Source organism: Zeus faber, assembly GCF_960531495.2.
Source record: "Zeus faber genome assembly, chromosome: 11".
In the NCBI taxonomy this organism is placed as follows: domain Eukaryota; kingdom Metazoa; phylum Chordata; class Actinopteri; order Zeiformes; family Zeidae; genus Zeus; species Zeus faber.
The window spans coordinates 18,230,991-18,375,169 of record NC_137205.1 but is presented as its reverse complement, the minus strand read 5'-3'; the positions used below and the strand labels follow the sequence as shown (position 1 = coordinate 18,375,169).

The 144,179-nt window shown below is 46.6% G+C and overlaps 6 protein-coding genes across 6 annotated transcripts; 4 read left to right on the top strand and 2 right to left on the bottom strand.

The window, feature by feature from the left end:
- Positions 1–36,520: 36,520 nt before the first annotated feature.
- On the top strand, positions 36,521–43,965 carry metrnla (meteorin like, glial cell differentiation regulator a). The gene is made up of 4 exons (XM_080009828.1): positions 36,521–36,827; positions 38,605–38,993; positions 42,862–42,921; positions 43,020–43,965. The coding sequence occupies exons 1-4, from the start codon at positions 36,730–36,732 to the stop codon at positions 43,331–43,333; spliced, it is 861 nt and encodes a 286-aa protein (XP_079865954.1). The 5' UTR covers positions 36,521–36,729; the 3' UTR covers positions 43,334–43,965.
- A 17,579-nt stretch (positions 43,966–61,544) lies between these two features.
- Positions 61,545–68,642, top strand: slc16a5b (solute carrier family 16 member 5b). Its single transcript, XM_080009650.1, has 5 exons — positions 61,545–61,660; positions 62,567–63,049; positions 64,560–64,700; positions 64,795–65,652; positions 66,926–68,642. The coding sequence occupies exons 2-5, from the start codon at positions 62,602–62,604 to the stop codon at positions 67,207–67,209; spliced, it is 1,731 nt and encodes a 576-aa protein (XP_079865776.1). The 5' UTR covers positions 61,545–61,660; positions 62,567–62,601; the 3' UTR covers positions 67,210–68,642.
- A 10,267-nt stretch (positions 68,643–78,909) lies between these two features.
- Positions 78,910–84,182, top strand: LOC307237319 (medium-chain acyl-CoA ligase ACSF2, mitochondrial-like; the record flags this gene model as incomplete). The annotated part of the gene is made up of 16 exons (XM_080010031.1): positions 78,910–79,031; positions 79,442–79,637; positions 80,515–80,643; positions 80,822–80,875; positions 81,051–81,169; positions 81,260–81,422; positions 81,510–81,605; positions 81,835–81,986; positions 82,091–82,182; positions 82,554–82,630; positions 82,887–82,994; positions 83,088–83,239; positions 83,395–83,536; positions 83,752–83,862; positions 83,965–84,033; positions 84,132–84,182. 16 exons carry the CDS (start codon positions 78,910–78,912, stop codon positions 84,180–84,182), a joined length of 1,833 nt encoding a protein of 610 aa, XP_079866157.1.
- Positions 84,183–84,468: 286 nt separating this feature from the next.
- Positions 84,469–93,816, bottom strand: ndel1b (nudE neurodevelopment protein 1-like 1b). Its single transcript, XM_080009018.1, has 9 exons — positions 93,760–93,816; positions 91,450–91,546; positions 88,563–88,716; positions 87,614–87,762; positions 87,367–87,503; positions 87,104–87,271; positions 86,912–87,003; positions 86,234–86,379; positions 84,469–86,100 (listed from the first exon to the last, which is right to left on the bottom strand). The coding sequence occupies exons 2-9, from the start codon at positions 91,533–91,535 to the stop codon at positions 86,010–86,012; spliced, it is 1,023 nt and encodes a 340-aa protein (XP_079865144.1). The 5' UTR covers positions 91,536–91,546; positions 93,760–93,816; the 3' UTR covers positions 84,469–86,009.
- Positions 93,817–95,665: 1,849 nt separating this feature from the next.
- On the top strand, positions 95,666–96,328 carry LOC307236587 (RING finger protein 222; the record flags this gene model as incomplete). The annotated part of the gene is made up of 1 exon (XM_080009057.1): positions 95,666–96,328. The coding sequence occupies one exon, from the start codon at positions 95,666–95,668 to the stop codon at positions 96,326–96,328; it is 663 nt and encodes a 220-aa protein (XP_079865183.1).
- Positions 96,329–103,891: 7,563 nt separating this feature from the next.
- On the bottom strand, positions 103,892–136,100 carry arhgap44a (Rho GTPase activating protein 44a; the record flags this gene model as incomplete). Its single annotated transcript, XM_080009395.1, has 22 exons — positions 103,892–104,046; positions 105,932–106,333; positions 107,282–107,427; positions 109,687–110,190; positions 111,829–112,017; positions 112,957–112,974; positions 114,045–114,228; positions 115,098–115,192; positions 115,300–115,413; positions 116,778–116,858; positions 116,993–117,074; positions 117,629–117,740; positions 118,676–118,803; positions 118,999–119,080; positions 119,212–119,280; positions 119,790–119,904; positions 120,033–120,109; positions 121,310–121,421; positions 121,613–121,689; positions 122,235–122,339; positions 122,733–122,772; positions 136,048–136,100. The coding sequence occupies 22 exons, from the start codon at positions 136,098–136,100 to the stop codon at positions 103,892–103,894; spliced, it is 2,940 nt and encodes a 979-aa protein (XP_079865521.1).
- Positions 136,101–144,179: the final 8,079 nt, after the last annotated feature.

Here is a 144,179-nt window from a genome sequence, read left to right as displayed (position 1 = left end):
TTCATAATAATGTTTTTAGTCCCAAGTACGGATGCAACAAGGTTGAGTAATCCTTGTAACTGAAGGACTCATTGATATCCGGTCGATGATATTATCAATGATCACATTGTCCATTGTCAAGAGTGTTTTCACAACCTGCCCAGTAGCCGCTGGGCAGGTTCCAAACTCTCCCGCTCCCGCTCCCCTCTCGCCCCACACGGTGGGTGTTGGGGTTTGTCTGGGGCAGCCCGATATTGCCGCCGCCACGGCCCATAATTCAACTTTAATTAATTCCCGGCGAGATGGAAATTCCTGCTTCTCTAATTGAAAGAAATGGTTTGTTTCTCTCGAGAAGGATTGATGGCAAAGCAAGCAGCTTTGCTACAGTGCTCAGGGAAGAGAGGAATGCTAATAATTCTAAAAGGCTTACAGTTCGTCGGCAGTAGCCATGGCGATGGCCCATGTACAATAGTGGCCTTTTAGTGGAGAGTGGAGGGGGGGCGGGGGCGGCGCGGTGGTGCGCTGGGCTCCCCTCCACCAGTTCGGCGCGATATTGGGACAGGGCCCCCTTGCACTTTCCACTGTTCTTGTCATTAGGGGGTTTAAGTGGTACCCATGGCGATTTGCGCAGGTTAATGATTTCTGGAGGGGATGGAGTAATGGGCTTTGGATGAAATCAAATCTGTTCATTATATCGGAATGAATGGAAAAGAAAATGGATGTGGGTTAATGGCAATGGGTTTACTCACTCAAATGCGCTGCATATTCTTTAGGTCACAGTCCACACACACTGTCGGCGTGTTGGCGGCATGAGCGGCTTTTTATTAAAGGAAATCGATTATTTGTGGATTATTAATCGGCCGATTTAGTATCACTTCCAGAAGTTACGCTTTCGATTTGGATGAAGGTCCCTCGGTGCCGTGGAAGACGTTCCTACAGGAAACCGGGACATTAAAATCCCCCCCTCCCTCCCCCCGATGGACAGATTTCTATCAGCAGCGGCAGTGTGGATAATCGCTTCAACCCGGAGGATGAGATCATCGACAGATACATCGATAACGGCTCGCTCTCATGGAAATAACGAGCGAGAGAGCGGGGCCTAATGCGATTTGGGTGGCTCCGTTTGGGGCAAAAGTTCACACGCGGTCACGGTCACAATCAAGGCGGGGCGGGTCCTTGAGATCAAGATAAGACTTTATTAATCCCCAAGATTCAGGAAAATGTCTTATGAGTAAAATAAATAGTCGTTCCTCTGAGACGATTTTTGTCCAAAGAAATCTCGACTTGAAAAGGTCTCGAAAGGCATTCAGCTGAAGCCTCTGATAGCTACAGAGCACGAGAGCAGATTGTGGGCTATTTCCTTTTAAATACAAGCCTCCCACGTGTATTGCCGGAAGTTATTTAATCGTTTTAGTATGCAGGCTGCATGAAATAAGGAGGCACAAATAAAAAATAATCAGCAGCGGTTTCCAACTATAGCTCCAAGGTTACTTTGTGACTTAACGACGCTGTTAGAACTTGTCTTTCAGCAACATCTTCACTTTTTGGCTTCCGCCCCAAACTTCTCTGTTCAGGTCACGCGTGTTTTCAGCGTATGTTTCCAAACTGCACCGACAACAGTCCAGAGACGGCGAAAAATCCCCCTTTTGTTTTGTGTTAAAAACCCGAGGCGAGGCGTCGGGTTTAACCGTGCATGTGCCGATGAAATTAGGCAGAAAAGCCCGGAGCTGCTGTCCGTCCTGATCGTTCCCACGTGTTTCTCCCGCTGCGACTTCCTCCGCAGCCCAAAACCCACCCCCGCACCTGGAGCGGGAGAAAACACAAAAGTCTGTCTCATTACTCACGTTTGTAAGGGCATTTCGGGCTCTAATTGACCAAAAATTTAATGGAGTAGATGTTTTTATTTTTTTTTCCGCGGGGTGGCAATTAGTGCAGTTTACCACGACACTGACTTTGTAAAAATCTGCGCCGCACTCCAGGATGGATTTTTAACCATTTGGTGACCTACTTCTGAGGTTGAATTGAATGGACCTGGCTCTGTGTTTATCAGTTTTTTTATATATTTTTTACTTAGTTTTAGTCTCTGGATTTTAATAAGATGAGCTGTTCGAAAAAGTATGGTAAGAGCACTGAGAATCAGACACCGGCAAAATATATGTAAGTATATAGTGAACCCTCGTGCAGGACACAACGGAAGTTCGGGAGTGGGTGCAAAGGATCAAGGGTTTACTGCAAAAAAACAGGCCGGGGTCAAAACCAGGAGATCAGTCCACACAGCTAACAGTCCGAAGGGGTAAGTCCAGAATCCAGAAGGAACTCGGTCAAGACCAGGCAAGGACACTGGACAGCTGGATGGAAGAGAATGGACAATCTGACACCACGAGAGTGCACCGTACCGGTATATATAGACAGGCCAAGATGTCCCCCTGCTGACTGGTGGGAAGCCGACCGGGAGGAGCAGAACTCAAGGGAAGACCGGATCGGGAAATAAAGGGGATAAGTAACAGAACAACACATGGCAACCTAAGTTGTGACCAAACCTAAATTGTGACAGAACAGTCACAAAACAGGGCAAAACCTTGTCCGCTGTCCCGACACCACCAGGTTTGTCTCCAGCCCCTGAGCTCCCCGATCTTTCTGGAGATCCCTCCGATTATCCAGGCCTGAGGTGTCCAACGAGTCTCGGGCCCCCGGCGCTGTCAGCTCCAGAAACTAGGGCCATGGAGGGTTCTATCCATGACTCGTTGGCAGCAGGGATTATCCGCCCATCACTCGACTCCATTCTTTGCCGGTGCCTCGTCGTCCTTGGTCCCCGACATCTTCCCGGGCTTTGTGACCGGACTTCCTCCCTCTGACGGTAACACGGTTATCCTCGCTCTTGTTGATTGTTTTTCTAAGACTAACCCATTTCCTTCCCTGGTCTGAGCTAACTTCTGCCAAGGAAACTGCGGAGATTATGCTCCATCGTGTGCTCTGCCGGCATAGCCTCCCGAGTGACGTTGTCCCTGATAGGGGGCACATTTTGTTTCTGGTCTGAGCTTTGGGCTCCCAGGAGCCTCCGTCAGTCTTGTCCTCCATTTTCACCCAGAGTCCATCAGCCAAGCCGAACATATTAACCAGGAGATGTAGGCCGCCTCCTGGTCCAAACATCTAATCTGGGTCAAGTAGGCGCAACGTACATTTCCCAGCTCTGCCACTGTCTTCTTCCCGTTGGTGTTCCAGGGGTTACCGACTTCTTCTTCCCCGAGCAGGAGTGGGAGGCCTGTGTTCCGTCAGTCCCGTCATCCGCCGGTGTCGGCACGCCGGGATGTGAGCGAGCATTTTTTTTCACCGGTCCAGCTTGGTGGGACGTCAGGGGGGGGCCGTCCCTTGCGGAAGGGGGGGTTCCTGTCACAACTCAAGAGTCCTGCACCTCCCAATCGGCTTACCCCCCAAACAGCACTGTGTCCTGTTCACTCACGTGGGGCCAGATTTATCGTGTATCTTCTCCCAGGTTTCCAGACCGTGTTCCCAACTTCTGGATTCTGGATTTACCCGTCGCCTGCCCCGTTGGGACTTATGGACTGATTTCCTGGTTTGACCTGCTCGCTTGTATTTTTCCCTGTCTTCTGCCAGAGCCCCATTAAAGAACTGTAAAGCCCGGTTTATAGACACCGCAGCCGTAGTGGCGCGCGCGCCATAAATGACGCCATTGTGGCACTCGCGGCGTTGGCGCACGCCGATTTTTTTCCTGAGGGCCGGCACCGCCAGCTTTTTTGGAACTCTGTGCGGTGCGCTTCAGGTAATTCAAGATGGCCGTGTCTGAAGGAAGGTTGTGTGAAGAGGTCTGCAGGTTCAATCTCTACCATCCACGATATATATATATATATATATATATATATTTATGTATGTATGTATTTATTTATTTATTTATTTATTTATTTATTTATTTCAAACCTGCATTGACTACAATAATAATACATACGTATAACACTTTCTATTTTTATTTTACTGCTCTTTTCTAGTTATTCAGATCCTTCCTTCAGGACTTCTTTGTAATATTAATAGTTTCCCCTGGTGGTTTATGCACAGCACCCCTTGTCTTTCAGGAGAATATCCCCAGGGCATCTACACGGAAACTATACACCGATCAGCCACAACATTAAAACCAAGGTCAAGTTCAAGAGATTAACCACATGCCTAATAGTGTGCAGCTCCCCCTCGTGCCACCAAAACAGCTCTGACCCGTGGAGGCATGGACTCCACAAGACCTCTGAAGGTGTTCTGTGGTATCTGGCACCAAGACGTTAGCAGCAGATCCTTTAAGTCCTGGAAGTTGTGAGGTGGGGCCTCCATGGATCAGGCTTGTTGTTCCAGCACATCCCACAGATGCTCCATCTGATTGGGATCTAGGGAATTTGGAGGCCAAGTCAACACCTTGAACTCTTTGTCATGTTCCCCAAAACCATTCCTGAACATTTTTTGCATCACTGCCTTCAGGGAATATCGTTGCCATGAAGGCGTGTACTTAATCTGCAACAATATTTAGGTAGGTGGTACGTGTTAAAGTAACATCCACATGTATGCCAAGAACCAAGGTTTCCCAGCAGAACATTGGCCAGAGCATCACACTGCCTCCACCAGCTTGCCTTCTTCCAATAGTGCATCCTGGTGCCATCTCTTCCCCAGGTTCATGAAGCATACAGCCATCCACATGATGAAGAAGAAAACATGAATCATCAGACCAGGCACCTTCTTCCATTGCTCGATGGTCCAGTTCTGATGCTCACATGTCCATTGTAGGTGCTTTCAGTGGTGGACAGGGGTCAACATGGACACTCTGACCGGTCTGTGGCTACACAGCCTCATACACAGCTGTGATGCCCTGTGTGTTCTGACACCTTTCTATCATAGCAGCATTAACCTTTTCAACAATTTGTGCTACAGTAGCTCTTCTGTGGGATCGCACCAGACTTTCTACACTTTGCTCCCCACATTGCGAAAAGTGTGAATTGTTGACACAGGGTTATTGTAAATCATATTTTTTTAGGTTCTATTGCATTTCATTTCTCCAGTTCTTTTTTAGGTTTATTTTGTATGGATCATTCTTCTATTTTTTTGTTCAATTTTAGGTTTATAGTATATTGAATTTTTCAATATTGTATTATTTTATTATTATGCCTATTGTTTTGATGTTTCTGTCTGTCTGTCTGTCTGTCTGTCTGTCTGTCTATCTGTCTATATACAATATCTATCTATCTATCTATCTATCTATCTATCTATCTATGACAGCTCTTGTTACGTAAAGATAAAATAAACAAGACTGCTGCTGTGTTGTTGACACAGATGACACACATTGGAAATGCCTCGTACCTGACATCACAACCCGGTAATTACTGACTTGTTTTGACGGATGGCACTCTCCCTTGAGTGTGTCTGTCTAGGTGTGTCTAGGTGTGTGTGTGTGTGGGGGGGGGTGTGTGTGTGTGTCTGTCAAGTAGAGGAACTGATTTTCCTCAGGCCCATATGCAGTGTTTGTATCACCTGGAGGCAGTGACACTCACTGTTCCTTGTGTGCTCAGACCTGCCGCACAGGGACACATTTGAAGGCCTTAAAGAAGGCCTGGCGCTAGAAACAAGTGATCAAAAAAATAAAAATAAAACTTTTATATTCATCCTGAAATGTTAAACGCCTATAAACGCAGGGAACAGGACATTTCAAGAGCAAAGATTAGCAAAGAAATGACCCAATATGATAATTATATGATTGATAGAAATAGCCGAAATGCTATAATTATGAATATGACAGCTCATGTGGTCTCCCTCCAGGAAACCACTGTCTTTATAGGTTTCCAACAAGCCATAATCAGCCGTACACCAGACATGTGCTCTGTGCCTCGGAAATGACCACGTTGTTGTTGGGAATTATAGTCATTTGGAAACACAGGCAGCTGGACGACTTTGGGAATGTTGGTTAATTGTTAAGATGTGTGTTTCTGGGGCAGACCACAGGTTAATGGCTGGTGCGTTTTTTTTTTTTTTTTTTTTTTTTTTTTAATATACCAGGACTCCAGACACGTGTGCTTATAAATTATTCGGCTAATTAAAACGACAAGGTCAAGTTCTTTTCGCTGCCCTTGGTTAACGAAAAAAAAAAAAAAACTCTCCAAAACCGTCAAAACCCAGTCTTCCTTATTAAACGTTGAATTATAGGTACCTGCTCCGTGGATTTTAAAATTATAGGCATGCGACTCCGTAATTTATCCGACGGGCTTCCTTTAGACGTCCGACCGTATCCAATCTCGAATATTTCATTTCTTGAAACCGGGGGGCGGGGGCGGGGGAAGGTAAAAAACAGCTGCTTAACGCCGCGGTGACCGTCCTTTTTGAACGGTTCCAATTATCTTTCCTCCCTTATCACGGCCACCCTGAAGGAATCTCACCATCACTACCAACCTCAGTGCCTCCCCGATTCCGCTCGGAAGGACTTGTACTTGTGCATGTGTGTGTGCGTATTTATTTATGTGTGCACGAGTAGGCTTTGTATGTACTTAAGTATTTCTATGTATAATTTGACCCGTGTGTGTTTATCTGCTTCACTGGTGAGCAGTGAAAGACAGATGCTTCTGGTGTTTTCTTTTCGTCTGTCGGAGTCCAGGAACATGATAGGAGGGTTGGCGGCCAGCTGGTCTATTTGGGTTTAAATGATACCGTGAAGCCTGCTGAGAGCTCCTCAAGGACTTCTGGGAAACGTCTTGTCTGTATCTGAACGTGTGTATGTGTGTGGGTGTGTGTGTGTGTGTGTGTGTGTGTCACTCGGGATTGTTGTCAAGGTCTTGCTAAGAGATAGCGTTCCCCCCTTTTTTTTAACAGTCTGGTTAAGATGATGATAAGACTAAAATTAGCCTTGAAGATCTCTGCTCTTTGTCGCCCCGTGCCTCCGTCTGTCTGCTCTGCTTTATCTGTAACGGACGCCCGTTCATTTTGAAGTGATTCGGCGCCTCTTCCTCCTCTTCGCTCGGTCCAAGAAGTTCAAGTCTCGGGGGCAGCCCAGTCTCACCCGGAGGCGTCGAAGGGTTATTAATCCGACCTTGGATGTTATATCCGCGTGTGTCTTGTTCTTCTAATTAACACGGTAGTCTGGGGCCGGACTGGGATCTAAAGGGCAGGCTTTGTGTTTCTGTTTTTCGCGCCACGGCTTCTGCTGCTTCTGGCCGGCTCCGTGCTGATCCCAGCCTGCCGAGTGACTTCATGCCGACGGCGCAGGGTTCAGGATCCCGGCTTTCTTTCTCGCCTGGATGTGGGCCAGAGTGAGCTCATCCCGGACAGTTAAGCCAGCTGCTCACTTGTCGGAGCGCCGCTCCACCCGACCTCTCAACCCCACGGCCCTGAACCCGGGCCTTGGCGAGTGTGAGGACAGGAGGTGGGACGCCTTCCCCAGAGGTCCGGGCCGCGGCTGACCACTGGCAGCCCGCCGCCTCCGCGGCGCCTGCGGAGCCGTGTGGCCCCCGGGCCTCTGCTATTCCCAACGGGAGGCCCAGTTTTCTCTGGCCACGCGCCAACACGGAGCAGTAGGGGGCAGGGCAGGGTCAGCTCTCCGTGGTGGTCTTTTTTGCTCTTTATGCATGTTAGCGGCATGTATTTGGAGTCATAATGATGAGTTGTTGTTATGTTTTTATGTGACTCTATTACTGTTTGCTGCGCTCTCTGTAATAATCATTCTTTCTCTGGCCTAGGCCTCCATGTGTCAGGGGAATTGAAGAGCGGACAGAAAAACAAAGCCCTGCGACTCTTACGCGCACATTTCTACGGAGATAAATGCTGTTTTGAGGCGCTGCGGTGACGTCCCGTTTTTTTTTTTTTTTTTTTTCTCCAGAGTCCATACTTCAAACAAACAGCGGACCAACTCCACAACACCTCGGTCCATGAAGACACCGGCTCCACGTTCCCGTTCTGACTGCACCCCCGGTGGGCTCTCACTGATATCAGCCCGAGTTAAGGATCTCTGAGGCATATTAGGTTATAGCAGACCAGAGGGACAGCGTCCCCTGGGGCGGGGGGCGGGGGTGGTAGCGATAGCTCCCTCCGAGCTTCGCCTGATTCAGTCAGATTATCCCGTCACTCAGTCCTGCCCCCGGCTCGCTCCGTCAATCTGGTCTTAATCTGTGGCAGGCGCACGTGCGTGGGGGGCGGCCAGGGGTCAGAACCTGAGTCGGAGCCATATCTTCTTACTCCCCCCTTGTCCGCCCACGCCCCCCTGTCCTCTGCCTCTACTCCCCCCCCCCCCCCCCCCCCCTCCCTCCCTCCCTGTGGTCACCTCCTCCACCCCCTCCACCTCCTGCCCGACTCCACCTCAGAACCCTCACCATTTGGAAACCATTACACAAGCAGCCAATCAACGTTCTACGTTAATTAGAAAGAGACGTTCTCCGACATTGTCCCCCTCGCGGATGAGTGGGCCGTTCCATGGAATCGGGAAGAGGGGAGGTGTTCTCCTGGGGACGCTGGGGGATCAGCGGGTGATGGTTCAGAATCTGGCCCTGAGAAAGGTTCACCAATTGCAGTGAAGGGGTCTTAGATTGTGTGGATGTTGTGCCGTGGCTGCAGGGAGTTGCTGGTTTGGGCCGGGGCGCTCTAGGGGCCGATGCCACGGTGCCGGGGGGGCCCCTAGGCGGTGTTCTTAAGCTTAATACCCCATCGGGGCTGTGGCTTTAGGAAGCTGGAGGATAGGAACCAGCTGCCGCATATTACAGGCCAATCCAGAACCCAAGGGCCAACTCTAGATCAAACCGGCTGGGCACCGCAGTGCTTTGCTGGTGGGATGGAGTTGGTTTAGATAAACTTTAGATACTCTGATTAGAGGTCACGACTACAACATCATCCAACCATTCAAAGTGAAAAGCTCAAGTCAAATCACGTTTGGTCAATGCGGACGTTGCGTTATTAGTTCATTTAAGTACTTTGATTACATTCCTCTTTTTCCCAATCTGTAGACTACTAGTCACACTACTCCGTCCCTCGCTGGCTTTTTTTTTTTATTACATTAAAATCAAAAGCTGCACGTCAATAACGTGAAGAATTGAAGCAACGTCTCTGTTTTAACTATATTTATTCCAAATATGGTGCCAATGAAGTCTAAGTGGAACGGGCCTTTGTAGAGTGGAAAACTGAAAATCGCAACAGAGGAATGGCTCAGTGTTACCTAACCATTCTGGGTTAATGCATTTTCCAACCGTGCTCGCTCCCTATCTTTATTCAGATCCACTGGTGTCAGCTGTTTGGCCCCTAGATGATTTCTTTGTTTTTCCATTCCTAAATTTCTGAAAGCTGTTCCTGGGCAAAGCCTGAATAAGACCATTTTTTAGTTTGAAATAGGTCAGAGGCCTCCGCTGGAGTGTGGTTTGGAGCATGTGACCGAGCTCCATCACTGAATATAGTTCTGTCAGAGGAGAGCGTACTGGCTGACTGGGGCAGCGTATTTCAACAACTGGCCTAGAAACTTGTGATTTGGGGGGGCGGGGGCAGGAATTCAGGGCCCCCAGATACTGTATCACAGGACTCATATACAGTATCAGATGATATGGCTGCTGTTTGGGTCCTTTTTGTGCATGCATATTGACAGTTTATCAACAGCCACGGTCTGATGTCATAAGATGCAGCATAAATGCAGGAATTCATACATTAGCCTTGAGTCCTGCACGAATGCCTTTTTATTATTATTATTTTTTTTAATCTACAACTGAATCTCAAGATATTATATTTAAACACGTAGGGTGACCTATTTGTTTCCCCTTTTTGTAGATCTCCCTACTTATGACAGAGAGGTCAGAGGTCCAGTGGAGGCCGTTTTCCACCGTCAGTGATATATTATCAGTGAGTGCAGAACTCCACACTTACTCAGCAAATCTTCCTGGAGCTCATCCCGTATGGGATGTCAATCTATCGCAGGGTCTCTTGCAAAAAAATAAATATAAATTCCTGCAGTCTATTTATTTCTGGTTGTTTCCGTGGTAGACAGCATTCAGCAAATTCCTTTAAATGATTTTGTTTGTTTGCGCGGACCAGCGTGGCGGAGGATAGTTTTTCGTCTGAATTGTGGTTGTGGACGGCGTTGGGTCCTGTCTGGTTAACCTCAGCACGACAGCTCAATGTCTGTGTTCATCGCGACCGCCTCGCGTTTCCAAAAGGTTGAAAGCACCTTAGCGTCTTAATGCTTTTTTTTGGTTTTGTTTTCTTTCCCCTTCCCTCTTCTTTAATTCACAGCTTCCGTTACCCTTGCCTTTTTCAGCAGAGTCCAAATGACAGGGTTAGGTGCTGTGACTTTCAGGTGGTTAATGTGTAAACGCTGTGTTTAACCTCCGCTTGCCTTGAAACGCTGACCCCGTGCACGTGTGGTTTCCTCCGGTGACAGGTGAATTTGCACCGTGCTGGACTGGTGTTGGTCATTACCACGACAAATATCAGCACCACAGGAGTGGTGTGTGGAGGTTGGGGGGTGTGGGGTTGGGGTTGAGGTCAGGGCGGGGAGGATCGCCGTTGGAGAGTCATTACGCATTTACGCCGCTGCTCTTAACTTGCCTGTTTAACAAACGATCAGTCTTTATTTATTTTAATTTTAATATTTATTTATTTTGATTTAAAGCGTTTAATGAAAATTCTAAGGGAATCCTTGGAGGGGCTGCGCCAAATCCTGTGGCTATTAGCACCGGTGAATTGTGAATTGAACATTTTTTGCAACAAGGCTCATTTGGATAGAAAGGGGCCAATTTTGCGCCGATGCATGCATAATACCTCATTTAAATACGTGCAAATAGCACCGTTTGCAGGTGCTTTGTAAAGTAGACGCTCGCTTTTAGCAATCACTCTGTGAACTCACCCCTGAAACTATATTAAAAAGGCTATAGACAACTTTTGGCGTCATTATTCCAACTCCATAATGATACGTAAAGCAAAAAAGTTGTCCATTGCTCCTTTAATCCATGACTGGGAAAGGCTGTTTCAATTAGACCAGATTAAAGGTGTGATTTGGTCTAAAATTAGGCCTAATCTGTGTCCGCCAAACTGCCCCTTTATGTTTTATATAAACTGAAACTGGCATCAGAAACTACATGTAGCTACATCTTGGGGGTGGAGAAATACAGTATATCTTAAGACAAGGCATTCTTTGTTGTAGAGGGCGATACTATTGTGTGTGTGTGTGTGTGTCTAGGTGTGTGTGTGTGTGTGCGCGTGTGCGGGTGTGTGTGTGGGGAGGGCGGTCTTAGACACGTGTACGAGTCTTGAGTTTACGTTCAAAATGAGATGGAATGCTTTCAAAATGTAATCCAAACCTAAATAATGAATGCTCTTGAAATCTTAAGCATGCCGTGCAACTCTTCCATGCAGTGGAAATCAGAGTGGGTTTTTTTAGTTTTTTTAAAGGGGGGTGCCTTGATGCACCCCCCCCCCCCCCCCCTCCCACACACACACACACACACACACGCAGGCACACACACACACACACACACGGCACTCCTGCTGGTGCGGTCACGGGCCAACATCGGCCTAATAACAAGCTGCTGTTCTGCTCCAATCAGAGAGATTCAGACATCCGCCTGCCTGGCCCAGCCAGCCTCCTCTCCTCCATTTATCTATTTTGGGAGCCAGGCAGAGGGGGGCGGAATCACACTTTGATACACTTAATCACTTCCATCAGTGAGTCCTTGTGCCATTCAAAGACTCCCTTTTTTTTTCCTCTCGGCGCGACACGTTCTATATCCGCGTAATGTTCCGAGGCGGGTTTTAGCGGAGACCACCCGTCCACACTAGCGTCTGAAGACGAGCCCTTTGAAATTGAAAATGATTTGCGTCACTCGGGCTCTGACCCGGCAGCGGGGAGAGAAGGGACGGAGTGAGGGTGAGCGGACCGGGGAAGAGAGGGAAGAGGACGTGGTCGGGGCGGTCTACCATCAGCTGTCATCTCGGATGAATAACCTGGCTGCGGCGAGCGGCTTTTGATATACAGTCCACAGCAGAAGGTGCCGCCTCCCTCCAAGCACACCGTGGTACGCACCGAGTGACTATCACTTTTAATTAGTATTTAACATGCGGAAAAACGGTACCGGGGTTCCAAAACAGACAATGCACACTGTCGCTGTTTGTGTCCTGCAACCGCCACTTTTATTGCATTGGATTCCGCTGCAGACGCTGCGTCATTAATCATAGCAGATAAATACCAGGACGGGGAGGCGGGGATCCCCATTGTTGAATAATAGCCTCTGTCTTCCGCCGTCCTCCGCTCTCCTCCTCCTCCTCCTCCTCCTCCATCTCGAGAGTTGAGGAATAAACAGAATAGAGTGCGGCTGGGCTCGGCCGGAAGCCGGAGGCGGGCTGTGATGTGGCGGCCCACTGACACACATGGCCACCATCTCCCGTCCCCTGAGCGGCCGCGGCGGGGTAGCGCTCGCCGGAAACCCCCCGGTCCCTTTCGCCGCACGCCACAAAGGAGGCTTTGAAGCCTGCGGTGGATCAGCGTCGGAGCCGCCCGCTGACTTGTGGGGCCCTGACACGCAGCCAGGACCGGGAACCCGGCGCTGCCTCCCTCCACTGGAGATGACACAACACAAATACGAGGAGCTGCGACGGCCGCACGCGTACCGGGAATGAAACGAAGCCGATCAGCAGGGAAATAAACTCCACCGCGTTGAAAATACGGATGGACGAGGCCGCTCGCGCATTCTGCTCTATTGTTCACGAGCAACGAGACAATTCGTCAAAATTCCCGAATCTATGTGAACAGTGAATCACGTGCTGTGGCGGTCGTCCTTGCCACTTGCTTTCAGGTCAACCCTCCTTGTGTTTCCTGCATTCGCCATTCACCACGGCAACCCCCGTGACAGGTTCTACTTGCTGGAGTGACGGAGAGTTGGGGCAGTCATGCTGGGATGTTTTCTACCTCCATAGTTATTACGACGTCGTCCTAGCAATGAGGCCATTTGCCGCTCGCTGGAAACGCTTACCGCGGTGTTGTCGAGACCTTTTTTTTGACCGGGGGGAAACCTGAGCGGGGCACGGCGTCGAGCAACCTTAGCCAAAGCTCCTAAACGCTGTCCGCCCGCAGGTCACAAGCGACAGGTGCAGATTGATTATCAAAGCGCCCGCGTTGACCGAAAGCGCCCGAAACACGCCCCCGTTTCAACATCAAAATCCTCCTTATTTTGATACCAATTGTTCCTTGTTTGCCGATCAGAGTTCACGACCTCTTTGTCCCGGGTCCCCGGGGTGAACTCTGCCTTGAGCTCGTGAACCCTCCGCTCTGGATTCTTTACTTGGCAGCCCCTGGTTGCGGCAAACAATGAGCGCGGGCGTGGCGTGATCACAGAGACAATGAACTTTGCGCCTCCTGACCCTGCCGCCCGACGAACTGCGCGGATTTAATGGTTAAGCGGCACTCGAGCCGGGCATTCCGTCCGCCGGGAACAATAGCGCCGGAGAGATGTTCCACACCGGTCCGGCTGAATTAGTGAGTCATTAACAGGGTGTTATGAGCGGAGTCAGGGGCGGGCGTGACCCCTGCGGAGCGGTAGCCATGTTATGACTGCTCGCCTCGGCGCTGTTTACAGTCTGAGTCGGCCTCTGACTCCCCCGCCACCTCCCGATGCTTCCACCCGCTTTGTCAAATCCTGTATTTATTAAACAGCCCGACACCTGTCGGTTCAGCTTAAAAAAGATGGAATGTATCAGGGGGAGAGAGGGTGAGGGAGGGTGTAGGGAGCGGAGAGCCGCCGCCGTTGTGAGTTTTTGGAAGTCCGAGCCTGTCTCTCCGGGGAGAGACAGTTAAAGGTTAACCGCTGGACTGCCGCGGTCCTGGGCGTGGCTCACCGGACGGTGGGGCCTGCTGGTTCTCTCATTAGCTCGCCTCCCTTCCCAAATCGCCCCCCCCCCTCTTCATTCCAACGAGATGTGCCAGTGGAGCTTTTTTTTTTTTTTTTTTGCTTCCCTTTCTCCTCCGAATACTGAAATAGCCTCGTCTCTTGTTTTATTTGTCAGGGATTCAGTCAGAATTCCCCCTCCAACCCACAGCTGGCTCAGGAATGTCCCATTGCTCGCCTTTCAGGTCTTTGGCTTACTTCATCACCTCCCTATTGCTGCCTCCCTCACTCGCACTCTCTCTCTCTCTCTCTCTCTCTCTCCCCCTCTTTTCCCCTTCTCCTACTTTCCTCTCCTTGCATCACTCCCCCGTTATCTGTCTTCCGCAGCGAGGCACCGCCGCTCATCGTTTCGGTGGGTGCGGGGGTGGGGGAGTTTTGCGCCCGAGCTCATAGTGTTCCAATAAGTTGCGGTGGAGATAGGATCACGTACGGCTCAACCAGGTTTTGCCGGTTTGACCCGTCATCGGGTCCGCTCCTCGTTTTCGCCGGTATGCAGCGAAAGGCGTCCGGCCGGGGGTTGTTTGCCGTAAATCCTCGATAGAGAGCTGTTTTGTGCGTTCCCGTAAATACCTTTGACAGGGCGCGGGAGCGGCAGCCCACTCGCCGCAGTTACCTTTCCCGGCACAGCAGCGGCAGCTGGCTTTTCGGGGGACTGCTCTGGGGGCCGATACTCGCTAAGCTTTACGGTTATAAACTACAACCAAAGCTGCGATCCGTCTGTTTCCATAGATTTACGGCGCCGGGGGCCGCGGCCTCCTTCCTTTTCCACTCTCTGGCGAAAAGGAACAAAGCCGACTCTGTGCGAGAGGCGAGGGGACGGTGGCGGCGCCCGGGGTCCGCAGGTGAGGCGGGGTCAAGGTGTAGGTGGTTCACTCAGTTGCGTTTTCAAACAGAGAGCCTGCGTTGGGTTAGTCGCTAGTGAGTTCCAGGCCCCTGCTCTGTTTAAAGGGGAATGAGATTTATCCAAATTTCACATCACAGAGCAGGGGATGGGCGATGGAGCAATGGTGGTGGTGGTGGTGGGGGTCCTATGAGGAAATTGGTTCGCTGCCACAAAAAGGTTTCTCATTTCTGCCACAATGTCTTCCAGAGTGCACGAGTACACCCACTCACCTCCCTCCCACCTCCTCCACTCTCCTCCGTCCCTACATCCTCCCACTCTCATTCTCCTCTCCGTCTCTCCACCAAGATCACATGAGTCATTTTTATGTGTAATAAAACATCTCGGGATGATTAACGCAAATTCCTCCGCAGAGGAATCACCTAATACAATTATAGACGGCCCCCTCGAGTGAACAAAGGCTGGTTTTGGGCTTTGCGGGCTTTGTGGGGCTTCAGACGCACTAATCCTCCCCATCACATCGTTGCACCGCGCTGCCATTGTGCGTCTCTCCATCTCCGAAAAACCAGAACAACAGAGGGCGGGGCGCCGGGGGGGGGGATGGGAATAATATGTTGTCCGATGTCCGACACCTCATGAAATATACATCTGTTGTGCGCTTTGAGCGTAGTCCACATGATTTGCAACACACCGTCCCCTTTGATTCATATTTATGTGGCATATGTGTGTGTGTGTGTGTGTGTGTGTGTGTGTGTGTGTGTGTGTGTGTGTGTGTGTGTGTGTGTGTGTGGGCGGGAGAGGGAGAGGGCGAGAGAGAGAGCGTGTGTTTCTGGGAGGGGTGGATAAAGGAGAGGGAGAGGGGCGGGAAAAAGCACAAGCGCTGCGGAGGTGGAAGCGCTCGGTGCGAGGGCTAAAGTGAACCAGATGTGGTGGATGGGACGTGCGCGCCGCGTGTCTTTGCGCTGAGGTCATTCATAAGGTCTCTTTTGCGATGGTATATTATTTGCATACACTCTGTTTGGCGTAAAACGCATTTTCGGAGGGTGGGGGTGGGGGTGGGGGGCAAACATAGGAAAAGGGGTGGAAAAAAAAACAAAAAAACACGAAACAAAAAAAAAGGTTGCAGCTGCACAAACAAGTTGTAGGTGTTGGGGCCGACGGTGCCAGGCGGTTGAGGAACACACGTCCACACACACACGCGCGCAATGCAGATTTGAGCTCCTGCACACGTCGTCTTCGAAGGGTCAGCGGCAACATTTCATTTGGACAAATACAACCCCCCGTCACCTGAGGAATATTTCACTCAGTGAGTGATTCTTCACGGGCTCAGCCCTTGACTCGAGCCTCATCCGCACGCACCGTGTGTCAATCACGCGCGCACCGCTGCACCGTGGATTTGCGACTGACTGGGACGGGGGATATAAATAGCATGTTTTTGTGCGAAGTTATGCGGGCTCAGTTACGTGCAGATACGGCAAATTGGCAGACGGAGCTGGATCGTGAATTGCTGGCGTGTTTATACTGAAGTGAGATTTTGATTGCCCCTGGAACAGCCCCGATGTTGGACGCCGCGTTTGCCGAGGACCTGAGCCCAGAAGAATACTGGGTTACACTCGTTCCCTCTCTCGGTTTCTCTCTCTCTCTCTCTCTCGCTCTCTCTCTCTCTCTCTCTCTCTCGGCCTTATAGAATTTCTCCTTCCTATCCAGTGGCATTCTTTTTACCGAGGAAAACACATTTCTCAAGACTCTCTGTTCCAGGGAGGTTTTCGTTTTTTGTTTTTTTTACCCCCAGTGCGACGTCTCTTGGTTTGTGTGTCCTGAGACAGGCCCCAAAGCTGGACCAGGGGCTCCTTGACCCACTCCAGGAACCAGCACCCATTGACCCACAAGGGGTTCCTGTGTGTCTTAGAGTTCACCGACAGGTCCTGGAGCCAAGGAATAAAGCCAGAACAGTCCCATTTTTAGCCATAGACCAGTCTGCGACACACACCAGGGTATGAGGTGTTGGAACTTGCCTTGGCCGTTCATATCAGCACACATAAACATGACATGGTTATGTTTTACATCTGTCTTTCAGGGATCCACTTTCACATGCAAATTGGCGACCGGTGATGTTTTGCATTTTCTAACGTTTTCCATTTGTGAAGCACAGGGTTTCGGGTCAAATACCAGAGTATTTATTCATTATTATTATTATTATTATTATTATTATTATTATTATTATTATTATTATTATTATCATTTATTGATATATATTGATTTGTTCTTCTTATTTATTTATTTATTTGTTTGTTATTAGAAAATTGAGAGCTAAAAACTGTGGAAAACTGAAAGCAGCTAAACAACGTCTTGGTGCGGGTTTGGACGCACCTGCTGCATAAACCCAGGAGAACATAATCTAGTTTTGTGGCGTACCGCATGTGGTGTCCTCAAGCCCCTTAAAAGCCCAAGGAGCTCCGGAGGAAGCATATACTACAATTTAGAGGGATGAGATAACTGAGCATACAGTATCACTAATGTCCCTGCAAATGTTACTCCTGTGTAAAAAGAAACTCTGTTGTTTGTTGTCATCACTTGGCTGTGTAATGAGAGACTGAAGGGACCCGATGAAATGAAATGGTCTGGAAAATAATCACTTTTTCACCCTACCACTTAACTTTGTGTGAACTTAATCAAATGTGCATTTTTGGTGGCCCTTGGTTTAGGCCACAGGCTGATCCCCGCGTCTTCCACTATTCCGTCAATGTCATCTTAATCTCCTTCTGTTGCTTTCTGCCCCTTTTTCTTTCCTGCCCTTCTCCATCTTTCACTTTTCTGCGACTCAAGTGACCGAGATCCCGGCAGCAGCGGGTTTTTTTGTTTTTTTGGTTTTTTTCCCCCCGATTAAAATCGGAATCTCCAGAATGGTGCCATAGGAGGAAATCGAGAAGCCACAGATTCCTAGAGGCCTGTGGCTTCACCAGCCGCCGTGGAAGGAGGAAGGAGAGGCCCCCGAAAGAGGTCAGGCTACAAATCATAGCTCTGTGGCAAAAGTACCAAGGGCTGGGTGGCGTCTGCACTTCCACCCTCGACCAATCTGGTCGTGGAATGAGAAGTAAAGAGAGGTTTCCGAATGATCGTGTTGCTCAGGTGAAGATCCCAAAACAAACCCCAAATAACTAGAAAGAAGACTATTATCCCCTGGTCAGTGAACAAGCATACAGTGTAGATTCTGTCCTAGGTAAACAGGCATGCAGCAGAGGGGGAGACCCCGCTGTTCCAGTCCATTGTTGGTGGGTTTGGGTGGGTGGGTGGGTGGGGGGGGGGGTGGTATAAGCCTGCCTGCGTACGTCAGCCCCAGGATCAGGTTGCTTTTGTTGGGCCTGTCCCAGGTCCAGGCCGCCCCCCCATCCCCGGACCCCCACCCGCTCCCCACCCCCCGTCTTCAAAGGCCCATGTCAGCGTGCGTTAGGCGAGATGAGAGGCAGCGGCAGCGCGACTCGCCGCTGTTTGATCAGTGGGGGCCGGCAGTCGCCCTCAGGACGGCCCCGTGTTGTCTTAGCGGGGGCCGGGCATTCACGCAGCACTGAGACGACACACACATGCACACGCACGTGCACACGCACGCGCACGCACACACACACACACACACACACACACACACACACACACACACACACACACCAATGTCGAAGCAGCGGGAGGTGAGAGGAAAAGGCGACAAAAGGGGAGAGTTGCCAAGGCAATGAAGAAGAAAATGGAAAGATGGAGGACGAGTGGGGAAGTGAATATGTTCTTCAGCTTGTTAAGAGTCAGTACGTTTCACTCACTGATCAGAATAAGGTGAAGAATAGGGTCAGAATAACAGGATGTTCTGAATATGGTGTTTACAGGTATTCACCTCCCCTCTCTTTAACCCTCCCTCCAAAAGTGTGGCTAATGGCTGCTGCCGTTCTCCATGCAAATGCGCTCCGGTTCGACCGGTGAATTCGCTGTTTCCAGATTAAAAGCATGTGGCGCAAATCTCTGACATCGATAACTGGTGGTGCATGTGCTGAATAAACAGAAGCAACACGAAGGAGGTGTCTACATGCCACAGATAACCAAAATATGATAATAATTATTAATTTATTATTATTATTTTTAGGGGTCCATCCCTTACCCTAAACCTTGTTATTGTTGTTCTGTGATTGCAAACTGTGTGTGTGTGTGTGTGTGTGTGTGTGTGTGTGTGTGTGTGTGTGCATCGTCTTACCTGCTGGATGTCGGCAGAACGTTTTGTTTGATATTTTATCTCTTTTGCCCTTTTTGTAAATACAAACACATTCTGTTCGCACCTAACCCAGAGCCATGTCCCTCCTTATTTTGCAGCATTCGAACCAGCCCTAACACGCAAACTGTAGGAGTCGAAAACAGTCCAAAAAATATTCCGTGTTTGTGTCCTCACACATGGAGTTTGCTTGCAGCTCCAGAGCAACGGGTCCCAATCGTGTCCGTTTTATTTTAGTCCCAACATTTTAAAAAGTTGATGAATTGGGACATGCTGCATTTGAATGGAAGCGTGTTGTTGGGAACTTCCACACAGAGTTATTGCCGGATAATAAGGATGAAGTCATAACACGCAACAAGTGTGTCCTTGTATTAGTAATTCCGCATGTCACCCGGACTAGAGTCACCGCATCATTACATGAGGCGATGCTGTGTTTCAAAGAATAAAATATAAAGTTAAACGCCCCGGCGACGTCAAGCAGGTAAGACAACTCACGCACACACTCACACGCAGATTGTAATCACTACGGAGCGATGGAGTCTACACCACGCAGCTCGCATGGTGCTCATGTGTGTTCATAACCACAACCTGCACATATATAGCAAATTGGATGATGATGTGACAAAGCATCTCACGCCACACACTCATCTCGCTCCACCACCCGCCCGGAGTTTTCAAACCTTGGCGTGTCTCAGATGCGCGAATGTTTGGCTATTTATGGTCAAATTTCATAATTTTTTCACTAATTCCTGCTCCGCCTCTGGATCAATTGTGTTATGTCTGCAACATCCCGGTTTCAAACGAGACCTCAACCGTGTCCGTAGCTCCGGCAGTCGTCCTGTTCCAGACACTTTTAGCACGAAACGTGCAGAGGAGAAGGAAAATTATAAAAATCCGAACAATATAAATAGGGTTTCATCCCTATGGGAGGGACCCCTATTATTATTATTATTATTATTACTATTAACTCGTAAAACTTGGAAGTGATGCTGCATTCAATTGAACTCGGATAACTGTAATTTGTGTTGTTTTCCACTAGATATTTATTTTATTTCAAGAGATATTTTTATTGAGTTTAGAATCAATTGTGTTATTAGATGTGTAATGAAATAATTGTATTGTTTGTGTGTTTTCGTGTTCCAGATGGCAAAGAGAAGCTGAAAGTCTAAGACAATAAAAAAGAAGCGGGTAGAACGTCCACGCTGCGTTCCATGTGAACTCTGAAATTTGTAATTCATAACTTACATATATACTTACATATATACTTACATATGTACATATATATATATATATATATATATATATATACACACACACATGGTTATATATATATATATATATATATATATATATATATATATATATATATATATATATATATATATATATATATATATATATATATATAACCATGTGTATATATATATATATATATAACCAGACAAACCAGGAAACCATATAATCATCACAACACTGGCTGTTATTATGTAAAAACGAATCCGGTATCACCTTTGGAACGGGCTATGAATCACACGCCGTACGGCGATCCTGATAAGAGGCTGATTAGGCCAGAGGTGGCTGGAGAGAGGATGGTGAGGGTCCAGGGGTCACCACACAGGAGGCAAAACATCCTCCCTCCACCCTCGCCGACTCCCAGCATCACATCCCCAGCGTTGCTCCCGCTAGGACTCGAACATCCTCTCCCTGCGCCAAGCACAGCAGCTCCGCTCCACACGCACACACACACACACACACACACACACACACACACACACACACACACACACACACACACACACACACACACACACACACACACACACACACACACACACACACACACACACACACACACACACACACACACACACACACACACACACACACACAAACAACTCACAGCGTGGTAAGGAAAACACACTTTTTATTTATTATGAGAACAAGACAATGAAAAGGGAACAGAAAATAAAAGTAATACTACATGTACAGTTACTTACAATTAATGATTATTGTTATTATTATTTGGAAAATATGTATTATTAATAGGGATCCAGCCATAATAATTAGGGGTATTGGCCCTAACAATTGTTATTGCTGGGCATTTTTATATTTTTATTCTCAGCGTTTTTTTGACTAATGGTACGAATTTGAGTTAACCAAGTTCCAGTAAAACACACCATCACTTCATATCGACAGCAATTAAACATTTTCGAGGTCCCATGGAACGTAGCATCAGTTGGTGCTGTCGCCCGTCTTTACATCAACATTACTACTTAAATGTGTTACAATTTACAAGAGTTTCCCTTGAAAGCAGCATTGGCTGACGAAATGACGCGTTGCATCCTGGTGACACGCAGAATTACGACTACAAGCCAATACACTTGTTGCGTGTTATGACTTTATCCTATAAGTGTCTGTCTCCTACCTGTAGTCCACAGAGTCCTGCCTCACGGTGTCTCTGTGGAAGGAAATCACTCCGTGTGGAAGTCCCCAACAACACGGTTCCATTCAAACGGATTAAACGTTGCATGTCCCTCAGAGACATTCATCAACGTTTTAAACTTCTGGGACGAAAAATAAAATGGGCACGATTCAGACCTGTTGCTCTGGGGCTGGAAGCGAGCTCCATGTGTGAGGACACAAACACAGGATATGTTTTGACTGTTTTCGACCCCTAAAGTTTGTGTTAGGACTGGCTCGAATGTCGCAAAATAAGGAGCTACACGGCACCGGGTTGGACGCGAACAGAATGTGTTGATTTACAAAAAGGGCAAAAGAGATAAAATCGTAACTAAAACCTCCGCCGACGTCAAGCAGGTAAGGCGATACATGCTCACACGAACACGCACACGCACATGCACGCACGCGCGCGCACACACGCACACACATGCAGTTTGCAACCACTACAGACTGATTGAGTCCATTCCACGCACCGCGCACAATGCAAATGTACGTCCAGAGCCACAACCTGCACATACATAGCGAATTGCATTATGATGTCACAAAGCTTCCCGCTCCACAAACTCATCTCGCTCCACCACCCGGCCGGAAGTTGTAGAAGATCCAAGATTCAAGAGGCCCCAGAGGTTTATTTGTCACATACATATACATACTTTGATACATAATGCAGTGAAATGTCTTTGCAACGCACCTGGAGATTATGCACAATAGCTTCTGAACCAAACATAATAGTTAAACTCATTTCTACCTAGCTAGGTGAAACTAGCTGATTCCTAAAATGTAATGCAGTTATTAACCTTCGCGTATCGACGATGCGTGAACGTTCTGCTACTTCGGGTAAATTTTTCGTCAGTTTTTCACTAATTCCTGCTCCAATTGTAGATGGATATGTGGGTTCGGCGGTTGTCATGTTCCTGACACTTTAGCGAAAAATGCCAAGGAGAATAATGATAATAATAATAATATAATAATAATAATAATTATAATAATAATAAATATAGCTGCAGGCAGCAATACACTGGGTCCAGTTTAGTTGTTTTGAGTACGTATTACAGTTTCCCGGGTTCTGTTAAACGCAGCATAAGTTGCAAACGTTACAAACGCCATGGACTTATGTCTGGACCAATCAACGTGCACTTCCGCCACTGCATGCTGCTCTTCTGGTGCTCAAGTTTAAATATCCCTGAGGAACGTTGTTTTAAGAATTACAATCGTTCCTGGATGACACAGTGTGGACACGAATGGAAAAGTCGGATCCTCCGACGGTTCTTAAAACTTCCTGCGGTGCGAAAACATCTTCTTTGAACAACTATAGAGAGGGGCGGAGCATGGGTAGAGCCTGCAGGAGGCTGCTGTGACGCAATGATGCATGATGCTGCAGAGATTTACAGCAAACCCCAGATGGCGGACGAGGCTATCGACTTATCAGTAATTGTGACTTTTTTGTGTTGATACTCTGCAATATAAAGAGTGGAAAGGAATATAAAGCAAAGCAGAAAGGAGTACGGCGCAGCTACGCACCATGCACGGTGGTGAACCTTCTTCACCCCTGGTGTCAAACTCGCAAGTGGTTGGAGGGAAATGATTTTCGAGGGATGAAGCTTGGACTTACATAACTTTGAATGTCATAAAGCGGCCCGCTCATGAAACTAATGAATGCGCCACAAGTTTTTCCACGTATTTCTGCTCCAAATGTAGATCAATCGATCAAACCTGAATGACCAGACGCCTGAACGTCCCGGTTCTAACGAGACCTCAACCATGTGTTTGCCTTCTGCCATTGTCGTGTTTGAGATACTTTTAGCCACAAAATTGCTGAGAATAAAAATAAAAAATGAGAAAGGCGAGCAATAAAACCAAGCAATTATCATGAGGGGTCCTTCGGGCTGGATAATTGATCGTTTTATTATTATTATATAACTTTATTGCTTGTCTTCTTTGTCACATTATCTTACAAAGAAAATGTTTCCATTTTGCGTGACATCTACGGCTCCTTCTCTACCACAGGAACTATTTCAGGGACCAGGAACTTAGTTGCCGATACTTAGGTGATTAGGCCTTTTTCCAAGGGAAGAACTCTGAAATTGGTTCCACTCGGATACTTCCTGGTCCCAAAAAAAGCCCCTGCAAGCGAGGTGGAAGTTTTTTTGGGGGGGAATGGGGACCATGGGTACGGAGTTTGTAGAGTTGAACAACGCTGATTAGTCAAAGGCAAGCTACGTGAGAATCGTCAAACACAGTTTCCCCAGAGAAAATGGAAAGCCATTGGAAAACAGTGACCAGCGCCTGGAACCCACCTCCACGTGCAGGTACCGCCATTCGGTACGCGGATGCACCTGGATGAGCGTCTGTGCCTGCGTTTGAGGCAGGGGGTGGGGTTTTTCGTTCGGCAGGTGCAACCCCCGACCTCGCCTCCATCAACACATCCAACGCCGGTGTCTGCGCTCGGGCATGGAGAGACACGTCGCTCTTTGTCCGCCTACCTGCTCGCAAAGCTACAATAGCAACTTTGCCCGAGCGACAACAACAGCCACGCTCTGTCTGCCCGCAGACTCCCTCCCCGACGCTATTCACAGCGCGTCGGGTCGTCTTTGTCGAGTTGAAGAGCGGAATGCAGCGCCGGTGGCGGGATTTTGTGCATAATGAGATGCAGTCTGGTGTTGAGCGGGTAACAGGAGGGTTCATCCACTTCGTCATAGCTGCACACACTGTACTGTACAGGTATTAGCCCCAAATAAGATAGATAAGATAAGATAAGAGTACTTTATTAATCCCCAAAGGCAAATTCCAGTGTTGCAGCAGCAATGACGTATATGAAAAAACACACATAATTAACACGTTGCAAGTTGTATTGAACAGCATGCGTTTTTATACATATAAAAGAATGAAATAAATACTAAGATATAAATAATAAAAATAGAAATAAATAGAATAAAACATAATTTAACTTAGTGAAAGGTAAGGCTTAAAAGTGGGAGTTAAATGTAAAGTAAAAATGTACCTTGTGCATTGCCGTTCAGAAGGGGAGTTTCCTCTCCTCGCACAGAGAGGAGTCATTGCAGGTGGCTACATGCGGTGGGCAGGAATGACCTCCTATAACGGACCTTAGCGGAGCTGAAGGAGACTCTGGCTGAAGACACTTTGTTGTCTGACCAGTAGGTTGTGCAGCGTTGTCCATTATGCTGAGCAGCTTATGCAACATCCTTCTCTCAACAACCAGCTCTCGGGGCTCCAGAGCAGCCCCACAGCACCGAGCCAGCGCTTCCTCATCAGTTTGTTTGGTTCAAATGCGTGAGGAAGAGGAAAAGGATTTTTACGTTTTCAGTGGAAGCCGTCGCGAGGATTTGAGCAGATTGTGATCTTTTTTTGTAAAATTCGTCGGCCATCACAATCATATGAGATTCCACAATCATATGTTTCCAGTCAAGGGGAATTATAAGCCAGTGTCACAATAAATGGAATGTGTATAAGGTGAGTTTCCATCAGTTGTGTTGAGGCAAATTAGGCGCTATAAAATGAAACTGATTGCTCTTTTGCAAATGACTAAAGGTTTTATGTCATTGTACATAGACATGTGACAGAAAAAAAAAAATAATAATAAATAAAACAATTGAATTGTTAATCGCAATTTTCAGTTTTCAGAATAATTGATACACTGCTGTACAGCCAACTGGCATAGAAAAAGCTTTAAAGTCTTAAAAATATAAAATAAACAAACCAAAATGGAAATAATCACAAAAGATAAATTGCTAAATAAAGATATTAAAAATAATATATAAAATCATAATATACAAAATGTGATTCTGTGCACAGGATCAATTAAATTTAAACGCAATAGTTGGGGCAGTATGGTTGCTAGTACTGCTGTGGGTATAAAATATAAATAAGGATGGATATACTGTACAGAATTAATAAATATGTATACAATAATATGAGTATAACAAATAACAAATTCAATATTCAATATAATCTGTCGACTGCGGAGGATTTCAAAGCCCCCAAAACAATTTTTGGCGACCGACCAGTGAGTTTGCCCATTTGTAATTATTTTCTTCCTGACATAAGGACAACCTTCACACAATAACAGCATTCCTGGAACCCATTTTGCATGTGAGCGACAACACGCAAACAAACGCTCACGCTTTCTTGGGGCAGACGAATCCAGATGTTTCCGAAACGGATGAAAGACGGGGGCAGCTCCTCGCAGACCCTCCCCCCCCACTCAGCCGGGGAGCTGGACGCCGACCAGGAACCATCCAGAGGCTAATATTTGTGATTTATCTCCCCGGGAGATGTGTCGGGAGCACGGGGGGCTGGGTGGGTTGGGGGCCACATCCCTATCGCTAAACACGAAACTCCAAGATAGGAGACAGATGCCGGGGGAGGAAAAGAACAAGAACAGAAACACATTTTAGAAAAAACTGACTCTTTCTGCACTTGTTATGTTGTTGGTAGCTTTGTCCACTCAGCTGAACTTTACGGGTAGGATGAATGTTTCTCATTAGACTTGTCGAGGAGTTATTTGACCCCCCCCCCCCCTCTTTCTCTCTCGCTCTCCCTGGCTCTCTCTCTCTAACTGACTTTCTTTCTCCACGGAACATTAGTTCACCTTGTATGGAAATATCAGATCTGTCACTCCAGCTTATTGGAACCGGTGGTTTTGGTCCTCAGCCTAAACAAACACGCACATACACACACACACACACACACACACACACACACACAGGAACACACACATACACACACACACACACACACACACCGCTGCCGCTGCTTTTGTATCTTGTGGCCGCAGCCCCAGGTGCGCGAGCCACCCATGTTTTCCTTCATTACAGCAGATTAATCCAGCATCACTCACGCTCGCAGTGTATTACTGAGGGTTGAAAGGGTGGACGGGGATGGTGGTGGTGGTGGTGGTGGTGGTGGTCGTGTTTTTCACCTGAACGGGAAGATCGTAACAACGATGGCATGCCCTCGGCCCGCACAATGGCGCTATTGTGCGGCGGAGCACCTCGCCGCGGCGCCGGCGGATCCGAGGCTTGGAAGCCGCTCACCGTAACACAAGTTTGTAGGCCGGGCCCGCGCGCCATCGAGTCTCTGCCATACAGAAGCCATACCGTAGCAATCGACAGCTATGGATGCTCTGACGAAATCATATCGAACGATAACACATCTCAGGTCGTTTCTCCTGTCGTGGCCCCAGAGACAAATAAACTTGTGAAATTGAGGCTCCTCAAATGGAGAAAAAAGGTTGCGAATTACCGTTGCGGTTAAATCACGCACGTCGTAGTTATTTCAAATACACTTCTCCATTCCGAGGGTGCGTCTTCGCCAGACAGACTATTGAGTAATACGGTGTTTGCGCCGTTGGTTCTGTGGGTGACTCAGTCGTGCGTTGCGCAGTTTGTTATTCTCCCCCGTGGCGGTGACACCTACCTCGGCCCCTTTTCCCCCCCCCGTCTGTCATGTTGCACCTGCACGGGCGCGAGTCTCATCAAAGCATTTCAACAGGTGCCAGCCGGCGTGAACGCATTCGCCCGACTGAAGGGCACGTTCGGCCTAATAACAAGCCACGTCCGGAGGCACCCGAGATGCAACGACGGCGTTGCAGTTATTGATGTGACTTCAGCTGCCACTCCCCCTGTTCTCAAAACCGCACATTTAAAGTGGACATTCTCAGCAAATGAGTGAATTTCTTTGGGTAAATTCCACACAGGAGCTAATAAAAATACACGGAGTAGTTTGTAGACGTTTGACATGTTTTCGAAAAAAGAACCTATGCAGAGGGAGAGTCTGGCCAGGAATTTTCCACTCGGAATCCCAGATTCCACTTTTTCCAAAGCAGGAGGACGGATTGTTTTCCCGACGTTCCGGCCTCAGCGGAGCGCGGCGTGCGAACGTCGCCCCTCGGTGAACTGTTGTTATTTACTTCCGTCGACCTCGCGGGTTATCAATCTTGGCAAGGACACCGAAGTGGCCTTTGTTTTGATTGACACACCAAAAAAACGCTCCCTTTCAGGTTCCGCGCGCACTTCCGGAAGCGAAGCGTGGCGCCGTGCGACAGCACACGGCGCTGCGAGCGCGTGGATTGTGTCGGCGCAAAATTGATGGGGGGTGGTGGGGCGGGTGGGGCGGGTGGGGCGGGTGGGGGGGTTGTGCTAGTTTCGGGATCTGTACGCCTTTTGTTCGTTTGTCTGCGTGCATGTGTGTGTGTGTGTGTGTGTGTGTGTGTGTGTGACTCACAAACCGGCCAGGCAACTCAGTGATTCCACCCTGCAGCGTGTGTGTGTGTGTGTGTGTGTGTGTGTGTGTGTCACGGAGTGTGTTGCTTTGACTTCCAGTTTATGCGAGGTGGGCTCCCAGTGGAGCGGAATAGCACAATAATAAGACGGCTCTGCCCCCATGATCTCTCAGCTGATCCTCGAGCTGATCTCGGAGCCAAAAGCCTTCGTGTTCCACAGCGTCAGCACGCCGGCGTGTTTCAGGTTATGTGTTGAATGGTAACAAAAAAAAAAAAACCCACTCCAAACTGCTTTGCCTGCGTCACCGGAGTGCCACAGAAATCTCTTCTTGCGAATTTGGATTTCCAGAGTTTCCGGTTTTGGGAGGACCGACCCCGGTGTTGCTCAACGACCCCAGCAGGTGATTTCATCCGGGGAGTATCTGAGTGTTTGAACCCTGGGCCCTTTCGATTTCATCCAGAGGGTTTTTTGTTTCTTTTCTCTTTCCTTCCTGTCGTCACTGACTCACCGGGAGTTACAGAAAGAGTGCGCTCTAGGTGTGTCTGTTTGGACTCCAGTAATTAAATCTGATGAGACGTTGACCTCTGAGAGCGGTCAACGGGGAAACCGCTCCCCTCTCGGCCCCCCCTACCCCCTCCGAGCTGCTGCGGGTTTTTTTTCCGCCGCGAGGCCGGAGGCTGAACGCGCCGAGGTGCACGCCCGACAGGTTACTTGTTTGTCAGTTGAGGGAAAAAAAACGTCGCCTCTTCGTGTTCCTACACATCCGTGTTGTTTTTCCCGCCCCGAGTGGGACCGCAAACTGAAGAGGCGAGGCTTTTTTGGCTGCTCGACTGGGGGGCCTTGCACGCTGAGCCGAGTTGAGCTTTGAGGTTCTTCTCTCTCCCTCCCTCTCTCTCTCTCTCTCTCTCTCTCTCTCTCTCTCTCTCTCTCTCTCTCTCTCTCTCCCTCTCTCTCTCTCTCTCTCTCTCTCTCTCTCTCTCTCCCCCTTGATCCCTATTAGACAGTCGATCCACTGACAGCCGGCCAAGGCACTGAACGATGATGAAACGTGTCTGTTTTATATCCCTGGACGGCTCGACGGCTCCCAAAACTACAACTGCAGTAAACCCTCTAAGCCCGAGGGAATGCATTGTAAGTAACTACATGTTTATCTAAGTCGGTTGCAACCCCCCCCCCCCAAAAAAAAAAAAAAAAAAAGCTCACGGTGTTACCGCGGTGTTGAAACATCTGTATGAGCAAGCGAGTATTTAGGGACACTAAACACTTAATTAAATCAAGTAATGACTCATAATTTCATATTCTGAGCGCCACTCTGTTGCTCTGTTTAACAGTATCGGCTGTTGCGAAAAAAATAAAATTAAAAATGGAAATAGTTTCAAAAACCCCCTTACTGTATCTTTGGAAATCCAGCCTGTTACCTGGGAGAGGAAGTAAATTGAGTAATAACACAATAAAAAAATGTTTATTTTTTTTGTTCGTTTTTTTCCGCAATGCAATGGCGCTCCATGACCGCTTTCATAATGTGCCCCTATTGTGAGGAAATTCCAGCTCATCACAAACAACGCTGGCTTTTCTTATTCCCCCCGACCTCGCCCTACGGGAGCCACGAGCCGCGCTGACAGGTTTTTCGGTTGCCGCCCCCCCCCCCCCCCCCCCCCCACATCTTGGTGAACCGCGATCAACTCCCGGCCTCGCTTGTGCCGAAAGGTTACCTCGAAGCGCGATCAGTCGCTCAGATCAAACTTAAGTGGCGACGTTTGGGGTAATCCGCTGGAACGACCCACATCCAATCAGAATACCTTTTACCACCTGAGGGGGGTTAAAGTTCTAGGGCGTCCTTTTCCAATATGAGGCCAATAATGATCCTCCTGCGTTGTATATAAAAATATGCACACATCCCCATCGTCCGACCAGCGATGGACACTTGGTACCGGGTCCCCGGGCGCGTCGACGAATGCTGCCCACTGCTCCTGGCTGCCCCCCCGGAGTAAGGACAAGCCAGAATGGGTCAAATGCAAAGGCCACATTTCACTGGCCACCACCCCAAAAAGCATGTGCGTATGTGTGTGTGTGTACATATATATATATATATATATATATGCATGTGTTGTAGTGCGGTCATGTGACAAATAAAGATTCTTAATTCTTAATTCTAATTCTTAATTCTTAATATATCTTGGCGAGATACGACCGGGAAGTGAATACTTACGGATAGATTGAAAAGCCTGGTTGAATAGCCCTGCTCAACAGGTTTCTCTCTGTCGTGCTTGTATTTAATGTTGCGGCTCAATCAAATTATACCATGTAACGACAACAACAGCAGCGCCCTTCGTTGACCCCTGTGCCTCAGTCCCCAGGTCTATTCCACTTCCCGTCACCTGTGGCCAGCGCTGTCGTCAGCTGGCGAACCAGGAGACGGGGGGCGGTGGGGGCGGTGGGGGCGGTGGGGGCGGTATCACCCTTCAGAGTGGGCCCGCGCCACCGGCGGAACTCAGGGTTTCCGAGAAAAGAAGAAAAAAAAAAAAAAAAAAAAAAAGCCGGCTCCCGTTCCAGGGGCCCGAGAGAAGAGGTGGCATTGAGGAGGGTGCCAGGAAGACTTTAAAGACCCCTCTGTTATCTGAGCCGCGCGACCGCTCCGCTCGGGATGCCGCCGCTCCGCTCGGGAGGGCCGCGACCGAGAGCGGTTTGCGCTGGGTTTGGGCTTTTGGGTTGTTTGACTGTTTGACTGTTTGACGGCCGTTTTCTCCGGGCAAAACACGTGCTTTAATAAAAACACGCAAAATGTGGACGGCCACAATAGAGAGACTGTTCTCCTCTCCTGTCCTCCCTCTGCTCTCTCTCTCTCTCTCTCTCTCTCTCTCTCTTGTCTGTTCACTCGCCCTGTGTAAACACACAAGCTAGTTAAGGTCAGCTCCACTGAAAGCATCAGCCCCGTTGCCTGTGAGCGTTTCGCCTCATAATGGAATAAAAATGTTGCATGCCTCTGATCAAGAGAGAGAGAGGAGCAATATTTGGGTCGAGATAAGTATTTCTATTACTTCTCCTTCGCACATAAAATATCTTGGCAGGGCCGAGCGATAAACACAAGGAGACCGAAATCGAAAACAAATTCGATGACCAATTGAAGGCCTCTTGTTAAAAGATCCCCGGGGAATCGCGCTCAAGTCCTCCGCGCTGGCAGATAACGGCATCCCAGATTGAACACAGACGACGCCTCTCGTAGGGTTAAAGGCTTATAAAAAAATAAAAAAACAAAAAAATAAGAAAATCCCAGAATTTCCCAGAATTGTAAACTTATCCAACCAGCAAGGACAAGTGCTGCCATAGAAAAAAAGGGGGATTGTGAAACGCTCAAATGTTCCCCTGGCTATTAAAATGCAATGTAGGGGAGTTTGAAGGAGCCTTGGCGGTGTACAGGAAGGACGCCAGGAGCCTTTGGGCAGATAGATGGAGTTGATCTTCTGTGCGAGCCCAGGGAACTCGGGGATTCTAACAAAAGGAGGCACTCTCGCCTCCTTCCCTCCGCCCTCTCCCGTCTCTATCACGGCTGTCACCGAGCATCAGCGGGCCTAATGGCTGAGGCTTTTTGTGTCCGGCGTCCGGGGCCCACGGAGCGCATCGGGGAATGCGGGCGGCCGGCGAGGAAGCCCCTCGTCCCGCGGCACCGTGGAGAAGGCGGCGGACGGGGCCAGAACGCCGTCCCCGCAGGAAGCGGTGGGAGAGTGGAAGTGGTCGTCTTCAAAACACACAATGCCGATTCCCCCCTCGGGAAACTCAACAGAGTTTGCCGACTTCAGACAAATTCGCCCGTTCCGACTCGGTAACATACCCCCACCGCCACCCCCACCCCACCCCCCTCTGCGGAGCCCCGGCTCCACCTTAATCTGCGAGCCCGTAAGCCGCCTCTGATCCCTGTGAAATCCGAAGGCAGAGCCACGCTCAAACTCTTGTTTTATTGTGCGGCTGTCTCGAGTCTCCCACCTGCTCGGGTGAGTGCCCTGTCAGGATGAGCTCTGACCCCGATTCCTCTTCGTGAGGTTCCTGGGCCCCGATGCCAAACCCTCTTTTATGCGGGCGGGCCGAGAGGGAGATAAGAAACGTTTGAAAGAGGACGGATAATGATGCGGACGGCCTGCGGAGGCTTAAAAGGCCGTATACCTTGACGATAGGCGGGGGACAGACCTCAGCGGCTCGATCATAAATTAGCGACGTTTTGCCCTTGTCTTTCTTTTCTTTCTTCTTTTCTGACACAAAAGCCGCGCGTTGTCTTCCGACAATTTTTGAAGGAGACGTAACAGTTGCCGCATTCTTCAAATAATATCACTTTCCTCCCACATATTTTCACACTGACCGGACTTATTGACTCTCCGCCACCGCTGACGGCGGCCGACGGGAGTCGACGGCGACGAGAGACGGAGGGGTCAGCGCCCGGCCCCCGGAATGCGCGGAAGCCGAGGGCCCGCGCCGCGCCGGAGAAGCACCAGAGCCCCACGAGAACCGGGGCGTCGGAGGCGTCGTGTCAGAACGGAAGCCAACCTGGCGGAGAGTTAGTTAGTTAGCCGGGTTTTACGGCGAGGAATGCGGAAGCCGATTGGCCGCCGCTGAGCTCAGCTGCTTCTCCAGTGGGTGTCTGGAGGGGAGCCAGGTTTGGGGGAGGACGTTGACAGGCGGACGGCCTCTCCGTGGTATCGACGCATCGCAATCTGGCCGCCGCATACCACCACGTATCGGACACGCTCGTGTGACTCGGGGAGGGTGGTGGTGGGGGGGGGCGGGGGGTTTACGGTTTATCTGTCGGAGATAAACGCCGCGGGGAGACGGGTCAAGACGAGCTCTCTCTGGAGATAAAGCAGTGGCGAGTTAGGGATTCCTGGAAACAAAGGTTTAACTTTAACGGGGGGCGCGGGTTTGAAGATTAACCACGGGCCATCCCTGAACCGGCCATCACACTCCGGTTACTCTTGAGTTATGGATCAATAAACTCTTGTAAATTGTTCGCACCCGAAAGACGAGAACAAACGGTCGATTCTACTTTTTTGGTGGTTTTTTTTAGTTTTGTTTTTTTTATCTACAAGCGTTTTTTTTGTTGTTGTTTCATTTTACAACAATGGGTTACGTAGGAAGCAACTCACTAAGCTACAGTGTGCGCATTGTTTGGGGAATAAGGGAGATTTTATAGGCAACATTTTCAAACATTGTAGGCGCACTCGCACACCCACACCCACCCACCTACAAAAGTCACATCCTGCCAGCAGTGCAATTTACTTTATAGCTGCTTTTTCACCTGGAGGTTGATTGTGGGCATAACGACTCACACACACACACACACACACGCGCGCGCGCACGCACACACACACACGCACTCACATACACACGCACACACACATACACCCACACACGCACACACGTTTGCCAACAATTCTAATCTCCTCATTACGCCAGCACCTTGTCGCCGCCACCCCGCTGAGCCCGGGTCGCCTTGCCAAGTTTCCCCTCAAGAACCAGCAACAGGTACACGCAACATGATTAAGTGTCTCTTTCCCCTCCACTGGTATCTGTCATCAATTGTTATCTTTCGCCCTCATCGCTCCCTTCTCCTCCTCTGTTTTTCACTGAAATGTGTGACAGATGGAGGGAGAAAGGGAAAAACCTGCTTTCCTTAAAGCTGCGGTGTGAGGGAACATAACAAGCTTTTTGGGAGCGGGTGATGAAGCAACTGGAAAAACAAGAAAGAGAGAGAGAGAGAGAGAGAGAGAGAGAAACGCTGGAAAAGACAAATCTTATGGGACAAGGGAGGAGTGTAAGGGGGATATTAAATGGTTTACAGAGCATTTTAAGTAACTGCATTTGTCAAACGTATGGTTCTTTTTTCCATTCGAAGAGATTTTTTTTCATGCCACAGACTGTTTTTATTATGTCAATGTCAACTCAGAAAAACTAACCAACTAAATAAATATTTAATTCTTATCATACTACTTTAAACCACACAAAATATAACAGTCTGAATTTCTCTTTTAAAACTATGTTTTTTTTGTTATTTATACCAATGGGATTACTGGGTTAGGGTTAATACTGAGTTAATAATTACTTTACACTGTAATTAAAAAGACAATTAAAAGTTGAAAAGGATCATTTTAATGCTAGTATAAAGAGTAGTTTAGTCCTATATGAATTCTGAGATATTGCATTTCCTGTTGCTATTATATATCATAGGCTCATAATAAACCAAGCATTTTCAATAACATTTACCATCTGTTTTTTTAAGTTGTATTTGTGTCTTCATGTCTATGTTGAAAAAAATATATATATTTTTACCAGTGGTTCATTGATAGCAATTTGCAACTCATAACCCAGGGTGCCTATGAGATTAGAGTTAGGGCCTTTAACTAGTATCATTTGAATGATATACAATTATTTATCCATTTTATTTTTACTTTCATTTAGTTGTACTCAGTCGGATCACTATCTGCATTGTGTTGCTCACGGTACCCGAAAAGATTAAACAGTCACCACGTAAATGTCTCTGCACTTCTGAACACTGTGTGTACCTGGGCCGGTGTCACTGGGATGGATCCCCAGACGCCGCACGTCCAGACACGCCTCATGGCTCCGGGACTGACACACGGTAGGAAAGGGGGGACCTGTTCCTGCAGTATCAAATGGCCGACTTATCACCGCACACAGTCCCTGACAAAAACAAAGACCTGCGCAAGTAAGAGCACGCTCCCTCTCTGTTCACACAGCATCACGGAGGGAAAAGCAGCAGTTACAAACAGCTCTGGTTCTCCTCGTCTAACGGGTTTCCTGCCCCTGCCAAGCAAGAAAAAATAAAAAAATTATATATATATTTATGTATATATAAATCACACATACACACATGTGTGTGTGTGTGTGTGTGCGCGCGCTCGCGTGTGTTTATATATCAACCTGTCATGCAATTCTAATTTTCACATAAATTTACATAAGTGAGAAAATGGAATTGTATATGGTGTCAATGTTAATATGATTCAGTGTTACAAAAAATACAAAGGTATGACTTATTCAAGGGTGTAACCTTGGGTTGAACATGGGGGAGGTGGGTGGGGGGTTGGAGGTCTCGCCCCAGGAGATTGTGTTTTTGGCGGTCGAATTAACGTTCCCCCTGAATTTGGATGGGAGAAGACACCCAACCAGTGCATCGGCATAGCATTAAATCACTCACTTTGGAATAAGAGCACCAAACTGGGCACCACGTCCGTCCTTTTGGCTTGCTACTGAGAGCTGAATGGAGAAAACCAACCATGTTGCAATGTTTCTTGCAGTTATGACTCATTCTTTCATCATGATATTATTATTGGGGGATACAACCCTCCCAACCCCACTGAATAGTTTCAGATCAGTCTGAAACTATGTGAAACTAGTGATCGTAAACCATCCAATTGCTAAATCTACCACCTGATAATTAATAACTGAAAATATACATACATACATAAACAATGCAGGTGTTGTTTGAATGCTAATAAAAAAAGTGGATGTTGAAATGACTTATGAATCAATTGAACTATCTATCTATCTATCTATCTATCTATCTATCTATCTATCTATCTATCTATCTATCTATCTATCTATCTGCCTGTCTGCCTGTCTGCCTGTCTGTCTGTCAGTCTGTCCGTCCGTCTATCTATGGGAAAGAGAGTAACTGGGACGGTCTCCCTGTTACGCAAGGTGCCTTTTTTGTTTCTTTTAATTAGGAAACCAAAATAAATAGATCTACAATAACAGCACACTATTATTATTTCCATCGATCTATCTATCTATCTATCTGTCTGTCTGTCTGTCTGTCTGTCTGTCTGTCTATCGGTCTGTCTGTCTGTCTGTCTATCTATCTATCTATCTATCTATCTATCTATCTATCTATCTATCTATCTATCTGTCTGTCTGTCTGTCTCTCTATCTGTTTTTCTGTCAGTCTGTCTATCGGTCTGTCTATCTATCTATCTACCTACCTGTCTGTCTGTCTGTCTGCCTGTCTATCTGTTTTTCCTGTCCGTCTGTCTGTCTATCTATCTATCTATCTATCTATCTGTCTGTCTGTCTTTCTGTCTGTCTGTCTGCCTGTCTGTCTGTCTATCTGTTTTTCCTGTCTGTCTGTCTGTCTGTCTGTCTATCTATCTGTCTATCTGCCCACCTGTTTATCTGTCTGTCTGCTTGTCTGTCTGTCTCTCTATCTCAAAAAAAACCCCAATGTAACAACAACTTCCTATAAAATATAATTTGGGGCCAAAACGTCGGCGTACAGTAGTGCGCATGCGTGATAGACCGCCGCGGCAGCGGTGTGAAGCGGGGAGTAATCAGGACAGGCTGGTGAAAGGTTCGATTCTTTTTTAGATTCGGTTTATTGGCGCGTTACCAGTTAAAAAAAAATTAAAAAGAAAGTTCATTGGGTCAAATGCGCATTGAGCGAGTCGCTCGTCTTTGAGTTGTGATTGTGATTCTCCCAAGAATCATTCACTTCTCTCGAAATGATCTAAACTGTGCAGGGCCATCAAATCTCATCATATCAGCCTCATCTCTCAAAATGATTCATCCTGGTGGGGAAAAAAAAAGGTGTGGAAAAAATAGTTTACTTCTGTCAAAATTATGTATTTCGGTCAAATTTCAGTCCCCTTCAATATTCATCACGCTTAATGCCTTGGTCCTTCCTTGCCTTGGATTTGGATTTCGTCACCAGTCGTATTTTCGGCCGGTGAGTCGGCGGTGAACTCGCTCGCCCCACTCCTTCGAGGGAGCCGCTCAAAAGACTCGTTCTCAAAGAACGGATCGTTCGTGGCGAGCGGTTCTCGCTTCGCTACTCCGGACGAACCACTCGCCGCGGAGCTCCCACTGGCGAAGCAGCTCGTCTCTTAGCGTCGGGGAGGAAGCCCATCAGCGTCAGCCGAGCCACACACCGGAAAAAACGATCGAATATTTCGGCAGATCGTGGGCACATGGAGACGTCGCGTTGTTGGGATCACGCGGGTGGGCTTGTTATTTTCACCGCGGACCAGGGAAAGTGAGTCCACTCTGCGCGCACCGTCCGTGGGATAAACCATGCTCAGCCCCGCGCTGGCGTACGCGGTGCCCGTCCTGCTGCTCAGTAGGATTATTCTGTGCCAGTACTCCAGTGACCAGTGCAGCTGGAAGGGCAGGTGAGAAGGACTGTATTTATTTTCCGTGCAATATTAAAATAAACAACTTTTGCACGAACTTAGATCCACGGGGGCTTAAATGCACATGCGCTCTGTGCTGCAGACTCCGCTTGGATATGTGAATGGATTGTTGGCAGCGATTTGTTGCCAAGGATCCTCTTATTGCTGTCTCTGCTTAGATAAATTCACGGATATTTTGCGTATAAAATAAAATCGACATATGTTGTGTGTGCCGGGGAAAACAAAGCTATAACAATATAATAGACATTATTGTAAAATAGTGTTTTAACAGTGTTTTAACATTTATTTATGATTTATTTTCATGTGAAGTGTCATGTTTTTAAGTAATGCATTATAGGATATATGTTGAAAGTGTAACACAAGTTGAACTTATCATATTAGAAATTACTTTTGTGTAATTTCAATGATAATGTCATTGAATGTATTTCAGAATACATGGAGAGTATGTGAATTGCATTGCTTTGATATTATGGGGGAAGGTGCAAAAGTCTGCAAAAGCTGCGCACTAGAAGTTGTTTTACACTCTGCCCAGGGGCCGTCATGTGGTTTTGCTCTGTTTTGTATGCTTGTTAAAAAGAAAAAAAGATCCCCACGCCATCTTTACATGCTTAACCCCCGGTGCATTGTGAATTGTTTAACTTTTTCTGAAAGAACAAATATCTACAGGAATCTGTTTTCCACTTTTTGGGTGTGTCAAAAAGTGTGTTGTGGATCTTTTATCATTATTCCGTTAGACGATGTAGGCAATATGCAGCACTTTGAGTCCATAACCAATGATCTGTTGTTCATTAGTGTGGCTCATGACTAATCTCTAATTGCATGCAGAGATGATGAAAATAAAAAGGGGTAATTAGAGACGTGCTGAGGAAAGACTGGTTATGGCACTTATAGCTGCAAATGCTCAGCATGTGCCACAGATTACTTTAGATCTACTGCACATTTGAATTTCAGCATCTCATTTTCAAGAAGCTGGGCGTTTCACCCCAGAGTAAAACCACTGGCTTGGCATGGCCTCGCTGGTAGAACACTGATGGTTTCCTGACTCTGGCTCTGCCACAGAATGACTGACAGACCGGCGTTTTCAAACCCTGACCAGGCATTAAGTTCTGGAGGGAGTCATCTGGTCATGCTGGCGCCAGAGTCCCGAGTGCTGCCCGGACAAGCCTCTTCCAGTCTTTTGGGTTGCCTGAAAGCAAGGGGAGGTTCAGTGCGTGACCTGCATTTGCACTTGCATGCAGTGGGCCCGGCTACTGTTGCTGGCGGTGTCTGCCCCAGAAGCCCCTGTGTCGCTCCATTCATCCGTCCCCGCTTCCCAACTCTTCCCAAAGGCAGCCTGCCAGTTGTGCGTTTTGCCAAGACCCCAGATGGAACAATGCGCCAGTGGGAGTGTGTATGGGTGCTGAGGTCATTTTGGCTGCACTGGCTCGTGACTGGTCATGCAGCCAGTCTCGCACACAATCGGAGTGTAACACGTTGGAAGGAATGTGGACTAATGTGGACTGTTCTCAGACAGTCAGCTACAGTAGGCGTCGTAATTACTCGGTTAGTTCGGCCTAAAACCTCACCTCTGAGCATATTAAGTTGACATGTAAATGAAACACAAAACCACGACAGAGATTTTCATTGTCGCGGTTGTTCACTTTTTGAATGTATTTTTGGCGGAAGACCCCAAAGTCAGTGTTGTTCTTCGCTGAAGTTGGACCTCTTTGACCCCCTCGCCCTCTCTCTCTCTCTCTCTCTCCCTCTCCACCTCTAGCGGTCTGACCCATGAGGGCCACGCCAGGGACGTGGAGCAGGTGTACCTGCGCTGCTCGCAGGGCTCCCTGGAGTGGCTCTACCCCACGGGGGCCATCATCGTCAACCTGCGACCCAACACTGTGTCCCCCGCCGCAGCCAGGCTCTCCGTCTGCATCAAGCCCTCCAAAGACTCTAGCGGTACCAACATCTACCTGGACCGCACCGGCAAACTGCGACTGCTGCTCCGGGAGCAGGACCAGGCTCAGGGCAAGGTGCACTGCTTTAGCATCCAGGAGGGGGCGCTCTTCATCGAGGCCATCCCACGCACGGACATCAGCCGTCGGATCACGGCCTTCCAGTACGAGTTGGTCAATGACCGGCCGGGGACGGACCTACAGTCAGTGACTGGTAAGACACAGGGAACGATCCTCCTCGCGCCCTGCTTGTCGGCCTGTAATTTATTTCTTGCGTTTCTAGAAATGATTTACCGTCGAGACCTGCAGACTTTAGTTTGGATAGATTCCCTCTTCAGTTGGATTCCTTTGTCCTTTTTCCTGGGTGTCCTGTTCCATGGACCAAATGCAGCCATCTACTGGCGGAAAATTGTATTCAGTTGGACTCTCGTGGTCGGAAAGTCTAGGATCGGTCCAACTCGTTTCTAATACCGGAGCCGAAGCGGAGTGCTCTGCCTCGGCGCACATTAGCCCGATGAAAAATATTTTCTTTGACAATACCAAGGCCTCGCTCCAGGCATCAAAAACAATCTGTTTTGTACGTCTAGGGATCAAATGTTGCCATTTCAGTTCATTTTGTCCGCGTAAGATTATCTTCTGTAGCCGGGTTACACAACCGGACAAAGTTTACTTGAGATTCCAGTTCCTGTGAGCTGTGAAATTTCTGTTATGGCTCGTGTGTGTCGAGGGGGCACAGCCAAATAACGGGGCCTCTCTTTAAAAAACAGCCTCCTATTTTCACGCCGCGTACCTGCCAAACCTGCGCAGCCTCAAGCTGAGCGAATCTCCGGCGACTGTTTTTCTTGTTGTTTTTCTTCCACGCAGAGAAAAATATGAGTGGTATCAGGCCCTCATCTGTTTTTATTGCTCTCTCGGTTTTCATTTGCTTCGCATGTCTCCGTCCTGCCGCGCAGCGGAGAAGCAGGGACAGCGAGTTGTAAAAATTCGGGGGGCTTATAGCGGAGGGGTTGTTTTGGACACATTAGTGTCTCCCTCCACTGCCTCGGTGGTATGTGCTGGTGCAGAGATGTGGCCGGCGCTGACATAGCGCTGCGGTGACTCACTGTGACAGGGGTCTCGTGTCCTCCAGAGCAGGTCCCCGGACTGGTAGTTCTTCATCTCTCTCTCCCTCCCTCCACTCTATTTTTTTCTTTTGCAGTTTCTATCACCCCCCCCCCCTCTTTTTCTCGCTCCTATCCGCCTAGCTGGGATTGAGTTGCTCTCAATCAAGTTGGAATGTGTCTCCAACCAGATGTTGGGAGGACCCTCCACTCCAGTGCATATAGGCCCATTTTTCACGACTTCTCCCTCTATGGCTCGGCTTGCCTTGCCTTTCCCCTTGCTTTAACGGCGCTCCCTTTTTCGTTTCCTCCAACTCGCTCTTTTCCCGTTTCTCTCTCTTGCTTTCATATTTGTCAGCGTAATCATTTCTTTTTTTCACGTCCCTGCCCCCCTCCATCTATCTTCCTTCTCCCCTCCCGGAGCGGTTTTGAAGTGGCTTTTTCTTCTGTGCTGAGCGGTATTAGAGAATCGTGCTCCATTAGCGTGGAACGCATCCCGGCCCAGATGTTGCACGGACACTGTACCGTCCCCTCCGCCCCGCTTCAACCGCTCCAAAACCATCCCTCCTCTCTGCCTCGCCTCTGTGAAGTGGTTCTGATCAGAGAGCTGCAGCATGTGCATGGGCCGAGGAGAGATGCTGACTCCGCTGCCAGCCCATTCCTGTGGTTCTGTTTCATGTCTGACATGTGAGCCTTTGCTCTTGCTTTGCTTTGTGGGGGGAAAAAAAAAAAGAAAAGAAAGCGCCCCCCATTTGAAGTTTGGGCCCCTCCCCTCAGTCCTACTCCTTGTCCTAGTACTACAGTATAGTCGGGCTCACATCACAATGTCCCCACTCCGGGCTCAACGCTCTGCGATGCTGAAATCTCCCAACTCTCCCTCCAGCTGTTCAAAGCCCTCTGGGGTCGCGTCTCAGTGAACTCTGAACTCTCCGGCGGTGACGCGGCGGCGCCTCGCGTCGCAACACAAGTTGACCCCAAGACGCACTTGCCTGTCACCCCTATGCCGCCGAGTACAGAGAGAATGTCTAAAAATAAAGCCCCCCCCCCATCCATCTCTCCATCCTAAATATGACAGAAGTTACAGTCGCTCTTGTGCTTTTTTTTTCTTTGAATCTGTCTGTCTTTCTGCGTATTTCCTGACTTCACAAAGATATTTCCGCACAGATCGGTAGCCAGACCCATTTTAAACCGCCGGTTTTCCATTGCACCGAATCCATCTGGACTCACAGTCTTCCAAAATGGCAGCAGATTAACACTCCAACCACACCCACAGCCCCAATGCTGACTGGGCACCCAGTCGCACCTGGCCCATCCACTAAAGAAAACCACAGCAGGACGAGACTCACTAATAAGGGTATTCGACCCCCGGCCCACCCGAACGGCCACCTGAGTCAACTAATCATCGACTTGACTGCTCTCGTTTAGGGCCCTTTCTCCTGTTGTAAAACACTCTGGGACTCCTGGGCCCTGGGGTAGGACACCAGGCTGGCCTTTCACTACTCTGCCACCATACAAAGAAGAAATGTGGCCTGGAGCACATGTTCAAAGGCCTGGTAACTTGGAGCCAATTTCAGTAAATTCACTTTTTTATGCTCCATAATTTACCCTCTCGGGTCAGACTGTGTCCTTTTGTGGTTTAATGGGCCTTGCTTGGTTGAGAGTCGGGGCGAGGTTATGGTTGGCTGTTTGGGTGCATGGAGAGTTGGCTGATAATTCAAAACGATCAGTCGTCTGCCATGAAATCAAAATAGCATATTAACAAACAAATTTGTCGTCTAATTGAATCATTTAATCATGTGAAGATTTAAAAATTAGAAAGTAACTTAGCTTCAAAGTCCGTGCTGATGTCATGTCTGCAATATTAAAAACTTAGAGCTAGAATATGGACACATTGCCATTTAGTTCAAAGTAATGAACCCCAGATGGCCTCCTTAGCATGGGAGAATATTTGTAATTTCAAATGCATATATCTATTTATAATATACCCTACTCATGCATCTTTGAGATTAATATCAGATGGGAAATATGTAGGCAGATGTCATTTTGTGTTTTTGTCATTGTCCGACCATGATTGTCATTTTGTGCAACTACTTCCAGTCGGAAGTTCCATTATGCAACATCAGGGCTCAGGTCTCCTTTCACTTATCACTGCAATCCACCCCATGCTAGACATCTGGTTCTCAGTGGAAGGGGGTTCCCATTGTGGTGAATTCGGGCATGGCAACATGGAAGAATTTAACCATAAGGAATGGGAAGGAACCACAGTATCAATATTTATCACAATATCATCCGGTCAGAACCCCATGTGTTCAAGTAGAGGTTCCTCTCCTTATAGATGTATCGCACAAACCGCCAAATTATTCAAATGAACCTTTCTCAAATATATCAGAACTTTTTCTGAAGTCAATATAGCTGAGCAAGGTCCCCCCTGTCATATATTCATATATATATATATATATATATATATATATATATATATATATATATATACACACGCGCTCACACACATACTTGTCAGCATTTTTCAATAATCATTTTAGCAGCCCACACCGCTGATCTGTTCATTCTTAAACAGCCCTGACAGCTGGATCCTATTCCGCCCTCAGCATTGAACAAATAATCATCTATGAAATGGAAACTTTGTGTGTGTGTGTGTGTGTGTGTGTGTGTGTGTGTGTGTGTGTGTGTGTGTGTGTGTGTGTGTGTGTGTGTGTGTGTGTGTGTGTGTGTGTGTGTGTGTGTGTGTGTGTGTGTCCGCGTCCGCCATACAGTAACCGTCCAGCCACAGCTGTGTGCAATTGTGCTTTGCAGTAGTTAACTGAAAAATTAGTGGAGTGGACATTCTGACTTGTCACGCTGTAGGCAGAGGCGTGCAGAAGAAATTAAGGTGTTTTTTTTCTGTCTGTGTGTGTGTGTGTGTATTGTTATGTACAGTATATGGACTTATTTATCCAAATCCTGTCCTCTACCTCTCTGTTTTAGGTCCCTGCCAGCCTTGCACTGATAGCGAGATACTCCTGGCTGTTTGCACCAGTGACTTCGGTGAGTTGGAACGAAATACCTCATCAAAAACACTTCATGCAGAATAAAGTTGATTCTCAGGAGGTTTACACTTTCTTCCATCCTCCTGTTGCTTCCAGTGGCGCGGGGCAGCATCAAAAAGGTGGAGCAGGAGGAGGAGAAGTCCTCCGTCACCGTGGAGATCAGCCGCCTCCTCAGGCAGAAGACCCAGGTGTTTGTGTCGGGCGGCGTGAGGGCGCGGCGCTGGACGGGCCGGGTCAAGATGCCGCTGCAGTGCGGGGTCAAACCCGGGGACGGCGACTTCCTGTTCACCGGCACCGTGCGCTTCGGGGAGGCCTGGATGGGCTGCGCCCCGCGCTTCAAGGACTTCCTGAGACTGTACGCCGAGGCGCAGTGGCAGGGGACCAACCCCTGTCACGTGGACGTCGACTGAACTGAGCCGGCTTTTCTCCCGGGAGAACGAACAAGCCCGCGCCGGATCGGCGGATTCAAAGCGGATTTCAAAGTGGGGATTCGGTGGAACTGACGCAGGAGCCTCACTCCGCTAGACTGACGGGCCGGGGCCAGGCCCCCAGAGCCTCCGGGCCCCGCCGTCTCATGACTTGTTTAAAACAAAAGAGAGAGACGGGAGTCCTGGATGATGCTGTTGCCAGAAGCCGCGTTCCGGCTGGACTCTGCACAAAAGCCGACCGTCACCCAAGGACGCGCTCAAAGGACGGACCCCCAGATTTTACATGTAGCAGACCCTCCGCTTGGTGTTTATGTGTATAAAAAATGTGAATGAACTTTGTTTATTGGAAAACCCCAAGTGCTTTGCAAAAAGCTTGATGTACAGTTTCGAAGATATTTCTTATGACAGAAATGTATAAAGTTGAAAGCCTGTTTTAATTTTTATTTTGTTTAAAAAAAAGAACAAAAACAAAAACGCGATATGCAATTTAATGCCTGGATGTATCTGGTTTTCAGGCTGTATAATTGTAGAAAAAAAAACAAAAAACAAAAAAACAACGCAAAACCAAGAAACCCCAGATTTTCTTTTTCAATGTGAATAAAAGTTTTTATTCCTCAGAAGGACGGTATAACTTGTACGGTGCTTTCACATGAATTATTTAAAGGGGGATTTATCATGCAAAACTCACTTTTTCAGTGCTTGTGCACATACTCTCTGATGGTTCTACTAACACAGACACACTCAGTCCGTTTATTATGAGCTGTGTGTTTCAGAAAACATGTCCGAAAACGAGCTTTGTTTTCTTACTGCTACGTCACATTGAGACCCATTTGAATTAGAACCGCCCTCCATCTGAGTAACTCCACCCACGGCTGGAGCGCCACCGGACCCGCTAGATTCAAAGCTAAGAGCTCATCATGGGACGTGATCTGTTGGGTGCAGAGACCAGCACAAATCTTTCCAAGAAAGAGGAATCAATAACTATTGGAAACTGCAGACGAGGGAAATGGAAGTATTTAAAAAAATAATGTGTGTGTGTGTGTGTCTCCACTGACTACTTTCGGCTCCATGTTTCTCCAAACAAAACTGTAGATGTATTTATTTTAATTGTATTTTCAGACATTTCCTCAATTGAATGAACCAAAAAAGCCCCAAGACCCGCTGTATCCCGTGGTGCTCCAGCTCCACACACAGCTCCAGACACCGCGGTGAAAGTTGGAACAAACTTTCAAATGAGGCCTCGATGATCTAATATGAGTGAAGATTGAGCAACTGGTTCATTCTCGTCTCAAATTTGTTCAGAAGCAGACTTTGGCGGACCGATGAGGTGAAATAAGTTAAAAGTTTGAGGAGAAATAAGCAGAATCCGGAATAAAGCTCAAAACTCCATTGGCTCACACAACTAGGGACCTGAGGAGGGTGGCTCCTCCCACTGAAACAGCCCACTTTAAAGACAGGGTGGATTGGACGCATGTTAGAATGGCTGAAATGCATAATCTCAGTGGTATTTTCAGCAAGAAAACTAAAAAAAAAAAAACCTCAGACTCTATATTTACTTGCCGAAAAGGAGCATAATAGGTCCACTTCAAATGAACAATAATTTGGAAAATCCTTCGGAGAGCCAGTCATTAGCAGCGTCATGACCCAGTAGATCTCCGTTTAAGCTTAATTACCAACCCGGCCGTGTGAGATAAGACTCTCCGACAGACAGAGAGGCACTTGTTGGAAATTTCCAAGGGTGTTAACTGGTTAATTTTCCATAAAACTGTAAATCCTCTCATATGATGTGCATTAGCCCTCCCTCCCCGAGGTTCACCTCAGCCTGGGGCTCAGAGCGTCTGCCAGGGGCAGAGCCAGAGATTGATATCATGGAGTTGGACCGAATTCCTCAGCACTGGTTCCTGTGGTGAGGTGGGGGGTGGGGGAGGTGGGGGTGGCCGTGTGTCAAGGTCAATGTGAAAGAGCTCTTTGTTCCCCGGCTGCAGCCTGGTATAAGAGATAGAACGAGAGGGCAGAAGACACGCCGCGGAGCAGCGGTCCGGGTGCGGAGCGCGCGTTTTGATTGGCAAGCGGAATCTCGCCGGAGCGCCGCCTTCATAACTAAAGGCATTTCGTTTAAAATCCACAGAGCCTATCAAGACCTTTCAAGGGGGTTTGGGGACTTGCCATGATGGCAGACGATGCGCGGTAGCGTCCAGAGCGCAGCCAATGGCCCCTTTTGTTGCATTCTCGCTAAAATGCAAACGTAGCTAGGATGTCTTTGACTCGAGCCGGGCCGAACAGACGACTTCCAGACGTCTCTGTGCGGTGAAATGAATTGTCTGAATTCCTACTGGAAATGAGTGCCCCCCCCCCCCCCCCCCCCCCCGCTCCCCAGAATTGCTCACTGGGAAATGCAAACAGAGTTGCTATGGTAACGAGGCCTGGCCGCGAACCTTCTCACATATACGGCTCTGGGAGCGGCAGAAGAAGACAGGCGTCCGGACACTTGCTCAGTCGTTGACAGCGTCTTCATTGGTCCAGCTGTCCCTTCAAGTCAGAGACCCTGTCTTCCTGCTTCCCGTCTCACCTTCGCTCTCGCTTTCTCTCCTTTGTGGCCGGCGGCAGCTGCCGGCAGCAGATGCCCGACCTCTTCAGGTGGCCACTCTTCCTACAAGGACTGAACTGTGCGGCCTGTGCCCTGGATTTGTCGTACACACGGTTTACATGTTGTTGCTGTAATCACAAACAACTTTGTCCTCAAGCTTTAGAATACGAGGCTTGACGCTTATTAAGTGATGCACAAAAAAACTGCCCTTTGCCAAACCCAAACTCAACCAGGAAAAAATAGAAGGCCATTAAAGTACATTTTGGTACAATTGGATACCCTTACCCTAACCCGACAAAAACATCTCAAATTGCATTTCGGGACAACTCAAAACTCCTGGTGGAAAAATGATTTTGAATCCACTTAAACTGAAGGTTGTTGGGCACAAGGTGCCTGCAGCTCTCATCAGTAATCCTTGTAATGCAGTAAATCCCCAACACTTTGCACCTCGTACACGGGGACCCAAGAGTCTCATGTGTGTGAAGATAGATATTTTATTGTCCACTTCTGTGGAGATTTGCCTTTTGCCTCACCATGGTTATGGTAAAAAAAAAAAAAAAAAAAAAAGCCACAAACAATGAAGAGTCAGCACAAACCCACACAACCCTGCACAGGGACGACACAACACCAACACAGACGGACCTCCAGGTAGGTCACCAGTCCACGAAGGTGCTCTAGTGAAAAACACATTCACATCTTTAAGAAATCATCGTGGGGCCATGGTCTGTGGAATAAAACTCTTAAATATTTCTTTTTGAAGCCCTGGGTATTCAATACCGCCTTCCAGAAGGGAGCTTGTGAAACGAAAGGTTCTCATTACATTTTAACACACTCTAGTTGGCCAGAGCGTTTTTATGCATGGACGAAACAATGCCGCAGAGGAAAGTGCATCAGCAGCACATTGTCACTTGGCAGAAAGAGGGGCAGAAATATTTAAAGTGCCAGAAGACCCCCGGAGAGAGGATGGTCCAACATCTAGGCCTCTTCGGGAAGTCTTGGAATGTGGGGAATGTTTGGACTTGACACACGCACACATGCACGCACACACACGCATGCACACACGCATGCACACACAAACACACACACACACACGCACACACACACACACACACACACCCCACACTACGCGCGCGCGCGCGCACACGCACACACACAAAAAAACACATATCTCCCCACAGCCCCACTGCCTTGATTAGATGGAATCAATAGGATCTCTGTAGTTTATGTTTATGTATGTATGTGTAGTGTGGTGTGTGTCTGCGTGTGTGTGTGTGTGTGTGTGTGTGTGTGTGTGTGTGTGTGTGTGTGTGTCTGTGTGTGCCTGTGTGTGTGCGTGTATGTGCACGTGGCCCTAAACCCCTCCCCCTCCCATAAACACACCGCCCCAGCAACTGCCACCCACACCGAGCCGCAGCTCACTGTGCAGCTGCAGTCCTCACACCTTCCAGCTCACACAAAGCTGCCCTGGCACTGCTCATACGAAGTTGTCACCTTTATAAATAGACATTTACATGTTTTCCAGAACCTGAAAAACCTTGTTATCCTTCCAAGAAAGTAATACTTATTTATCTAAGAGGACGATGTAATAGTGAGTCGTTTTCGTCGTGAGGCTTCAGATCCGGATAATACCGGGTCTTCGGAATATGGGGTTGGATTCCTCGGCGGAGAAGTAATGTTAAGATGATTTTAAATGTTTATATTCCATAATGAAAAGATACCAAAGGCCCTCCACCATTACGGGATTTGATGTTCGAAATGAAATAAAACCCTAATTTACAATCTATAGCACAAAGGAGTTCCAGATTGCAAATATTGTTTTTTAAGTGGACTGATCATTTGTGTGTCTTCTCTCATGCCTTGTTGTTTAGAATCGAACACGCGTTGTTTATATGATGAGCATTTACGTGAGAGGGCGTTCAGTCAAAAACTTGAAATTTGCAAGAAAGCGCTTGAAGAATTCGACTCAAGGGTTGAGTTGAGTTCAGGTCCAGGGCAGCCTTTATCTAAGCCCCGAAGGCACCGGACCAATCAGGTGCCAGAAAGTCAGAAAGCCAATAAGGAGTCCGGCAGAACGGGCCATAATCCCCTCGTGGGCTGGGAGTCTCTGCGGCCCCCTTTTTTGGGCCCAGCTTTCAGCCTCCAACAGAGGTATGACAAGATTAAGGGCCTGAGCCGGTGTTTGGTATCTCTGGCAGAAAAAAAAAAAAGAGGCAGAGGGCGTCACGGCATCGGCTTCGACGTCTAAATATCGGGTATCAAAGGGATTTTGAAAATTGTGCGTTTTCAGGGAGGACTTAGGGCGGCGCGCACGAGGTAGCTCAGGCCTTTCGCTGATCTGTGAATATCAGATTCTGCTGGAGAGCGAGGTGCCTCGCGGTGCGATGTCTCGGTCGGCCGAGGGAGTGGACACAGTTAAAGTCGTCACATTCCACAAACACTCACAAAAAAAAAACAACAAAAAAAAAAAAACACAAGGACTTAACTTATATGATATTATATGATATGACTTATGCTCAAGTATCAAATGTAAAAACGGGCGAAACACATTTGATCCAAGACACATTTATCCCAGTGGGTTAAACTCAACGCTTTGATGGTACACTCTTGCCAGGATTTGATGTGTTGGGGATAAATGCTGTGGAGTTAAAAAGTGAGAGATATCTGTTTCGAAATGTCGTGGCGCAAAAGCATAAAGTCCCAGAAAATCTGAATTCATCAAATAAAGTACAAGTACCTCTTAATTATACTGGCTTGAGGTACTTATTTACAAGCTGAACGGGTCCTTTCAAACTAGTTTTGGGTTCCATCTACCATTTGGATCCCATGCAGTCAGTACAGTATACGTATATTGCAGTGATTGACAAAAATCTGTTCAGTGAAAATACTTTTTAGATAGATATATTTATATAGACTGTACATTTATAACGTTTGTTTGTGTACGGTATGGTGATATGTGCTTTGCCCCCCAAATTATCTTTTTTTTTTTTGCTTTGGCGCGACTGCAGCGCCTTCATTTTCCCCCAATTAACTCTCAATGAATGAGTGAGGCCCGTTTTTATAAATGCACTTTGGGGATCCAGTTTGTCCAACAAATGCCGGTGCAGAGACGTCCCCCATTGAGGAGAATGGGGGTGGGGGTGGGGGTTGTTACTGGGCGCTCAGCTCTGCCCAGTAGCCCCAATAATAGGGCAGAGATTGGCTGTGGCGAGCAAAGGCGTCGGACAAACACGCTGCAAATGGCACTTTTATTTGCTTGTCCTCACCTCCCCTTCCCCCAACAGTCTTCATTTGGGGAGAGCGGCGGCGCTATGGCAACGGGCCTTGTCAACGGGACGGCGACTTTCTCATGATGTCACCGCGGCTCCGTGACCGCTGGGATTTGGGGGGGGGGGGTTGGTGTGGAGATGAAGATGAAGCTCTCCCTCCAAAGGTGTCTGGGTGAAGGTGGAACTGCGATATTTTATTATAAACACACGCATGGTCTGAGCTCACGGTTCACTCGTTTTCACCGACCCGACCCTGAACCCAGAGGCTGCAACCCAGCGGTATTTGGTGGAAGAAGCCCTCAGAGCCCTGACACAGCAAGCAACAGCATAAAAGTACTTGCTCTTAAATGCACTTGATGTATTCAAAGTAAAAAAAACACTTTTCATACCCTGTGCCCTGGGACTATAATTTTGTGAAAAGTAACTCCTGTACCTTTTATTTGTATTTATGCATATTTGGATAATATAAGATGTTAAAAATAAAAATAAATCCTTTTTTTGTTATTGTTTTTTTTAGTTACCTGACCAGAAGAAGTGTTGTAGAGTAAAGTAAACGTCTAAAGTAAAAAATTAAATATACCTTAAAACCTCACCATTTTTTTATTTCTATTGACCACGTATACAAACTCTCACTTTTTTTTGTCTTTTTTTGTTTACTTTGGTCGTCTTTGTTTTTCCCACTCTTTTCTCCATTATAGTTTGTCTTTTTTATTTGATCTCTTTCCTTTGTTTTCTTTTCTTTTCGGCAATTCTTCACCTAATTTTTCCTTTTCATTTACCCCCCCCCGCCCCCCCGCCTTAATTTCCCCACCTCTTGCTTTCCACAGAAGGAATCTTCTCTTCGGAATCCACTCGGCTTTCTGACCCTCATCAGCCGGTGCATGTGTTCCTCCTCGTGTCCTCGCCTCCTGCTCTCACGCCTGTCAGCCTCATGGTCGGGATCATGGAGACGTTTCCCCCGCTCGTCTCGGTCCGACCAGCTCCGCCGGCGTTGACTCGCCGAGAAAAAAAAAAACAAACCTCCATGGCAACCGAGCCCCACCCCCTCCCCCGCGACCTCTGACCCCGGGGTCGAGGCCCAGGGAAGACAGGGGGGTGAATGGCTTCAAATCCAAAGGAAGACATTGAGTCGTGGCCTCCAGCCTCTGGGAGAAATGCAGCATCTTTTAGGTTCCGTGGAACGACAATGACCGGTGCTTAGGATGATGGATTGCGTAATTGAACATGTGACGTGCGATGGATTTCCGAATGAGGAGAGTAATGAATGGCGTGATGGATAGGTAGGAAGCCGGCACTTTAGAGTTTTGGCGCAGGAGCGGATGTGAGCTGTTTGCTTTTTGGGGAAGGGGAATGATTTATTGATTCTTTTGGGGGGGGTTTGCTGTTTGTTTTCCGAATAGCGGTGGTTTCCACCATCAACCAATAGGCCGACAAGAGAAAAGACCTTTCGTCGGTCTGATTATTTTTAATGATTTTTTATATATATTTTTGACTATTCTTCTTTTGCGTTTTCTTGGCTTTTTGTTTATATTTGGCAAACTTTGTTTTATTTTTTAATTGTATTTTTTTAACTCTTTATATTCTACTTTAATCTTATTTAATATTTTTATTTTTCTCAAACTGTTAAGCCTTTTTTTGTTGTTGTAATGCTAATCGTCTGCAGATACACATACCAATGATCACCATAACAAATTCCTGGTCCCTACATGTAAATGCACCTGGCGAAGTCATTATGATTCTGATTCTTTATTTCTGCAATTTCTGAATTGTGATTATGACCCAAACAGACTTTCAAAATGTTGTTATCAAGGTACTGATCATGACCTCGGACATTTAACTATTGATACATGTTCTCCACTATGAACCGTACCTTCATTTAAACATCCTCAGGGTTCAATTTGTCCTCTAGAAAACATACGCCTAATAATAAAAAATAAACAAGAATTCTCATTATATTGTTGGTTATGCCTTGATTATGTGTAGAAACTGGACATTTCTGACCAGCATATGCTTTTAAAATGTCAAGCAATCATTCCTGTACCAGCGTCAAAATACCATTACGCGCGACATAGTATGTTGAAAATGCCGCCGTACATTTCGTGGACTCTCAACGGACATTTCTTATCATTGTGAGTAAATGGCAGCTACACTGAGCATGCTGATGTCAGCCTGGTCCCCTCCTGCTAAACTGAAATCCAACCCAACAACAGTGCGGTCTAATTCAGGATAGCATCAGAGGAATTTAGGAGACACTTACAAACCATCTAAATGCAAAGCATAGCGTCACGCAATGCACACATAGTTTTCAGCTCAATGATACAGATAAATAATTCAATGCAACCACAATACAACCTCCAACAAAAAGTATGCATATCACCACATGACTTCTGAATGGACATATCTCATTGAAACATTCAAAATCATTAGCGGTTTTGGACCTGTGTGCAGAGCTCTGTGCTATCACAACAGTTAGCCAGAGGACAAGTGTTAGTGACAGCTGAATGGTCAGCTGGGGAGAGAATGGCTGATGCCAGGGAAAGTAGAGTCGCGAGGGCTCATGCAAACACACGCGCACGCACACACACACAGCGGCCCTTGATGAGAGGTCAGGAAGCTCTTATGTTTCAGGTCTTGCAGGTCATCCACCTCTGACCCAGGCGATCATGCAAGAGGATGCAATCAACAAATAAAAGCAATTAAACAACACCAAAATCTTTTTTTAAATGACCAAAGATTAATTCTCCTGACCCTCCCGGTCAACTAACCAATTTAAAGTGCCAAGCCGTAAGATTATTTTGTCCAAAAATTCCATATTTGAGAGTTGTTGTTTTTTCGAGCTGGCACTTATAAGAAGCAGCCATTGAATGTATTTGAGTTATGCATGTGCTCCTCTTCAAGCTGTTTCCATCGTTGGTGGGGTGGTCGGCCGTGGTGAATTTAAACAGAGCAGCGTAGCCAGTTGTGGTCAATACGCTGTCGATATGGACAAACATTCACAAAAAAATAACAGAGCCCTCGGATGAGGGAAAAACTCCCCACAACCTGAATAGACAGATTTTCATGGATTTCCGCTTTAAAAGCTGGACATGGCAAGTGTGGCTGGGATGACATAATCCACAGATTTTGTAAAGATGATGGCTCTGCTGTGGAACACTTGACATGCCCGAGTAGAAAAATGATCGGGAATGAATACGTGGTATAAAAACCTGACAAAATGCTAAATGTGAAATTCCCTTTATACTTGCTATGTCAAAAATGCCAGGCTGCTGGAAGAGCTTCTCAACTCCTACATTTTGAGAGTTGTATTAGCTTTATATTCCAGTACTTGTTTTGCCTGAAATGCAGAGGCAGGGTCAACTATAGCTTGTGTCATCTACACTGATCAGCCATCACATTAAAACCACTGACAGGTGAAATAAATAACATTGCTCATCTCATTCCAGTGGCACCTGTCAAGGGGTGGGATATATTAGGCAGCAAGTGAACAGTCAGTTCTTTAAGTTGATGCAGAAAGCAGGAAAAATGGGCAAATGTAAGGATCTGAGCCACTTTGGGCCAAATTGTGATGGCTAGACGACTGGGTCAGAGCATCTCAGCAGCAGGTCTTGTGGGGTGTTCCTGGTATGCAGTGGTTAGTACCTACCAAGAGTGGTCCAAGGACGGACAACCGGTGAACCGGCGACAGGTTCCTGGGAGCCCAAGGCTCATTGATGCAGGCGGGGAGTGAAGTCAAGCTCGTCTGGTCTGATCCCACAGAAGAGCTACTGTAGCACAAACTGCTGAAAGAGTTTATGTCGCTATGATAGAAAGGTGTCAGAACACATGTGGATGGTCGAGGTTAGGGTCTGACCCGATGGAGCATCTGTGGGATGTGCTGGAACAGCAAGCCTGATCCATGGAGGCCCCACCTCACAACTTCCAGGACTTTAAGGATCTGCTGCTAACGTCTTGGTGCCAGATACCACAGGACACCTTCAGAGGTCTTGTGGAGTCCATGCCTCCATGGGTCAGGGCTGTTTTGGCGGCACAAGGGGGAGCTACACAATATTAGTGGTTATTCGTGGTGGTTCTAATGTTGTGGCTGATCGGTGTATATCAGGGGTTCTCAACCAAAACTCAGTTAGAAGAAAATAGCACAAGAAAAATATTATGAATATATTAAATACTATTTCAAATACCATATTAAATGACTCAGGAGTCACTCCAGCAAAAGTCTCCAGTCTGGAACAAAAAAAGCAGAGGGCCCTGAGTCCCAAACAGAGGGCATGACACCCAAACAATGAGCCGCTGATGAGAGCTCTATACTGGACAGAATGTATATTATTAGAAATTGTATTGATCCTGTTAGTACTTTCACATGTAAATACAAATATTTATTTTAATAGAAACCATTGGAGCTCAATTTACATATAATGGAGTTGACAGGATATATCCTGTTATATTTCCTGACATTATATATCCCGTCAACTCAATTATATGTAAATTGTGACTACTTATTGAGGATGATTGGCAAACCCTGAAGGATCACGTCTTTCTTCCTTCTTGTTTGTAGATGACCAAGCTTTATAAGACTCAGTGGCTCAAATGCGTAAGCCGCTCCAGTTTGGAGGCCTTTCAGAGGACTAACAGATTCCATGTCTCCTTCATTCAAAGTGCTATTGATATGTTTAATGGAAAAAAGCTCTCTGGCTGCATTCCTTACACTATCCTTGCACATTTGCTCACTTGCACATCTGCAGTCTTGTACATTTGTACTTGGTATGAGTTTCCATTTCCCTGCTAGTTCTGTGATTTTATTGTGTTGATGTGTCATTAACGTTGTCCTTTGTTTTCTGTCTTTATGTGAGCCCTGGATGGAAAGAAAAAAAATATCCTTTGAAGAGGGCCGCGAAACCCACGAAAAATGTTTGGTTTGTCCGTTCTGGGCTACTGTAGAAGAAACATGGTGGTGCAACACGGCAGCCTCCATGACTCGTACCCGCCTCCCTATGTACTGTAGGTAAAAACGGCTCATTCTAAGGTAACGCCAACACAACGATTCTCATTTTCATGGGATTATACTGTACACTAATTAAAATATACAGCACATACAGTATGAATATTATTCCATTTCTGAGAACTCTGTTCGGTAAATTTAAATAGGACTATCATTTGGGCTTATATTATTTTATTTTACACCAAAGTTGCCAATTGATATTCCGATTTAGAATTTATTTTTGCCTCTGTCTTCCTGGGTTTTGACAGAAAGATGAGGTCGCCTCACGGTTTTGTCAGAAAGCATTGCATGTTAGTGTTTTTATACAGCTGTTCCCTCAGCCGCCCCCTCTGCACTGCCTGCTTCACACAAATGCAGAGTGAACATCTGTTCCCCTTCAAGCCAGAGGAAACAACCCCTCTTGCTTTGACACATACTGCCCCCTTTCGAATAAAGGTTGTTATTACAAGCTGAGGCAATTTAGGTCCCTCACTGTGTTCAACGATGCGTTCACCTATTTCAACCACAATGTCTGCACTGATGAACAATGTTTTCTCCATACAGGCTTCCCGGCGAAACGGAGATTTATGCTGCAGCCACGACAAAATATGAAAGGCTTCTCGAAAGACGACCGTGATCATCATTTGACGTCCGGGTCTCGACGGATGACTTCCAGGGGTTGAATATAATCCTGCGTCTATCCAAACACAATGGCTGCTCTGAAGTATCAAGGCACGGCACAGCGCAAAGGCCCCCGACTACCTGTTGATATGAGAAAATATACGGAATGAAGAAATGAATCTTCCCGTTCTGGTCACGCGGAGAAAGACAGCACCGGGGCAGAAACCGGACCCTCGCTTTCTGGTGGGAGAGGTTTAGAAGGATGTGCGTACTTTAAAAGGAATCGGTTTGTCAACAACGGCTAGTCTTTCAGCGAATCGAGGGATACTGCATGCCGAAATTGGGAGGAAAATACGGTCTCACGTGTCGAGCACTCGTCGTGACCTTTGAAGCGAGTGAGAAAACAGTGCCGGAAAGCGTCATGGGAACACTGATAACATACAGTACAAGTCCTACTTCTGAATCCACAGCAAAAAGGAGGCAAACTTTGCCCTAAACGGAATGAAGAAAACAAAGGTCATTCAACCGAGGAAAGTACATAATTTTTGCACACTTGTGTTTTGAGGTAAAGAAGTGCATTTGCAAATGAGAAATGGGATTGTATAGCCAGTATGCATGGTTCTCCTGGTGCGGTTTTGTCTCTTTTGCCCTCATCCAAAAAGGACGAAGGTAGAAAGTACGAGTTAAGCATGCAATGTAGAAACGCAGACAACGACCTTCCACCTCCTGGAAACAAATAAATAACATGCAGACATGACATCCATCAGTTAATCCGTCAATTTTGGTCTCTTCTAATGTCTCATCGTTGCCCTTTCCATTTCTCTGCCAGGAGCACCAGTGGTGACTGTTTGGGAACTACTATCCACCTGTGGTGCGTGTGTGTGTGTGTGTGTGTGTATCGTCTTACCTGCTGGATGTCGGCAGAACGTTTTGTTTGATATTTCATCTCTTTTGACCTTTTTGTGAATACAAACACATTCTATTCGCATCTAACCCGGTGCCATGTCCCTCCTAATTTTGCAGCATTCGAACCAGCCCTAACACGCAAACTGTAGGAGTCGAAGACAGTCCAAAATATAATCCATGTTTGTGTCCTCACACATGGAGTTTGCTTGCAGCTCCAGGGCAACGGGTCTGAATCGTGTCTGTCTTATTTTAGTCCCAAAAGTTTAAAAAGTTTATGAAATGTCTGAGGGACATGCCACGTTTGAATGGAACCGTGTTGTTGGGAACTTCCACATGGAGTGATTTGTGTGTGCGTGTGTGTGTGTGTGTGTGTGTGTGTGTGTGTGTGTGTGTGTGTGTGTGTGTGTGTGTGTGTGTGTGTGTGTGTGTGCGTACCACTTTGTGTGTACGTGGAGCGTGAACCATTATGTTGCCTCGAGTTGACTGCGTACAAGCGTGCCCCCTCTTTAGTGTTCTTTTGTGCACCCAATCAGAGCCCAACTTTATTTCTCAGGATGCACAGCTGGAGGACTGGGGTGAGGGCCGAAGGGTTAGTGATTGTTAGACCGGGTTAAGGTAGGGGAGGTCGTACACCACGCAACAGCTCAACGCGCTGCGGGAAATCCCCATGTCGTCAGCATCAGTCCACTTGTTCGTCTTCTAATCGTAGCGCTCCACCTTGGACGTGAGGCTGATGCCGCTGAAGCCCCCCGCTACGAAGAGCCGGTCCTCTATCTCTTCCAGCCGAAACTTGCTACGGGGGGACGGACATGGGGCGAACCGCACGGCAGGTGCTATCAACTGGGTTGTATGCTTCTGCACGGCGCAGGTAGTTGACGCCGCCAAAGCCTCCTATCGCAACACAGCCTCCATAGGCAACAAAGCCCAATCCGCTACGCCTGCTTGTCATGGGGTGGATCAGTGTCCACTGCTTGGTGGCAGGGTTGTAATACTCTGCAATCATCAGGTGCTCGGTCCCAGTGAAACCACCGCAGATATAAATCCTGCCCTGCAGTTTGGTGGCATTGCTATGACCCCTGTGCTCATGCATGGGTGCGATCTGATTCAACTGGTTCGTCTCTGGCTCGTAGCGCTCCGCAGTGGCCTGTATCCCATGTCCATCATCGCCTCCCATGGCATAGATGCTGCCGTCTAGCACAGCAACACTCACGCTACGGCGTGCCATGTACATCGGGGCCACCTGGTGCCAGGTATGAGTGACAATGTTGAACTTTTGCACACAGTTAAGGTAATTCTTACTGTTGAAGCCACCAAGGCAATACACAAAGCCATTGAGGAAAGCAAGACACGCCAATTAAGACACTTGTCTTAATTGGCGACATTAACCCAGCGCCAGTGGTCTGCCGTATATCGTACGCCTGGATGCCACTGGTGGAACTGTAGCTACTCCAGCCTCCGATGGCTAGTAGGATGGCACAGGGTAGGGGGTCAGGAGGTTGCTGGGGCCCCAGTTAGAGGGTCCAATTAAGTTGCAGTCATGCATGGCCTTCAGAGCATCACTGACCATGGGCTTGCACTCAATGCTGTCCATCAGCAGTTTATTTTGAACACGGTTTAAGCAGCCCTCAGTCATCAAGCCCAGACGAATCTTGGGTAGGAGCAGGGCCATGTGGTCCCTGCGCTCTTGGGTGCGGTGGTTGATCCAGCGCAGGATGGTCTCAAACACAACGCTCTCCTGCTTGACGTTCAGCTTGTCCTCTTCGATGACAGTGGCCAGCTGCTGCAGCGTCAGCTCCAGAAACTCCTCAGAGATACAAACTATCTCCTCAAAGTGCTGCAGGATATAGAGGTAGACTTTGCGTCTCAACACGGGGCACAAGCAGATGTCGGCAAACCTCCAGATGCCGATGCAGTTCCGTGGACTGAGGTGGTTCTGGAGGAAGTCAGAGCATACTTATACAAGATCCAGCATGGAGAGGTAGTCACCTCTCCATGCTGGTAGTAACCAGCGGCTCCTTTATGTTCTCCACAGTTACATTGATGGAACAGGTGTAGGCGTACTCCACGAGAAGACTCATTATATCTGCTGAAACACCGGGGATGCTGTAGATTCTCTTCTCTGGTTGGGCGCAGTCACCGGCGAAGAGAACCCTGTGAGTGGAGTTCAAGCCTATCAGACTGACTGAGAAACTATCCCACTATCCCATTCTACCATGATTAGAAAGTGTTTGCAGATACATTTACCATATTGTAATGCCAGACAGCTTGTTGACGTGCATGACCTTGGATGGCCTTTTTTTCTTCATTATTCAGTACATTTGAAACCACATCCATGCAGAGGTGTTGGAGCCAAGATGCCAAGACGACTTAACATTTCAACAAAGACGGTAGAACAAACTCTAGTGATGCAGTGCATAGTCGAGAAGCAGCAAGTTCCCTGACCGACAGCTCCATGTAAGCGGCCCACTTCAAGTACTCACTGCAGGCGCTCAGGACGACCTTGTGAGCGCTGAACTCCACGTCCTCCACTGTGATCAGTATGTCACACACGTCACACAAGTTTCGCCTCCAATCTCAGTTTTTTCAGCACCATCATGCTGTCTCGCGCGCTGTTGTTCCATGTGGTTTGAAGTAAAGAAATTGAAGTGAACTAAATCCATATGTGTGTATGTGTGTGTTACATTACATTTAGCAGACACTTTTATCCAAAGCGACTTACAATTATTCAAACACTGACGGACGCAGCCATCAGGAGCAATTAGGGGTTAAGTGTCTTGCTCAAGGACACTACAGCATGCTAGCAGGAGGAGCCTGGGATCGAACCAGCAACCTTTAGATCACTAGACGACCAGCTCTACCCCCTGAGCTACCGTCCACAATATGTGCGTGTGCGCGCGCGCGCGTGTGTGCTCGTGTGTGGCGTCATGTGCCGGGTCTGTGCATGAGTTTTGTTGTATCACACGCGCCGTTTATCAGACATGTTGCAATGAACTGTCTGTGCATTTTAAAGGTTGGATCACAGTCTGGAATGGTTTGCTGTGACATCTCAAGCACATGTGACAGAACTAGTGTCCCATTTGTCATAGGGGTATCACAGGGGTAGTGCACCTCAACACACACACACACACACACACACACACACACACACACCCACTGTTTGTCTGTTTGTCTGCATGTATGTGTGTATTTGTATGTATGTCCTTGGATTACCTCGAAAAAACCGTTCGTCTGATCGACTTCACACATGGCAGCTGGGGACTCAGGGAATTAGGCGCAATTTGGACACACCCGTTAAATTAATAAACTTTAGATAAACAAGCAAACCGCGAGCCGCTCCGGGCGATTTGTGACTTCATCATCCTATATGTGACGCACGAGATGCAAGCGACGCTGCCCGCGTTGCTAACACGGGGGCAGAGGAAGCGCTGATGATGCGAGCCGGGCGCCCGGGCACATGACCCACAACGTCACACACCATTGCGAGAGGAGGCCCCCCACGGCGGGTGGAGCAGCCGGCAGCTCGCATAAACGCAACTTAAATCATTGACTGGGGAAACCTGGTCTCGACTGATCCTCCTGAAGTTCCAATATGCCTGTATTTTCACATTTGGCGCTTATTCTTTCTTGCAAAGTTGTCCTTACATTTTGTTAAACTGCCATTTTGAACAGGCACGCACGGCAGTTTCATCTTTTTGTCAAGCTGTGCCATTTAAATTTCTTGGAAAGTCTTACATTTTGAATGGGCATGTACCGGTGTTGCCAAATACGAGAGCTTGTAGAATATGAAGCGAGAGCCTGTCTTACAAAAATCTGAACTTGTACATTGAATCTGAACCTCTATTTTGAAATTTTCACTCATAAAATATTCACACACATGTGTTCTGAATTTGATGTGTTATATTTGGATGAATATACTTTTTAAATTTTTTTTACTTTAAGCCATTTTTCCAGTACAACTACAATTCTAGAATCACAACCTCTCAAATTTTTTTAACAAACACAAATCTGTGTCACAACCTAAAGTTTCATTATATATATATATATATATATATATATTAGCATAATATCAATTTACACGTTTTGAATTTTCTCACAAATCACTCCAAATTCTGAACACAGGTGTGTTTTTCATGTAAGTGAACATTCCCATATACAGGTTCAGATTCAATGTACAAGTTCAGATTTTTGTTCTACAGGTTCTCACCTCCTATTCTACCAGCTCTGCACGCCATCTAAAAAAACACTCCCAATTGCTTTTCATATACAAGTACTTCTCACTTGACGACCGAATTATTTAAAATGCATCACCGGGACTGTGTGGTTGTTATTTTACACGGAGAATAACTTGACAATAACACTCGTGGTCAGTATAATGGACCATTGTGTCCACAAAGGGACGACAGTCGATCGTTGCTAAGTGTTGACTTTTTTCTGAAGTGTGTTGGATTTTGTGTTATTACGCGTATGGAGGTATTTATCCCTTATGCTTATCTAGCTGGGTATCTGTTTTCCTCTTGTAACACAATAAATGATACCGTTCCAGTATTATAAAAAAAATATATATATATATATTTACAAAATCAATACTAAGTTGTCTTTTGAGGTACTTTGGTGACATTATAGTTAACATTAGAGTGAAAACAGTATCGATGCTGCTCATAATGAAGTTTATTATAGTAAACTGCCCGCAACCAGAATACTTTATGGTCTCAATTTTTAAGTTGTCTCCTTCTCATGGGTGACATATAAAAAAAAAACCATATTAAGATGTGAATGTTTGAAGAACACCGTTGTCACGGTCAAACCTCCCGCCGCTCGTACCCCGCCTGCATACCAATGCTAATGCTAACGCTAGCCGGTGGTGCCCTCTTGTGAGGTCACATGGGAACGAATGACGGAAGGTTTGGAGGGACGAACGCGGGCGCAATATTGGACACCTTATGCTTTTACTATTTACTTTTTCATATAATATAGCGGGTTATTTTTTTTGTCGAATAAATAAAAAAAATAAAAAAATAAATAAACAAAGTAACATTCATTTATTATTTAATTCACAACGTAACCTTGTTTTTTGTTTTATTTTATAACGTAACCCGGTTTTATAGGGTTTTATACACACACACACATATATATATATATATATATATATATATATATATATATATATATATATGTATATATATACACAGTATTAATTAATTAATTAATTTATTTATTTTATAACGTAGGGAGTCAAGATTCAAGATTCAAGATTCAAGATTTTTATTTGTCACATACATATACATACTTTCATACATATACGCAGTGAAATGTGATGCAACGCACCCGGTGCTAGCGCACAATATGTCCTAGGAAAAAAATAAAAATAAAAAATGTCTTTCTATTAGACCGACGAACTGACTCCTAAAACGTAACACAGTAAGTTGAATACTTATAGAATAAAATAGAATAAAATACAATAAAAATACAAAGAAATAAAATGGAATAGATAGAGGGAATATGCCTATGTATATACAGATATGTGCATTAAAGTGGCATGTGACTAACCCGGTTTTATAGGGTTTTATATACATATATATATATATATATATATATATATATACAGTATAAATTAATTAATAAATGTATTTATTTGTATTTAATTTCTAACAGAACGCTATTATCATTTCAATCGCCTTGTCCTTCTTTCTTTTTCTTCGACGGCCTCACACTCATCAGGGCGCCCAAGAGGAGCGAGCCCCGTGTGACGTGGTCACGTGTTCCCCCCCCCCCCCCCCCCCCCCCCCACCGGGCTCCGTCATAAGAGCCGGGGACCAGCGCGCCCCGGGCCAGTGCAGTAGCGCACACTGTGACGCCCTGACGCGCCGGAGGCTCCGCGTCTCTGAGAGCTGTTCCGCTGGGATGTCCCACATCGCACCGGGGGGAGAGGAGGTCGGGGCCGCGACACCAGTGAGGTAAAAACGAGGACAGCCGCGAGCTGCTTTGACCCGGGATTTGACCGTGGACACCTGAGTGGCGATGTGCAGTGTGTGTAGTGCTGTTGCGGTCAGCCGACAGGTGCGCATGGAGGCGGGCGTCCAAGATGCGGCCCGGATCATTTGATACGACACGGCAATAAATAATATCACTTTAGTGGGGGGGGGGGGGGGGGGGGAAATAAATGTACATGTGTGCAGCTGGTGTAGATGACATCTGAATCACGCGGTTGAGTCGAGGTCTGTAAGATGTTGACCAATCAATAAAAAACAACTGGCAACAACTGACTAAAGGTCAGTTGTCAGTTGCGGATACTTTATTTGTTATTTGTTTAAAAGTTTCTAATGGGTTCACAGTGAAGCCTTACGCTTTCATTCGGTTCATTATCGAGTCTTAACACAAGGGCTTTTAATTGTAAATATGATATGAAAATGTGTTTTGAGTGGGGTTGCTGTTGCCCAACACTTAGTCTTTATTGTTTCCCAATGGATTGCATTTAATGTTGCAAACAAGCGTTTTGATTATGCCCTGAATGTTCAGAATCACGGCGACACAGCCCCACGTTGTTTCTCTGGTGACCTGTTGCCACATCCAGATCCATGAAATTGTGAAATGGAGGAAGCCTCCCTTTATTTCCTGGATCTACTAACCTGCCTATGGGTTAAGCTGAAAATGGAGAAAATGACTTTTTTCTCATTACCACTGTGCATATCTAATACAAGTCATGATATTTGTACATTGATCTTGTGTGTGTGAGACAGGCAGTCAGCCGCCCCACGTGGCCGGTGGACACGTGGGGGGTTGTGTACCACCACCGCCGGGTTGCCTGTTTGGAATTTTGTAACGGCGTTCCCTCTGGTAAAACTCAACCTTCTGACCCTCAGCTGGAGAACAAGATTAACAGAATAACTGTGGCAGAATGACTGATGGGGCGGACGGCCAGAGCCAGACGGCGGCACAGAGGAAAAGGCGCAGCCGTGACGACAGCGTCCCGCTGGGATGGGGCCACAAGGAGTCGAGCGGGGATTCTCGACGAGTGGAACGCTGTCCGACGTCGGAGGAGCGAGGCCCGGCAGGAGAGAAAAAGGAGGAGGACGAGGAGGAGGAGGAGGAGGAGGCTGCCTTCCATTCTCCTTCCCCCGAGGTCGGGCGGGTGCGGGGCCCCGCCGGCCACAGTCAGCTCGTGGCTCCGGAGGGGGGCTGGGGTTGGATGGTCCTAGTGGCCACCGTCCTGGTGCTGGCCCTGACGCTGGCCTTCCCCTCGTGCATCGGAATCTTCTACACGGAGCTGCAGACGGAGTTCCAGGCCAGCAACACGGAGACCTCCTGGGTGCCTGCCGTCATGACCGCCGTGCTCCACGCTGGGGGTAGGAGCGCTTCCTGGCCAACGACCGTCCTCACACATCAATGTGTAAAATCTGTGTGTGTGTGTGTGTGTGTGTGTGTGTGTGTGTCTGCGTGTGTGTTGGTAGGGAGTGTCTGGCAAGGTCTTGGTTAATTGTGTAGTCGGGAAGAACCCGGCCTCCAAACGCATCATCGTTGCGTGGTCTCTGAACCCTGACTCAGCCAGGTTCTCGTTTTTCTTTTGCGTCAGTTTTGTTTGTATTTCCTATGAGGTGTTGACCTCACTGTTAGCAGGAAGTCAAAACTTTGGGGGACTTTCCTGAACAGAATTCCAAAAAGTGATTAGGCCGTCTCCAAAACACCATGCATTCATGACCTTGGGTGAATCGCAGCACATTGTTATTTTCTAGTACCGTTATCCTTATTATTGTTATTATTAGTATTGCTGTTACTATTATAATGTAATTATTATCACTACTATACTGTTGACCCTATAGATATATTCATACGATACGGCTATACACATATTTACTCTACCAGAATATTAACTAGTACTATCATTGGATATAATTGCTATGCACTGTTACTATATACTACTTTACTTTACTATAACTGCCACCTGCCCATATTTGGGTTCACTAGTTCATATAGACTGCTGTACAAGTGCTACTACTCCCTATTAACCTATGTTTATATTGTGTAAATTTATTTTATTTCATTGTTATTTTTATGTATTTTTTGATTTGTACTGTTCTGTAAACCTCTACTGCTGTGAACACCTTGGTTTGGATTAATAAAGGTTTTTTTCTGATTATCTTATCTTCAAACAAAAGCTATAGCATCCAGTAGACCTAGTGTCATATATAAAAAGAAAATTTAAAAAAAAGTGAAACCCTGATCGCTTTGACGACCCGAAAATTGTACGGCCTTATTCCAAGCCATATGTACTTTTCGTGAGAAGAGGCCCAAGAAGCCGGAGCTGTAAGGAGCTCAGCGGTGCAAAGTGGACAGAACAGACTCGGTGGTCCGGCTCAGGTTTGGCCATGTGACTGCAGCAGTAGACATAATCAGGGGGAAAAGCGATAATAGCCCAAAAGGCTGCTCTCATCGTAGGCACATCAAAGGACCAGGGAGACCCATTAACCGTAATTCAAGTCCTTTTGATTTGATTAATCTGATAAGTAATCCATTTGGATTTGTTCAGGTCCGCAGAGCGAGGAAATGGATTTTGGTAATTCAACTTTGCAGCTGTTTTATCCCCGTTTTGGCAAAAGTAGAAAGCGTGCCCACGGTCTATCTGGTTTTGTGATTTTTTTTGAGAATCCATTAGAGACGAGCGGAATACAATTGAGCTTTGTTTTGTGCAATTATTGTTTTGTTTGATAAATAATGCAATAATGCAAATAAGGTGCGTTTCTTGTGCTAATAGGAGCATTGTCTCTGTGGAGCAGATTGGTGAGATAATTCTGCCTATTGATCTCTATTTGTAAACGGTGCGTTTCAAAATTTTTGTTTCTGTTTCTCTGTTCACAGGTCCATTATGCAGCGCATTAGTGGAGCGCTTTGGTTGCCGGGCAACAGTGATGGTGGGCGGGGTCCTGAGCGGATTGGGAATGTCGGTCAGTGCCTTGGCGAGGACCATCGACGACCTTTACCTCACTAGCATCATCACAGGTCGGGAGTGTCCGCACATCCACAAGCCAATGCTTTCCACGTGGTACTACCTTCTGAGCAGCCGTCCTAAATAAACCTGTCCTCTCTCGTTCAGGCTTGGGATTCTGTTTTTCCTTCCAGCCGGCGGTCACCATGATGGGTCACTACTTTGTGCGCCGACGTGCCTTCGCCAACGCCTTGTCGTCCACCGGCACGGCGTTGGGCCTCAGCACGCTGCCCCTGCTGGCCAACTTCCTGCTCAGTCTGTTTGGCTGGCGGGGTAGTTTCCTGGTGCTGGGCGGCATGCTGTTGAACTGCTGCGTGTGCGGGGCGGTGATGAGGCCCGTGGGCCCCGCGCCGGCGCCGAGCAGACCCAAGCTCCCTCAGAATCCCCAGAAACCAAACAATCCCCTCGTGCCGCAGGAGAGGGAGGGGTTCAAGGAGCGCCTGAGGAAAGGCCTCTCTGCCTCCCTGGCCTTCCTGCGCAGGCACATGGCCTTCGACCTGCTGGTCAGCAACACTCGCTACCGTGCCTTCGCCATGGGCGTGTCCTGGATGATGCTGGGCTTCGTGGTGCCGTTGATCTACTTGGTGCCTTACGCCACCGACAATAACATGACGCAGGACAGCGCTGCCATGCTCATGTCCATACTAGGCCTGGTGAGCATCGCCGTCCGACCCCTGGCCGCCTTGCTCTTCGCGCTGCCCCGCTTCAGGGGCAGCGGCTGTTTCATTTACATGTTCGGCGCCGCGGTGCTGGTCAACGGTCTGAGCAACGCCATCTGCGGGGCGTCGGCGTCCTTCGAGGTGCTCCTGCTGTACGTGGTCACCTTCGGCGTGTCCATGAGCGTGGTGGGCTCACTGCTCTTCACCGTGCTGATGGAGACGGTGGAGATGAGCCGCTTCCCCTCGGCGCTGGGACTCCTCAGCATGCTGGAGAGTGGAACGCTGCTCATTGGGCCACCGCTGGCAGGTACACACACACACACACACACACACACACACACACACACACACACACATACAGTACGTCCATTACATGTCAGTCAGATAGGTCAGTCTGATTGTTGTTTTATGGCTTCACATGGCCCGTCAGAGTAGACCCTTGACCTACGGTACCTCATTGCATGGGCACGCTGCACGATTTTAAAAGTCGCCAGATCGCTGTCTACACACCTTTTTGTCATGTGATCGGGAATGTTGAAGTCACGGTTCCGCACGACACGACTGATCGGCGACACTCGGCGTCACACATCACAAGTATGCTTTTGTCACGAAAACACACAACATAAGCGGGAGGTGACACCGGACACGACCGGACACCTGCGCGGGACAGGATTATTTATTTTTTATTCCATTCTTCTCACTGTAAAAAAAACAAAAAAAACAACTAATAAAAACACAATTGAAATAAGAAATATACTAAAAGAAATGTATTAAAAACCTAGAGAAGAAAATGAAAATTATGTTGTGTGTTTCCGGCTGATGCTCTGGTGTACTCCCGTCACTCTGTCATGACTCCACCCCTCCATACTCCGTGTCAGCTCTCATTGGCTGTAGCTCGTTGCGTTAGATATTAAACCTGCTTGATATCTCGCCGGCGTCTGCGAGCCACTGGCGATCGCTGGGCGAACAGTCGAATTGCTTTGTTAGCGGTTCACACGATTTGCCTCCGATCTGGGGCCAAAAACCTGTCGCTGGGCGGAAAATCGGGCAACAATCTTGTCATCTCAACACGGCATAAGGAGCATATCGAGGTCTAGGCTCAAGGAGTGCTTTGCGGGGAAGGTTGGACGGCGGAAAGCTGTGTACTTTCTGCGGCCTCTCCACCGTAGATGTTCCGCAGGTTTATCGCCTTCTGCTCCGCTCCGACGGACCACATTCCAGGTATGGGCTGGAGGGGGTCAGCGGCGGGGCCGGCTCAGGACTGACATTCAGCTCAGATGAGTCAGCTCGATCCGGCGGGGGCTCGCCTCCCGCGTCAGCAGAAGAGTTGTTTTGCGAGCGAGGAGGGGGAACAGCATGTAAAATGTTCAAGCGGTTTAGCGGTTTTGGGTTTCACCGACAGGGCTCGGCCCGGCGTTTCGGTGGCCTCAGCTGTTAGGATCGCGTGCGGCACAAGCTGTCCGAAATCACAGCGGCCCCCCCCCCCCCTCTCTCTAGTTGGGAGGCAATCGGCGTAACCTATGGATGTCTGTCCGTGTAAACAGCATTTTTAACCCGCCTTCTGTTCCGGCGTCTCTCAGGCTGGTTGGTGGACAGGACGGGGCAGTATTCGTACGTCTTCTACGCCTGCACCGTGTCCGTGTCCTCCTCCGGCCTGTTCCTGATGGGGTCCTTCTACTACCTCGACGGCAAGCGAGAGAGAGAGAAGAAGCAGAGGACGATGAAGACGGAGCTAAAGAAGCCGTCGGTCCTCTATCAGAAGCCTGTCATAACGCTGCTCCCCGACGCGGACGCTAGCCAGGCCTCCTCCTCCTCCTCGGAGGCGCGCAAGGCGAAAGACCCGGTTCATGTCACCAGTGTGTGACCTGGGTTCTGACGGTGTTTTTTACAGAGCTATTTACGTACGTGAGAGTCTTTAGAGATGAGCGAATAAATGTTATCGTTTGACTCGACGCAAGAGAAATTCTGTTTTCCAGGCACGTCATAGTTTTCATGAACTTAAGGTATCCCCAAAAATAAATTGGGTTACATCAGCGGTTTCAACTGAATTAAAGCAAGAAGCATAAAAGTGGTTAAAATATTTTAACCTGCATTGTGCAACTTTGCCAAATAGTGACCCCTAGTGGTGAAAGTATATATTTATTTTCCACCTACTTTGCTCTGAAAGTTCATCGAATAATAAATAACATTGCATTTATAATGCATTTCCACTTCTCATGAAGTTCAAAACAGGTCAAAAAGTCAAAAGGTTTTTATGGCGTGCATAGGATTCCCCACCTCTGATCTAGACTGAAATGTATGAGCTTCTAGCAACAAAAAGCCCCGTGGGTCTATTGATGCAGAGATTGATTTGTATTTATTTTGGAAAAAAAGTATGTATTGTGCAGATTTAAAATAATGAATTGAACTACATGGTATGGCACTATTTAACTTGGGCATTTGGATCGGTTTTTCTGATTCAGTCTGAAGTCTTGACTGTTAAAACGGAATCTAAACACAGAAAAAGCTTAAAAATGAACTGAATTTTTTTATTTAATAGTTCAGTTGTCCTACTGTGGAACTAGGGTCTGTGTGTAGCCTCAATAGACTGAAGTTATTATAACATACACAAAAGATAAACTATTCAATATTTTATTAGTCTGAGCACTGATTTTGTTTACAATATCTCTTAATAATCCATACGCAGAGAACAGGGTGTTTCAATCTAATGAAGTTCATTTAATAGTTTGTCAATACAATAAAATACAATAGGGTTCAGATTGCTTTTATGAATGTATTTCATTTTCTCTAGTCAGTCATAATGGCTATTTTATGTACTTCAAAATGAAACAATAGCCTCATGTACATGTTGTGCCTTTTTGTATTCATATCTATTTTTAAATCTGCATATTTGGTTTATGGAATATTAAAAATATTTTTTGTGTATGAACCTTCACAAGGCCTTGCTTTTTCTCATTTGGAGTGGTGATGTTTTTTAAGTGCTGTGTAAATACAATGACTATGGCAGGGGTGTTCAGCCTTTTTCAACCCAAGGACCTTGGTGGATAGAGAAACACTCACTAGATTTGTTCTTTTTTTTTTAATAAAATGTGTTGCATTTTAACCATGGCCTATAATAACATTTATAATGTCATATTAGCCTATTTTTTATACTCAGTGATGCTTTTAAGATTTAACTTTGGTCAACAAGGGCAAAAATAGACAAGACACATAGCGGAGCGAGTCCAAGTTGAATTTTGTGTACTTAATATTTTCTCGAGTATTTTTTTGAATTTGAACTCATTTTACTTTAAATTGCCTCCGTTACAGAGCAGCTCACCTTCCTCAGTCTCCTCTCCGTCTTTTGGCTGGCCTGCCTGCATCTTCCGCCTGTGAGGGTCTGTTTAGCTGTGCTGGACTGGTGTTCACTGCAAAGCGAACTTTGAAAACCAGCAAATTCAAAGAGTAAATATAGCTGCAGGCAGCGATATTGGTCCGGGGTAGTCGGCATTTCATTAAAGTGCAATGGACGAGTGTGCTTTGGTTCTCTATTGTGTTTTGTGATGCAGAAGTTCACTTGTTCCGACCAGGTTACAGTAATTCAATGATCGGGCGGTGTTTGCTGGGTGTTTGGGTGGGTTTCCTTCGCGGCAACTTACGGTGGATATTATTCTGAAGGTGGGCTGCACGATTATGGCTAATATGATAATTATTGAATGATAATAATTATTTTAGTCAATATTGTGATCCCAATTATTTACCACAATTAGTCATTCGTTTTGGGGAACACAATTCTTTAACTGCCCTTTGTAAATCAACAGAAAACTGCATTCACAATAATAATGTTTTTTATAAACCTATAAATAAACTCAAATGTACAAATCTTTGACTCAAAATAGGATTTTGTTCACATGGATTCAGTGTTCTTCGGGCTATAATTATAATTTACTAAAAAAAAAAAAACTGCCACCACATGGCACAAAAAATAAATAATTCATCCCAAACGAGAAGGTCAGTTACAGCAGCCCCACGGATTTCCTTACAATCTGACATGCGCGCAAGGGTTTCTCTGTTGCAGCATAAATCTGTGCGAGGTTGCGATTGTTGATCACAAACTTCTTCCACAATACTGAACCGCCGATCTGGATGGAACTCCAACGACGCCATGTTGGAACTGACCCGAATATACATCCGATTCTCATTTTGTTCTGTGTGTTGGTGGGGACCATGACATCTATAAGGTTTCGGACGTCAGTTACATCCCCGCATGCTGCCATCTTGATGAGGTCCCAACTGATGACCAATCACTAGACCGCAATGCTTTTATATGACCTGTGCACGCCGTCATTTGCACATGTGCCCACGTTGTGGCGATGATAAAACAAATTTTTTTAAATAAATTATTCCACAATAATGGACCGATCTGGATCAAACTTGGACGACGGCATGTCGGGATCACCCCGAATAAACATTTACCGATCCATGAGATCCACACACCACTGACGTTTTTCAGTTACAGTTTTTCGTTAACAAAAACAATAGGGCTGGACCCCTAATGATCTTCAAGCTTTCCATGTTCATGGATTTTTGATATATAAGCACATGTGCTGATCTCACCCTTCCAAACATTTTTCATTCTTCAAGTCACTCAGTCCTCACATGCAGTATATACTGTATAGAACTACATACTTACGTATGCTTACGTTATATGGGGTACTAGTGTTTTCCTCATTCTATGTTTCAACTTAAACTAGAAATGGGAATGTTTCGATTTTTTTAAATTAAATTCCACTTTTTTTCCCCAAGCCTTTCATCGCCAGTGCAAAACTTTATTAACGTGGTCACACATTGACATCTTTGATTTGTCAGAGAAATTCCGCCGCTACCAGGAACAAAGTGAGATTCTACTCACGGAATTGATCCTGAAAAATAAATGACAACAATATAGTGACACTCTGAAAGCGGTGAAAACAATATTGTCTGACTACATGTGTCTGAGGTTTTGTTTTATACACACCGAAAGTTGGGTGCATCCCTCGACAAGTCCCTGACTTAAGAGTTCATAACACATACAACAATACATGAGGCGTGCTCAAACAAAACAACGCACCGTTTACAGTTTCAGGCAGGATAGGGAGTGCGAAGGGAAGATAAGAAAGTTATGCACATCTGGCCTTTTACCACAATTAAAGGTTTTGTGCAGACAGTGGGAGGGGGTCCTCAGTGTGGTGCAACTTGAAACCCTTATCTGAGCAGTGACCTGCACAGACTGTACTGAATTTGGCAGACACAGACCAGACAAAAGGAGCCCTATGCAGGCGATACTGTATAAGATATATAATAAGATATAATAAAGAATTATTGAAGAATATGAGAATATATCTAAGAACATGGAATTCTCTTTCAGATTACATTTTTTCGTAGACTTTATTTTATATCATGTTTATTTTTTATTTCAGTTTTTAATTGTGTTTATTTCACGTTTATTTATTTTGTACATTTTTTGAATTAAAGCACTATATTTGATATCATTTTTATTTTTTATTCCATTTCACTATATTTATGCAATATTTATTTAATGTTTTAATTGTATTTGTTTAATGCACTTTATTTTATAAAGGTGATCTGAAATTAAAAATAGCATGTACATGCTCTTGCCCTGACCGCATTGCCTGCGAAAAGTCCTTGAGGACAATCTGCACCTCGCAAACCACACAGTTAAAAATAACTCAAAGTACTCAAAGTAAATATGAAGAAATTACTTTTTACTTATACACACACACACACACACACACACACGCATGCACACACATGCACGCACGCACGCACGCACACACACATACACACACACACACACACACACACACTGATCGGCCACAACATTAAAACCACTGACAGGTGACGTGAATAACATTGCTCATCTCGTTCCAGTGGCACCTGTCAAGGGGTGGGATATATTAGCAGGAAGTGAACAGTTAGTTCCTGAAGTTGATGTGTTGGAAGCAGGAAAAATGGGCAAGCGTAAGGATCTGAGCCACTTTGACGAGGGCCAAATTGTGATGGCTAAACGACTGGGTCAGAGCATTTCCAAAGCGATAGGTCTTGTGGGGTGTTCCCGGTCTGCAGTGGTTAGTACCGACCAGACGTGGTCCAAGGAAGGACAACTGGTGACAGGGTCATGGACGCCCAAGGATCATTGATGTGTGTGGGGAGTGAAGTCCAGCCCGTCTGGTCTGATCCCACAGAAGAGCTACTGTAGCACACATTTCTTAAAAAGTTAATGCTGCTATGATAGAAAGGTGTCAGAACACACAATGCATCACAGCTTGCTGCGTATGAGGCTGTGTAGCCACAGACCGGTCAGAGTGTCCATGTTGACCCCTGTCCCCCCCTGAAAGCACCTACAATGGACATGTGAGCGTCAGAACTGGACCACGGAGCAATGGAAGAAGGTGCCTGGTCTGATGAATCATGTTTCATGCAGTGTAAATAGTGTTTATTTTGTTAATTTTAATCAGTTAAGCTAGGCTTGCTAACCGATAATCCCGTGTGCTTTATCTAACGACCTAGCGCTAAGCTCGAGATAAACCATGTTGTAAGTCTGCCCTTTAAAATGAGTTATCCACTGTTTTTCAGTTTATCCTGAGTTTCTCTCTAAACCTTTGAAAGTGAGGGAGTCTGACCGGCTTCTTTCCCTCGGCTAATACAGTTAAGTCCATTGAGGAGTTAAGTATTTCCAATATCAAACTCACTTAAATTTTAAAGGAGACCTATTACGCTTTCCATTATTTTCTGTCACATATATAATGGTACAGCTCGTCACGGATTTCCTTACATGGTCGTCTGCTCCATCCGAACCGCTGTGCGTTTCTCCAAACAAAACCAATAAAAAAAAAAGTGTTTTCATTGGTGTTGTTTGATGTATTTCTTTCGTTTATTTTCCGACGTTTACATGAAACAAAATATCCCTGCCTCCGAGAGTCACCCATGTGGACTTTTGACTTTGTGTCCATGTCGCCCACAAGCCTGGAGCACGGCAACGAAAGGCGGGAACCAACTTTAAATGGGGCCCTGTAGATCTAATGAGTGAAGATTCAGCAACTGGACTGATTATTTGTAGCCTCAAATTTGTTTGGAAACAGTGAAATCTGTGAAAGCTTACAGAGTAAATAAAAGGGAGCCCGGAGTAAAGCTCAAACCCCATTTGCTCACAGAACCCGGCACTTGTGCTCAAACCCCATTGGCTCAGAACTAGGGCCTTGTCTGCTCATTCAAAATTAAAGTTACACACACTGAAACAGGACCAGATCGGGTTTAGAGGCATGTCACAATGGCTCGAATGCATAATCTAAGTGGTATTTTCAGCAAAGATTAAAAAAACATGTTTTGGGGACCGCAGAGACTTATAATTAATATGTTTTTAAAAAAGGAGCATCATAGGTCGTCCCCTTTAATTATACTTTATTCTCCTATAGACCAACAACACAACAATCCCCAGATGGAGCATGCCCAGAGCTCAAAAGATTGGACTTGGATAATTTCCAGTGTGTATTTTGTCACAGGGCGGGGGGACACCCTGGCCTTATGGCTAATTTACAGGGCCAGCAGAGATCTATTGTGAAATATGGATCTGAGTCCGGCCTGGAGCTCTTTTTGAAGTAGCTAACCCCTGCATGTAAATCATACTGGCACAATAACGTGCCTCACAGCAAGAAGTTCCTGGGTTTGATTCCCACCTGGGGCGCCGTTGGCACGGCGCTCCGGCGGGTTATCTCGATTCGGAGCCTTTCTGTGTGGAGTTTGCCTGTTCTCCCCGTGCTCATATGGGTCTCCTCCAACATAAGAAAAGGACCCCAATTAAAAACACCCAGAACACTTTCCTGTCCTGTAACTGACCACGACATGGATTCACACCTGGAATTGGTCCCCTTGGCGCCGACGTAGTGAAGGCCGCTGCCCACGGCTCTTCGCTGCCCCCTGGAGGAAGGGTGGGTGGCCTGAATTTCTCCAGCCACCGCTCCCTGCCTGTGTTTGTGGTCGTCGCCAATCCCTGCGTGCGTGATGATTGCAGTTGCATCTGTGAGGCGCGTAGTAAATGATTCTTCTGATAATGGTGGACCGTCTACAGATGCCACTGGACATTGACGAGGACCATGCATTCGGTTAGCTGAGTACCTTTCAGAACTTATTCAGAGTACTTAACCGCACCTATTCATTGTAACATGTTTTTGTTTTCTCTGATGAAATTTTCGGAAAGAGCTTAGGAAGCATTGCACCGGCGATGACTGACCAGTGGCTCGGTGATGGATTCAATCACTCAGGACAAAGGCTCACTGCTACTGCGCATGTTGAAGGGAGTTTGCAACTGAAATGTCTCAGTAAAGCGACTCATTTTGTTGTACATTTAAGTTGAGCATCCTTGCAAGAAACTGTATATTTGCAGGCAATCGTCACAGGAAGAGTCACGTCTCCCTGAGCAAAGAAGGAGGACAGGGACGGGGCCAAGTGAACCGAATGTTGCGCTTCTTGTCAGGTCCAAAAAAAACAACAACAAAAAAAACACACTCTAAGAGAGAAGGTTTCGCTGATCAGGCGGCTTTGGTCACGGATGTGCTTTTGCCTGAGGTGAGATTTCACTGACACTGATTTCACTTTGCTCATATCAGGTCTTGCCTAGTTGTCACCCGCAGCGTGGCACATCCTTCGATGCCAAAATGTTGCTATAACTGTTAAACGCGCGGCTTTCATCGCTTCACGACACAGGCAGCAGTCCACGCCCTCGCAGCTGCAAACTCTGTCGAGGAAAACAGGGATTGTATTAAGAGTTAAGCTGGGGTCTGTGTTGCGACGCCAGAGCACTGTGACGATAGTATGACATCACAGCAGGCGTAGACAGATGGAGACACAGACACACACACACACACACACACACACACACACACACACACACACACACACACAGTCAATCCGATCACATCCCAGACCTGGATCATCGTCTCCTCCACCAGCCTGGTCACTGCCCTTGAGAAGGCTGCAATCTCCAACGTGTCCAACGTTGGAGCTATGACAAGGTTTTGACAGGTTATCTACATCTGCATGGAGAATGATCGTTTATCTGCATATTTCTGTATTGTTTCACGGTTTTACACCGCTTTCATTAAAGATACCAAGAGTGAGATCCTGTCCCCGGGTGCTTATAGGATGTGTGCTTAGCTCGCTGTATGGCCACGTACGCTTTCACGTGGTGAAGGCAGAAGAACTCCCATAAAGGTTTTACAACCCCTGTGAATTTCTAAAACGACTGATTAATCACTTCTTTATACCGTTCAGTCTCATCAGTGAGAAACGAACCCCTGGCCCGTTACATGAGCACGAATTTTTTTGGGGAAGAAGCAGAAGAAGCAGCTGGAGGACAAACCCAGAAGCGCTTTGGAGTGAGGAGTTTGAAAAAAGGCTTTAACCTCACCGACTTGCTCCGCCTCCACCTCCACCTCCCGTGTGCTGCTGTATCGCACGTCAGTCCTGGCTGTTTCGTCCTCCCGTTGTTGTTTTTGTTTTTTTTTCTACGAACCTTGTTGACTTTTCTGTTTGTTTTATTTTTAGGTGAATATTTTAAAGGTTCGGGTATTGGACGTTTCGCTATTAAGAAATAGTTACAGTAAATAATATCCAGGGTTTCCATTCCTAATCTTTTAGTTGCATTGTCTAATTTGAAAAGCATGCTCTTAAATACGCATATACATACCTAGGTGGAGAGACCGCAGGGTTTTCACAGGTGTTTCCCCCATTTATCAAAGATGGTTATGTTTATTATTTTGTGTGTGTGTGTGTGGGGGTAAAGGGGGAGTTTCAAGGATCAGGTTCTTTTACTGGATTTATGAAATGTTGACGCTGGTATATGGATTCCATTTTCTTAACAACTCGATCCCGGAATGCCCCCAAAACTGGAGAGCGCCACGCACACCGTTCACATCGAGTTTATGTCCGCAGTTTCACCGGCGGAATAGTTCTTATGTCGGTTAAATGTATGTTTAGAAAAAAAAATAAAATCTCATCTGGATTTTCCTGACTTTGACTGAATGAATTATTAGTATTCCAGAAATGATTATAGACAGATTCAGCGTCGTTGAGAGCTACAAAACTACTGGGTGAGTCATACCCATGGAGCCCGGTTTTGGTTTTTGCGTGTGAGTCAACAACTGCGTATCGAGTTTAAGTTCAACGTATATTTCACCGCATATACATATATGCGGTGAAATGTCATGACACCCGGTGATTACGCACAATAAGCTCTAAAAATACTAAAATGTGTGTAATCGACAAGAGGCGGCCGCAAGGGGCGGCGCCACAATCACGATTCTGGGTTCTATAATTACGTAATTGAATTAAGTGTCTGTGTTGTATCGAATATACATTTAAATCCTCCTCAATGAAACTTCCCTTAACTTACCTCCAGCACTTAGCTCACAGAGTAGAAGTCCTGGCTATTAAAACGAATAAAAGATATTAAAACTTGGTAAATATCTTGAGGGGGGGGGGGGGGCGTTCGGCGTCTCAATTCAACGCAGAACCAAACAACATTCACACAGAAAACAAAAAACATAAAAAGAGTTTTTCACTTAATCAGGTCCAGGAAGACTGGAAGGGCAATCGGGCGCGTGGCCCCTTTCCTGTCATAGTTATGGCAGAAAATGAGGGAGGAAAGGAGAGGGAGAAGCAGGTGTAACCAAGATCCATTTGATAACAACGTTTAAACAATGAATGAGTCTTTTATTCTATTCTCATGATGACGGTTCATATACTCACCATCGACGGCAAAGCTCTTTTCCAAGTCCTTGAAGTGTCCTCCACCAAGGTGTGGCTGCGGAGGCTCGCTCTTTCACGATCCCCGTTTGACAATTGCACATGTATTACTGTTCCAGAAATGGTTAATAAGCATGCATCATTATTGTTTAGCAATCTTTCTTAATCGCTCTATCAATTGGCATAGCTACTTTATACAACGCAGCGTCATAGTCATCCACACCACCGCAGCCAGTAAACGGCTCAGCATGCGTTATTTGGAATGTTGTATCAAACATAGTTTGTCTTCTCGGCAATTCTGTTATTGCAATATCTCTTCCGGCAACATTATCTATTGTTCTACCAGACTTTTTCATATCTTGATCAAGATTAGTTCCTTTAATCAAAACATAGTCAAGGTCATTTGGTGTCCACGTGCAAACATTCTGGATCTTGTTTCCAAGTACTGCTGTTAAACTGAGAGCAGCACACCGCTGGCTCCTGGAGTTTCCAAACTGTGGATCATCCTGATGAAATGAGCCTCTTAACGCCGATGCATATGGGGAATCAGCACTTATATTTAAAGGCTGCTCATCTACATACACTTTTTTTTTTTCATTTTGATGTTGTTTTTTTTTCGTATAGCTTTTTTCCACTGCTTTTCCCTTTAGTGCTTTCTTTTCGAACAGCGTGACTCACCTCTAAGGCTGGATGTTTGGACAATTGCCTCCTTATTGTCTTGGACTTTCGGCTATTTTTCACCATCTGGAACAATGATAAACACAATTGTAATTGTAATTATTTTAATAAACAATCATAATAAATACATGTGATTTCACAAACATAATAAATACAGTTTATTTTTAATTTGTACTTTATTGTATTTTTTTTTCCAGCAATCTACAATTGAAGAAAAAAACAACTAGTTAAATAGATTACTTGTCTAAATTGTAATTACAGATAACGTTTATTAAACATTAACATAAATTTGGAATTTCGCTTATTATGGAAGGGCTCATCAGTATTTAATGCCTTTTCACTTATAATTTCATTACGTTTAGATGTAGGAAGCTGCATGTACATAAAGTCTCTTTAAAACAACCGTCTATTTTGACCTTTAAACCGAACCTTGTCATTGTTATAACTCACCTTATTGTTTGTGAAAATAGATCTCTCGTCAGGGTGGCGTTGATGTTTGGTGTCGCGTGGGGGCAATAATGACGTATTTATGGAAGCTTACGCAGCGAAGTTACGTCATTTTAGTGGTGACCGTTGGAGGGTTCTCACTGCCTGGTCGGTGAGGTTAACCTGTCTCACTACAAGAAACCAACTGAGAGTGTTAAAGATATTTATTCTGCAGAATAAAGAGAAAGGTGCGGATGCACTTAAAAAACAGTGATGGTGCACATTCTACCCTTGCTTCTACGCCCCCCAATCGCAACCCCTGGTGTTTACCATCATAGAATGATTTAACAGTCAGACTCTGGTCACAGATACAATCTTACTGTGCTATAAAACAAACCACAATTCTCTGTAAAGCCCCCTGGGGTTATCCTTATCTCTAGACTAGGTTGAGTAAAAAAAGCTTGTGGTCTGTTTCTGTGATAAATCTCTATAATATGAGCTCTGAGTGAGTCATTAAAACCCAAGACACTGTGTTTTAAAAAGCCACGTAAGACACAAAACAGGCTATTGTTTTATATAAGACGTATGAAACATCTTTCAAAGCATTGATCATCTGCGTTTTGCCTCACACGACGCCTTTCTGTGGATTCTATTTTCAGATGGGTTACGGTTCGACGAGATCCGAGAAGCGTTGGCGTCTCTCTGTGACTGATAGCAATTTCATGGCTTCTAGTTTTCCGACACGTTCCTCGCACTTGAACGCATCACTCCTTCCCACAGTCTTGGACTTGACTCGACGTAGTGAAGACTTTGGGGATTCATGTTTCTTCGCGTCCAAGTTTTCCGACAGGTTACGAGTCCATGAAACCGGAAAGCGGCTGACGTTTTTAGGTGATTGTTTACAATTTACAGGGTACTATTTTACCGATTCAGTCCGAGAACACGAACTCATCGTGCTCCATCAAGTTTTCGAAGGTTGGCGTGTCGGTGAAGCACGAAAAAGGGAGATTCCGGTCAAATTACATTGGTTTTGAAATATTTTCTACTCCCCTACTGGATGGACCCCTAAAAAAAAATATATATATATATATATATATATGTGTGTGTGTGTGTGTGTGTGTGTGTGTGTGTGTGTGTGTGTGTGTGTGTGTGTGTGTGTGTGTGTGTGTGTGTGTGTGTGTGTGTGTGTATATATACATATATATATATAGGTGGGGGTTTTTTTTGGATGAAAAGCACTATAAGTTTTACATTTCTCAATCAATTTCAGTGGGTTGTTTTTATAACCAAGGGTTTACGTCTACCTGGTGTAGATTCCTCCACTGATTCCTCCACTAATGGTTGCACATTGGTTGAAGTACTTCCTGGGACGCCGCAAATCCATCTTTTTCCCAGGAGATCGTTCCCGGTGGCAGTCCGAACGCATGGTGATATGGAGGCTTATAGGGAACCGATCCAAACGCTGGTGGCGTCATTACTCCATAGCCGATTACACCGTGCAATCAACATTAATTTCACAATGATACGTAAAAGTTAAAAAGTTGTCCATTGCTCCTTTAACACCTCACCACGACAGCCGCTACCTTGACCAATCCGAGTGGAATCAGGTTAAAGATTAATGAACCGGGCAACAAGCGCCGGGCCCCGGCCGGGATCGCTCACACCCAGACTTCCCAACATGTGCGCGCACATTTCCTCCTCTCTGCTGCGCTTCTGCGGTCACGGTCTCAGGCCGGCCGCTTCCCTCCCGCCCCTCAAGGCATGGAGGTCCTGCAATCCACGCTGGCTCCCGTGGTTTCGGTAAGTGTTTTTTTTAAATCCAATTTGTTTTGTTTTTTGCTTCGGGGGGTTATATCTCTCACTACCTAGGAAGTATGCTTTCATTTGCACTACTCAACTCTATTGTTTGCTTGCTCTTGGCCGCCAGACCTGGGGGCCGCTGTGATTGCGTTGGCAGGGGTCCATGTTTGTAATCTCATATCATTTCACGTCAGACTTTCCAGCTTGAATGGGGCTTAAAGTGATAAAATAACGGGTGTTATACCACATTACTGTTATGATAGGAAAGTCAAAACACACTCCAAACACCAGATCAATTCTCACCACCCCCCCCACTCCCCCCAAAAAAACACCCATTCTGTGTGTGTGTGTGTGTGTGTGTGTGTGTGTGTGTGTGTGTGTGTGTGTGTCCCCCCTCCTCCCCCCGGCAGGTCGGTCCACGTGGACAGCCCTCCTCACATCCCCACTCTGACCACCAGCTACGTCCACGGCACCTCCTCCACCTCCTTGCTCTCCGCGACGGTGGGCCAGAGCCTGCAGACGGCCGCCGAGCGCTGGCCCGAGCGCGAGGCCGTGGTCTTCCTGCAGGACGGCGTCCGGAAAACCTTCGGCCAGTTTCAGCGGGATGTGCGTATCGCCTCGAAAAAACGATCGTGAAATACCGCCGCCCGTGCGCCGTCGGTCGTGTCCTCTTTGGTTCGGCCCAGCGGGTCGCGCCCACCCCCTGAGCCGAACTGGGGGAGACTGGTTTTTGCCGTCTCTCTGTGGACTTTAGTCAAGGAGTCACGCGGGTTCGGTTATTTCTTAAACTGATTATGTGGACGGTTGAGTGTGGTTGGGTGTGGTTGAGTGGACCTCTGTTTTGGCAGTGCAACGGTGACACAGGGGAGGTCAGATCCGCCTTGATCTTGAGGAAACACTCAATTACAATCGACCCAAAATAACGTTATGAAGTCACGATTATGATTCATGGCTGACGGGATATAGACAATGCACTGGTCCCCTCACTACAAACCTTTTGAACCTCAAACACTTAACATATTTCGATAGTTATTGTTGCACGTACAAAAGTACACACAGGTTAGACAATCATTACAGGGCACCCCCCTCATGTAAAACAAACAGCCAACCAGACTTGGCTTAAAAGCAAAAATCCTTCTCTCCAATTTCCTTGGAAATACCAAGAACTGAGATACTGTATATAATTGCTCCATCTATCTATTTATCTAATTTGTATGCCATTTTATTAAAAATGAATGTTACAACCAAACATCCAGTGGTAGCACACCCTGTTAAAAATGATTAATACATTTAAGTTAGAAAAGCCAAATTATCATTATTATTATAATTATAAATTATCATTATCCTGAAGGTAAACAAATCCATGCGATGTACAGAAAATGACACTTTTTCCCACTGGGGCATCTCGCCAATCAGGCCAAATCTAAAGTCTGGAGAAAAGCAGACAGCTTTCTAAATGACATTGTGCGTTTGTGTCGGGCAGGTTGACACCGTGGCAGCGGGTCTCACGGCTCTGGGCTTGAAGAGAGGCGACAGACTGGGAGTTTGGGGACCCAACACCTACGAATGGATCCTTTTCCAGTTTGCCTCGGCCAAGGCCGGCATCATCTTGGTCAGTTTTATGGTTGTATCGCTTTTGTCTTGTAATTTCTATATTGCATGTCAAATATCATAAAAATCATATATTTTTGGCATGCTTCTTGACATAATGGGGAACACCATTTAGATATATATATATATATATTTTTTTTTTACTGTATTACTGAGAACTCTGAACTTTATGCATGCAGGTGTCAGTAAACCCGGCCTATCAGCTGAAGGAGCTGGAGTTTACCCTGAGGAAGGTAATCTGGGGCTGAAAGTGCGTCAGAGGGTATCATTCATGTTTCATGAGCAGAACCATTGTTCAACGCCGCTCAAGTCTAGCGACAACAAATCGTCGCACGCAGGCGTGTAAGACATTAATGTGAACGCGTCATGCAGTTCTACCTGAAAATTTGATTTCCTTAACCTCCGCAGGTGCAGTGTAAAGCGGTGGTCTGCCCGACCCGTTTTAAAACGCAGCAGTTCTGCGACATGCTGCGGGAGCTCTGTCCGGAGATCAATTCGGCGGCACCGGACACGGTAAAAAGCTCAAGGTTAGACAGCCCTGTAGAAAAATAACCTCTTGAAATTTGACTGACGGCTTCGCACCCCCTGCGACAAACACGGAGTCTTTGGTGTGCCAGGCTGCCGGACCTGCGCATGGTGATTCTGACGGACAGCAGGCAGCCGGGGATGCTGCACGTGGAGGATGTGATGCAGGCGGGCGAGAGCCGGCACCACCGGCAGCTTCTGGAGCTGCAGCGCAAGCTCTCCTTCGACGACGCCATCAACATCCAGTTCACATCGGTAACCTCGAAATATCCTATTTCCTCCATTTATGTGAACGCAAGGTCACGCTCCCGCCGCGTAGTTTGACGGCTTGTTTCTCCTCAGGGAACCACAGGTAGTCCGAAGGGAGCCACCCTTTCCCACCACAATATCGTTAACAACGCCTACTTTGTGGGTTTACGACTTGGGTACGGATGGAGGGTAAGCAGGCGTTCTGTGTTTACTTAATGTGGCAATCCGAAAGATTATTTAGTCCTTTACCTTCTATAGCTGGCACTTAAAAATAAAAAAACAGACATTTAATGGATTCGTGTTACGGATGTGCTCCTCTATATGCTGTTGGTGGCCAGTGAATTTGATCAGCCAACATAGCTAGTTGTGTTCTTCTGATGCATGATACATAATCTCATTCTCTCCATCTCCACGTCAGCCGAGGGTGCGAGTGTGTGTCCCCGTGCCCTTGTACCACTGCTTTGGCTCCGTGTTAGCAGGAATGTGCATGGCGGTGCATGGCGTCACGCTGGTCTTCCCCTCCACCGGCTACGATAGCAAGGCCAACCTTCAGGCCATTCAGAACGAGAAGTACAGTGAACCATGCTCTCTCAGCCCCCAAACGACCCACTAAATTGGCTCCTTGACTTCGGTTTGGGTGTTCATGTATCGCACTGCTTATCTCTTCCTCCAAGGTGCAGTTTCCTCTACGGCACGCCCACAATGTACATTGACATGCTCAGCCAGCCGGATCTGGCCCAGTACGACTTGTCATCAGTTAAAGCGGGTCAGCGATGGAAAGATGGTGGCTCAGCGGCTGGCACTGTTGCCTCACAGCGAGAAAGTTCTGGCCTCGAGCCAGAATGATTATTCTTCGTAATGATTCTGTTGCTGCTGCTGCTGTTGTTTCTGTTGTTGCTGCTGCTGCTGCTGCTGTTGCTTCTGTTGTTGTTGCTGCTGTTGCTGCTGCTGTTGTCGTTTTGAAATGACCAGCTGACAACAATGTTCTTTCTTTGATGGTTATTTCTTTGCAAAGCGCATTGTGTTGCCCTGGTCAGAAATGCACTTTATAAATAAAGTGTGACTTGACTTATTCTCATTATGCTGGGGGGGCTGGGGTTGTCTGATTGAATGGTTGCGTGTGATCTTGTGCTTCAGGACTCATGGCCGGATCGCCATGCCCCCCTGAGATTATAAGGAAACTGAGAACGAACATGAATGCGAAAGAAATGATGGTGAGCAGTTCATCTTTCCCCTTTATAATACACCTTTAACTCCCCTCGATTCTTCACCATTTGCTATAACACAGAGAGCATCTCCAGCAGTGGTTTTTGCCCCACAGCAAATGGCTGCCCACTATTCCTAATTAAAAAGGGTCAAATGCATGAGAAACTCTGGGGTGTTTGCCAATGTTCTTGGCAAATAAAGTGAGTCGTCCTCTATGTGTTTTGTGCAGCTTGCATACATCATGTTGCACTTGTTCTAATGCAGATCGGATACGGGAGCACGGAGAACAGCCCTGTGACGTTCCATGGTTTCCCGCTGGACAACATAGAGATGAAGTCAAACACTACCGGATGCATCATGGACCACACAGAGGCACGACTTTGGTCTTTGTGCCAATCTGTGGTGTACACATTCAGCACACAACATCAAATGTTTAAAGTTGTTTGGATTGATTGTTGGTGACAGGCCAAGGTGGTGGACCCCTCCACTGGTGAGATTGTGCCTCTGGGGATGTCTGGAGAGCTGCTGATCAGAGGTTACTGTGTGATGTTGAAATACTGGGACAGTCCAGAGAAAACAGCTGAGGCCATCTCTAAAGCCGGCTGGTACCGAACAGGGTAAGTAACAGAATCCATTAAGAACTGCGGTCCAAATATTATATGCATTTAGCAAATGTGTACTATTCAAAATGCACACCAGGAAAACTTATGTGAATGAAATTTTTTATGGACGCAAGCATAGACAGTTTTTCCCTTTTAATTCTTTTACACAGTGACATTGCCAGTCTGGACAGTTTGGGTTATTGCCGTATAGAGGGACGCATCAAGGACATGATCATCCGTGGAGGGGAGAACATCTACCCTGTGGAGATAGAAAAATTTCTTCATACCCACCCCAAAGTACAGGAGGTGCAGGTATGACTCAAGGCCACTAGAGGGCAGCCATGATCCAGAAGAGACCTCTGCAAAAAGGCTCTCAAATAATTAACTAAAACCAGCCAAGACTGTTGTCTTGTAGTGCACTTCTTCTACACACGACATCCATTGATTATGTGCATCCCTATTTAGGCCTAATTTATGGAGACTTACTGAGCCGTTGTGGTGAAATTGACACTGTAGTTGTGGTTCAGGTGATAGGGGTAAGAGATGAGAGGCTGGGAGAGCAGGTCTGTGCCTGCATCAAACTGACAGAGGGCCAAACCTCCAGTGCTGAAGAGATAAGAGGTTTCTGCAAGGGACAGGTATGAGTTATTTTCCAAGACTGTATTTCTGTATTCACTGCCTAACTGAAAGTAAAGCAGCTATTCGAGCAAACAATATAAAATACCGCCTTTCCGCTTCAGATTTCTCATTTCAAGATCCCGCATTACGTCCTGTTTGAGGAAAGCTTTCCCATGACCGTCTCTGGAAAGGTAAGTTGTGTAGCGGCTTATCTCAGATACAAAATGTTTGTTGATGTATAATGCAATCTAAGATGACCAAGTCTGAAAAAACGATTTCTCATTTTTAGGTCCAAAAGAACAAATTGAGGGAGGCAATTGAGAAGAGGCTGAAGTTATAAATCGCGATGCCTGATCGGGTTGTTCAGTTTGGGTCTCGCTGGAAGGAGAAACTTGATGGCCAGCAGAAGCTGCACAGCGACAGCTACAGAGTGATGACATGAATGTACTGTCACTGAATGCAGGACAGTGCATTGCCTCTGGCTTAAGATTAAGATAAGATTGATTATTCTCACTCTTATCTTCTCATATTTTAAGTCTAAACATTTTGATTAAATAATTTTTTGGGGTTGTTTGTTGCACAATTTTCATGCCGAATTTTGTGAAACAAAAAAATACTGTAGTGAGTATATCCTCTCAAACTTTATTTAAACAAATTTGACAAACAATTCGACCAACATCATAATATAACACATCTTACCACTGTGCAAGTGTAAAATTCATGAAAGATTTCAAAACATGCAATAAAGAATCTGAAATAAATAGGACCTTAATGCCAAATGTCAGTATGTACAGATGTGAAAGGCAGAGTTCCAATCCTTCAAACAACCTACAGTATATACACTGAATGCAAAATAAACCAAAGCGAAAGGTTCAAGAAAAGCTTAAACCTCTCATGACAAAACATTTCATATTGGGGAAGGGGTTTTGAATTTTGCTTCTAAAATGTGGAAACAATAATCGACAATTTGTATTAGGAAGCAATGTGAGACAAATGGATTTAGACACACTTTAGAAAACGAATGTAACAATAACATACTCATCCAAACCACAGACCTCACTCAGTCCTTCCAAAAACAAAACAAAACAAAAAAAAAAAAAAACCTCATCAAAGTCAATGGGAAAACTCAAAAGAAAAAGGAAAAAGAAGGCTGATATTTTGAATCCTCTTCAGTGTTTGGTAGTACTGAAGTACTAAGTGCTGAAGATGAAGATGCTGAAGATGCATTCTTTGTGTGAGTTAGCAGTTATAAGAGCCCATGTCTCCTTTTTTAACAGTTAATACTGGTTACATATCAGAGTGAGCTTGTAAGACAAGCAAACACAGAATAGTCTACTTGCAACATAAAAAAAAAAAAAAAAAAAAAAAGGCAAAACTGCTCCCTGAAACTTCAATGGTCGTCCACAGAGGAAAACACTCGACAAAAGCAAAACCTGCAAAAAACCAGCTGATATTTCCAAACCTCGACCAGAAGAGTCCTTCCGGTCTGCGTTTCCTACCCTGGCACTACTTGCTACATGGCTTAGAACAGTCCTCATTTACTTCAGTCATTTATGCTATAACCGCTGGCTGGTTTCCATTAAAAAAAAAAAAAAAAAAAAATTTTATTACATCGCACGTGTGCAAGCAAACAAGGAAAAATATTGCATCTTAAAGCATCGAGTGAGACAGCTTTTTAGAAACTCCGAACATATCCCATCATAAATACAATACATTCTAAATAGAAATTAGGTTTTAACTGTGCAATTAAAGTGAAAAGAACAGGAACAAAATATTAGAAGGGCGGCGGACGAGTCTCAGACCACCGTCGAGCGTAGCAGTTCATTCCACTGGAGAGTCGAGGGCGAGAGAGAGCGACAAGCACGGGGACAGTTCTGGCACATGCCTGCGTGCAGGGGCTTCACACATGCACGCACGCACGCACGCACGCACGCACGCACGCACGCACGCACGCACGCACGCACGCACGCACGCACGCACGCACGCGCTTCCTCAGCGCAGCCGGAGGTGTGGCAGCTGCGCAGGTCAAACTCTTCTGAAAAAACCAACTCAACTCTGAAACAAGTGCACGCACAAACAAACACACCTGTGTATGCGATGCCAAGTGAAGTGCCCGCATTCTGTGGCGGGTGGAGGGAAGTGGGTGGGGGTGGGAGCGGGGTGGCCCTCAGACGCTGAGGGGCAGCATGCTGGGAGGGGGCACGGTTCTGGACGGCGCCATGGACGTCAGGGAGCCAGGGTCCAGTCCGTTCACGGGCCTATGGGACAGGACACACACACACGGACACACAAATAAATAATATGTTCCTTGTCATCGCTTTGATGTTCCCAGCATTAGCGGCTCAGACTACACCAGTGTGCACGTCGCGCTTGTATTTCTTTAAAACGTACGTTTTGTCGAAGTAGGTGGTGTGTAGCGAGTGGGAGAACTTGGTGGCGTTGCTGTTTAGGAGCGTGCCGTTCACCGTGGAGTAGTTCTTCCTCGCAGCCTGGTCCTTTGCAAAATTCCGGCAAGCAGCTAGTTTTGATTCCAATGCCTGAAAAAAAACAAAAAACCCAAAAAAAACAACAAACAGGAAGTGTAAGTTGTGTTCAAACATGTGGTGAACATATCTATTATTTGTTCTTACATGCATCTCACACTAACATTGAGAACCATTTCCCTGTGCCACACACACACACACACACACACACACACACACACACACACACACACACACACACACACACACACACACACACACACACACACACACACACACACACACACACACACACACACTTTTCAATGATGGAGCCAAACCACGGCCATCTAATATTACGAGGGGCTTCATTTTGGTTGTTCTTCATCCTTTTAAAACAATGTATGTTTGTATTGAAGAAAATCTTTGTCCAGGTACAAGTATCAAAGCCAGGCACTCCATGTAGATGCATGTACGGATATAAGAAGAAAAAAAAAAAAAAAAAAAAACCCCAGAATGGTGATAACCTTCCCTCCGGCTCTACGTAAGTGAACTTTCCAGGTTTTGAGGTTGAAACAGAACACGATCGAAGTTCCTCCATACGTACCCCGACCTTTCGCAGCAGGTCCCCGACAATATTGAGAGCAGATATTCTGGCGGAGGGGGTGAGGGAGGAGCTGCCACACACGCTGGTCAACGCTGAAGGAGTCGAGAGAAGCAGGGAAACTCTGCGTTAATATGCAGATGAGACGCATGTATTACAACGTTGTGAAGACGTCGTTGCTTTTTCGATCGCGACCTTTCGAGCTGATGAAGGCGTGCTCGACGCCCTTCCCGACAGGCGTGGCGGGGAGGGATAACGACGCCTGCACGGCCGTGTCCATCTTGTCGATGTCCGAGGTGGGCGAGCTGGGCGCCGACATTCTGTCGGTGGTGCGCTCCCGTACGGCCAATTCCTGCCTCAGATCTGCACAAATCCCCCCCCCAAAAAAACATTAAGACGCTTCCTCCACCAAGAGCCTCGGCAGGTGGACTCGCTGCGCCGCGGGAGCAGAGGCTCACCTCGTGCCTCGTCCTTCAGCCGCTGCACGGACACCAGGAGGGACTCCTTCTCATCCAGCTCGCTCTCCAGGAAGGCGTTTCGTTCGATGGCCTGGTTCAAGCGGCCCTCAAAGTCCTCCAGAGACACTATCGTCGCTCTGCAGCGCAGAGGAGGGGAAGCATCATCAGTGACAAAAGGGGCTGCTTTTTTTAAACTAGTAAAAGCATGGATCTGCCTCCTTATGGAGCGATCCAGACGCAGGCTGACCTCTTTGCTCTCTCCAGGTCGTCGTTGGCCTGCTCCAGCTCTCGCACGTATTTGTGGAGCTGCTCCTTGATGCTGCGAGTCTGGCCCAAATCGTCCTCCAGCATGGAGATCTGCTTATAACTCTGGGCGTATTGCTGCTCCAGCTTCTCCTGCGGAAGGACGGATTGGAGAAAGACACGAGAGGGGGGGCAAGTGAGTGCAGCAAATCTATGGGGCAGTGAAGGAAACTGGGGTTCCAGCTGCATAGACGTTTCTTGCTTTTGAGCGCTAAATATGGGTCATTATTGACGTGAGGCTAACCCTGCTGAATCACAAGACACTGGTAGTGTGCTGCGCCGTGTCACAAAGAGGCTTACCCATGTGTTTTTATTTTTTTAATTTAAACTATTAATTTAATAGACAGAAAACGTGCAACATCGCAATATATCTTTATCGAGGTATGAAATTACCTATATCGCGATTAGAACATTTTGGCCATATCACACAGCCCTGGTTGGAGGAGGAAGGCCCTCCCGGCACGCAACACGAGTGAAATTTATTTGTAGTTTTCTATTTTCTGTCACTTGATCCTGACATCCTATTAAGGCCTACTGGGGGATTACCTGAGGCTGCGCTTTCATAACACATTGCACTTAAAGTCATTACGCTCTACCCACAGGCTACTGCGATTATGAAAACAAATCACCACAAAGCATCTACGATCATGCCGAGAGACTCAACACTGTCAACAGCTTATCTGGGTGGAACACCTAAGCTGCACAGGATGTCAGAGGCTAGAAGCATTTTTATTGAATGTTTTTCCCTCCCTACGCCAATTCTCGAGACATAGCGGTCTTTAATTTCACTTTTCCCCATCCTTTTAAGTTTTTCTGAAGCAAAGTCCTTGCCGTGGTTTTGGCACCGGCGTCATTGTGTCACAACCTACTAAACGCCCTTTCTTTCCGGGTACCTTGATGCTGTCCACCTCGCTCTTCACCCTCTGGTTCTCCACCTGCAGGTCTCGGAGCCGGTGTTCAGCTTGGCTGAGTTGGGCCTCCAACTCGGCCTCCAGCTCCCTGCTCCCTTCCTGGAACTCCTGCAGCTCCTCCTGGGCTTCGTGGTAGCTGCGGACACACACACACACACACACACACACACACACACACACACACACACACACACACACACACACACACACACACACACACACACACACACACACACACACACACACACACACACACACACACACTTAGCCACAACCAAAAGGCAGCATGCTTTCTGTCAACCATTCATGACTGGAGCGCGACCGGCTGAATGACCTCGTACAAAGTGCACCGAGCTCTCGAATGTTGGACGGCTTTTGTCCGGCTAAATGAGTCAGGATTGTGCATGTTCTCGTAGCTGCACAGCCATGGCCAGAAATGAACCAATGCGGTCGCCAGAATCTAAAGCCCGTCAGATATCTGTAGTCATTATGAGGCTGAATTAAATCTATTTTTTTATCCTCCAAAGAAAGAATAAAGTGCCTCGGTCAGCGTGCACAGATATAAATAGTCTGAATATAGCTCTGAGGAGGCAGCTAAATTAAGAGCGGTGGGCTAAAAAAGAAGCAGCTCTCTAAACAGCGCTGGAGCCACAATTCCGGTCTCGCAGGAGAGGTTAAAGGTCGAGGTGCACAGAATGCAAAGGGGATCTGCAACCAGGAAGCGGATGTGAGCCACAGGACAGAGGGTCCAAACCACGCGGACACCGGTCAGGGTCAAGACACGTGTTGAGAGTTTTCCGGAGAAGCACATGATGGACAACTGGCGGAGAACTTCTTAGCCGGTCTTATGGTTCACATGTAGATTTAGTGGAGTCAAGCTTCCAAGGTAACGTAATGAAGAACTTTATACAATAAGTTAATTCCAGCAGATTACAAAAGGGCCAGGTACAGTAAGCTAAGGTGCCTTGTGTGAGCACTCACACACCCAACCAGAGTAGACCTGAAACCGTTTTGAGATAAGCTCACGGGTTTCTGTTTTGGGTTTTCCCGGTGTCACGGAGGCTTCTGCTTTCGCGGAATTTGTGATTCAGTTGTTGGGCTTGGTCATTCCACACATGCCAGCACCGAGCTGAGGCTGCTCCATCAGCAAGAAGAGCCACATAGCTGCCCTCTTTCAACAGTACAGACTTATCTTATCTCCAAGCAAATATCTAGGCGCACATACGCTTGGAATAATCAAATACATGAAGTATGTGAATACAAGAAATAATATGTGGAAGTGTGTTGGAGAAGTAACCGTTATACCATGCTAGGTCTTTCAGTAATTATTACAGTCACTATTATCTATGTGTAACATACTCATCACGTTGAACCAGAAAACAAAACAAAGCGTAAAAAAACCAACTCACTTTTACCAGAAAGACTGAATACCACCACTTGGGAATTATTGCCTGTAAAGGGGATCCTGAGATCCCTGGAAAAGTGATTCTGCTAAACATGAGTCAGACCATAGTTAAGTACACCCTTAAAGTTTTTTTGGTTTTTTTCTTTTTCCATTTGTAGGTTGTTTTTTCCCCCCTAATGTACCCTCAGCAGGAAATTCTTGGAAAACCATCAGGGATGTTAACCGCCGCTGTGCCGTTCCTCACTCAATCTATGCCACCAACTCTCGTATTACTACGACAGTAGTATCGCTTTAGAAGTGCTTCCACTCCACGCAGCACCTGTGGGCTCTGCACAGCTGCTCATCTCGGGGTAAAGATCTCAAAAGCTGGCCTTGTCCTTTTCCCTCATGTGGGATAACACAGACAGAGACAAGACTTGACACATGGACAAACTTGACAATTGGGTTTTAGGTTAAATAGAATTTAGAAAGGCATTGACTCAAAATAGAATGAGGAATAAAGCGGAATTCAAGTCTTTCAGAACTCCACTGAACTGCAAGGGTTAACATTTTTCACAGAAATCTGAGTGACCATTGAATGTCTAAAGCTATTGACTTTGCATAGGGGAACCTCAAGGCTTCCAGGCCTGCATGACCACATGCTGGTCAGATGTTATGTAAGGGCTGTGGGATCAGTCTGAGTCTTCAAAAAGGAAATCTCATGTAGCTTCTACATTTTTTAAGTTGTCGCTCAATTCTTGAAAAGTACAAAAATGTCAAACTCTTAAATGGCAAAAAAAAAGGTAACAGGATAATCCAACCTGGCACACTGACTCAGCACAAAATGAAGCAATCCATCCCTTATTTTGCCTCTTTGCAACTTGAGTCTTTTGACAACAAGTCTATTGAGCAATCGGCTTCATCTCAAACCAGACTTCATTACAAATATTTTGTTTGAGGGGCCTCCATGCTCTCCATTATTCACACCAGAGTTAGTATGAATCTGCTTTACGTATCATTGCTTGCCGTACATCAATAACCCCCGACATTATCAGTTCAGTGAAAAATTAAGGGAGAAACCAGGATCTGCTGGAGGTGGCCTTTAAAGTGAGGTCTCTGTAATGCCTTGTTGGATGTGATGTCAAAGTATGCGACACCTGATTCTTGAAAAGGTCAAGAGCATTGACTTTCAGGTTGGGTTTTTTTTTCTGTCAGGAAATAGGATTCAATAAAATAAGGGAAATAAAGGTTTAACAAACCAATTTATCACCTTCATGACGTAACCTCCTTAAGAAGAACGACTTAAAAAAACCAAGCAAACACATACTTCCCCTTTTGTACAATGAGAAAATAGTTTTACGCAATAGTGCTAACATTATGCGTCATGTCTGAGTAAACGAAGACTTTAAACAGTCAGCCTTGGTTAGTGGCGGTATGAAAAAGGCTCCACACGTTAACATTTTCAAAACATTTTACGTTTCCTACCATTTTTTATATTTGAGGGACAACGACTTCCAGTAATCAATTTCCTCATCTTTTGAAGCGAATTTGGGAATCATCTCTGTGTCCATGTCAGGGCAGCCTGAGGGTGAAAGAGAAACATTGTGTAAAAGGCAATTACGAAATGCTTGAAAGACAAAATGCAATGCTGTTACTGTAGCTGAGTCCTCTCCTGTCACCGGTCAGGCCAACCTGGCGCACCCAGCTCTGGAAAAACCAATGTGGTTCATTTCAGTCACACGCAGCAGATGAAAGCAGCATAATGTGGCTCTGAAGTCGCGACCACAAGTGTTTCTTAGTATTAATCCCATTCAGAGACACCGCTTAACGAGATGGCTGTTTTTCCCAAATGTGTTCCCATATGACGACACAACAAAGGTTTTGTAAAATCATTTAACACATCTGGATGGAGCCGCTGTGTGTGTTCTGTGTAAGGCAAACAACAAGAGCCCCAAACTGCCCCATTAGTCTGGCTAGAGCAGTAGACTATATAGAAATGTTTGACTAAAAGTCAAACACAATATGCTTTGAACTGTGGGTGTTTTGGCAATTTATTTTCAACGATTCACAGATTCCAAGGTAACAAGTCAAGAATACCGATTCACAATGTATGCCGAGGAAAGACTTGAGGAAGAAACTATTTGCATTAAGAGTATTGAGGAAGAAACTTCTAGCATCAAATGTCACTGTGATATTTTACATAACAAACCCAAATTTAACTGAGGCAAATAAACTACTTGATCTTCCCTAGAGGTAATGAGGACTTCCAAAAAGCTAATTAGGACCAGGTGAAGGTGTATACACTCAGGGGAGTGACATCTGACTCATCTGAGCCTCTTCCTGATGACTACTGTTTACACCAGACGCCTCCAGTCAGGACTGTAGAAGCAGACGTAGACCTAAGTCACTCAATATGAATGGGAATGTGACTCTAGTCCAATGCAGGGTCTCACACGTTCACCGGAGTCCCCCAAATAATCATCCTCACCTGCAGGTCTGGTATGGTCTGTTCAAGTGGGAGAACTAGCAAGCTCCACGCACACAGATACCGAAGACAAAATTCAAACCCAGGTCTCTGGACTTGCGAATAGACCTTTATTTTTTACCTGATAAATACAGAGAGCAACTGCCAGGCATGTGTGACTTTGAAATCTGGCATAAATCAAAATAGTGGTTTGAAGGAAAGCCCCTGCTTTCAACTAATTACAGCCTTGATTTCTATCAAAGTTTTGAACAAGCAAAATAAGTGCCCGCTGTTTCCAGGGACATCCACATGAAAATACCTAAATAGTCCAAACCCACCTTATAGAAATGGAAACCTATTTTTCAACACACCCACGGATAGGTGTCAGATAGGTTAAGTTCTGTTTCTGGCTATATGAGCCTGTATGTTTTCCGAACATTCAAGCACATGCCAGCACTGCGTTGGGAACACAAAATCCGAATAAGGCCCTATTCATTCTATAAAATAGGGTATTTAGTGAGACAATACCAACACAAAAAGATGGTCCATAATGAACACAGAGGCACATTTAACAACTGAGCCATCTGGAAATAATTTCAGCATACGGCACAGGGGAAGGGTCTTCTGACGAAAGGCTTTCCTGTTCGTTTCACCCAGTTCCTCTTTTATTGCAGATGACTATGAGCTTACTCACGGCGTCCTCCTCCTCCTCCTCCTCCTCCTCCTCAGAATCCAACAGTCATTGTTGCCACTAAACAGTTCAACAGAACGTGAGCCCATATGAACCATATTTATGTCCCGCACATTGTCCACATTTCTGGTTCCTGTGACTTCGCCCAACGTCACAGGACCAGACCAAAAACTGCATTTCAGAACAATCTTCCTGGGTACTCTAGATAAATGAGATACAATTGAAGGGTGTGGTGGCGGGGTACCCCATTTGAAACATTTTCAGGTCGTCAGATGAAGCATAGAGTCAAGCACGACCCCATGACTATAAAGCTCAGTATTGATGTAGTCGGAATACCGCAAATCCGAGATATTACGGCGGCAGGTTGACAATTAGTCTGTACGGCACTCTTATTACTCAATGGCGGACAGTTTAAATCACCACTACTTGTGAAAACGCCCCATAGGACAAGGCGAACAGCATAATATAAAGGCCTAAAACGCACAACGCATGATTTCTGTGGCACGAAATCAAAGGGCTCGACGCCCGGCTGAGCTGTCATCGGCCGGGTCCCGATAGGGAAGCTACACTTAGCTAAACAGCTAATGAGTAATGTGACGACACACGGCCACGTTGTTCAACGTAGTGTCGAATTCAGTACCTGAGCATGTCAAACGTCTACCCGGATGGCTCCTGTTTTTCCTTCCCCTCCCTCCTCCTCCTCCTCCTCCTCCGCTTGGCGTTCGTTCACCTTCTCGCCCGCGTTTACATCGGACACACACACGCTCCGGTCCCGGTCACCACCCCAGTGTCGAGCAGGCTGACTGCCGGCCGTGTTTAGGAAACTGCCAACGCGTCTCCCGGAAGTCCCGTGACGTCCGAGGCGAGACGCACACGCCGACGTCACGCACGTGCTGCGTTCCGATCGCGGGCCGAAAATCGGTCATTCCGACTCCGATGAACTCGGGGGCTCCCAGGCCCGGGCCGTTCCCCACCCTCTGCGTCGGGTGACGCCCAGGAAGACCCGCGACACGTTTCGTCGAAACGAATACGATGCGTTCTGGCGACGAGGTGACGAGATCTACAAGCTACACGCGCTACGCTCACGCAACCCGAAGAGCTGCAGAGTAGTTCCAATCGACCAGAAAAGAAAACGACGCGAAGGATGTTTTTTTTTTCCGAGTGTCCTAACCCAATCGAATGCAGCGTTGGTTAATGTAGAAAACAAACTCACGAGAGAGATTCCCCATCGAATCATTTCATTGAATTTACTCATCAAATCTCCCATTTTAATGAATAATAATAAAATCAATATTTAAAATAGCATTAATCCCGCCTCCTGTCAATTAGGTTGCTGTGATGTGCCATGCCCTCTATTGCTGTCGTCCTTGTGTTCGCGTTTCGTCGTTTATGAGACGACAACGCTGGATTAATCCCCGTTTGTGGATCCGGGCGTCGCAGCAGCAGCTTCTGGCCCCAAAAAGCTCCATATATTGTGCCGCTGACCACAAGTAGTGTTTCCAGATTGGGCTACTTCACATCACACTGGGCTGGAAAAAAAAACGTCGTTGGGCGGGTACATAAAATTTGGGGTAGTTTGTGAGATATAACGAATAACTAGTGTGTCCCCCCCTTTTACAAGAGGGAGCGACCGTGTACCCGTCCCGCGTTCCTAAAAGAAAAAAAGAAAACGAACTAAAAACTGTGTTTTTATTTTAGATTTTCGATGGATTGTATTTGACTTCGTTTACAACGTTTTTTTGTTTGTTTTTTTTTTCTCTGGCGTTGGGCCGCTTTTTGGGTGAAATTGGTCGACTTTCAGACTGTGTTTGGGCTGGAAATTGCCAATCCGACCTGGCAACACGGACCACCAGGTGGTAGCATGGCCTGGACTAGAGGGATCCCATGGAAACTCTTTAGACATAAATGTGTCCTGTTTAATGTCGAATGCATTTAACGTGTAGGTACAAAGAATGCATCAATCAATCAATCGATCAATGGGGAAAAAACAACAATAATTCAAATAAATAAAAACAATTAATAAACATACAAATAACAAAATACCTTGATATTAGTTCCCATTTTCAAAAAAATAATCTGCTATCTGGTTAACCGTGGTTTATCCAGGTTCATATATTAATGTAAAGTATAAATAAAAAATAAACGCATCACATTGAATATCAAATAAATTAAATGTGTTAGGTATGTCTACAAATTAAATAAACATCAAACAAATAAATAAACGGAAACTGTTTACACACACTTGTATATGTTAGAAAACAATATCCCACTATCTGAAGTCATATGATTTTGGGAGCATGTCTTCCTGTTTTCTCGAGAAACCGGAACATGAAACTTGAACCTGCTCGGCTGCTTCTGCCACCGGATTTAAGAAGAGACCCAATCAGGCGAGTCTTTACAGTCTCCAGGTCACAGGCCCTGTTTTACCAGACCGGGCTGCTGCCTCCACCCACAGCCAGAGTGAGACAGGTCTCCGAGGCGAAAGGAACCAGGACCGACTCATTGCTGCATGTAGGAAAAACACTGACAGAGCTGCACCTTCTGCCATGGCCTTCTATAAGCAGGACAGCCAGGAGGATGCGCAGGAGTGTCCGGTGTGCTACGAGTGTCTCTCGGGCACAGAACGGACCCTGAGCTGCGGACACGTCTTTTGCCACGACTGCCTGGTTCGCACCCTGGTCAGCGTCCACAGAGACGGGGTCATCAGGGACACCATCGTCTGCCCCATCTGCAGACACCTCACGTTCATCAGGAAACAAAAGGAAGCCCTGGTGGCGCCGCCGCACACCGAGAAGGACGCCTCCGAGGAACACCACCAAACTCTTGAGGTCCCGGTACCGGACCCTGCGGACCCCCAAAGCGCGCTCCGTGCCAGAGGAGAGGCTTCATCGCCATCGTCTGGACTGTCGAGCTGGATTCAGCACTGCTTCGGTGGGATCTCGGAGAGCGTCCGTCGACAGACACTGGTCAGCCCCGGCGGCCACACGGCATCCCAGATCTTCATCATCAGCGCCGAAGGTCGACCCATGGCCGAGGAGGACGCACTCAGCGTGGTGATGACCGCGGTCCAGCCGCACCTCAGGCGGCGGCGGCGGCGGCGGCGGCAGTGCAGGATCTGCACGACGGGACGCTGCTTGCTGCTGCTGCTCTCCGCCTTCACTTTGCTGGCTTTAGTGGCCGCCACACTGCCCTGGATACTGTTGGCTTAGCTCCATTGATAAGAGCCTGTGGTGGTTTCTCTTACACCTGCGGTGATTCTTCTTCGGGAAATATTTGTATTCAGTAGTGCCAAAATAGTGGGGTTCAATCAAATCTTAACAGAAGGACAAGTTGGAACCGAGCTTTTGTTGTGGCTACCCAAGTGAAAAAGAAAGTGATGCTTCCGTATACTTTCACAATGAATATACTAAAGTTGTGTTCAATTGAAACCACTTAAGTTGTACTTAGTGTTAGAAGTTGTACTTAAGATGTCCTTGAATATTAAAAGTAGATTTTTACATTATATTTCATGTATTTCTGGGGTCCTTTTGGCAGCCAAAATAGCACACTTATACTATTAACAATTACACTAAAGTACAGCTTATGTTTCAATATCCTCTTTATAGGTGTATTTTCACTAGTACTTACAGCAAATTGACCAAATCTGCACTTAAAACAGAATAAGAAGTACCAAAAAAAATACACTCACTAGTGCACTCACAATAAAGCACCTGTGGTAGAAATATACTTTTAACACATGTTGTGTACTAAGAATATACTTTCAGTGTGGAAAATATGTTGTTTTTTTGACTTGGGTAATTCAATTTTTGGCTTCTATGAGGACTCCATTGTCTTCTGGTTTCTTAATCTTCATATATAATCTATCATCCAGGAACGAATTGTCCTTTCAGATGTGGTTCCAGACCAAAGCATTCTTTTTCAAAAGCAGCCATAGGAATGGGGAAGAGCAGGATGGAACCGAGACACTTACACAACCAAGCAACCCTGTAAGGTGAAACAAAGGTTGGATCAACTCTGACGTGTCAAGTGTTTGGTTTTGCGTGCCAGCCAATTCACTGTCTCACGGTTCGTTTTGTAGATGCGGTAATGGAGAGGGAGAGGCAAAAACAACGTGCAATCAAGCGCCGATAAGCGTCGACTTTGTCTCCAGCGCAACAAATTCATCATCGGTGTCAAACAAACAAAAAAAACCCAAAACGGTTGCTAACCAACAACCGCACGTTGCCGCGACTGAATACAAGCGCTACAAGGGCAGTCACGCTCGCAGTTACAAACGATGAGGAAATAAATCTACAGGGCAGACGTGCCACACTTCAGCTTTACACTTAACGGCAGTTCTGCGGTTCTGTCCGTGGACCGAAAAACAAAGTCCGAACCGGACCGAGGGAAAGTGGAGTGAGGCGATGGTGAACACCAGATAGACTGCGGGGGTATCATGGTCACCACAGAAAGAACTCCAGCCCGCGAGGAGAGATGCCAAGTTTGCGGAAATGATCGCTGACCAGTTGAAATATCCATGTTTTTTACATTTATCCGAGGCTGCTCGAGCAGGGAGGGCGCGGCGGGAGGGGGGGCGGGATAGAGGGGAATGTGGTAGGAGGATGATAAGGGCGGCAGCATGGATACGACGGCTTCCTCGTCGCCTCGGTGTAAACAGAGTCCGCCAGGAGACCTACGTTGGGGCGACAAATAATTGATGCGCCTCAAGCAGTGAAAGGAGAAAGACTATCTGGAGATGAGCACCGCCGGGACGACTGCCGTAACCAGACACGCAGACGTGCTGCGGTGTTTGATTACTATTTGATGGCGGTCAGAATCCGGAATGTTTCGGTCGCCGGCGTTCAACGGGCTCAAGGTTGACTGAGCAAAGATGGAGCTCTGGCTTTTACGAAAGCCACTCCGTCACACTGACACCGGCGTGCCGTACACTCCCTAGTTTCCCTCCGTAGCCATCCTGTCGTTCCAGTCGTACAGGTTCAAAGTCTTCCAAGAAGCTTCAGCCACTTTTCTCACCCTGCGGTGCCCTGATGGGAGGAGTTTTTATTATTATTATTATTATTATTATTTTTTTTTTAATCAACTTAATTCATTACAGGGATACAATAAGTCTCGAGTGCTGAGAGCGGACGTGCGGGGGTGTGGCCCGCTGTGTTTCAGAATCAGTTTATTTGGCCGAGTCCATTTTTTTCCATTTTCCATCAATTTGTCTTGGTGAGTGTTGGCACATTGTTGTGCAGGAACCTAAAATCTATAAAAATGGATATAAAGAATATACCGCATAAATAATATACACTGACAAAAAATACATTGGAGTCATTGGATCATCTTTAAATATTGCTTTAAACTGTTGAAACTATATATATTTTTTTGGTTTTCTCAACTTACAAATAGAATTTAATCTTTCAATTTGAGGGAACCTAAAAATATTGGTTTTACAATTTGAAGCAATTTCTTGAAGTTGATCCTTCATTTTTTTTGGCGGACTGATTAATGTATGAAATTATGTGTTATTATTGAGTATATTAGGGGCAGCCTGCAGGGCTGGAACCCTGTTGTTATTGCTTGGATTTTTTATTTTTTATCTTCTTGGCGATTTTCGGGCGAAAAGAATCTGGAACACGACAACCGCAGTACGCACATCTTGTTAGAATCGGGATGTTTCAGATGTGTTGAAGAACTGTTGTAATTTTACCGGAAGTAGAAGAACATTGGCGCGATTTGAATAGTTTCAGGAGCGGGGGCGCTTTATGACACCATCATCTTCAGTCCAAACTTCATATCTCGCAAGTCATTCACGTCCAGGAACTCGCACCCTGTGGACTGCAGCGTTCGCTACACATAGACAGACAACTTGAGCCGATGTGTTTAAAGGAAACTCAGAAACCTGTAATTCGTTCTGCGTTTTACAAAACCCTGAAAACTCAGGGTTCTGAGAACCTTTGGAGGAACCGTCCCTTTCTTTTTTGTCCCCACTGCACGATCCAGGAAGGATCGTAATTGTTAAAACACAGTTTGTGAGGGACATTTAAACTAAACGACACTAGAGGAACATTGAGTGACGTAAGTCCACGGTGATACACAATTTATTTCCAAAACATTAAATCTACGTTTGAAGTAAAACAGCGTCCCTCTGCCCTGACCTCGCAGTGGACACGGCGGACTCGGAGCGACCCTCGATCATGACAGGTTTTCCTCAGTGCGACCTGACCAAGTCGCATCGCCAGTTGGTTAATGAGCAGTGGACAGAACGTCCTTCCTGAGAGGTTGGTCACACTCGTGTAACAGAAAAGACCAAACCAATCTCAGAGAACCGTGAAAGAAGTTAAGAAACAAGTGAAGAAAATGGCGGCGTTCAGTGTAAACTCGGAAAATCAGAGCTTTTGCTGCATTTCACAGAACCCGGAAAACTGTAATACATACCTAACACAACTAAACTGGACAGTGTATTGCTGCCTGCAGCTATACTTATTATTATTATTATTAGTGTTCTGAAAATTAATAAAAACTACATCCATGTTAAGTGTCTCAGGCTTTGCTGTTGATAGAAACATTTTGGCAAAACACTGGTCTTTGGAAATAATGCCCAGCCATCATTCATCATTTATAACTCGAAATAAACCACCCCTCCTGTTCCAGAAAAAAACCCATAACAAACATTGTAAAATAAAATGCGCACACAAGTGAGGTTATCAAAAATGTAGAGTTTAATATATATATTTATTTATTTATGACATTCTGATAAGGAGGATTGCAGTTGGCGTCACAGTACACACTGTGTTCCACTTGATATGCAAAGCAGAGGAGGGCTTTTGGAGGGGGCGAGGGGCATGTTGGGCTCGACAAGCAGCAGATTTCGTTTGTACACTAGTTGTGAAAGCAGAAGGAGGCAGTTCATCCAAGGGCAACATCCAAGTCCAGTCCTCTAGCGTATTGCTCGGTGAACAATTTTTTGGGATCCACGCCTGTCACCAGTCCATAACTAGACTTAGTCCAGTACCTCTCAAATTGCTCTTTCACTATTCCTAAAAAAGACAGTGATCCACACACAAATCATGGATTATCAAAAGACTAGCTAGGTGCATGCATGATAGTGAGATATTGACTTCTTTTCTCTGGGGAAAAAAAGAAGTCATCTTTGATTTATTTGAGATCTTCATTGACTGGGTAGGTAACCATGGCTCAACAATGAGGTTTCGATTGAATCGAAATCCCGCTTCGCACCGAACACGACAAACGACAAGAACAAACCGGAAGTTCCGTTCTTCCCGACGGAGAGTTGGATCCCGCGCGCCGAAAGCTGTGACGCTCCGCGCTGCGGAATTTCCGCGTCCGATCGTGGCTCGTGGCTGCACTTTTTTTTGGTGTGCAGCCGGGAAAACCACCTCTGTTGTGCTGTGGTCCCGTTTTCCTTGACATATTTTGCAAGGCGAAACGCAAACGCAGTTCGTCCGACAGCCACTAGGGCGTGGGAGCAGACTGTCCGAAACGATTGCGCATCGGATGTGAAGGCAGGCTTACGAGTCATCGGGTGTGACGTGTGTATCTTATGGATAATGTCATATCGAGGTTTACTTGAACCAAACAAAACAGATCATAATGCGGTCGAACCATGGATGGTGTTGATAAATGTGTTTCTTTACAATTCACGCGATTAAAACACCTTTGATGAGCGCATGCTTTTTAGGAAACGTTTGAGTTGTGTTCATGACGCGAGGATGCACTACTGTAACACTGCCCTGTACCGTTACTAACACATGCCGACACGCCGCTTCATCAACACGACACAAGCACTCGTCCACGCCACCAAAAAACCAAGGACTTGTCACAAAATCAAGTATCCAAAACGGTTCATTTCTGAGTGAGTCCCATTTGATCAATCAGCACACAAAAAGAGAAACCCCCTGCCTCCTCATCAACATGTATGGATCCAGCACAGGAAATAAGACCTCTAATATACACAAGAATGTCTATAGTTCCTAAATAAAAAAAAAAAAAAAGCAACCATTGTGAGGGCACTTGCAATTGTTGTCATATAATCACCACGACTATCAATATAAGTATCAATATCACCATGATCTTCATAAACAGAGTCCATAGAGAGCACACACTGAGGCATACTATAGAACAATTAAAATAAAAATAAAAATAATAACATAAAAAAAAAATGACAAAACCAGTTAACAAAACCAAAAGTATTTCCTCTAAAATAGAAATAATGGCTTCTTCTGTGGGTTGGGTTGGGTCGGGGGCGGGGAGTGACTTTGACCACTTTTTGGACTGAGTGGAGAAGTAAGAAGTGTAATTGCACTTTAATCGACAAAATCATTGTCCTATAAGACATTTTGTATGAAATTAGAAAAGTGACACTGCAGCATCTGTCCTTTATTGGATCTGATTGAGTCTAATTAATAAGCCATCTGGCTTCGGCTCTGCCCAAACTATTCAAGTTTCCAGGGAAACAAATTGTTTACCCGCTGTTTTGGGTTAGGGTTACAAAAGTAACAGGGGATTCAAAAAGCACCAGAACTTCTAGAAACAAGCATCAAGTTCCTGGTTGACCTAGCGACCTTCTTCGCTATTGTGCCTAAAAATCACAAGCTGGGTTTATCTTTCTTCAATGTTCAGAATTGATTCAAAAGTTCTTTTTATGGTTTGTTTCAATCAATTCATTGACATTTTACTGTTGTATTTAGTCATCAAGCACTAAAGCCCGCTTCACACCTGATACGATAAACGACAAGAACCAGCCGGAAGTCCATTCATTCCTATGGAAAGTCGGATTCCGTAGGCGTAAAGCTGTGGTGATGAAGTTCCGATCGATGCCTTCAAAATTTCAACTCATGCGACAAGTTTCCTTCCGACATTACTTCGGGAAGTGATGCCGGTCAAGTATTTTTTTTATCGGAACGGGGCTTAAAATGAAGTAGATAAGTCACGTATTTCAGAAATAATGACGTTATTAACGTTAACCTTGGATGTCAACATATTCACCATCAATAAATCGTTTTCTATACAAGTCAATTGTGTGTATTTTTTATTGAAGATCTCCCATTTTCCAGGACATATTTTGTGACGTGAAACTCAGGCACAGTTCATCCGCCGTCCTCTAGGGGGAGGATCCGACTGTCGGGTACGATTACGCATTCGGTGTGACGCATCAGGCTTCGGTGCTGGAAACCGTTTTGAAGTCAGAGCTCAGTCGAATCGAATTGGAGGGTGCAGTATCCTCTATTCCTGCTGCAGCATCGTTGTAACCCTTTTGCAAAAGTGAAAGATATTTACTCTACAGTGAACCCTTTCCAGCTCGATGTGTGTGTGTGTGTGTGTGGGGACCAAAAAAATAACATTTTCAATTTTTTACGTTTTCTACACATGATAAATATAAGCACATATATTAATATTATGTTTATTCAAGATATGCCTTTTACATATAGCTTTCCTTTCTTGGGTTTATATACATCAATTTCTTATGTACAGTGTTTTTTTTGTTTATTTTGTTTTTTACTTATTTACACTATAGGGGTCAAAGGTCACTGAACCTGAAGCACTTGAAACAAGGGCAAAGAGAGAGAACCATACAAACCTAAAGGCAGCGTAGAGGGCTGGGAAACCCCCCCAAAACACGTCATCCATTCCTTTATCATCGGCGTCGATTAGGATTCCTATCAGGCTCACCAAAACACTGACAGTATAAACACCCCAAATCGCTCCAAAAAAGGACATTCATCCGCACGTTAAAGTCCCAGGAATCAGCATGCAAAGCAGAACACCGTCCAGTGCCTCAGTAGTAAAGATGCACGTCCAGAAACCTGTTTTTCAGTTGTTGATTACTTTTTTTTTTTTTTTTTTAATTCGACATTCGTATTCTGTGCTGTTCAAAGTGTATGTGCAATGGTTTAACCCTGTAGAAATAAATAATAAAATGACAAATATAATCTTAAACGCAATCAAACTTCTGGTGTAGGAAACTACTGTGGTGGTATTTGGCAGTGGGGGGTCTCATACCGTATGCCTCAATCAAGCTATTTCCTAATGTGCACAAAACTCTTGATACCCTGTAAGCAAAACACTGTGCGTGGGATTTTTCTTGCCATGTCTTCTTTTCATACACACTCTCTCTCTCTCTCTCTCTATTCCTCACTCACACTATCATTCTCTCTCTCTCTCTCGTTGACTCTCTAGACTTCTACACTTCCCAGGCGCTGAGGTTCCCTAAGCATCAGTTTTACAGCTTGTGAACGTCATATTGCAATCGGATTAGACTTTACAATAAGGCAACGAAAATAAATTGAAAAAGAAAAAGAGAAAAAGTCACGAAAATACAAACCACCGCTTTCGAAAAAGGAGATAAAACAAAAGAAATAGCCAAAATATAAAAGAAGAGAGCAAATACGACAGCAACGAAAACTGTAACTTGGCATATTTTTTTCCGAGTCTTCCCTCCGAAAGGCAACTGTACCTCCACTATGGCATTTTGGTGTGTGTGTTTATTTTTATTATTATTTTTCCTGTTTTTTTGTTTTTTTTTCTGTAGTCACGGTTACATACGAGCTAGCGATTCTAGGAGATGAGTTTCTTTGCAGCCTTGTAGCGGATGTGAGGGAGGGAGGGGGGAGGAGAGTTCTGGTTTCAGGTGGGCGTGGCTTCTTCAGGTCCCCCCCCCCCCCCCCCGGCGGCCGCTTTCCGCGATATCTAACGCCGCGCGCGTGTTGCCGTAGGGGGAGCCGGTAAACTGCGACGCCTCGTGGTTTCAAAGGTCACATTTGATGGGGTCATAGGGCGGTGCTCTGGGGTTCCTCCTCAGGCACGGTTTCCCCCTCTGGAGAGTCCGCCATTGCCAGGGAGCGCCTGCAGGGGGCGCCGCTGAACTCGTCGATGAGGCTGTCCAGATTGACATTGATTGAAGGGATTTCATAATTGAAGATATCTGGTATGAGCATGGCGGAGAAAAAGGTGAGGGTGGTGGGCAGAATGGCGGTGGTGGAGGTGGAGGAGGAGGTTATGACGATGAGGTGTAAAAATGGAAAAGAGCAGAAGCAAAATTTAGTTTCTTTGGGATCTGATGTCGACGGAACGTGCTCGGACACGTTCCACACGGGGGGGCGCTGTCGGTTCGTTGCAGCTTACGACGTCAATTGGATAAACTCTGGAATTTGTTTAGCGTGATAAAACTTGGCAGCTCTGAAGCAACACACAGTCCATTTTTTTTTTTTTTTTTTAAAGGTAAAATACAATAACGAGTCAAAAACAAATGCACAAATAACACATTACTGTAACACATCGATACAGAAAACGGCCAGATATATCAACACAGAGGCAACAGGATGTGTGTGGATCATCTGTGAGCAATGGCACCAAGACATCGAGGCGGACTTGAAGAAACGATGGGAGATCTCACGTGGAGCTAGGTATTTGTTTGAAATGTGGTTTTTTTTTGGGGGCTCTTTCAAAGCACAGCCATCCAAGCAGGTATCGATGACTTTCTCCTGTGAAGGAATGAGATGGAGCGCGCGGCAGTGTAGTTAGAAGGAGCGGAGGTTATACGAAGCGATGGACCTGCCAAAGGAAGAGCGTGGAAGGGGTGTGGGGGTGGGGCAGGGGTGTTACCTGTGGCCCCCCCTCCCCATCGTACTGGCGGGCGGGTGGTCTGAGGATGTCAAACGACTCGGAATGCAGAAAGAAAAGGGGGCGGTGGGGAGAGAGGGGCGGGGCTTCGAGATGAACCTTTTTGTAAGCGACGGTGTCTGCGGCGTGAGGGTGCGGTGTGGCGCGCTCTGGGAAGTCCTTAAGCCGTGCGTGACTGGTTGGAATGAACCACCGTGCAGATAGAGGGAGAGCGAGCGAGCGAAAGAGAGAGCGAGAGAGAGAGAGAGAGAGAGAGAGAGAGAGAAGACTGCAACGTCTTCACGCTGACGGGGGAACAGCAAAGTGCTCCGACCGACAGAGAGCCGCACGCGGGCGTATACGTTTGAGGCGAGGCTGCGGGAGACCCCAGAGGCTGCCACAGCGCAAGGCCAGGCGGTGAAGATGGAGCGCACGGGGCAGGGGAGGTAGAGGGGCGGGGGGTTGGGGTAGGGGACGGTCTGGCTTACCCTAAAAGTCCCCCTCACACTTAGCCCACACTGAATCCCTGGCCTCAAACAGCTGCAAGGTACACAATAGCAGCAGGGGGGGAACAAGAGAATGATAAATATAACAAAAGCGACAGTGACCGGTAGAATTGTGTTACGACAACGACACAGCTCATCATTAGAACATCACGGACATACTGTCGCATTTATCGGGCTACGGCGGGTCTCGGAAAACGCCTAAGTGCGGAAGAGAGAGGACCGCTGTGCGACCGCGCGAGCCTCTGACCTACCTCTGCCGAGTGAGGGTCTGCGTAACACAGATAAACAGAGAGCACATGATGAATCTAATGGCAACTTCCATACAAGCAGCACGGGCTTATGCTTCTGCGATGTTTCCGCACGTTACCCCAGAAACATCATCACATAACACAAGCAATGAATACATAATGTGAGGGGTTTCTCGCGCTAAAGTGCTGATATTTACATTCTGTTATTCTCAGGCAAACGGGTCAAAAAAGGCAACTGTTATTCATTTGGACATTCATCCGGGTGCAGTCGATAACGGTTGTTTTTTTTTCTTTTTCCTTAAATATCTACAACAGCGTTACAGACGTCCTACAGGGTCCTACACTCGCCCGGCGTCTCCGTTGGACAGAGCCACCGCGAGTCTGAGAGAGGGCCGCTGAGGCCCGACGTTCGGGGGCGCCGGCGGGGGTAATGCTACCGTGGGCTGGTGTTTACCTGTGGACATGCTCTCCCCGGGGGACAGTCCATCCAGAAGGCCCTGCTCCAGGGGCTGGGGCAGCGGGTCCGAGGCCGGGCCAGAGAAGCCCGGGGGAGCCGTGGGCGGCTGAGGAGGGGGCAGGCTGGGCCTCTGCCGGGGCTTGGGCGCGGGCCGGGACTTTGTGAGCGTTCCGGTCAGGGAGGGCGGGGACGACAAAGAGTGGGGAGCGCCCAAGGGGGCCTGCCCGGGGGAGGACACCAGCATCTGCCCCGGAGGGCAGACCAGTCCATACGGGGAGGGGGTACTGGGAGGGGTGGGAGACAGGCTGACCGGCGAAGGCTGACCTGTAGACTGGTCGGACATCCCGCCAGACTGGCCGTAGGGGACCTTGGGAGGGACAGGCGCCAACTTCTTAGAACCTGTGAATACACAAGACAAATTAGTGTCATGTCCGTCAAAAACCGAAACAAGTGTATGCAGTCTTTTAAGCTGCGTTGAAGTTGGAGTTTGAAATGTATGCTTTCCAATGACTTCAAAATCTCAGTTTTACAAAAACATGTTCATCAAAAGCGTCCCCTGCAGCCCCTCCCTGTCGCTCTACCTTATGTGCCATCTGCTCCAGTCGGTACAGGAGGAGGCAAAGGGTTACAAACAACCTCTGAGCAGTGAGCAAGGGAGGCTCAGACTACAAAGATACCGGCCAGCTTTGTCAAAAGTATAGCAATACCTAGAAAATATAATCCGCCTGACTATCTTGCGAAACCTGGAAGTACAACACTTACGTCGAAACGGAAATAAATGCCTTGGAAAATGCAACGCTACGGGAGGATTGTAGGGGTGACGTGGAAAATGCGCCGCATGAACGACTCTGTGAAGCAGGAGATACGACGGGGCAGGGGTTCTCGGGAAACCGCCAGGCGGCGAAAGTGACAGTGGTTCGGACACATGACGAGAAAAAATGGGTCTCTAGCCACGGTGCAGTCGCTGGAAGAAGGGGTGCCGGACGGCTGAGGGGAGAATCGGTGACGGACGTAAAGAGATGGGGAAAGCGGTGGTGGAGTGCGTAAGACTGGAGGCAGGTCAGGATGTTTGGAGATGGGTGGTGATGTCATCAAAGTGCACCCACGTGCACAAGCAACCTGACCTGACTATCTAGGAGGCTGCCAGATACCTCCAGCAGGGGGCAGCGCCCGACTCATCGATGAGGCTGTCCAGATTGACACCGCTTAAAGGGATTTCATAGCACAAGCTGCCACCTCCTGGAAATACTCTCAACCTCACCGGTCCTCTGCACAGCACGGGATGTTTACATACCCTCGCACATCAAAAAGGGTTTTACAATATTATGTAAGTGCTGGGGCACTGACCTTTGCGGAGGGTGTGTGGACTGTGCTCTGTGGAGTGTGGCGACTGGCTGCTGCTCTGTGGGAGAGAGCCAGGCGGGACGGTGGGACCGGCCACCTGGATGGCTTTGTGCCCAATGACAGGGGAGAGCTCTTTACTCTTCAGGGTGCTGGAAGACAGAGGCGGGAGTGTGTGAATGGAAACAGTAGAGGTTCGTCAGTGCATTGAAATGTTGCTACATTTGAATTATGTTGCACGCACGCCAACTGCAACCCAATCACATGACCTTCGTCACGATAATTGTTATATCTTCTAAATCATCTGAACATCAACATCTTCAACACCATTGTCTTGTCATCATCATCCTCATTCCTGTCAATAACACATTTAAAGTAATATCTGTACAGTATTTTTGCAGTAGATGTGCGCTCTGTAGAAGCCAATAGTGGAATGGAACATAACAGAATAGGTAAAGCTTTTTTTTTATAACGTCAAAGGATTTCAGAACACATAATCTATTTTGGCCTTAATATTACAAGCAAATACATTAAAACGTAATAATAACTATTTTTTACCAAGTGAAAAATATTTTTGATTTTTTAAAGAAAAATGTAATAACACGCTCCATAATGTAATTAAGGGATAATGCTGCACCAGCTCAACATTATCTTCATTCCCTCAGTAAATTGTATATGTTATACATAAATACACTATGAACATTTATGTAATAGTGATAACACCTTTCAATGTCAGCATGTAAACCCAAACCACAAGATCACAAAGACGCTTGAATTAATATAATAATCAACATCCTGGTTTGTCAATGCACACAAAACACTATATGACAGCATAAGAGGAAATAAATACAGCGATGTGTCACAATCGACGATACCTAAAGAAAGCAAAAACTATTTAAGCCAAGACATACAGAAGGTATATAGGTTATAATAAATAGGTTATATACCGTATGTTCACTTCCGTTCATGCCACAGCGTTTTAACCTGGTTTAAAACGCTGTTTCCACTATGGCAATTATTAATGCAACATTTATTCATCTATTTTTAAGTCCATGACTAAGTGGATCAGGAAATAAGATAATAAATGACATACTAACTTGAATAATCCATATGAGGTTTGTGACAGTCCCTAATTATTGTAATGTTAAATTAATCTGAGCCAAAAAATATGTCAGATCGTGAGAAATTCAAGTCATATTCCTCTACAAAATTGCAAATATGTCAATATGAAATACATTCATAATCATAATAATAATAATAATGATAGAAATAATAATTCAATTCAAATTCAAGTCATATTCCTCTACAAAATTGCAAATATGTCAATATGAAATACATTTATAATCATAATAATAATAATAATGATAGAAATAATAATAATACAATTTATATTGTTAATTTCACAAAGACCCTGACCACCGATAAGCGACAACAACAAAACCCCAAAAACAATCGAATAATACTGACCGCCCAGCCCTTTGACAAATATTCGACCTGAATTCTTATGAATCTACAAACACACAAAGCCCCGTCCTCGATGCGTCTACGCGGTCCTATCTCGCATCTATGGGGCTCAAAGTGACATCCACTGTGCTTCCGACTCCTGGGTGGGTGGTGGAATTAGCATATGCACCACTCAGCGCGTCAGTCTGAGCTGCCCCCCCCCCCGTCTCAATTGGGAGACATAGCGAAGGGGGTGAGGGGGGTGGGGTGGGTCAATCAAGTCATGGGGGAGGAGGCGGAGGCGGAGGAGGAGGAGGAGAAGAAGAGTTATCAAGCAGGTTCCGGTCCTGAATGCTGACTCTGACGCTATTATTTCGGATGTGGGCGGCTCGAGTGCATGTACAGTGTAGGTGCCGAAAGATTAATGAGTTGAGAAACCGGCAGAACGATTCCAGAACAGACTCAGCTGTTTGGGGCGGGCCGGTGTGCACTGTAGCTTAAATTGGATTGCCGGACACGTTGCGCTATAGGAGACTCGGTAGGTCGTTTGTAATCGGACTTCAGGGGGTAAATATGCTATCATATCACCGGTATGACATTCAGGACTTTATTAACCCTTTATCGTGGTTCATGGCACTAAAATAGCGTTATACACCTGTAAAAACCTAAGGGTTATATTGGTTCATATGCTCCTTCATGGGCATATGCACTTATCACTCTTTGATAGTTACTAAGTTGAATATAAACAACTAGCATCCTTAGTTGATTAGGCAACCCCCCCCCCCCCCCCCCCCCAAAAAAAAGGTTTCCTCTGGCGACCTGAATGTTTCCCGAAATGTAATTTATAGGAGGTGGGCGGGGCAAAAAAAAAAAAAAAAAAAAAAAAAGGAACGCTCAGCCAGCAAAGCTTGATTCAGCCCCCACGCTCTGTGGTGCGTCCGTACTGGCCGTGGGTGTGTGGTATTTACCTAGTCAGCCTGGGGGGTCCTCTCTCTCGGGCACATGGACAGGCGGCCCACGGCGGGGGTGGGGGAGCAGACGAGGGGAGGCTAGGGGGGTTGCCAAGGGACATATCGTGGCGGGTTAGTACCAGCGGGGTTTTGATGTAGAGCGGTGAAGCGTTAGTGTCGGGGGGCGGGGGGGCATGCGGCGCGTCGCCAGGCGGGCCGTGCTTGGGGAAGTGCAGGCAGCTGGGCTTGGGGTTCGAATTGATGTCGAGCGAGGACGAGGAGGAGGACGAGGAGGAGGACGGGGGCAGCGCCGGCGGGGTGAAGCCGGACCAGCGCAGCGGGGGAGGTGGCGAGCAGGGGGGCTGGGACTCGGGGCCTGGGGCCACGGGGCGAGCGCAGGGCGGGGGCTTGGGGTAGAAGTGGTGCTGCGCAGAGGTGGGGTAAGGGGGAGGTGGGCGGTCCTCCCCGGGGGGCGGGTAGGCATGGGAGGGGTCCGGCCGATTGGGCGACACGTCGTCCGGGCTGCAAGTTGTAGAGAATAGACAGCACAAGAGAGACAGCTCGGGTGATTGAACTGGGAGAGTGAGTCGGAGCCATTAGAGGGCGGGATATTCCTTTTTTTTTTTTTTTTGATGGTGAGGGGTTTAGTGTGTTAGCGGTTCTGAGAGCAAATCAAATTAAAGGAAAAAAAACAAAAAAATAAAATAAACAAACAAAAAAAAATATATTGCATTTTGCTGGTGTGGGAAAGGTGGGCGTAGATAGGCACCAAGCTTAGCGCAATGTCAGCGTTTTGAAGGATAATGAAATAAAAATTCACAGGCACAAGGAAGGTCAAAGCAAATGAAAACCGTGAGGATTCGAGAGCAAGGAAAATAAAAATTACTAAAAAAAAAAAAAAAATAAAGACAAGTGCATAGGACTCCCTCTGTGATCACCTTGTGTCTGCCCACACTGCACGGACCTACGGATCCTTCTCTGGAGCAAAAGAGCTTCTCTGCAGAAACCAATGCTTCCACTGTTACAAATCTGAAAGGATTGGTCCATATCGCCCCCTCTGCTACACGTCCAAATATTAATTGTTTATATGTGTACATACATTTTATTTCATGTTTATTTTTATCCCTTTTTTCGACATTGGCATTGGTCTATCAACTTCCGCTGCTGTATCACCTTCCCCCCCATAGGAAAGGTGTTACGACAAATGTTGTCCTATTTTATTTGATATTATCTCATCTCTTATCATACACATTAAAGCCCGCTCTGCTACGTGTTCTGGTGTGACTCGTCGTCACTGTGAGTCCTACAGTGTGAAACAGATACAAAACCCTTTCATTGGCAGAAAGAGCCACAGGAGAGCACTGCAAAAACCAGCCAAGCTCAAAGTGTTGTTGTCTTTTCCAGTCACAGCCAGCCACCGTGAGGTGAATATATACTGTGTATGTATATATATGTATATATATATATATATATATATATATATAAAATAAATAAATAAAGCAAAATTAGTGTGTAACAGAAAAAGGAGCAAAGTCACCACCAAAGCTGCAGAAAGCCAAGCCACATCCACAGGGTGTTTTTAAAATATTGACATGCTGGTGCGTTGAAGCTTAGAGGCAGAATGGATTCAGCATTTAACCATATTCAGCATTTTAATAGCTGTAGCCCTTAAAAACTCATTCAACATCATCAAATGTCATTACACATTCCCGTGGGAATGAAATAATGCTGGAAAAAAAACCCAATAAAAGGCTAAGTTGGATGATATGGAGAATGAGAATTAATACTGCAATGTGTAATGGTTGACTGATGGAAAAGGAAAAGGCCAAACGCTAATAAATACATGGAGAAAAAAAAAAAGTGTCTTAAATAGCAGGATCTTAACTGAAATCAGGTTTGAGTGAGGGGGTCTTTGAGGGGGGGAAAAATAAAAAGGTTGGGAACCCCTGAATTAAGAAGATGATTCATACGGTGAAAGTTCCAAGACCAGTACAGTATTTGATGACAGTCATGACAATGATGACGATGATGACGATGACGATGATGATGACGATGATGACGATGCCGACTACGCAGATGACAGTGGCTCAGTGTCTAAGCAGGACGGAGACGAGGTGAGATGATGGAGAAAGGGGGAGGCGGGTCTCCGTGGCGACGTACCCGACCCTTTCCCCAGGAGGGGGCGGCGTGGCGGAGGGGGAGGTGGCGGGCTCCATGGGATGCTGCTGCTCCGGGATCAGCGCGTCCCCGGGGAGTGCGGGACCCGGCGGGGTGGAGGACGCCTTGCGGACCAGAGTGGACGAACCCTTGCGAGACACCCAGGAGGTGTCCATCACACGCACGCCCATGCTGGGGGCGGACACACACACACACACACACACACACACACACACACACACACACACACACACACACACACACACACACACACACACACACACACACACACACACACACACACACACACACACACACACACACACACACACACACCAGGGTCACAAATGGGTTGCAGAGGACTGCATGAAGACTGCGCTGGATTGTTCCGTATTTCAAGATTTTTTTAGAAGTAACACGGTTATTGAGACGAGACTGGACGCAGGGAAGGATTTATTATCGCAATTAGGGCTCAGATCGCGATTATGACATTTTTGTTAATGATGACATCATAATTGTCTAATTTGTTCATTTTATGCCACTATCACAGCATACGCCTTGATTGGACGTTCATTGAACATTCAAAAATAAAGAATTTGGTAGATATTGCGGCAACTTTGAATTATATTTGGACTGAAACGTATGATTGTGGAATCTGGGCAATTTTACAAAATGATCACGATTTGCTCAAATAACTTATGTACCAATTGTGACAGCTATAGTCAATAATCATCAGAAGGATTCTAAAACTGATACGCCGATACTAGCCTGTACATCCCCATATCTGATGACATATTTTAAATCCCATATTAAAGAATCCAACTGATGTTCATCATATGGAGTTATTTGGTAATCAATAGGATGATATTGGATCGGCGCTGTTTAAAAAAAATAATAATAATGTAATTTATGTTTTGAAAGTGGGGCTGTAAAGCCCTTTGCGACTAGCCGAATAAATTTGGCTATCGAATTTTAGACCTATTACCGTGACAAATGTCAGGTCACTATCATCATTTATTTAGACAATGTCTACGACGTCACTGCCACTAACAAGACACTAAAAGCTCAAATCAAACCTTCACTCCGAGTTAGAAGAACAACCGGGAGCCTACAAACGTGGATTCACCGTACCTTTGTATCTTCCTAATGCTGCGTTAGTTTGGAGGAGAAGCAAAAGGCACAGAGGGAGAGGGTCAGACTCACAAAAACACTACATCACTACTTATACACTTAGAGGCTGAAGTAAGACGTAGGGTGGGGTTGCACCGCCGAGTACTGAGATGAATTTGTAAAAAAAATTGATCCCATATTTACTTAGCTCTTACCAGCCGGGAAGAAAGAGACGTTGAGTGTATTTGGTTGGTGCAAACCACCCATAATGTCTCTCTCTCTCTCACGCGCACATGAAGAACGATGGACAGAGAGTGAGGGAGAGAGAGAGAGAGAGAGAGAGAGAGAGAGAGAGAGGGAGTGGAAGAGCTCCAACTGTCTGCTGAGTCGGCGGAAACGCTGCAGTATCGTTGACATGTCGGATTACCGCTCATTATCATTCCACCGAGCCTCTCCTAGAAATATCTGTCCGCAATCACACGACGCTAACGACGTGGGGTCTGATCGATGGATCTCCCGGGGTAACGTAGCGAGATCCGCTTTCTAAATCTGCCTCCTCCCCGTCAGGGCGCTCGTCTTCTTTTTCGGGGGCTGGTGATTTTCCACCAGCCAGGTGTGAGAGTGTGACTCAGGGCGGGTGACGTAGCAGTCAGACTGTCAGGGGCGAAGCTGGGCGGGTGTGGGGGGATGCGATGGGAGGTTTTTGACTCGAGAAAAAAAACGAGGAAACCAACAACAGCCGCCCCAGTTGGCGCCCAGTTGCCATGGAAACAAAGCAACTCGATTCCTTTGGTTCCTGCCTCCCCCCTCCCTCCCCCTTCGTCTCAATACAAACCCAGTTTTCATCCTCTCTCATCTCTCTCCCTGTCACCCTTTCTCTCCAGAGGAAACCTGATAAGAGATTAACATGATTGGACGATGGGAATGATTGACAGGCGGAACACATTTTCGCCCCATTATGTCCACCCATCAAACCCGAGGCATCGGATTAGAGGACGTGTAAATAGTGTCTCGAGGTGATGAGATTTTTAATGAGGGAGTGTTATCTTCCCCCTTTCCCCCGAGAGGAGCACAAGTTCTACGCAGAGGAGGCCCGTGAGCACCCCTACCCGTCCTTCTTGTAGAACTCCAGCATCATGTTGTCGGTGGCGACGCTGAGCGGGCGTCGGCTCTGGTCATGCTGCTGCTTGCGCTCCGACTGCTCCATGTCCGGCGACGGCATGGAGCTGTAGTTGGAGTTGTGGTTGGTGTGGATGGGGCTGCCGTAGCTGCCCGTCAGGTTGAACTCGATCTCTGAGGGGGGAGAGGGGGGCGGAGCGGCGGTGCCATTATTAGCACGCGGGGTGTGAGCGTTTGCTTTATTTATGCAGCGCACGAAATCACCCGCTGAAGTGTTATTTTAGTGCAACTATTGTGCATAATCTCCGGGTGCGTTGCAAAGACATTTCACTGCATGTATGTATGAACGTATGTACATGTATGTGACCAATAAACCTTGTGAATCTCGAATCTATTCGTTCACCCCCACGGTGAACACTGGATCAATGTGAACCTCATGTGACCCTCCGTCCGTCTCCCTTCTCTTGCTCAGCTTGTCGTAGGCAGGTTGCGTTTGGCCCAAGGCCGACAACCCCGGTAGCCAATCAAAAGCTCGCGGACCCCTCTGCGTGGCCCTATCCCCTCCCAGTTCACCTTTAAGAAGCATGTTCCCCTGACCCTCAACCCACACTTGAAAAGCCTGTTTTGGCGCCGCTTAGAAGCAAAGTAGATCGACTATTTACCTTTTACTTAACTTCTGGCTTGCTATAGGTTGTTGCCTTGAGGCACTAGGTATCAGCTGTATGTGACCAAAAATTAGGCAGAACAAAATAGTCATGACTATTATTACAAATTGTGACTTCTTGTATCCTTCTTTATTTATGCTTAGAAATAAGGTTATTCCAATCGAAACACTGTACAGACAAAAAGTAGTCCAGAACAACGTAGCAAACTATTTGAAAATGTTGCCCTACATATCACTTACTAACCTATTTGAGAATTGAATCGGTGAATACTGTAGAGAAGTCACTATCTGGAAATAATTGAGCGCCGACTGCCGCTATTGACCAATGAGAATGGTGTGGAGTGTTCCACGCGGCCGCGTCGTAAATAACACTACACACCTCCTGGGAAGAACCAGTCAGCGTGCTGAATGATGGGCTCCACGATGCCGACGATCTGAAGCGACACGGTGGTCATCATCTCCGTCATGTTGTTCCTGCGCAGAGGGGAAAAGGAGTCAATCGGTGAAAACAACGACGAGGCCGAGGTTGAAACCACTTCAAAGTGACGCGGGCTGAATGATGCATGAGTCACGACACGCACGCTTCAGAGTGCGTCCAGAGCAAGTTGGGGCCGAGGACGATGGCCATGTTCCCAGGAGTCATCTTGTTGGCGTCTTGGTACTCGGTCAGTTTGGATAAGAATTTGACAAGGTATCTGAAGGAGAGAAATGAAAGAGGACATTTTATACAATATACTATACACTGTGTACACCCTGTCCTCCTCTTTTCAGCCGTACTGTTTGTCTATGGGTCACTCCTGCAGGGCTGATGGCTATCAATATTTTAGTGCCCTCTGCCGAGCATATTTAACCTAGATAGGAGACCTTGGACATACACACACACACACACACACACACACACACACACACACACACACACACACACACACACACACACACACACACACGCCAAGCTAGCCTGCTGACACATCACACACACACACACACACACACACGCACGCGCGCACGCGCACACACACACGCACGCATACACACACACACCAAGCCAGCCTGCAGACACATCACACACACGCACGCAAACGCACACGCACACGCATGCACACACACATGCCAAGCCAGCCTGCACACACACACACACACGCCAAGCCAGCCTGCTGACACATCACACACACACACACACACACACACACACCCGCGCACACACACGCACGCATACACACACACACGCCAAGCCAGCCTGCACACACATCACACACACACACGCACGCAAACACACACACGCAAACACACATATGCCAAGCCAGCCTGCACACACACACACACACACACACATACACACACACACACACACACACACACACACACACACACACACACACACACACACACACACACACACACACACACACACACACACACACACGCCAAGCCAGCCTGCAGACAAATAACACACACACACGCACGGCAAGCCAGCCTGCAGACACACACACACACACACACACACACACACACACACACACACACACACACACACACACACACACACACACACACACACACACACACACACACACAAGTGGTACACTAAATGTAAACATCCATCCTCAACATACCCATTCTAAGACTTTGCCGGATTCTATTTTGGGATGCGAAGCCGCAACTGTAGTTACAGCCTTTTATGTGCCGAGGTCTACATTGTTAAATGTTGGACCCTGAATATAGGAATTCATAAAAAGTTAAAAATGTGAGGAAATCTCCTCCTAGGATTTTTATTTATTTATTTGTTTGTTTTTAAAGGCCTTTGACTTTCCTGGCACCCATGTTCCAAGCTCAATTTATATCAATTCTTCTGTCATCTTTGCAAGAGTGACCACGTTTGCGGCAGAAATGAAATCATTCCATTAATATTAATCTCACACGCGAATAAATACATAAATAATTCGATTACAAATGTTCTTTTCTTGAACATAATTCAACGATGATTTTCTCTCGTCTATTTAGCGGCGGCCAGCTGGGGCCGCAAACACTAAGCCTGCGAGAAGCGTCCGGAGTCACTGACCTGAAGTTGTTTAAATTGTCTGTGGGGAGTTTCTCACACGCGGCCAGCAAGGCCTGGAGTCTCTTGTCCATATCCTGAATGCTGCGGGGGGAATAAAGACATAATCAAACATAATCCACAAAGTGAGAAATATGAGACGGTCATCATCATCGTCATCGTCATCGTCATCATGCTATTTTGCTTTACGTTCGCCAATGAGGAAAACAACTTCTTACTTGGAAGCCTGAATCCATTCCTCATAAAGTTCAGTGGTCATCAGCGGCTCGGGGAGCTCACGGAGGTATGATTTTAAGGCCCCTGGGAACGGGGGGGGAATGAGCGAGAGAAAAGGCGGAAAATTCATCAGACCTCGAGGGGCCTGACGGGGGTTGTTCTCTTTCTATTTCGATTACAGATTGGTGCCATGTAACCCCCCCCCCCCCCAACCCCCTCCCCCGCCCCCTGGCAGACTCCTGCAGCTAGTCAAGATGCCAAATTCCGATTACTCATAACGCTGCTCCTTCACTAATGTGCGAAGGGCGCTGCAAAATCAGATGCAGACTGTCGGGTGGAGCCGCTTGGCAAACACTATCCAAGTTCAAATAACAACATTGAACGACATCCCCCCCCCTGAAAATAAGTCCAAGACAAACCCCTAAAAACAGACCGACGTTCCGTTCCCGTCGGCACGGAGCGGCTCACGTCGAGATAAAACCCCCTTCCCGCTTTCCACTTTTCACATATAGATGGAGACAGCGGCGCTGTGTTATGTCGACGGCTCCCTGAAAAGATGAGCGTGTAGGGGTCGTTGCCGTGGCGACGGGCTTTGAAGGAGGCTAATGGCGTGTTGTTTGTGCGTGGGGGCGGTTCACCTGCGATGGCGTGGGGGTCGGCAGAATACTCCTGCACATCCAGAACGCCGCAGTCCAGCGAGGCTTTCAGCTTCTTCAGCTTGGAGGCGGAGGGAGCCACTCTGAACAGGCCCTGAGCAGAGAACACACGCCAGACGCGGAAAACTCAGCAGGAAATGCGAGCCTGATAACTTATTTTTATTCAAATTCTATGGGAGCTCCGGTGCGCGGGCGAGCGCGCGCATGCGCGCGGGCGCATGTGGGCACGGCCCACGCACATTCTCTTCGGAGCTGATAAAGCCAGAATCAAGCGTGTGATTACAGAGCGGTGGTTGGTTTGCTTTTTCCTTTTCCCTCCACCTCCTCCTCCCCCTCTTGCCGCGTCCGTTGCCTGTCTTTCAACCCGCCCCCACCTTTCATTTTTATGAACTGTGATTCCTTTTGTGAACAAGACTGAGCAGCAGGCATCACTTCTAATCTGAACATTGGATCAAATTGAATCAAAGTTTTGTGACTTTTTTTTTTTTTTTAACTCTCCGTCAGAATCCCCCAGCGGCCCATCTTTGACAGCCCTGGTGTATGCTATGGAGGGGCAGCATATCGGAGTTTAAAAAGGAAGGATCCGACCCCAATCCTTTGGCAAATCAAGGAATATCAACTTTTTCCGACGTTGCTGCTCTTTTAAATTCTCTCGTTTTGGACAAATATGTGATTTGAAAGTGTTTTAACCGAATAAAACAAATCTGCAGTTTTGCACAATTCACGCTGTTGGCTTTGAAGTCCCTTCTGTAGAGTAGTAAAGTGATTGAGCAGTTTGCTTTTAGTTGACCATCTTAAGCAAAGTGCATCCATAAAAATAGCTCATTTAAAGCTAAACTGGTTGTTAAAGAGAAAAAAAACAAGTATTGGTATCAGCCCATGATCAAGATTTCAGCATTGGTATCGGAAAAATCAGTATCGTGCCATCTCTAGTAAGACGAGATGATCTTTTCATCAAATTCTCTCTTAATGCATGTGTATTTATGTGTGTGTGTGTGTGTGTGTGTGTGTGTGTGTGTGTGTGTGTACCTCCTCCTGCATGCCACACTCCAGCAGCATGGTGACGCAGGCCTCGATGGGGAAGGCGATCTCTCTGCCGCTGATGTTCAGGTGTTCTTCCAGAGACTTCCCGAAGGACGGCTTCTCCACCCACGCCTCTGCAGCACAACACAAAACCACGAGCGTCTTAAAATCGCCCACCCCACACACACACACACACACACACACACACACACACACACACACACACACACACACACACACACACACACACACACACACACACACACACACACACACACCCCTCTTCGCTCGGTGAAGAGATATGTGAAAGATCAAGGTGTGTGACTCACCTTGGTGAGCTTTAATCTGAGGCAGGATGCTGTGAAGAATCTCTAATGACTTCCTGTGGTACTCCGCCTGTATTTCTATTAACTGGAGATGGAATAAAAAATAAAATGAATTGACAACGATTTCAAGGGTTTCTTTCATAACGGCGGACATGAAAATAACAGGAGGCATCGAGCATGTCGGAACTCATTAAGATAAAGAAGTGAAGGACTCACCGTTTGAAAGTAATTTGCATAGTCTATTTCTTTGGCCACAAAATTGTACATATCTGCCGACAACTGATCCTGGGGAATAAAATACAAAACAACCAGAAGAAGAAGAATCATTATATTTGTCATACAGGTGCAATGCACTTAACGCACGCACGCACACACTCACGCGGACTAGAAATTTAGCCTCAGCTTTTTTTCCCCCATCCTTGCTGTCCTTCCTCCAGGGGCAGCGCCCGGGGACCAATTCCAGATGACGGATCCATGCCGTGGTCAGGGACAGGACAGGAAAGGGTTCGCACCCCAATCAAAAGGGTGCGTTTTTGATATGTTGGAAAAGACCCAGGAGAGCACGGGGAGAACACGCAAACTCCACACAGGAAGGCCAATAATCGGGAGATAACCCACCTGAGCGCGGTGGCAACAGCAACCTAGGCGGGGATTGAACCCAGGACCTTCTTGCCTTTGAGGCAGCAGTGAAAGCACCGTCACACCGCTTCATGAGACCTAACAGTCACAACTATGACAACTAAAAGGCTCCGTAATGTTTGTTCTTGGGGGGAGAGCGCGGTGTGATTTCTCACCCTGCAGATCTCCATTCGATTGGCCGCCTCCTCCATCTCCTCTCTGAGGGACTCGGCCTTGGCGCCGGGTTGCAGAGTGCTCGGGTGGCTGGACGACTTGGACGACTGCTGATATCTACAGAAAAATAAAAATAAAAAAGGAAAAATGGAAGCGTCTCGTTTCGTCAGCCGAGACCATTTAAAACCCGAACGGATTTTTCCGTAAGGACGAGCTCCGACACGAGTGGGAGGTCAGCCCGTCACCTTGTCCGAGCAGAGTCCATGTCCAGGACGAGCTTGGCTAAGTGCTTCCTCTGTTTCTGGATGTTGGGGATGTCCACCTGCGTGTCAGAAAATGGAATAGAATTTAAAAAAATACACTTCTTCTTCCGGCTGCTCCCGTTAGGGGTCGCCACAGCGGATCATCCGCCTCCAACACCTTCTGTTCTGCGCATCTTCCTCCCTTACACCAACCGCCTGCACGGGCTCCCTCGCCACATCCGTAAACCTTCTCTTTGGCCTCCCTCTTTTCCTCCTGCCTGGCAGCTCCATCCTCAGCATCCATCTCCCAATGTAACTCTCATCTCTCTCCTACACACGTGTCCAAACCATCTCAATCTGGCCTCTTTTCCACCAAACTGTCCAACCTGAGCTGTCCCTCTAATGTTCTCATTCTTAATCCTGTCCATCCTTGTCGCTCCCAATGAAAATCTCAACATCCTCAACTCTGCCACCTCCAGTTCAGCCACCTGCCTTTTTGTCAGTGCCACCGCCTCTAAACTGTACAACATAGCTGGTCTCACTACCGTCCTGTAGACCTTCCCCTTCACTCTTGGTGGAACCCTTACACTATTTATTTTTATTTTTTTGCAGTACAGGATTGTTAGCAGAATATCAAATTGTTCGTGATTATCCTTATCTGAATTGAAAGAACTTTTAACTTCAATTATTCCGTTGGTGCCGGCCTATTCTTTGAAGTATTTGAAGTATATTATAGTATATATATTATATATATATATTGAAGTAGGTTTGTTTTCAGTCTGCAGGTATCTGAGAGTTAAATGTAATACTTTTTAAGGCCTCCATAGGACTGATTTTAGACAGATAATTTCTCCAGATGAAAGAGATGACTGTATGAACTGTTGTTTTTATAACAGTACTTTTTTATCCCAGCTGAACTTGTTGAAATGAAGAGCTCAAAAAAACAAATACAAGAGATTTTCAAGGCCTTATATTTGCAAAACTGAATTTAAGACATTTAAAGACTTTTTAAGGACCTGCAGACACCATGGTATTTGGATTGTTTATGAATTGTAATTCGTTTTATATATTTCTTTAAGGTTTGTATGGGGGGGTCGAACTGTACTAATCACCCTGTAAACTTTCCCCTGTTTCTGTTGCTGTTATCTGTCTGAGACGTGTCCAGGTCTCAATGTGGCCACCACAAGGTCAAATAAAGGTTAAATCAAAAGAAAATACCAAATGGAATGACATTGTTTTAAAATCACAAGACGTGTCTCTCTCATTCATCCTCCCCTCACCTCCGCCAGCACATAGAGGGGCTCCACCACGTCCCTCTCGATCTGGAACTCAAACTGGATGAGCTCCTGGGCGAGACGCTCCTCCGTCTCCCCGCAAAGCTTCAGCATCTTCCTGTTTGGATATCCCAGAGCAGACGAGGTCAACGGGGGCGGAGGAGAATTCAATGACCCCATCAATAATTGAAAGTGTGTGTGTGTTGGTGTGTGTGTTGGTGTGTGTGTGTGTGTGTGTGTGTGTGTGTGTTTGTGCGTGAAAAGATGTGAGTGCCAAAAGCAAAATGCACATGTAACAGTACAACTCACCCGAGGAGGGAGTCGTCTCCTAATACTGCGGCACCTTCCACCATACATTGGGCCAGCATTGTGAGCGGCAGCTTTTTCTAAATGAACATTAAAAAAGAAAATAATAAAAAATCAGAAGGCTCAAATTCACATCGTACAATATACTGACAGTCATCACAATTTTCACCAACAGAGAATTTTTGAGCATTTTAAGTAGAAAAACAGACATTTCAGGGTCTGTGTTTCTATTTGGGATTAAATTATTTATATAAAAATAATATTTTATAATAAAATAATATGATATAATGAAAAATATAAATATTGACATTTTGAACAATAATACGTTACATATATAACATAAAATAAAAAAAAATTACAATATTTTTTTGTAAAATTACCAGATAAATCACCATATTTTACCACAATATGTGGGATTTTACATCTAAACCTAAATGTGAACGTTTATATTTGTCACGTTTAATAGAATGAAATGCTATATTTCATACTTTAATATTAAGCAATTGACAGATGACTGTTTGGGTTCACATATATTAATCAAATACGATACAAAATTATTGAGAGATTCAACGCCTCTGCAAATTAGTGTGTGAATGTTGGCGGCACGTACAGACGGTGACTTGACGGATCTCTTCTCCACGTCGGTTCCCTGCTGGCCCTGCAGACACGCCGTCAGCTTCTTGTGGGTGCTGTGCGTCACCTGCTTCACCAGGTCCAGACGCTTCTCCACCTGGAAATAGTAAAATTAACTTTCTCTAACTCTTCTGGTGCAACCCATTCCTAGAGGTTGTACTTACTGTATGTACCTGTATGTATGTAATGTAATGTAATGTAGACCAGGACAACACATAGACATATACAGTATATACTGTATAGGTGGATGGCTGGAAGGACAGACAGACTGATGGATAGATAGGGAAATAGATGCTACACCTGTTTCCTTCTTCACACACACACACACACACACACACACACACACACACACACAGACACACACACACACACACACACACACACACACACACACACACACACACACACACACACACACACACACACACACACACACACACACACACACACACACACACAAGGTCCTTCACTCCACCCACACACAGCTCACCTGGAGCAGGTCTTCACTTAGTACCTCCGTTTTCTCCGCCCTGTAAAAAAAAAGAAAGAACACCAGATTAAACCAGATTTGGGATCATGCAGAAATGACGCTTGGACGCCAGTCCAAGCGTCATTTCCAGTGTCTTCTCCTTTCAGATGTGAGGGCCCCTCGTGCGACTCTGACCAGTGAAACGTCAGGACAAAAGGAAACGTTTGTCGAAGGTAGCCTGATGCAAAATGTTATGATGTTGATGTTTTACTGTTGAATGATCCTGATGATTACTGATTACTGATGATGATGTTACACAGTTAAAATGGGCACGCCTCGAAAAAAGCCAAGTGAAAAAGCCCTGTCTGTGACGTGGGCCTGCTTTGCCGGAGGTGTGGGGGGCGTGATAACGGTTAAAAACAATTAATTTTTGCAGCAGATGTAAACTAGTACATTATCTGAGCCACCTGAAAATTCTTATATCATGAATTTAATTGGTAAATGAAGCGTCTTATAATGTGCTGCAATAGTAAGATAAGATAAGATAAGATAAGATAAGATAAGATAAACTGTTATTAGTCCCACACCAGGGGAATTTACATTGTTTCAGTAGCAAAAAGGGGACAGCAGAAAATAGAGAGCATATCAAGGTAAGCACTATAAAAAATATAAAATATATAGTAAAAAAAAACACCATAAATAGGAACCAAAGTACTAAGTGTATTGCACATATCTTGACACATTGCACATCAGGGATTGCACTTTACTTTTTTTTTTTTAAATATAAAAAGAATTGCACTTGGATTTCCACAGTGTGTGTATGTGTGTGTGTGTGTGTGTGTGTGTGTGTGTGTGTGTGTGTGTGTGTGTGTGCGTGTGTGCGCGTGTTCTACTGGCTGCGCTGTTGGTTGTACAGTCTGACAGCCGCAGGTTGTCAGGTTAGTCAAGGTGGAGCCGAACGAAGGACTGGCTGCAATCTTTAAAAAGTAATTTTATCCCAAAAAAATCAAATGTCAATCACGGTGTCAGTCATTTCTACCTTCCGTATTTGGATACCGCCCCCCCTTCCTAATCCTATAAAGGAGTCCATCTGTCTTCCAACCTGCAAGCCCTTGTCTGCCCACAGGTTGGGAACAAAAAACAAAACATTAAAAAAAAGTTTGAACATTTTTATAATTTAGCCAGGAAGTGATGCCGTGGGTTGTTGTTGTACATTTCTTGGGTTGAAACCCTAAAGATATGCATCATGATAAATCCAAGTTTAAAACTTGGCTTTCAGCGGCAGAGATCCAACTGAACCGTGTTGTGAGGACGACCCCGCGCTGTTTGCTTCCCTGGTTCTCAATGCGAACACTTGGCGACGATCAATGCAACACGCTCCGCTTCTCGGACACAGAAATGTAAAAAAGATAATAATAATAAAAAAATAAAATAAAATAAAATTCCCCAGAGTTTTGTGATTTTTTCTGTTGATGCGGCTGCTTCTCGGTGGGAACTATGGACGGTAATGTGCTCGATTGGAAACACATCTGCTGGTGGAATGACACTGTCCACATGAAACGTTTGTACTCGGGCTCATGATGACATAGTCATGTCGTGATTCTGACACTGGGACTCTGAGACGCTTTCTACAAATCTCATGAGGACCTCAAGGTAATTTATTATGGTGTGTCATGGCCAAATAATGACACAATACCCGGCAACAGCTGAATTCCATATAGATAAATAAAAGGCAGCTGCTTTATCCATAAAGTAGCCGGAACACACACAAGTATTTCCAGTATAAAGTCCATTTATTTGGTGGGAGTGTGCATTGTGGAGGAGAGGTTTACTTTACCTTAATTTTAATATGTATGTGCATAGACTGTATGTGGGCGTATGTGTGGGTTTAAATCCATAGTTGCCAATAGCGAACCAACAGAAAGAAATTGGGCCGGCCGCACACGCTTCAAGCAGGCAGAGTGGATTAAAAACACTCTCCTAAAATCATACAAATATGCGTGTGCTTGGAGAAGGGAGGTCCAGAGAGCCTCTTCTCAATAAAGAACACGAACAGCGCCGTTGGCAAAGGCTTCCAACATCTGATTGGTCTTTTTGTCTTTTCGGTCACTTGAGTTGGTGGAGATATTATGTGAACGTTCATCTATAACGACAGTTTACCGACCGCAGTGACCGACAATTGGCTGCACAAATTCACCGCGGGGCTTTCGCTTATCGCGCATGCCCGATCGGCGCATTCTTGCTGGGAAAGGCGGACCCCGGCACCGACGACGGCAACGGCGCATAGAGGAGCACATGCGTAACGCAAATACATTGATGGGTTGCTTCTCACGCAGGCGTCAGCTAAATATGAGATTTGTTTTAACAAAATAATCTTATGGATTACCACTTTAAAAACACATGTGGCCCCTTATAAGAGCACATGTGTTGCTGGTATCGACCTGGTATCAAAGTTAAAAAAGCTAAATAAAGGGCCCCCTCTGAGGCCGGAGCAGCAAAAATCACAGGACATATCAGGGGCCAGTTAATCAGACTAAAGGGTAACAGGCACTTCCTGTCTGAATGTGCCGGCTGACAGGAACCACCGGGGTAGAAGCGCTGACCTCTTTAATATGAGTCAAAACTGCCCTAGCGGACTCCCGGCCCCAGCCCAGCAGCTACACGGACTGTCCCGGCTTCCCCTCCCTGCCTCCCTGTCTGCACAGCCACTTCCTGGTATTGTGCCCTTTGCCGTGCCTGTGCCAGTCAGAATAATAGCCGTTTTGTATAATTTAATCTAAACAAAAAAAACCTGGCTTTATTTCTCTGCCGGGCAAAAGAATGGGTGTAATTATAGTAGTCCGAAAGCTTTAACGCATTGTGGTATTATTCAAGACACAATACGTCCACAGCACAAACCCCAAATGGTATTTCCTGATACCACCGGATACCTCTAATCCGTCCAGTAAAAAAAACAACAAAAAAAACAAAACAAAACAGTGTCTTTCGACTTCCAGTTGCTTTGCTTTGGGCAGAAAATGTTTAACAAGAGCATGTCAGTCAAACGTTGCCAGGCAGTTGCTCATGCGTGCCCTATAGCCCTATACTAAACATCCTTGGCAGGGAGATAAAAAATGAGTTTTAATGATGTGGGTTATTATCCGCAGCCTCAGCGACGAGATGTGAACGTAGACAATGGCGCCGTGGGAACTGGGTCGAGCCCCCGCGCCGACGCATCAAAACCGACCTACACCAAGAGGCCTTTTGCGATAGCGGCGTGGGCACGAAGGAAGATATCCGGAGCTACCAGGGGTACTGTATGCGGCCGAGCGGGCCTGTAGATTGACACAGATCACGTGCCAAACAGAGACCACAATCCAACAAACTCCCCCAAACGACCCGACACGAACCACAGCATCGATATAAAGAGACTCTTTGGGGGGGGGGGGGGGGGGAGATGTGTCACATGTGCAGGATTCCACGCTTTTCCCGCAGTCCGGAGGCATTTGCCGTGCAGCAGGGAGGTCGGCTCCTGATTGGCCGACTGAGGAGCGTGATCGCGTGGGAGGCCCCCGGGAGCTGAGACGCCCCAGCGGGGGCCGAGGGGCCCAGATGGGACGATGGCTCCAGCAGCGGATGCGTGTTGGCTATACTTTAGGAAGCCATGATGTCCAGTTTAGACCAATAGTCTAAACTGATTTTCAAAATGTCGATGTTGTCAATATTGTAAGTGAGTGAAGTAAGTGATATGGTTAAATTAGGTTCGTAAGGCTGCCTCACAATAAAGCAATGCCATTTTCAGAACTTCATAGAAGTTCATAGATGTTTAATTATATAGGATCAAGTTCATCATTTATACATACGGTCATACACATATGCAGTGAAATGTCATGACACGATGTCATGATTACGCACAATAAGCTCCATAAGCTCTAAAAATACTAAAAATACTAAAATGTGCGCAATCGACACAAGGTGCTCGCACAGGCGGCCGCACGCGGTGCCGCCACAATCAGAGAATGATCAGAATTTGGCAAGCATTTTGTCCGTTTTGGCAACCAAAAAGGCGATGGTCGCCAACCTGTCAACCACTTCAAGAAGATACAGTGATGTCGGGCCGTGCCTATCTAATGATTCTGATTGTTCAAATATTTCTTGTTTGTAAATATCTTGTCTACCAATGACATCTACCGACAGTCCTCCCGAAAATATCATCAAATTATAGGTATTGACGTGTTTCGTGATATTTGATTTTGTCGATATCTCCCAGCCCTAGTTGTGAAGGAGTTTTTCCCCTCCTTTTTAATCCCTCTCTGATTATGTTGGCGCTTGCGTGGCATTGTGTGTGTACATGTGCACACACACACAACGTCCTGCAAAACAACAACATCTTGCGAAAGAGCGCTAGTTTCACATGAGAATGTACACATTCCAACGCCGGGCCCGGAAGGAGGATTAAAAACAAAACAAAAAAAACTTTCACGCAAAGGTCGAGCACAAGCGAAGAACGCGTCTCATTAACCGCGTGTGATGGAGTCAATCTGATCTCGGCACCGCAGAGATGAGAGACCGCTCGTCAGATAAGTTCAAAGAAAGCTGTTTGAGCCTGTTTGTTTTTGGGACGCCGGCGTTTCCTCCCGGGGGGGTCTCAGCGCCGCACCTTATCGGCCTCATCAGAGGCCACGCCGGGATGGAACCCGCGCGGTATGCGCCGCAAAACAGGAAGTAACGGAAAGCGTCCGCAGATCTATACGGTAGATCTTGATGTAAAGTTAGGCTGGGGAGGAGGCCAAAAAAAAAAACCCGCAGGCGTGAGATTCTCTTGTTTTCTTTCATCAAAAGGAGCAGACTCTGAGTCAGTCCTGGGAGATGGGACGAGTAAACACGGGGGGCGTCGGCAGCTGAGTGGGAGGAGAGGATGAGAGCGTGGACGGCCGACGCCAACCATCTGCCACTTCACAGGCAGCTCCTTACCTGCGGCTGCTGATGACTCAATACAGGCAGAGAGACGCGGGCACACACACACACGCGCACGCGCACGCACACACACACACACACACACACACACACACACACACACACTCTACGACTAAACCAAGGAGGGACTGGTCAATAGGCTGAAAATAGCCGTTTAGTATCACGTTTAGTGAGACGGCCGCAAACTAATTTCAAATGTCAATAAAACTTAATGGAAATTGATTTTATCTGTGGACATCTAGATTCAAGTAATGTATTGTAATGTGTGTAATGCAATGTTTACAATACGTCGCAGATCGACACACACTGAAGAAATTGAGGGTGGATCGACTTAAAAAGAAAGAAAAAAAAAAAAAAAACGCTTCATTTTGTTGAACCTATATTTCTTAGGTGCTCTCCGCTTGAAATTGAGAAATTAGAATTCATATTTACGTTGATAACAACCCCCCCCCCCCCCACCCCCCCCAAAAAACTGAGGTTTCGCAAAATGAAGAGGATGCTATAGGACTGAATCCAAGCCAAAGGTTTTAGGGATAGAAATGTGTCTTATATAAGCGTTTTTGTTTTTCCCATTTTGAGACACCGTAATATCGGACAGCCGGGTGCGAAGCCCCCCAGCGCACTGCATGGTTTATGAAAGCATGAATAATGCATGTGGACATAATCAAATGTGAATAAAACAGCGACGGCAGTTTATAATCAAATGTGAATAAAACAGCGACGGCAGTTTGGAACATATTGGCGAAAAGCCCGGCCAACTGTCTGCGCCGACACGTTCAGCCCACAGGTCTTTGTCTTCATCATCCGGGGGGGGGGTCAGAGGTTCATGGCAGACGGACGCTCTCTCTCCTTAGAGGTGGAGGTGGATAGAAGGGCCTGGGTGGGGTTGGGCCTGACCCGCGCGGCCATGTTGGTTAGTGGAGCAGAATCGCGGCCGCGGGCCTTGGTTGCGAGGCCGGGGGGCCTCGAGCGCTGGCGTGAGTCCCACAGCCACACACACACACACACACACACACACACACACACACACACACACACACACACACACACACACACACACACACACACACACACACACACACACACACACACACACACACACACACACACACACACACACACACACACACTTTCACGGTAGAGATGCTGTCGAAATAATTCTTTGTTGAGCGCACGTTTCCCCCGGACCGTCGGGGAGCCTCCCGAAAAAAGGTTCTTCCTCCCAAAAAATTTAAGGGCGGAGGGCGGATGGAGAGAAAGAGAGGCGGAGTGTAAGAGCACACGGCGGCTAAAACAGAAAAACGCACTTTACTGTAGTTGTCCAGTAAACTAGGTCACAGCTCTGTTAAGTATGCAAGAATAACTGTGCGAGGAGAGCGCGAGCGAGCACGCGCACACACACACACACACACTGACTGACTTGTCCACACACACACACACACACACACACATATTCAAAAATACACGAGAAAAGGAGGAAGATATGGAGTGTGAGAGAGAGAGAGAGAGAGAGAGAGAGAGAGAGAGAGAGAGAGGGAGAGGGAGAGAGAGGGAGAGGGAGCTGTTCATAGGAAACACAAGCAGTCAGTTATCTCTAATAATTTTAACTATGGTGAATAATCTCCATAAGAGGCCCCCTGAGGCCATGTGACTCCAGATGCCTCCGTACTCTTAATGTGGCTTTTTTGTGCGCTGTATTTATACAGGGAGTAACATATCTACCATGCAGCGCTGCAGAACCAATCAGAAAATATCAATAAATACTATTTGCTGGTTATTTGTTTCCAAATGAATATTATAACACGTAAAATCACGACTTCTTATATCCGTTGATTCTCACTCTTGTTTTTGCTCTCCTAAGAAATCCGGTTTTTAACATGTTGGCAAGCAAGCACATGTGAATTCGACACAAAATCCTGGAAGCTATGTCAGTGTTTCTAGGCAACTGAATCGGGAACAGTCTCCTCCAGTGAGCCACTGAGTAATGATGGAAAGCTATAGAGGAGGTGTCTTCTCTTGCCTTCTTTAAGCTGCGACAGTGCAACGAGGCTGACAGAACGGGACAAAAAAAAAAAACCCCAAAAAAACAACAAAACAACAAAACAAAACAAAAACATGTAAAAAACGATAATTAAGAGCGATGGTAAACAATGCAGGACGGTATCGTGCCGGCTGATCGCTGCTTCCTGTTTTCGGGGTCCTCCGCCCCACGAGTAAGGAAGGAAGCAGGAACATCGGGAGGGGCCTGCGGCGGACGGCACCTCTGGAGAAGGAGCCGTTACGTAGCGACGCCGCCGCACGTTCAGCCCAACCGCTCGCTCAGATCGTCGGCGACCCGACCGACTGTCAGACGGTGACACCGATCACACCGTGATACCTCGTTCAAGTTCAAGTTCAAGTTCAAGAGATTATTTGTCACATACATATACATACGTTCATACATATATGCAGTGAAATGTCGTCGAGGTCAAATCCACACTTTCTTCCTCGTCTTTGGCGTCGCTCAAAACTTTGCTCAAGGTTGCGGATCGACACATTGAAAAAAAACGTTTAGACAGTATTTCACTGCTCTCCAGTCTATGTACAGCAACCGTACAATATAATACTGCAGTGTGAGGACTACAGCTGTTATTTGGAACCTTTTTTTTTATATCAAGGACCCTCAATTTGATATGCATTAGGACTCATCATATGACTTTGTCTCTGGGACCCCAATCTGAGATTTATATTGTTAGATGTGATTTAGTCCAAACCTCAATACTTTAATTACAGCGATAACAGGGAAACTAGGATCAAAACAGTCATCACTGTAGATTCTCTCATGTTGCTGACTTCTTGTAAATGAAATCAATTTGAAGGGTTTAACTATTAATCATTTTGCTTTTTGGGCTTTTTCGGCGGCACCAGACGATAGGCTGGTTTGAGCTGAAAATGAGGAGAGAGAGGAGCAACTGAGAGAGTAAATGTCCAGTTGTTTAAGTTGTTAACCATGTTGTCTATGTTACAGCCGCAGCGATTAGTCGATTCATCGGTTATCAGGTGAATCTGCAACTATTTTGAGTCATTTCTTAAGAAGAATTTCGAATAAATAAATAAATTAAGATTATTAAGAAAATTAAGATCAAGATGAATTAAGATTAAAAAGAAAAACATTGAGAGGAAATTCTGATTCTAGCATCTTAAATTTGAATATTTTCTGATTTCTTTAGTCCTGTATGACAGCAAACTGCATATCTTTGGGGTGTGGACAAAACAAGACATTCAAGGACATCGCCCCAGGCTTTGGGGAACAGCGATTGACATTTCTCAGCATTTTCAAACATTTTATGCACAAAACAACTAATCGATTAATCGAGGAAATGATCGACAGATGAATGGATAATGGGAGTATTTGCTCGTTGCGGCTCCAGGTCATTATGTCGTCTTGCTCGGCGTTAAAGGTGTGTGTGACGGTACACTGCCAGACATTTAACCTCTTGAAGAGTCCCTGCCCTGCTGTAATGAAGCCGGGGCTCTTTAAGAGGCTTTTTCTGTTGAAGGACTCGACAAGACGGAGCTGGAGTGACAGCCCCTCTTGTCCGCTATTACGTCACCCCTCTTTTGATGGCTCGCTGACAAAGGCTCTTTAATAAAATCTCTGCCCCTATAGTGAGTCGTCTCTGAGAGGCATCGATGGGGCGACGGACGGGTTATCAAGGCAGGCCGCCGAATGTCACCGCATAATATCACGAGAGGAGCGCGGCTCAGGCCCGTACAACATGGTGCGAGTGGAGGAGACGGGTTATAATTAAAGTAATGTACACTGTTCTCTGAAACGACGCTCCCGGTGGAAAGCCCTCGTCCTCATCGCGGGGTCCCCCGTCGCTTGTCGCACGGGCTGTGGAAAGCCCTAACTTGTAACTCTGGGCTCAACGGCGCGGAGACGAATCGAGAAAACCCGGGAATCCTCCTCGTGGGCAGGGCCGCCCTTCTCTGGGCTCCTCCCGGCTCGTGTCTATGCCCAGGAAGCCGAAAAAAAGGTCCAGAAAGGGGGGAGGCGGGAAAGAAGGGGGGGGGGGGGAAGACGCCGAAAACACGAAAAACGGCACCGTGCCGTTTCCTGCTGCTTCACAAGGCAACGCGCTCCTTCCACACACATCGAAAAAGGTGCACGACAGGATAACGCCGACCGCCATCACGCTCCATCGTTCTCAAGAGGGCGGCAAACCAATCCTCGCCAAGGTGGCGCCGGGTTGAGCGAAAGACGAGGACGCCAAGTTGTATACTTCGTATTTTGATGGGGGATGTGTGGGAGCATTCATTCAGTCTTTCACGGGAGATTTTGGACTCGGGCTGGAAAGAAAGCCGGTTTATCCGGGCGTCGCTACGACCCTGCCCCCAAAAACGGTGAGTCACCCGTTTGCATAAAAGCAGAGGACAGTGCTCCGTCTCGCTGAACAGGTGCGAAAAAAAACACTCTGAACAAAGCGCATTGGCATTGACAACTGTTATAACCTCTCTACACTCTTCATGGTCGCCTTCCTCTCAGAACCACGCAAGATAGACATAACTGTGGGGATGAGTCTGGCACACGCGCGCGCGCGCACACACACACACACACACACACACACACACACACACACACACACACACACACACACACACACACACACACACACACACACACACACACACACACACACACACACACACACTAAAATATAGCAATTCTGCCCTCCATCTCCTTCCACTTCTTTGACAGTCAATCGACGCTGAATCTGTCTCCATGGACGCTTGCCTGAAAAGCTTTGAGAGGCGAACGTGCCAGCTCAGATGTAATATATTCACCATGTGCGTCACAGAGGCACGAGGGGATGGACCGAAAGCGAGAGAAGGAGATGGAGAGAGAATGAGAGAGAGAGAGAGAGAGAGAGAGAGAGAGAGAAAGAGAGAAAGATAGAGTGTGGATCAGCTATTCGTCTGTCAAGCCGCAAACTGATAATTGCACTGTTGAGCAGGAGGAAGCCTGCCCTCAGGGCTCATACAGGAAAAAAGCCATTACCACACACTGGGAAAATTTATGAGCCCACTGCAGGTTGACTGTGGCAGTGTGAGTAATGGGGTGGGAGAGGCGTGTTTTTGTTGTTGTTGTTGTTGTTGTTGTTTGGGTAGTTGGGCACAGAAGGTGGTGGTTTATACCGAATAATCAAGCAGGTCCGAAATTTCACCTAAATACCATCTTATCTTATCTTCAATTTATCGAGGGGATGAATCAACTTTCCGGTTGCCTCCCTTTGTGTGTCTAAAATGTTACTATATATATATATACACTCGATGACTGCATGTTACACTTATATCAAGCAGTCATGTAACATGCTGTCCTAGACCTAGATAGACCAGCGAGCAGGGAACCGAGAAATAGGTCAAAAGAGATGTAGGGTGGGAGTTATCCACACAAATCTCCTCTTCTGGCTAAACTGTGCACATGTGATTGCACACTCCAGCCTCCGAGCATGCAATATTTATTTGCCCTATTGTGGTGATTGTAACTTTTGTACTCATATCCATTTACACACTAAGCCTAAGCTAGGGCCGACTTAATTGGGTATTACTCCTCCGGGTTCCCCTAAACCCGAGAGTGAAATGTGACGAAAGGCACAGTCAGGTGTGATCCTCCCCTCGCCGTTCAGTGATGTGAGATGCTCCTTTGTCCCTCTCCGCGCTCCGCCGTGTTTCTCTTTAGCCACACGACACGCATGGCTTCACATCCCACAACATGAGCTCTCGCCCCGGGCACGCGATTGGCCCGGGCCGGCGGTCACGTGACGTGCATCGCCGCCCAGGCAGGCGGCAGCTGCCTCGGAAGAGCCGGAAAGATGCTGACACAGCACACCTGATCACCCAGGGACCCGTTGCGCGCGCACACACACACACACACACACACACACACACACACACACACACACACACACACACACACACACACACACACACACACACACACACACACACACACACACACACACACACACACACACACACACACTATAGCAACCCAATTTCCAAGATGGGAATCTGTGTCTTTCAGGTTCCTCCGCTCTGATTGGACGTTCATCTCCCTGGAGACCGATGCAGGTCGGGATAGTCAAACACGTCGTCGGAAAGATCCCCAACTCCACCTTGAATGCTGACCTATAAGCGCCATGTGATCAAATTTAATGCAGCCTAGCTCACCTATTGTCCTGGGGTTGATACCCGCCCAAACTGTGCCGTTGAGCAGTGAAAGATATGCCGCCCTACATACGTATTGTATCCACCATGTGTCCATAGTCAGTGGAATATACAAGGTGCTTGTGAACCAAAACTGAAGGACATACTGTATATTCTACAGTATATATCCCCCCAGGATGCCACGTGTATTACATTCACCTTTCAAACAAGGTTTTCTACTACAAATCATTAAGAAATCTTTAAAATTTGATCATGTTGGTACTCTAATGCAGTGATTGCCACCCTGAGGTTGCTGACCACGACAGGAGGTCACCAGAGATTGCAGGGGGGGTCGTGAGGCCTTGGACGATTTGAGGCATATATTTCCTTAATAGTCAAATATCAGTTAAAAAATGCACATGAGCGTTAAAAATAACGACAGGAGAATAAATAAGGTATTCACGGTCCCCAGCACCACGGTGTTATACCTCTCCCGTGGTCTTTAAAGGAATCGGTTCTACTTTGTATCAACAGGCCTTGGACGGTTGTTAAAATACGACCTTACACTCACCCCTGGTCTGAGTGGCGGGCCGCAGCCGTGCCACAGCAGGACTCATTAGCAGGAGGAGACGCTGTACCTGGGAGCGTGTTGCTGCTCATTACAGCACTGTGGCGGCGGCGGACCACCGGGCTGCTGCTGCCGCCGAAAGGCTGGCTTGGTAAACAGCAGAGTGTGAGGAGAACATCATAAACTCTGCACACCGCGACACGACACGACGCAGCGCTGCTAGCACCGGCATCGGCTCCATGTGGGCAGAGCATGCAAATAAGGCGTGGTATTCACTCACACACACACACACACACACACACACACACACAGTATACTCAATTCCCTGCACGTGTAACCTCCATAATGCCTCACACACACACACACACACACACACACACTAAATGATTCACATGGGTATTTCTATAAAAAGACACTGTACACTAGAATGCCGGCGCTGACATACTCCAAATGCTGATAGCGGGTGCAAATCCAATAGGTGTGCCCCCGCCACTCCTCAGTGCATAATAATGATAATGACCCTCACCACCTTCTGCTAATCCCCCAGTTGGGAACGGGAAACACCCCGTGCCCAAGTGCTGTGCAGGACAGCTGCTGTGCCATCATTGATAGGGGAAGAAAATACGATGGGCGTAAAATAAAGCACGTAGGCTGCAACCAATGTGAAAAGGTGACAAATTATGACATACTTCTTTTGGGAAGCATTCCAAAGTTCACCTTTACATGTGTGTGTGTGTGGGGGGAGGGGGGGGTATAGGATATATCGGAATATAAGGGAATGGAGGGGGATATAATGGATATAAGGATATATGTCTATAAGGGAATATAAGAGATATATGGGAATATGGGAATATAGGGATATAGGGAAAGGGGATATGATCGGGAAAAAGTGAAATAATGGAATATAAGGGTATATCAATGAGGGAATAAAGGGGAATACAATACATATACGGCAATAAACGGAATACAAGGGATTTACGGACATACAACATTAATCCTGTGTTGAGCAAAAGATCTTCAGCAACCAATATGCGATGCCCAACATGTAAAAGGTGCTTCCCCATCACTGCGTAACGAAAACATTGCGCCCATTTTCCTCCCGTCGCAGCTGCGCATCTGTCCGCATCACACCTCCGACAACCCCGGCCACAGGCGCACTTTTCCCCACATTCCACCCTCTAACTGCTTTCCATGATTGCTGCTATTATTTTGCAGCTTTCTTCCCCGGTGTGAATACTGTTTGGTAGTGCATATTCAGCGTATTTCAGTAGACCGGTGCTCCGGTATTGTAGGGCAATGCGCCTATGCTGCCTATGCGGTATTCCACGCGCTTTACGCAAGGAAATGCGCGCATTATAATTCCTTATAATTAAAACGACGAAAATAAATGCACATTCTTTGGTCGCTTGCGTTATGTTTTTTTTTTTTTTTTGTTTGTTTGTTTTTCTTCCCTAACACTCTCCCACCCCCGGATTTTTGCACGGAATCGAGCAGTGAACCAGAGCATTCGCAAGCTCCGATCCAGACCTTGCGGGTGCGCAGATCGTCCCCCCCCCCCACCCGCCAGCCCCCCAGCCCCCCGCACTCGCGCTCCAAAAGCCGGGTCGAGGAAGCTCCACTCACCTGCCCACCGTCTGGTTGGCGAGCTGTCGCATCCGATTGAACTGCTTCTTCATCTTTGACGTCTCTGCGCTAACACCGACAACGAGGGAAAACGAAGCACAACAGATCCACGCTCCCCGCGGAACAGCGTCCCCCTCCCCGCAGAGCCGCAGCGACGATCCACCCCGGCGTGGCCCCCCTCTCCCTCACTGCGGATCCCGACGCGGACATGTTTTGGTTTTTTTTGGTTTTGGTTTTTTTCAAACGGGCTTCTTCATTTTTTTTTTAAATCGACGTTCGCACCGTCGCCTGCGCAGGGGATGCTCGGAGCGACACCCGCGCTGTGGGCACGGCGGCGGCGGCGGCGGCGGCGTGACGTCGGCGCCGCTCCGGCCGCAAAGCACGGCGGGAAGTGTAGTTCGTTCCCTGCGCGCCTGGCGGAAAAGGGCGTGCTGGCCGCTTTTATGGCTCCGCGGCCGCTTGCGGGTGTCGCGTTTGCGATTCAGTAAGTAATGCCGCAAGTCACTAATTAGAGAGTAATTGGTTCGGCACATTTTTATTTGTATTTTTTTTTGTTATTATTCCTTAACTAATAGAAAATCGGCGTGGAAAAAAAAAAGAATGGAACATGAATTCAATCAAACAGAGTGGGCTTCCAAGCAATGATACAACTTTGCACAAAGCCTCACCCGGGAGCATGCAGAAACTAGCCGGGTTACTGTGAAGAACGCACGTCCAGTCTCCCTGAAACCCTCGAAATAAGCTGCCATGTTTGCACAGACTGTAGAGCGAGCGCTGCCTCGTCAAGATGGGGCAGCGCTCATTGCGGTTCACACCGCCGCCCGGTGGCCTGTTGGTGTAATTACACCAACTGAGATTGGCACTGAGAGGACGCTGCAATGGGGGATTGTACCTGTCTATCATAGCACCTTTTTTTTTATTATTATTTTTTTCGTTTTTGTCTGCATTCACCGGTTTACTTCGGTTGTTTTCGTCTGTTTTTTTGGGTTTTTTTTTGTCTGTGCCCAGTCTGGTTAGATTCGTAAGGTATGAGCGGCAACGACCTGTCAATCAAATCCAGTGAGGTTGAAAATAACGTTTTGCGGCGCTCAATTGCCAACCTCATGGATGGTGTGTTGGAAAGATTTGTCTTTCAGTCAAATTCCCTTTAATTTGACCATCCTCGTGTCATCCACATTTAGCGGTATAATTAAAATCCAAATGTTAACACAGCGGTGTCCATCTGCCATTGCAACTATATTTAAAATCTGCCTGTGACGCCAAAATCAACCAAACAGAAAGCCATGCAAGTCCAAACTACAAACCAAAACCCTTGTTTCCAAGTGTAACGTTGTCCCCCCAGCAGGCGCAGCATAGCCTAAAAGTACATCACACCACCGGGTGGGATTTAGAAAAACAAGATCAAGGACTTTATGTTTCACAGTGGCGTGGTTCGGAGGAGGGAGATTGTGGGGCTGTCGGGACGCCATGGCGACAACACGTGTTGTTAAGGAGCGATCTGTCCAGCAGGGGGCAGCGTCGCTTCAAACACGGCCTCTAGCCACAAACCCCGCCGTGCCGAGAGGCGCAGCACAGAATGTATCTATCTTTGTTAAATCCTATTTTTATTTATCCCCCCCCCCCCCCCACCCCCCCCCCCCGCCTGTTGCAAAAAGGCGCTAAATTGTTCGTCTCGTTATATTTTTAACAATGTCACAACCTCGCAGGTTGAAATCTGCAGAGCACTGCTCGCCCGATGCGGGTTCTAAAATGGGACCTGGAGAGACATCTGGCGCGACGTTTTTCCCCCGACGAGTTGCTTTAGTCATATCAGCGTCTTTGCGTCGGTGGCGTCAACGGCGAGACGTCACGAATCAACGCGCCTCGGTCGGCTCTTCCGATGGCGGGGACGGCCGTTCGCGAAGACGTCGTTATGGCATGCGCTTTTCTGGTCTTTGTGGCCCCTGTGAAGCAGTGGTACTTTAACTTACTTGGCGGCAGGAAGTGCACGCTAGCCGCCAGTCGTTGGGGATGCCCTCGGGCCCGGCGTCATAAAAGTTGAAGCGCCAACAGGTGGGTTGCACAGCGCCGCGGCCGACCGCCGGGGTCAAAGGCCCTCGGGGGGGGGAGTAAACCATCCAGAGAAATGGCTTCTCCCCGGCCCCGGTACCACGAGAACTCATTTGTCTTCCGAGCTGGAAATTGAGACGGGGGCGGTGGGATCCTTCATCCTTGATCTCGACCCTCCGACCCCGGCAGATCATTTGTTTTCATTAGTCCCCACTCAGACCCAGCACGCCTGTGTCCCTGGACCAGACACCCACCCCCCTCCCTCCCCGGCTCCACCTCCTCCACCCGAACCTCTGACCCCACGCCGCCACGAGGAATTCTGAAAGCGGCGTCTTCTTCAAGGACCGGGGGAAAAACTTCAACCCCTCCGTCGACCACGGCGGCAGCCGGAGGTCGGAGATGGTCTCCGGACGGCGATAAGTCAGCGCTTGATTGCTCTTCGCATCCGCTCGCTGACAGTTTTTTTTTTGTGTGTGTATGTGTGTGTGTGTGTTTTGGAATCGCTCTCTCGACGGTGATCCCTCCGCCCGTGAAGGGTGGGAAAGTCAACCGACGCGGTGAAACTGGATTTGATTCATCTGGTCAAATGTGGAACTGGGCGTGTTTAAGGCTGCGCTGCTGTTCCCCGCGATGGTCTGGGAGGTGACGGAGCGGTCTCCTCCTGACCGTAGCACCGCCCGCCGGAGAGTAATTAGCGTCCAGCAGCACACTCCCCAGTTTAGCTCTAATGAGGCCTCCTCCCGGGGTCATGACCTCTCGACCCCGCGACCCTCGCCCGCTACTGATACGTAGCGAGGACTTTGACAGTGGCCAGCTCAGACGGCGGACCCCGCGGCAACGCTTACGTGGAGACGCGGTGTAGCGGTACATCCGGTTGAGACTTTTAATGGTTCTTCGCTGGGTTAGGTATTGCTCAGCACAGGCAGTAAAGTTGTGTTGCGCAAAGTTTCGGTCTTTGCCCAAGACAAATAAACTCTGGGTGTCACGGCAGGTTGTAATGGCGGGTTAGGATGTGGAAGATAAAAGCAGCGTGGTCGCCATTGTTGGGGTGGGGTGAGGCGGGTGGATGGTGTCTAATCACCCGACACCATGCCAGTGTTTTAACTTCAGACACAGCAATGTCATATTACCTCAGTTCAGTCAGACGGGGTGTGTGCGTCTCTGTGTGTGTGTGTGTGTGTGTGTGTGTGTGTGTGTGTGTGTGTGTGTGTGTGTGTGTGTGCATGGAGGGTGCGGTGGGTTGGTTACAAACTTGAGGTTTGTCATTTAAACTAAGTGTGTCATGCTCATCCACATGGTCAGCCCTTTCCACTCAGGGCTACACCTGTACATGCTGGGTCGTTTGTTTGCGTCTGTGTGTGTGTGTGTGTGTGTGTGTGTGTGTGTGTCTGTGTATGTGTGCGTGTCTGTGTTTTCCTCATTATCTAAGTTACAATATTTTATATGCATTTCCTGATTTTCTCATGATTCAAAAATTTGAGTGCAAATCACCTATACCTGTATATGTGTGTTTGTGTGTGTGTGTGTGTGTGTGTGTGTGTGTGTGTGTGTGTGTGTGTGTGTGTGTGTGTGTGTGTGTGCCAGACTCATCCCCACAGTTATGTCTATCTTGCGTGGTTCTGAGAGGAAGGCGACCATGAAGAGTGTAGAGAGGTTATAACAGTTGTCAATGCCAATGCGCTTTGTTCAGAGTGTTTTTTTTCGCACCTGTTCAGCGAGACGGAGCACTGTCCTCTGCTTTTATGCAAACGGGTGACTCACCGTTTTTGGGGGCAGGGTCGTAGCGACGGCGGATAAACCGGCTTTCTTTCCAGCCCGAGTCCAAAGTCGCCCGTGAAAGACTGAATGAATGCTCCCACACATCCCCCATTAAAATACGAAGTATACAACTTGGCGTCCTCGTCTTTCGCTCAACCCGGCGCCACCTTGGCGAGGATTGTGTGTTTTATATGAATCTCCTGTTTACCCCTCCTGTATATTTGTGTGTGTGTGTGTGTGTGTGTGCGTGCGTCCGTGTGTGTGTGTGTGTGTGTGTGTGCGGACACGCGCGTCCAGACAGAGCAGACAATTGTGTCATTTCCGAGATAATTCTAGATACACACCATTCCATTCACCTGACATTACATCACTGTTTCAAAATAAAAAGCCTCCAGAAGGAATGTTGTTTTATGCCTCGTGCACGTTGCCGCTGGCGACCGGGTGTGGACACACGGACGTACGCGGCTGGGGTCAACACCGGTGTTTTAGGTTTTTGCTCAACACTTTGTGTCTTTTTTTTTTTTTTTCCCCCTCTCAAAAAAAAAACGGGGGGAGACTATCTAGCCAGCCCAGCGCCAGGCCTAATGAAAACGTTGTGACACGTGAAGGGCTGGTATTACAGGTCCAAGCTCCCGGGGCTGTTTTAACATGCACCCGCGGGCAGGAAAATAATGGTTATCACGACACCTTTTTCGACACTAAATACAGTTCTGCCGGAGGGACCCGATGAGAGCGTCCGCGGCGCTGAGAGACGCTCGCTCGGCACCTGAAAATGTGGGACGACGAGCCCAAAATATAACCAAAAAAAAAATAATATCCGATAATGTGCATAGATCCCGATGGAGGAAAAAGAAAAACAGAACGGGGCGGGGCGGGGGGGTGAATCTGAAATCTTGCATATTCGCTGCGGAGGTGATAATTGTGACTGTGAACGAAATATACCGTATGAAGGAAGAGGCCAAGTGCAAAGAAAAAAAGGGGAAAACTTGCTCAATGTTATTTTGCTGTAGGCCTTCAAACGCTGGAAAAAAAGGAAGATATACATATTTTTTTAATGCACTGTAGGTATGTCCTCTAGAATGCTGTTACAGTGCTCGACACGCTTCAATTCCATTATGTGACCGTGTGCCATCGGAACATGCTCCTGTAAAAAGAGGGTTTTTCAGATATCCACACTTTCTTTGATAAGAATAAATCATTTGTGCCGTGCTTTACCAGGATGTGGTTATCTCCAGCTGCAGTGTATTTACATTCTCGGGCTGCATATGTGAAAATAAAGGCTCGTTTTGAGCGTATGCACGGATGTTTGTGGTTGTGAGAAAGCAGCGTTACGTGACATTACATTACTGTCCATTAAAGTACATTACATTACATTACAGTACATTACTTGCTTTTGTCCAAAGCGACACAAATGCATTTTGTCTGTCGCATCAAATCAAATGTATATCGCAGTCACAGCTAAACCTTCTGTAGGAATAAGTAACATAAATACATGAATGCAGCTGGGGCGATAGAGATTCTCATGAGATCGGCATCAGGACACCGTGTAGTAATGCAGGAGAAATGTATGATTTTATGTTCTGTTCCTACTGCTTTCTGACTCCGAGTGCACTTCGGGTTCATCCGATCGATTTTAAATTGAACCGACCTGGGTCATGGGTCGTGGGTTTCAGGTGTTGATGGTGCAGACGTGGCTGATAGGCCGGCTCCTCTGCGGGCGGGCGGCCAGTGGCCTTTTTCAGGTAAACATCACACAACTCGAAAAGCTGCTCCGAGGCCGATCGAGCGAGCGAGCGCCTGGAGCTGGGGACTGAGAAATACCACCTCTAAGCACAAAGCTTAGATGCTGATTGAGAGTAATGGAGCTTTAAGCTTTAGAAAACTCACCATTAAGCCCTAGATTCCGCCTCATGGGCCAAAATGAATATGAATGTGCAGAAATTGACATGCTCTCAGTGCTCAGAATGCCTCTGTGAAGACCTGTTGACCGCACCGCAAAGTGCTCCGCGTCCATGATCCCAAATCATTACACACATAAAAGGTAGTGTGTGTGTGTGTGTGTGTGTGTGTGTGTGTGTGTGTGTGTGTGTGTGCCTGGTGTATGTTAGTGGATTCCTCCATTCCCTCGCTGCTATGTAAATAAGAGTCTCTTGGAAGGAGGGTGAGATTTCAATGGGCTGTTACCGGCTTGTGAAATATGCATATATTACGGCGTGTTTATGTAATACAAACGGTCACGCTTGGTTGTAGCGGAGAGTCGGCGTTCATCATCAACTCTATTGGTTTTGGCTCGGCGCAGCTTTGCTGCGGCTTTGTTATTTCTGCGCGAGGACATTAGAAAAGCGTTTAAAATCATTATTGTATTCTCGACTGGGAAAGGCCCGCAAAACAACGTTTCGAAAAAAGGCTGTTGTTTGAGTAGAGAAATCAGGGTTTCTTTTGACATGGCGGTTGAGGAATGCAGTCGGCGGCACAACGTCACTTTGGGAGCTTTGGTTGGTGACCTTATTCCTCCCAACCCGGGATTGAACTCCATTTAGGATCGTCTGCAGTCTGTAATTTTACCCGCGGCCTCTTATCATGTTTGTCTTGTCTCCTCGTCGGAGGCGGGGTGGGGGTGGCTGCTGGGTGGTGGGGGGTGGGGAGGGGGGGGGGGGGGCTATTTGCCCGCAGACCAACTTCACTCCTACTCAGCTCTGCTATCTGCGGCCACCATACAGTTAAAAGGACACAATCTACAAATTTGACAGCCCCGTGATTGATAGCAAAAGAATCTCGAAAGTGAAAAACGATGCTGCGCCATTCTGCTTTTGGCGAGGGGGGAAAGCACTGCGTGTGTTTATTTAAACTTTGGATGATTTCAGGGTCGTGGCACGAGGCGCTTTTCAATAATAACAGCAAAATACATACTTCTCGATATAGATTTTTGAGAGGTTTTTGGAGGTTCCGTGCGTCTCGCAGGGCTGTTCAGAAAGATTTGGTAAAAGTCAAACTATGGAATGTGTGTGTGTGTGCGTTCCTAAAAATGCCCTTCCCGATGTGACCTCGTCTCACAGAGCCTTTGGTGACAGAGGTGTTACGGGGCCGGAGGGACCGCACAGCCCCGTCATCTCAGGGCAGATCAAAGGGGCCCGGCTCTGGTCTGACAGGGGCCATGGCCCTCCATTGAGGGTGAAGGGAAACAGAGTGGCAGTGGACAGGGTTTATTAAAGTGCATACATATGTACTTTAATTAAACATGTACCTATATAAGTGTCCTTGTATTGCTTAAAAGGTGCTTATAAATTTAAGTTATAATAATAATAATAATAATAATAATAATAATAATAATAATAATAATAATAACAATAATAATAATAATAATAACAACGATAATAATAATAATATTGCTAGACAGAAAAATAGGTCAGAAGAGTCCTGAAAGTGAGGCATGCAAGGAATGTTTTAAGCAAAAACAGGGGGCAAGGTGACGGGTTAAAAAAAAAAAAAAAAAAAAGTATTATAATGTGTCCTCCATCTTGAACCCGAGCTCCGGTTGGAAAATTTGTCTTGGCTCCAGCACTTTGCATTCTTGCGACATCTGAGAACTGCTGACGTGCACGAGTTCTCCACTTAACAATAAATACTGAAAGTCTGGGAGCGACGGTGAAGTAATTAATAAACAAAATGGTTTATGAAATGTGTATTTTAGCAATTGGGGGTCAAACTGGGCCTTATATATCTGAGGTAAACAAAATAAAACAGGCTGTGCATTTTTGATTATGGAATGTCGCATTTTAATGTAGAAAAAAAAAAGCCTTTATCCAAGTGGTTCAGCAATGTAATGATACTAATATTGATATGGTATAATGGTAAATTATAACAATGAATGCAATCGGTCGTACGCTGCCGAAATCAACACAGCTTTCTGCGACCAACCGAACCGCCGTTTTCACGTGGTGTCAGTTCTCCCGCATGCACTGCACCGACGCAGGGTAAGAAAATTCCGTGCTCTTCATTTCGATTTTTTTTCTTTCTTTTTTCTTATCATCCTGAAAGCGGCATCCCTAGGAGGACTCGCAAACCCCGAAAAACATCCAAACTGCTCGGCCTCCAAAGGCCACATCGCTCAATTCCTTGATAGTTTCTCTTCCATCGCGGAGGACCGGGCCCTTTGTTGGAAGCACCTGTTCTCCGCACAAACAGCGGCTTAATTTTCGTTCAGCACGTTCCCCCTCAGGGGACGTCTTGTATCCGAAAACGTTGGACTTGAGGGTATCTTGTTGCCGCTGTTACCGCTGAACGCTCACCGCAGTCCCTTTGAACGCTCATCTAATAAACATCTG

What these genes read in the sequence shown, in the direction of transcription:
- ndel1b (XM_080009018.1), bottom strand. Translation starts at nt 91,535, where the DNA reads ATGGACACAGAGATGATTCCCAAATTCGCTTCAAAAGATGAGGAAATT. An exon ending in GCGAGGTGGACAGCATCAAG is followed by an intron (nt 87,763 to 88,562) that starts GTACCCGGAAAG and finishes GTCCTTCCGCAG; the next exon opens with GAGAAGCTGGAGCAGCAATA. An exon ending in ACCTGCTGCGAAAGGTCGGG is followed by an intron (nt 86,380 to 86,911) that starts GTACGTATGGAG and finishes GTTTTTTTTCAG; the next exon opens with GCATTGGAATCAAAACTAGC.
- slc16a5b (XM_080009650.1), top strand. Translation starts at nt 62,602, where the DNA reads ATGACTGATGGGGCGGACGGCCAGAGCCAGACGGCGGCACAGAGGAAA. An exon ending in CGCCGTGCTCCACGCTGGGG is followed by an intron (nt 63,050 to 64,559) that starts GTAGGAGCGCTT and finishes CTCTGTTCACAG; the next exon opens with GTCCATTATGCAGCGCATTA. An exon ending in CCTCACTAGCATCATCACAG is followed by an intron (nt 64,701 to 64,794) that starts GTCGGGAGTGTC and finishes TCTCTCGTTCAG; the next exon opens with GCTTGGGATTCTGTTTTTCC.
- metrnla (XM_080009828.1), top strand. Translation starts at nt 36,730, where the DNA reads ATGCTCAGCCCCGCGCTGGCGTACGCGGTGCCCGTCCTGCTGCTCAGT. An exon ending in CAGTGCAGCTGGAAGGGCAG is followed by an intron (nt 36,828 to 38,604) that starts GTGAGAAGGACT and finishes CTCCACCTCTAG; the next exon opens with CGGTCTGACCCATGAGGGCC. An exon ending in GGACCTACAGTCAGTGACTG is followed by an intron (nt 38,994 to 42,861) that starts GTAAGACACAGG and finishes TCTCTGTTTTAG; the next exon opens with GTCCCTGCCAGCCTTGCACT.